Below are 144179 nucleotides of genomic sequence, written 5' to 3'. Positions count from 1 at the left end.
GCGGTAGCTGAAACCTGAGGGGTACCTATAAATACGAGGTCTTGGGTTTTATTTAATATTTTAACCTAAAGAGCTCGAATTTTGGCGATGTTTTGAAGGTTTTTCAAGAAATTCATCGGGGTAAGTGATTTTAACTCAGATTTGGCTAGAATACATGAATCTATCACTGAATTCATCATTTAATTCATGATTTGAGATGGAATTTGGGAGAAAATTTTGAAACCTTTAAAAAATATAAAATGATGATTTGTAGGACCAAATGGTATTAGAATTGGATAATTTTGGTATGGTTAGACTCGTGAGGGTATGAGGATTCTGAAAATGTAAATTTTACCCGATTCCGAGACATGGGCCCGGGGCTCGGGTTTTGCTAATTTCGAGATTTTTGATATTTTTCGAATGTTTTCACTTGGGCTTTGTTCCCTTAGCATATTGTGACGTATTCGTTCTGATTTTGGATAGATTTGACGCACGTGGAGGCCAAGTCGAGGGGCAAAGGCATCGCGAGCTAGAGAATTAGCCAGTTCGAGGTAAGTAATGGTTGTAAATGATGTCATGAGGGTTTGAAACCCTGGATTGCACAATGTAGTGCTATATTGAGGCAAGGTACGCGCTGGATGATGAGCGTGGGGTCTTTCACTACTAGGGATTGTGACTTGGTCCATCCCGATTGAAGATTTTACCGAATATTTGACTGAAATTCATTTATTTATTATTATGATTTGGGCTGATTGCCATATTTGGGCTTCGTGCCAACTATTTGAACCCTTCGGGGATTTTTATCACTGTTTTCCTCACTGCTTGACTTATTATTTGAACTCAGTCCTATTGATATCTACTGTTTTACAAACTCAGCCACTTTTACTCAGCTTTGAAACTTAAATGATATTTCTACATCATGTTTTGGGCTGAGAACTACTGTTTTACTAATGCCCAAGGGGCTTGTGATGATTTTGGACTGAGTGAGGCCGAGGGCCATATGTGAGGATATGCTGAGTGATATGAGGCTGATGGCCTGGGATACTTTAAATGCCACAGGTGGCTTGAGTGAAGTGAGGCCGAGTGCCGAGTGATGATGCCACGAGGTGGATTGATATAGTGCTTGGGCCGTAAAGGGCCCATCCGGAGTCTGCACACCCACAGTGAGCGCGAGTACCCATTGTTCTGAGTGATTGATGCTATGCTCGATGGGCTAATATGAGTGATTGTGAGGTAGCCCGAGGGGCTGATACTATTCTGAGAGTGAGTCCGAGGGGCTGATACTGTACTGTGAGTAAGCCCAAGGGGCTGATACTATGCTGAGCGATTGATACTATGCTCGAGGGGTGGATTTCTACTTGTTATTTACCTGTTAAATTACCTGTTTTACTTGTTTTAAAAGGTAATATCATTTGATTCTTCACTGATTTACTGCTTAATATGGAATTGCTTTGTGTATTTACGTGTTTTCATACTTTCAGCCATTATTTATAATTGTTACTAACTGAGTCGGAGTACTCACATTACTCCCTGCACCATGTGTGCAGATTCAGGCATCGCAGAGTCCGCTCCTGAGTGTTGATTTCTCCCAGTCCAGGCGGTGATTTGGAGACTACGAGGTAGCTGTTGGCGTTCGCAGCCCCGTGCCTCTTTTATCCTATCATTTCCATGTTTTTTTTTCTGAACTATTGTATCGGATTTTGTGTTCAGTAGACTTGTATCTGGACGTCTTAGTTGCTCATAACTTGTGACACCCCGGTTTGGGCTGTGTCGGGATAGTTCCTGCTGTTGTTAACGTTAAAATTCTTCAATTTATGAGTGTTATATTACATGTTATTACTGTTTATGATGATTAACTGTTTAAAAGAGGTGTTCCGTTTTGGTCTGGCTGGTCTTGTCTTCACGAGAGGCGCCATCACGACCGGGTTTGGGGATTGGGTCGTGACAACATTTCTCTTGAGATTAAAAAGTGATGTATATGTTGTGTTGACTGATTTTCTTCACCTAGTAGAAAATCAATTTTCCACTACACCTTCAGATCAGATAATAGTTTTGAATTCTTTAACACTTTATGTTCTAATCTCTTCAAAACCAAGGGACTTATTCATCAAAGTAGTTGTGTACACATTCCACAACTGAATGGAGTTGTAGAAAGAAAACATAGACACCTTCTAGATGTAGCTAGAGCTTTAAGGTTTCAAGCAAACATCCCTTTGAGATTTTGGGGGGACTGCATTCTTACAACAACATACATTATCAACAGACTACCTAGTCCCATCCTAAGTAGAAGATCTCCTTATGAGATGTTTCATGGAAAGCCACCAACCTTTGATCATATCAAAACCTTGAGATGTCTTTTCTATGCAATAAAACCAAACTTTCATAACAAGTTTACTTCTAAATCCACTCCTACTGTGTTAATGGGATATGCACCCACACAGAAGGGCTACAAACTCTTTGACATTGAAGCCAATAAATTCTTAGTCAGTAGGGATGTTGTCTTTAAAGAAGATATTTTCCCTTTCAAATATCCCAGAAACAAGTTTCTTGCCTGCCCTGATTCTGCTCCTAAATGTCCTACTTGTGATTTTTTCCTGTTCTGATGTGCAACCAATTGTTCCACCATCTTCTAGTGTTGATCATTCTAGTTTACCATCTGATTCTTCCTTCCATCCATATTCACCATCTCATTCTTCCTCTTCCAGTCCTGCTACACCTGCCTCCTCACTACTAAAAATCCGGTAAAAAGTGACCATAAAACTCGACCAAAGTTGGTCGCTTATAGGCCTAAAAGCGACCAAACATGCCTGGTCGCAATATTGTTGGTCCCTTTATTTAAGGGACCAAAGTTGGTCGCTAATAGTGACCAACTTTGGTCTCTAAGGTAAAAAGACCAAATATTCTGGGTAAAGACTATAACGACCAACTTTGGTCGCTTTATTATTTTAATAATATAATTTTGGCGGTCAAAGTTGGTCTCTAAATGTAAAATATATTTTTTTATTTATTATTAATCATAAAAAAACCGACCAACTTTGATCTCTAATCCAAATATTATATTATAAAATCTGGGAAATAGAGACCAAGGTTGGTCGCTTTTTTATTAATTTTTTTAATTTTTTTTTAAAATAAGCGACCAACTTTGGTCGCTAATTTCAAGAATTTAATTTTTTTTAAATATAAGCGAACAAAGTTGGTCGCTATATTTCCAGAAATTATTTTTTTCTAATGGATTAGCGACCAAGGTTGGTCGTTTTTTGAGAATTCTAGGTAAAACGCGACCAACTTTGGTTGCTATTGCCCAGAAAATTATTTTTTTAATAGAAAAGCGACCAAAAAGAGACCAAAGTTGGTCGCTTTTCGGGGTATTATTTTGGCAGAAACTGCCTGTTTTGGCAGCTACACCACTTGCCAGTCATACCAAATCCCTATTACAAGCAATAACAATAACAATACCAACAACAACACAACAACAACAACAACAACAACAACAACAACAACAACAACAACACAAAAACAACATTAAAACCAACATTAAAACCAACAAAGTTTAAAGTTCAATAGAACTACCACATTAAGCTAACCAAACTAAGTTAACTCTTATTACAAGCCCATTCGAAAACCGATTCTATTTGTCTAGTTCAAAGTGTATAAAAGTCAATAAGTGTTGTGTACATCATTATCATCACCGTCTGATGAACTTTCATCACCATGACGGTATTTAGAAGGGTCTACTTGTCGAGGACAGGAAGAACGATCACGGGGAGGACGGGAGGAACGAGCACTTGGAGGACGGGAGGAATGAGCACAGGGAAGGCAAGCCTCTGGCAATGACTCACGAGACCGGGGAATCGGAAAATCTCTAGAAGCTAGGAGAGATTTGAGTTGCTCTTGCATGCCCTGGCACTGAGCGACCACGCCAATGTACTGAGCATCTCTAAGCTTTTCTCTTTCCTTGGCCGCTTCTAGCTCGGATGTGAGCTTTGTCACACTCTCTCGCATAGCGGAGAGGCTCCCCCCATCAAGTTGCTCGGTTTGCGAGGAAGTCCTTATTCCTTGCATTCCACACTTATAGCGATGGAATTTCTTAGTAGGAAGCCCGTATACCTTCCCCCATTTTGGACCGCGTGCAGCCTCCGTCCACATTCTTTCAGCATCCTCATCCAAAGATTGGATTGGCTCGCCTGACTCATTAGGTGGCTGACTGCGTATGAATTCCTCCACTTCAGCTGTGAAGTGACCCTATAAGATAAATTATATTGAATTAGTATTTCAAAATTTATATAAAAGTAAATCAAAATACTTAATGAAAAATGAAAACTTACATGTACAATTGAGGCTCGTCCCTAGACCCACCTTTCTTGATCCGTCTCTTTGTTCTTCTTTACAATATGAGTCTCCTTGAATAGCTCATCTTGGTTAATCGGACACCTCAACTTCTTTTCCTAAAAACTCATAAATTTTAGTTAATAAATAGAATAGATATACTTTGAAAATTAAAATAAATGAAGCAATTACGTACCATTCTTCTTTTTATTGTCCCTAGGTTGATCGCACCTCTAGTGTGCAAGGATCCTCCCTTCTCAGATGCGCGAGCTTTCTTTCCTTTTTCGCTCTTCTTTAAGAACGTTGCAGTAAGCCATTGCCTTTGCAAATCATCTCATAAATTCTGAAGCAACAAGCCAGGCTTCTGGTTCAACTTTCTAGCTTTGGAGAAAATATGTGACAACCGCTTGCGAGCTTTGAGATGAAAATTTGCAACCACGTCCGCGCTATAGCGGTGTTCCCATACACACTTGATCTGTATTTCAAAAGTTAAATATTATATGAAAATATCATAAATATAAATAATTATACTACTTAAAAGAACATTTATACCTTAAATTCATTGAAAATGTTCTCCTTCAGCGAGAATAGAAATTCACTCCAAGACGCATAATGGCCATCATAAAGCTATCTGGTTGCTTTTTTGATTATCCTCGTAGTAAAATTACTCGGGATGAACCTGCAATTTAATAACAAAAAAATACATTAATATCTTAGTAAAAATTGTACAAAACAATAAACGTAAAAATAACAAATAACTCTTACCCATCACCCTCAGGGACTATGATGATCCTCCCATATTGATCATAATGCACCTCTTCGTCAGCATCAACATCACCGTCTGAAGCATGTATATCATAGGCATGTGTGGAAGGTGTAGGGGGGTCAGATCTAGTATCTCGCAGTCGAAGGACTGAAATAGATGTAGTCCTTGATGAAGATGGATGCGATCCCTGTGACTGCGACATAGCTGTATAGACCGCCATTGGATGTGATTTTAATTGCTGTGACCCGAGTGGATGTGACAGTGATGGATGTGATCCATGTGGATGTGACATGGATCAATCTGATCCATGTGATGATGATGGGTGTGATCTACGTGGTAGTGAGGCAGGTGGACTGTATGTCGAACGTACAGTCCTATAGCCCTGTGAGGAAAGACCTGGTGTCTGCACGAAGGTGTAGGGCGTGTGATGATGTGGCAGCTCAGAATTGCCGTGGGGTGGAGGCAAATACATAGGCATAGGCACATCAGAAGAGGATGGAAAAGATTGAGTATTATCTTCTAACCTCCTCTTTGGTTTCCTAGCCTTTTCTCGACCCCGAGAACCTCTAGTGTCATTGTTACCTCGACCCTTGCCTGTCATCAGCATAATGTAATACATATTTAGATTGAAACATATAAAGAGGGTCAACTAGTCATGCATAAGGTCAATGAAAGAGTCCATGTCTCCTTGAGAAATATTCCAATCAGATTTGATACTTAGTAATCTAACTGCAACAGACAACTCAGAGTGCGGACTTCCTTTACGTAGTAGACGACTAGCTTCCTCTAACTGTTCATAAAAACATTTTGCGTCATCATTAGGAGTTTGTTCAACATTTTCATTGGGATCACCCCCTAAGTGCATTCGAAAAGCATCTGTAACCATATCATGAATTCTGGAATCACGATTTGTATTCTCCACCGACCTACTACTTTCACCCATAACCATGTTATGAAATAGCCCATGGCTACCGTCGATCTCTCCATGATTAGTCCACACAAAGTAATTCTCTATAAACCCCTTACTATAAAGATGAAGCTTAACTTCCTCCGGTTTTTCAAACTTCATACAGTCGCACCTAACACAAGGGCACCTAATTACTCCTTCATTTTGGTATAGCGGAAGTGACATTGCATGTCTAATAAAGTCATCAATCCCTTCTACAAAATCCTCCCGCAATCCCCGCCGATTAGGATAATTCCTATTGTACATCCAAGTACGATGTTCCATCTATACAAATAAAACAAGAACAAATTAATTAGTTAATTCATATCCTAATCTTTTTTTAATTAATTAATTTCATATCCTAAAATTTCAATTTACAAAGTAAAAGTTCAATTTATAAACTAAAAGTTCAATTCATATCCAAAAATTTTGACTCATATACTAACATTTTAATTCATATCCAAAAAGTTCAATTCATAAACTAAAAGTCCAATTCATATCCTAAAATACTCAATTTATAAACTAAAAGTTCAATTCATATTCTAAAAGTTCAATTCAAATCCTAAAATTTCAATTTATAAACTAAAAGTCCAATTCATATCCAAAAAGTTTAATTTATAAACTAAAAGTTCAATTCATATCCAAAAAATTCGATTCATATACTAAAATTTCAATTCATATCCAAAAAGTTCAATTCATAAACTAAAAGTCCAATTCATATGCTAAAATACTCAATTTATAAACTAAAAGTTCAATTTATATTCTAAAAGTTCAATTCATACATTAAAAGTTCAAATCATATCCTAAAATTACAATTTATAAACTACAAGTCCAATTCATAAACTAAAATTCCAATTCATATTCTAAAATACTCAATTTATAAATTAAAAGTTCAATTCATAAACTAAAAAGCCAATTCATATCCTAAAGGTTCAATTCATATCCTAAACCGTAGATTCTAAATAAACTATCAAGACAATACAAAGTATAATTGAAATAAAAACTAGAAATAACAAAGATTCAGCCCATACCCTAAAAGTTCGATTCACAAGAACAAATCATAAACCCTAGATTCTAACAAAACTATTCAAGACAACACATAAAAAATTTAATAGGAATTAGTAGGGTTTAGGGTTTCTTCTCTTCAAACCATTTCTTCCCCAAATTAGTAGGTAAAACTAAATAGTTTAGCTACTAACAATTATCATATATTTAATTTAACTAAGAACAATTAATTTTTACAAATAAAACTAGGAGAAATTAAACAAAATCAGTGTATTTCGAAAAAAAACAAAGAAAGGAGAGAGAAACATACCTGGGCAGTGGAGGACGCTGGCGGTGGAGCTGCTGCCGTCGTGTCACGACCCAATTCCCGAACCTGGTCGTGATAGCGCCTCTCATGAAGACAAGGCCAGACATTCAACCCAATTCATCCTTTTAAGACAATTAATTAACACATTATAGTATAAACATGGTTTAATAATATCCAATAGCGGAAAGTATAGATAAAATATGGAAATCCAACCCAACTCAGCCCTAACCGGGGTGTCACAAGTCATGAGCTACTACAGAGTTTACTAAAATTCTACAAAGTATGGAATTAGGGACAAAGTCTGAAGATATCATAAATAACAGAAGATAAGGGAGAAAATGGGTCTGCGAACGCCATGCAACTACCTCGATAACTCTGATGAAAACTGAACAGCAGAAAACTCGCTCTATGCCTAAGGAATACCTGTACCTGCACATGGTGCAGGGAGTAATGTGAGTACTCCGACCCAGTGAGTAATAAATATAAATAATGACTGAAGGTAAGAAAACACGTTAAGGCATACAACATTCTATACAGAAGCAGTGAAATCATTTAAAATAACAATTCAGTGAAACATCATGTGAAATTTCTTTTAAACCAGTAAAATAGTTAATTTGGCAGTAAAATGACGAGTAGAAATCTGCCCCTCGGGCTCAATATCAAAACAACAAGTAGAAATCTGCCCCTCGGGCTCAGTATAAAAAATAATACCTAGAAATCTGCCCCTCGAGCTCAGTATCAAAATAATAAGTAGAAATCTGCTCCTCGGGCTCAGTATCAAAATAAAAATTAGAAATCTGCCCCTCGGGTTCAGTATCAAAATAATAAGTAGAAATCTGCCCCTCGGGCTCAGTATCTCAGAACAGTATCAGCCCCTCAGGCTCAGAACAGTATAAAGCAACCAGTCAATGAAATAAGAGCACATAATTATTATGGCAGATAATGCAGATAAAGAATAAATGCATGAGTGCAATGCAATGCATATGACGGTACCCTCTGGTACCCACTGCGGCGTGCAGCCCGAGCCTTCCATATTTATTTATCGTCGACTGCGCTCACTGGGGGTGTGTACAGACTCCAGAGGGGCTCCTACAGCCCAAGCGCAATATCAAGCCATCTCGTGGCATCAAATCTAGGCCCTCGGCCTCATATCAATCTCAATATAATCACCCAGGCTCTCAGCCTCAATATCAATGTAATCAACCAGGCTCTCGGCCTCAATATCAATGTAATCAACCAGGCTCTCGGCCTCAATATCAATATAACACTGCTGCGGCGCGCAGCTCGATCCATGCTCAGTCAAGAAATCATCATAAGCCCCTTGGGCATTTGTAAAACAGTAGTTCTCAGCCCGAAATATCATTTAAGTTTTCAAATCTTAGAAAGATGGCTGAGTTTGCAAAACAGTATTTAAAACCTTGGACTGAGATCAAATGATATGCATGTATGCGAAAACAGTGATGTCAATCCCTGAAGGATTCAAATAATTGGCAAGAAGCCTACAATTGGAAACATGACTGAGGATATAAATTCTTTAACAAAATAAGTGAGGAAAACCAGTCAAAAATCCCCTAAGGGTTCTACAGGTCGGCACAAGGCCCCAAGCATGGCAACAAGCCCAATTCACAATAATAAAGTATACGTCTCAACCAAAAATGTAGTAAAATATCTCTCGGGACGGACCAAGTCACAATCCCCAACGGTGCTCTACCCCACGCCCGTTATCCGACGTGCAAGTCACCGCAATATAGCATTACGATGTGAAATTCCGGGGTTTCAAACCCTCAGAACAGCATTTACATCTATTACTCACCTCTAGCCGGTCAAATACTACTCCGTGATGCCCTTTCCTTTCGTATCGACCTCCTCGCGCGTCGAATTTGGCCAAAACCACAACGAATACATCACAATAGGCTAAGGGAATATAACCCAATCGAAAGGACTCGAAAAATATCAAAAATCACGAAATTTGCAAAACCCGAGCCCCGGGCCCACGTCTTGAAATCCAGAAATATTTACATCAAAATGTTCCTTATCTCGCCACGAGTCTATACATATCAAATTCACAAGAATCGGAGTCTATTTGACCCCTCAAATCCCAAATTTAGAATTTCAATCTCAAGCCCTAATTTCTTATAATTTGGCTATGTTTTCATGGATTTCTAGGATGATTCTTCAATAAAATTATGTATTTAACTCATAAAACTTACCTCCAATCGATCTTAGTTGAAACTCCCTTCAATCCCCGTCCAAAAGCTCTCAAAATGACTAAACATTCTGCCCAAAATTTTTCAGAATTACTGTTCACCCTGTGTACTGTTCACGGGGTACTATTCACGGATACTGTTACGGGGGTACTGTTCACGGGTACTGTTCATGGGCACTATTCATAACTACTGTTCACAGTGCTGTAAAAAAATGCAGCAGCTTTATTTTTTTCGTGCCTAAATCGATCCGTTAACCTTCCGAAATACACCCGAGGCCCCCGAGACCTCAACTAAAAGCACCAACATGTCTTAAAACATTATCCAAACTTGCTCCAATCGTCAAAACACCTCAACTAATGCCAAAATCATCAAATTATATCGAATTCAAGCCTAAGTTCTTTTAAAACTTCTAAAATGCACATTCGATCAAAAACCCGACCAAACGATGTCCGAATGACTTGAAATTTTGCACACATATCCCAAATGACACAATGAAGCTACAGCAACTCTCGGAATTTCATTCCGATACCTGGATCAAAATCTCACCTATCAACCGGAATTCGCCAAAATACTAACTTCGCCAATTCAAGCCTAATTCAACTCCGTACCTCCAAAATTACTTCAGGTCCTACTCCTAAATCACAAATCACCTCCCAGAACTAACCGAATCGTCGAAATTCACATCCGAGCCCTCTAACTCATAAGTCAACGTCCGGTTGACTTTTCCAACTTAAACCTTCTTAAAAGAGCCTAAATGTCTCATTTCTTATCAAAATCGCTCCAAATAAATTCTAATGCACCCAATACCGATAATGAAACATGAGGAAGCAGAAAATGGGACAAACAAGACAGTAACTCATGAGACGATGGGTCAGGTCGTCACATTCTCCCCAACTTAAACAAACGCTCGTCCTCGAGCGTACCCAGAGTTGTCTAGAAGCCAACCAAAAGCTGAATGACCTTATCAAGCATAAACCCGGGGATGATCCCACGTCACCCTATCTCATATGGGTCCGATAATGCGTTGTAACTAAGATCACACAATCTAGTCTAGCCCATAAATCATAGAGCCACATTTCACCTTTTCGGAATCATACGCAATATCAAAACCTCACACCTACATTCAGAATAAGTTTGAACCAGCTGTAATAGACCATGCCTGCAACCTTAGGTGCAATTGTATGATATACCAATAACTCAAACAAATGCAGCAATAACTTCCATTCACAGCAGCTGCCCACAACAACCAAATACCGATAGAAATCTCTTATTAGCCAATGTCTCATTCCAACACTCTCATATACTGCCAATGATAATTGAAACACACAATAAATCATAACCATTGCTCAGATCAACCATTCATGAGGCCATTTCTCCTCTAGCAATTATAGTAACAATTTTATTTTATTTTTTTAAAACCGAACCTCGATATTTACCCATCAAACATGCTGAAATCAAATCCGTTCGTATTCATCAATGACCCCAATGATCACCTCGAATCCAACACACCACTCTGGTGATATGACACCTCAATACAGGCCTAAGCCACAACTTTCATAATACACGCACCAATAAGAAACGGCCTGAACATACTCAAGTCATGAAAAATGACTCAAACGAAAGAGTCGTACCTCAAGCTCATCAGTACCATCAGCGGACCCAACAAGAACATGCCGCAATACTACCGAAATATCATTAGTTTAATAACATTACCTTTTTATGAGACATATACTCTCGTCAAGTCACTTTCAATTAGCAATACTATTTCCCCAATCATCCGAAGATCATTCGCCCTAATCATCTGAAGCTTTTTTTCTCTAATCACCTAGAAGAAAATCGCTACACATCTCATGTTCTGCATGATGTACATAGGTATTGTTCTAACTCTTACAATATTGACATGACGGATGAGGTATGCATAAATTCATGACCACTGTCGAGACAACGATTCGTTGGTTCTATACTCCTGGCAAGAACTATCACCTCATTTTGAGCAAAATCATGGTCTTAGCTCCTTAATTTACTTCATATACTCAGATTGCACTAATCTCAAATTCAATGATCTCGTCTCACCCAGTACGAACTGCTCAGGCAATAAGCCACCCCAGACATAATCAAAAGTCGCATATGATGCCTCAATATGCCAATAAGCTACCAATTCGAACGCGGTACAAAAGGAAAACAAACTCTGGAAGGAATTACCAATCTCACACACTAATACAGACTTTCCTTAGAAAACAGGAAGCAAGGCATACAAAATAGCATATAGAAAACTATACTCAACATCACACTGTTGCGGCGTGCAACCCGATCCAGATAACATACCCATGGCGGCGTGCCACCGATCGACACATAGATCTCACATAAGGAGATGCACATCGAGCTAAATTTGCTCATTACAACAAAATGTCGAGTATCGGTCGAAAGCATGCTAAGTGCATAATAATATCTCTGAGGGACATATAGCGTTATAAGTTACAAAACTCAAGCACAACTGAGGTGCGATGTACAATCTGAATTTCAAGAGCCAAGATGCTCATATAACATCATTCCTACACAAATTCTCAACACATAGCAATTTCTCAAGTCGTCTCACAACTCACACGGCGCAATGTATCACTACGTGAAATATCTAACAATGAAACATCAACCTAACTACTCCTCCATGAGGACCGCGTTACTAAAATGCACACATCTGGCCTGATATAGAGCCATTATTCACATTAAATCTATCCATCGACTTCAAGCCGATTTTGATCACACTGAACTAGTCTGATAACCTTTCAAAGGCCCATAATAACTCCCATTTTTCTCATAACACACAAGAACAACCATCACAATTGGGGTAATCCTCCCCAGTTCACAACCCAATATGCGAAGTGCCTTACAGGCATGAATCTTTAATTTAACGACGCCATCACAAACTTCATACTTGGTTTACATCTTTAATCAATCAAGTGATCACATGCCACACTTATATAATATTCCCGTGGGACACACTCCCACAACCTACCACAACAATATCTGGAGCGTACCTCCAAACCATCGATAGCACTAACGCTGAAGAGCGATCAAGAGTCATTAACCGGGACGCAAAACCCTTTTTACAAAACACCGATCTTAGGTGACGCTGAAGACAATTCCAACTTACCGTAAACATCGAAACTTATCTCCTGCTCATCCGAGCTCATGACATCTTGTCAAAAAATTTCCTTCATTCGTGCCATTCTCGGCCTAATTTCCACAACCAGAACTGATTCACCAGCATGCATCAAATCAGAACTAACATAGTACATAACCGTATAATCCGCTAACCAATATCAAGCTCCCCAACTTGGCTCGAAGCCATAGATCACAACACATATACCCTATTGCTGCCGTAATACCATGGTGAGATTAAACTCACTCCTTCATAAGCTTGTGGAAACACGAATCATCTGAAATTTTAACTCTTCTGAAATTTTTGCATTCACTCACACAACAGTTAAGCCCACTCTTTAGGCGACAAATTTTTTTTACTAAGTCCCAAATTTTTCAAAATTTTCGGCAGAGTTTCCTTTGTAATTGGGCCTATACAGTTGCCAGAGAATCACCAAAACCATCCTAACAACACGTCCACAACCTGACAAAGCATCACAAAGTATATTAACAACATTAATCTCAATATATTGATACATGGACATGCGTTGCACCTATTTGAATCATAACACATAGAAAATACCTTTCAATCCTCCATTATTGGGCTATTCAACCGAGTAAGAACATATTCTTTCTTTAATGTTTTCGACCCTCAAGGTGGTCTCCTTGACTCAACGATTTCGTCATAATACATTTACAGAAGCGATCTCAGCTCCCAGACTTATCTAACTAGTATGACAAATAGATTCCCCTCATAAGCCAATTACCCACTAGCTTTACCTTTAGTTAATATTTTTTGTATACCTTCCACTGCCATACACATTACACAATCACTTAATCTTCCTGAGTCTAAACTCATACTGTAACATGAAATTTACTTCACTCCAAATAGGAGACATAAAAAGATTCTTCACGCACCCATAACTTGGGACTACACATCCTATCACAATGGAAATCATACACTCAATAGTTCATCTATCATCCAGTAGACCTTCCTCGTCACTTCCAAGTCATATAGATACATCTCGCAGTACTATCATACTCCTCACGTAGCTATCCAGCCATGATTCCCACTAATAGGGACAATACTGAACATAAAGGTTCAAAACACTTGCTTGCACAATCAGCACCTCAATGCTCAAGCCATAGGCAAGATCCGGCCTCAAGTCCTCCAGACTGGCCTAACATCAAACTCACCGAGATCACGTCTCGCCCTTCTATCGGGGAATTACAAGCCATCAAGGTAAATCGAATACTGAGTGCTCGTTCGCGCATACGGACATGTGGAAGGAATCGTAAGAGTTACTTTTCAAGCTAAATCAAGGACGCACGATAAGAATTCAAGAATGTGAAGTTTTCCTAAAGGTTCTGCAGCCTCTCGAGGATAAATACAGACGTCTCTGTACCGATCCGCGAGACTCTACTAAACCGACTCATGACTCGCGAGACCAATTAACCTAGGCTCTGATACCAACTTGTCATGACCCAATTCCCGACCTTGGTCGTGATGGCGCCTCTCATGAAGACAAGGCTAGCCATTCAACCCAATTCATCCTTTTAAGACAATTAATTAACACAATTATAGTATAAACATGGTTTAATAATATCCAATAGCGGAAAGTATAGATAAAATACGAAAATCCAACCCAACTCAGCCCTAACCAGGGTGTCACAAGTCATGAGCTACTACAGAGTTTACTAAAATTCTACAAAGTATGGAATTAGGGACAAAGTCTGAAGATATCATAAATAACAGAAGATAAGGGAGAAAACGGGTCTACAAATGCCATGTAGCTACCTCGATAACTCCGATAAAAACTTAACAGCAGAAAATTCGCTCTATGCCTCAGGAATACCTGTACCTGCAAACATAGTGCAGGGAGTAATGTGAGTACTCTGACCCAGTAAGAAATAAATATAAATAATGACTGAAGGTAAGAAAACACGTTAAGGCACACAACATTCTATATAGAAGCAGTGAAATCATTTAAAATAACAATTCAGTGAAACATCATGTGAAATTTCTTTTAAACCAGTAAAACAGGTAATTTGGCAGTAAAATGACGAGTAGAAATCTGCCCCTCGGGCTCAATATCAAAACAACAAGTAGAAATCTGTCCCTCGGGCTCAGTATCAAAATAATAACTAGAAATCTGCCCCTCGAGCTCAGTATCAAAATAATAAGTAAAAATCTGCCCCTCGGGCTCAGTATCAAAGTAGAAATCTGCCCCTCGGGCTCAGTATCAAAATAATAAGTAGAAATCTGCCCCTCGGGCTCAGTATCTCAGAACAGTATCAGCCCCTCAGGCTCAGAACAGTATAAAGCAACCAGTCAATGAAATAAGAGCACATAATTATTATGGCAGATAATGCAGATAAAGAATAAATGCATGAGTGCAATGCAATGCATATGACGGTACCCTCTGGTACCCACTGCGGCGTGCAGCCCGAGCCATCCATATTTATTTATCGTCGACGGCACTCACTGGGGGTGTGTACAGACTCCGGAGGGGCTCCTACAGCCCAAGCGCAATATCAAGCCATCTTGTGGCATCAAATCTAGGCCCTCGACCTCATATCAATCTCAATATAATCACCCAGGCTCTCAGCCTCAATATCAATATAATCAACCAGGCTCTCGGCCTCAATATCAATGTAATCAACCAGGCTCTCGGCCTCAATATCAATATAACACTGCTGCGGCGCGCAGCCCGATCCATGCTCAGTCCAGAAATCATCATAAGCCCCTTGGGCATTTGTAAAACAGTAGTTCTCAGCCCGAAATATCATTTAGAAATATCATTTAAGTTTTCAAATCTTAGAAAGATGGCTGAGTTTGCAAAACAGTATTTAAAACCTTGGACTGAGGTCAAATGATATGCAAAATATGCGAAAGCAGTGATATCAATCCCTGAAGGATTCAAATAATTGGCAAGAAACCTACAATTGGAAACATGATTGAGGATATAAATTCTTTAACAAAATAAGTGAGGAAAACCAGTCAAAAATCCCCTAAGGGTTCTACAGGTCGGCACAAGGCCCCAAGCATGGCAACAAGCCCAATTCACAATAATAAAGTATACGTCTCAACCAAAAATGTAGTAAAATATCTCTCGGGACGGACCAAGTCACAATCCCCAATGGTGCTCTACCCCACGCCCATTATCCAGCATGCAAGTCACCTCAATATAGTGTTACGATGTGAAATTCCGGGGTTTCAAACCCTCAGAACAGCATTTACATCTATTACTCACCTCTAGCCGGCCAAATACTACTCCGTGATGCCCTTTCCTTTCATATCGACCTCCTCGCGCGTCGAATATGGCCAAAACCACAACAAATACATCACAATAGGCTAAGGGAATATAACCCAATCGAAAGGAGTCGAAAAATATCAAAAATCAAGAAATTTGCAAAAACCGAGCCCCGGGCCCACGTCTTGAAATCCAGAAATTTTTACATCAAAATGTTCCTTATCTTGCCACGAGTCTATACATACCAAATTCACAAGAATCGGAGTCCGTTTGACCCCTCAAATCTCAAATTTAGAATTTCAATCTCAAGCCCTAATTTCTTATAATTTGGCTATGTTTTCATGGATTTCTAGGATGATTCTTCAATAAAATCATGTATTTAACTCATAAAACTTACCTCCAATCGATCTTAGTTAAAACTGCCTTCAATCCCTGTCCAAAAGCTCTCAAAATGACTAAACATTCTGCCCAGAATTTTTCGGAATTACTATTCACCCCATGTATTGTTCACCCGTGTTACTGTTCACGGGGTACTGTTCACGGATACTGTTACGGGTACTATTTACGGATACTATTACGGGGCACTGTTCATGGGCACTGTTCATAGCTACTGTTCACAGTGCTGTAAAACATGTAGTAGCTTTATTTTTTTCGTGCCTAAATCGATCCGTTAACCTTCCGAAATACACCCGAGGCCCCCGAGACCTCAACTAAAAGAACCAACATGTCTTAAAATATTATCCAAACTTGCTCCAATCGTCAAAACACCTCCACTAATGCCAAAATCATTAAATTATATCGAATTCAAGCCTAAGTTCTTTTAAAACTTTTAAAACACACATTCGATCAAAAACCCGACCAAACGATGTAATGACTTGAAATTTTGCACACATATCCCAAATGACACAATGAAGCTACAACAACTCTCAGAACTTCATTCTGATACCCGGATCAAAATCTCACCTATCAACCGGAATTCGCCAAAATACTAACTTCGCCAATTCAAGCCTAATTCAACATCGGACCTCCAAAATTACTTCCTGTTCTGCTCCTAAGTCACAAATAACCTCCCGAAACTAACCGAACCGTCTAAATTCACATTTGAGCCCTCTAACTCATAAGTCAATGTCCGGTTGACTTTTCCAACTTAAACCTTCTTAAAAGAGACTAAATGTCTCATTTCTTATCAAAATCGCTCCAAATAAATTCTATTGCACCCAATACCGATATTGTTGCGGCGTGCAGCCCGATCCATATATTGTTGCGGCGTGCAGCCCGATCCATATATATATATATATAGCTGTGACGTGCAGCCCGATCCATAAATATATAATCCTCACAACTAGGCCCTCGGTCTCTCTCAGTCATTAACCTCACAATCAGGCCCTCGGCCTGTCGCAACCATCAACCTCACAAGCCACTCGGACTATTAGTAAAACAGGGCGTTCAGCCCAAAATATCATTTATAGTATCAAAACTGGGTAAATAAGGCCGAGTTATGAAATCAGTAAAATACTACATGACTGAGTACAAATATTAAGTCAAAACAGTGAGGTATAGTAGTAAAAAGCGCCTAAGGGTCCAAACAGTCCCAAATATGGCATTCATCTCAAAACATAATAATACTTTCCAAAATATAATAGTATCAAATAGTTTTCAATCAAATACGCGACTTAACAATCGTACGGGCTGGACCAAGTCACAATTACCAATTGTGCATGACCCACGTTTGTCATCTAGCGTGTGCGTCACCTCAAAGTAGCACAACAATGTAAAATCCGGGGTTTCATACCCTTAGGACAACATTTACAATCATTACTTACCTCAATCCAATCCAAACTCTAGCCCGCGATGTCTTTGCCTCTCGACCCGGCCTCTGAATGCTCCAAATCTAACCAAAAACATATTCATACCATTAAAATATGCTAAGAGAACAAAGCCCACTCGAAAATAACCAATTCACACCAAGAATCCCGAAATTGGCCAAACCCGACCCTCGGGCCCATGTCTCTGAATCCAATAAAAATCATATCAATAGAATCCTTATCCTCCCATGAGTCCATACATACCAAGAACATCAAAATCGGACCTCAAATGGCCCCTCAAATCCCCAATTTACACTCTCCAATATCAAGCCCTAATTCCCTAATTTTAGGCTTTAAATCCCACTAGTTTCATGTTTAAGCAAGTAAGAATAAATATAGGATCGAGTTTTAGGTTCAATAATCTTACCCCGAAGAAGTTCTCTTGAATTCCCTCTTCAATCTCCCTCAAGAAGCTCCAAAACCGACTAAAACATGGTGAACTATGGCCAAAAATCTTGAAAATAGCCTTTTAAACATTCTGCCCAGCAATTTAAATTCCTTAATCGCGATCGCAGAAATATCCCTACGATCGCATAGCACAAATGATGATTGTCCCCATTTAACTCTACGCGATCGCGGTCTCCAGCTCGCACACGCGAAGCACAAATGACAGGACCTCAGCTGCTCCCAGTTACTCTATGTGAACGCGACCCTCACCCCGCATTCGCGAACAACAACCTTACAGCCTTACGCGATCGCTTCCTCAACTATGAGACCGCATAAAACAAAATTCACCCCCACTTTACTAAGCCTTTGTGATCGCGGTTTTAACTATACGGTCGCATAGAACAAAAATGCTTGCAACAGAACTAAAGAAAATCTGCAATTCTCAAACATGCATTTGATCCGTTTAACCACTCGAAACTCACCTGAGGCCCTTGGGACCTCAACCAAACATGACAACACATCCCATAACATCATTCAAACTTGTTCCAACCCTAGGAACCCTCAAAGCAACATCAAAATATCAAATCAACCACGGATTCAAGCCTAAGAACTCCAAAAACATCCGAATTCCTATTTCGATCAAAAAGTCTATCAAACCTCGTTTGAACGACCTAAAATTTTGCAGACACGTCACAAATGACATAAAGGACCTACTCTATTTCCAAAATTCCATTCCAACCCCAATATCAAAATTTCCACAACCAACAGGAAAATGCCAAATTTCCAATTTCGCCAATTCAAGCTTTAATCTACCACGGACCTCTAAAATACATTCTGGATGTGCTCGAGTCCAAAATTACCTAACAGAGCTAACCAAATCATAAAAATCCAAATCCGAGATCAAATACTAAAAAGTCAAAACTTGGTCAAACCTTTCAAATTTAAAGCTTCAAACTAAGAACGGTTCTTCCAAATCCATTCCGATTACCCTGAAAACCAAAGCCGACAATTTACATCAATTGTAATACATAATACGGGGCTAGTCATCCCCAAGAACTGGTGAGCTAAGTGTAAAAGCTCAAAATGACTGGTCGGGTTGTTACATTATCAAACCTTCTTGTATTTGCTCCCTTATAAAGTGACAGTCAATCTCTATATGTTTTGTTCTCTCATGGTACATTGGATTAGCTGCTATTTGTAAGGTTGCCTTGTTATCACAATACAACTCCATAGGCATCTTCACATTCACCTACAACTCTATCAATAGTCCTTTCAACCACATCAATTTTGCTAATGTATGTGCCATACTTCTATATTCAGCTTCTGCTAAACTTCTAGATATAGTACTCTACTTCTTTTCTTTCCAGGAGATAAGTGATGCTCCTAGCTTGATACAGAAACCAGTAACTAATTTCCTAGACGTGGGGCATAAAGCCCAACCTGAATCACAGTATGCCACAATTTCTTCTACACCAGTTCTTGACATTAAGAGTCCAAGTCCAGGTTGATTCTTGACATACCTCACTACATGTAGAGCTTCTTCATAATGTGACATTTTTGGTGCATGCACAAACTGACTAAAACACTAAACTGCATATGCAATGTCTAGTCTGGTTATTGTTAAGTACAACAACTTCCCAACTAGCCTCTAGAAAATGTTTTTTATCTTCCAAAACCTCATCAGAACTTTCTGTCTTTATTAGCTCATCAAATTCTGCACTAGTTAGCTTTAGATGTTGTTCCATTAGAGATTCTTTAGGCCTTGAACCTGAAAGTCCTGCTTCAGATATCATCTCCAAGGTGTACTTTCTTTGTGACATTATGATGCCCTCACTTGATCTAGCAAACTCAATACCTAGAAAGTATCTTAGTTCTCCAAGAGCTTTTAGCTTAAAATTTTTGTGCAGAGCTTCTTTGGCTGATTGTATCTCTGCCAAATCATTACTTGTACCAAGAAAATCATCTACATATACACGTATGAGCACAAAAGCACCATTAGTAGTTTTAGTGAATAATGAGTAGTCATGTTTGCTCTGTTTGAAGCCAGATGTTAGTAGGGCTTGTGTTAGTTTCAAGTTCCATTGTCTAGAGGCATGTTTCAACCCATACAATGATTTGAGGAGTCTACAAACTTTGTTTTCCCTAGCTACTGAATCCCTAAGGCAGTGTCATATAGAAATCCTCAAAGAGATCACTATATAGGAAGTCATAGTGTACATCCATCTGGAAAAGAGGCCAATGCTTAAGAGCTGCAATAGCCATGACAGTTCTCACAGTAATCATCTTAGCTACTGGGGAAAAAGTGTCATGAAAATCAATTCCCTCTTGATGGGTATATCTTTTTGCTACTAACCTTGGTTTAAACCTCTCAACAGATCCATCAGCATTATATTTAATTTTGTATATCCACCTACATCCAATGAGCACTTTCCCAGGTGGCAGGGTAACTACTTTCCAAGTATTGTTCTATTCTAATGCTTCTATTTCAAGCGTCATTGCTTGAAACCACCTGTCATCTCTAATGGCTTGAGAGTAAGAAGAAGGCTTAGTGTCTGATGAAAAATAAGCAAGGAAGGACTGAAAACGAAAGGAAGATGAGATAAGACACAAAATTTTGAATAGGATAAGGAAAAGTAGAAGTAGAAGGCAAAGGAGGGTGAACATAGTTAGTTAGCCAAATGGGAGGTCTGGATGTTCTAGTGGATTTCCTGGGCTGTAAAGATTGTGAGGATGGTTGATGTGACAAATAAAAGGAATCAGTGAAGGATGGAGGTGTAGGAGTAACAGGATTAATTGAAGGTGAAGGATGTGAGGCACTATTAGAATTCCGAAAAAAAGCGACCAAAGTTGGTCGTTAAATTGGCGAAAATAATAAAATAATTATTTGATATACATTAGCAACCAAGATTGATCGCTACTTAGTCGCTATTTGAGGAAAGAATTCTTTGGTTTTGACATTTAATTCATTATCATTGAGGTTATTTTGGCGATTTGATCGCACGATTAAGTTCGTATGATGTTTTTGAGTTAGTATGATATTTGGTTTAGCCCCGAGGGCTCGGGTGAGTTTTGGGATGTTTTTACACTTAGGAAAAAGTTACAGAATCAGAGAAGTTGCAGGTCTCTGAAGCCAGGTCTCGCGGTCCGTGGTGGAAGCTTCGAGACCGCGGTGGGGACTCCGCGACCTCGGTGGGATTTGTGCTGTCCGCGGTGAGCAAGGCCAGGCCTTCGCGGCCGCGCTCGATTTCTTGCAGTCCGCGGTGGAGGCCTGTACAGCCGCGGTCGGTTTCATGCGGTCCGCACAGGGCACTGGACCGCAGTACCTCAGGAAGGCCTGTGCGGTCGCAGTCCATTTTGTGCGGTCCGCACAGGGGTCTGAGAGGGGTACAAATAGACGAGATTTTCAATTATTTTGCATTTTACAAAACTCCAAAAATATAAGAGGCGATTTTTTCAAACAGCCTTTCTTCTCCAAATCAATTATAAGTCATTTTTAACTAGTTTTCTTCAATGATTAACATCTTTTAACATGATTTCAACTTCAAATCAATGATTTTCATAGGAGAAATTGGGTGTTTTGGGTAGAACCTAGGTTTCAAAAATTGGGGATTTAGACCTCAATTTGAGGTCCGATTTCAAAACAAATTACATATTTGGGTTCGTGGGGGAATAGATAATTGAGTTTTGACCATGTGGGCCCGGGGGAGATTTTGACTTTCGGGTAAAACTTTGAAAAAACTCATTTTCATGCATTCAAATTGATTCATTTAGCGTTTATTGATGTAATTAAGTAACTTGTGGCTAGATACAAGCGAATTGGCGGAGGAATCAAGGGGTAAAGCTATAATTGAAACTTGAGTTGTGTTCGAGACATCGAGGTATGTGTTCGATCTAACCTTAGCTTGAGGGATTAGGAGTTGAGTCCTATTTGCTATTTGCTTCTTGTTGAGTACAACGTATAGGCATGTTGACGAGTATCTATACGTTGGTGTCAGGCATGACCGTGAGTCTTAAATTGATACTTGTTGTATTCTTGAGTGTTTCTATGGTTGAAATAGTGAGTAAATCCCTTACCAGGATGTATATACTTGTACTGCTGAGTTCCCTTACCGGGATAGTGTAGTCTATTGTTGATCCCTTGACGGGACAGTTAATTATGAATATTATTGACTATATATTTGGAACGGGTTGCGTGCCGAAACATTATGGTTATTGTATGGTTGTAGACATAGAGTGTCCTTTCATACTTTATTAAGTTTCTGTTAGAACTGATATGTTTTCTCGAAGCATGTTTCCCCCTCCCTATTAAACTGTTATTCCCTGTTTATATTTCCACTGTATATTATATAATTGCACAGTTTTATCTGGAGTCTAGTCCTAGCCTCGTCACTACCTCGTCGGGGTTAGGCCAGGCACTTACCAGCACATAGGGTCGGTTGTACTGATACTACCCTCTGCACTCTATGCAGATACTGGAGCGGCACTTGATCAGCAATAGTAGGGGAGCCAGCCTTCAATCCATCGAGACACCGAGGTAGCCTTGCAGGCGTCCGCAGGCCCAGCGTCTCCTCCATCCTTTTTTAAGTTCTGTTATCTCATGTATCCGAGACAAACAATGTTATTTTTCCTTCAAACTGTTGTATGTAGTACTTTTAGTAGTGCGTGGATATTGTGACACTAGTTTCTGGGTAGAGGCATGTGTTGACTTCCGAAACATTTTGGTTTTTCATTTATTTAAGACTTCTGCTTAAATCTCATATTTTGTTGTTATTCATATGTTTATCACTTGTTAATATAAGTTGTAAAAAGGATAAAACACGGAAGAGTTGAAGATTTCTAAGTTCGTGGCTTGCCTAGCTTCTACGAGTAGGCTCCATCACGACTCTCGAGGGTAAAAATTTCGGGTCGTGACAAGTTGGTATCAGAGCTCTAGGTTACATAGGCCTCACAATTCACGGACAAGCTCAGTAGAGTCTGAGGATTAGTACAGAGACGTCTGTATTTATCCCATAGAGGCTACAGAGTTAGGAAAACTTCACATTTGTTCTTTCCTATCGTTCGGTTTTGTTTCTCAATGATTATTGAATTTCCACTCTATTCTTTCGCAGATGGTGAGAACACACGCTTCCTCATCCACCGCTCAGCAGCCCGAGCCCCCAGCAGCAGCTCCCACGAGGGGCAGAGGGCGAGGCCGAGGCCGTTCTAGAGGCCGAGGTAGGGGCAAAGCTCAGCCCCAAGCAACAGCACCAGTGGCGGAGCCTCAGGTTGATATTGATGAGGAGGTTCCAGCCCCAACAGTTCCGGTGGGCCCAGCTCAGGTCCTAGAGGGGTTCATTGCTACCCCAGTTCTTCAGGATGCTCTGGTCTGATTAGTGAGCCTCATAGAGAGTGTCACCCCATCAGGCTTGTTCCCTGTAGCACCAGCCGTCTCTCAGGTTATAGGAGGAGCCCAGACTCCTGCTACTCGCACTCTGGAGCAGGTAGCTCCTCAGATTCAGACTCTAGCAGTTCAGCCAGTTGGATCAGTACAGCCGGGTGTGGTAGCTCAGACCGGTGATAGAGCGGCTATGTCCGCCGATTCTCTGTGGAGACTGGATAGGTTCACCAAGCTCTTCACTTCTACTTTCAGCGGTGCAACTCCTGAGGATCCCCAGGATTATCTAGATAGCTTCCATGAGGTTCTCAGGAACATGGGGATTGTTGAGACCAATAGGGTCGATTTTTCCACATTTCGCTTGTTTAGATCCGCCAAGACTTGGTGGAGTGATTATTGCTTAGCTAGACCAGCTGGATAGCCAGCCTTGACTTAGAAGCAGTTCACACAACTATTTCTGGAGAGGTTTCTCCTCATTACTCAGTGAGAGGCTTATTGGAGGCAGTTTGAGCGCCTCCAGCAAGGTTCTATGACGGTTACCTAGTATGAGACCGGGTTCATCGACTTATCTCGCCATTCTCTTGTCATACTTCCCACCGAGAGAGAGAGAGAGAGAGAGGGTAAGGAGGTTTATTGATGGTCTTATTTAGCCGATTTGCCTTTAGATGGCTAAGGAGGCTGGGAGTGACATTACTTTTCAGGAGGTGACCAACGTGGTCTGTAGAGTGGAGATGGTCCTATTGCAGGGAGGTGGTCATGGGTCGGATAAGAGGCCCCGTCATTCAGGTAGATTTATTGGTGCTTCGTCTTGAGGCAGAGATTCATATGGTAGAGGCCATCCTCCTAGGCCCTTTTAGTCAGATTTTTAGGTCTCTCACGGTGCTTCAGGTAGCCGTGGTCTGCAGATGCAGTGTTCTGATCAACTATCCTTCAGTGCACCACCAGCTCCTATCAGTGCACCGCCATTCTAGAGTTTTCGGGGTGGTCATTTGAGTCGCCAGGGTTAGTCTCAGTTTCCTTAGCCATAGCACTCAGGTGGATGTTTTGAGTTTGGTGAGTATGGTCATATCAGGAGGACTTGTCCGAGGTTGGTAGGTACTCAGTCGTAGCAGCAAGGTTCCCGTGCTATGGTCCAGGCACCAGGTGTTCCTCAGACCCCCCAGCCAGCTAGAGGTAGGGGTAGAGGTGTCAGAGGTGGAGGTAGAGGATTTAGAGGTGGAGCTCAGGCCGCTAGAGGTGGAGGCCAGCCAGTTGCAGGCCGTCCCAGAGATGGAGCCCAGGGTGGTAGGGCCCAACCCCGATGTTATGCTCTTCCAACCAGGCCTGAGTCTTAGGCTTCAGATACGGTTATCACATGTACTATTCTGTTTTGTGATAGAGATGCTTCAGTGTTATTTGATCCAGGGTCCACCTACTCGTATGTGTCATCTTATTTTGCACCGTATTTGGTTATGCCTAGTGATTCATTAAGTGTTTCCGTTTATGCGTCTACACCGGTGGGTGATTCTATTGTAGTTGATCGAGTCCATCATTCTTATGTTGTGGTGATTGGGGGTCTTGAGACTCGTGTAGATTTGTTGCTTCTAGACATGGTCGATTTTGATGTTATATTGGGGATGGACTGGTTATCACCTTACCACGCTATCTTGGACTTTCATGCCAAGACTATGACCTTAGTTTTACCGGGTATACCTCGTTTAGAGTGGAAAGGGATTCCTATTCATTCTACCCGTAGTGTTATCTCTTATGTGAAGGCTCGGCGCATGGTCGAGAAGGGGTGTTTAGCCTATTTGGCATATGTCCGTGATTCTAGTGCTGAGGTTCCCTCTATTGATTCTGTGCCCGTTGTTCGTGAGTTTCCTGAGGTATTCCCTTCAGACTTGTCAGGCGTATGCCCGGAATCCAATTCCAAGGTCCCAAACCCGAGAAATAAATTTTTTATAAAGAAACTTGTTTCCTGAAATTGTTTAAGGAAATTTGAAATGAAATCTGATTAGAAAATGATGGTATCGGGCCCGTATTTTGGTTCCGGCGCCCAGTACATGTCTTATATATTATTTAAGATGTTTCTGTGGGATTTGGTGAAAAACGGATGTCATTTGATGTGGTTCGAACCTAAATTGCTAAAATTGATACTTGAGGAAGTTTGAGGAAAAAATTCTTTGATTTTGAGGTTTAATTCGTTTTCATTGATGTTATTTTGGCGATTTGATTGCACGGTTAAGTTCGCATGATGTTTTTCAGTTAGTATGACATTTGGTTTGGAGCCCCGAGGGCTCGGGTGAGTTTCGGGATGTTTTTACTCTTAGGAAAAAGTTGCAGATTCAGAGAAGTTGCAAGTCTCTGAAGCCAGGTCTCGCGGTCCACGGTGGAAGCTTCGTGGCCGCGGTGGGGACTCCGCGACCCCGATGGGATTTGTGCGGTCCGCGGTGAGTAAGGCCAAGCCTTCGCGTCCGCGCTCGATTTCTTGCGGTCCGTGGTGTAGGCCTGTGCGGCCGCGATCGGTTTCATACGGTCCCCATAGGGCACTGGACCGTAGTACCTCAGGAAGTCCTGTGCGGCCGCAGTCCCTTTTATGCGGTTCGCACAGGGGTCTGAGAGGGGTATAAATAGACGAGATTTTCAGTTATTTTTCATTTTACAAAACCCCAAAAACATAAAAGGCGATATTTTCAACAACCTTTCTTCTCCAAATCAATTGTAAGTCATTTTTAACTAGTTTTCTTCAATCATTAACATCTTTTAACATGATTTCAACTTCAAATCAATGATTTTCATGGGGGAAATTGGATGTTTTGGGTAGAACCTAGGTTTTCCAAAAATTAGGGATTTAGACCTCGATTTAAGGTCCGATTTCAAAACAAATTACATATTTGAGTTCGTCGGGGAATGGGTAATCGGGTTTTGGTTCGAACCTCGGGTTTTGATCATGTGGGCCTGGGGGCGATTTTGTGTTGGGTAAAACTTTGGAAAAACTCGTTTTTCATGCATTCAAATTGATTCATTTAGCGTTTATTGATGTAATTAAGTAACTTGTGTCTAGATACGAGCGAATTGGCGGAGGAATCAAGGGGTAAATCTGTAATTGAAACTTGAGTTGTGTTCGAGGCATCGAGGTAAGTGTTTGGTCTAACCTTAGCTTGAGGGATTAGGAGTTGAGTCCTATTTTCTATTTGCTTCTTGTTGAGTATGACGTATAAGCATGGTGATGAGTATCTATACGTTGGTGTCGAGCATGACCATGAGTCTTAAATTGATACTTGTTGTATTCCTGAGTGTTACTATGGTTGAAATAGTGAGTAAATCCTTGATATTGAGCAAAGACTTAGTTTGTTTATCGTGGAATCTACTTATGATTGAGAAATGGTGATAACTGAGATGAGTAGGAGTTGAATTAAGATTGGTTGTAGCTGATTCTCCCTTGCCGGGACGTATATACTTGTATTGCTGAGTTCCCTTGTCGGGATAATGTAGTCTATTGTTGATCCCTTGCCGGGATGGTTAATTACGATTATTATTGACTGTATATTTGGAACGGGTTGCGTGCCGCATCATTTTTATATAAATATTGGATCGAGTTGCATGCCTCAACAGTAATATGTGTGGATCAGGTTGCACGCCGCAACAGATATTATATTGGATCGGGTTTCACGCCGCAAAAGTTATGTATGTGCATCGGGTTGCACGCCGCCACAATGGTAATTGATAAGGGATCGGGTTGCACGCCGCCACAGTATGGTTATTGTATGGTTGTAGACATCGAGTGTCCTTTCATACTTTATTAAGTGTTTGTTAGAACTAATATGTTTCCCCGAAGCATGTTTCCCTCTCCCTATTAAACAGTTATTCCATGTTTATATTTCCGCTGTATATTATATAACTGCACAGGTTTATCTGGAGTCTGGTCCTAGCCTCGTCACTACCTCGCCAGGGTTAGGCCAGGCACTTACCAGCACATGGGTCGGTTGTGCTGATACTACACTCTGCACTCTGTGCAAATACCAGAGCGGCACTTGATCAACAGCAGTAGGGGAGCCAGCCTTCAGTCCATCGAGACACCGAGGTAGCCTTGCAGGCATCCGTAGGCCCGGCGTCTCCTTCATCTTTTATTAAGTTCTGTTATCTCATGTATCCTAGACAAACATTGTTATATTTCCTTCAAACTGTTGTATGTAGTACTCTTAGTAGTCCATGGATATTGTGACACCAGTTTCTGGGTAAAGGCAAGTATTAACTTCCGAAACATTTTGTTTTTTTATTTATTTAAGACTTCCGCTTAAATCTCATATTCCGCTGTTATTCATATGTTTATCACTTGTTAATATAAGTTGTAAAAAGGATTAAACACAGAAGAGTTGAAGATTTCTAAGTTTGTGGCTTGCCTAACTTCTACGAGTAGGCTCCATCACGATATTATATAGTGTAATATCACAACCCGGAATTTCCACCCTCGGGAGTCGTGATGGCGCCTACGCGTAGAAGCTAGGCAAGCCATAAACTTAGAAATCTTCAACTCTTCTATGTTTAATCCTTTTTACAACTTATATTAACAAGTGATAAACATATGAATAACAACAGAATATGAGATTTAAGCGGAAATCTTAAATAAATAAATAAACAAAATGTTTCGAAAGTTAATACTTGCCTCTACCTAGAAACTGGTGTCACAATATCCACGGACTACTAAGAGTACTACATATAATAGTTTGAAGGAAAATAACATTGTTTGTCTCGGATACATGAGATAACATAACTTAATAAAAGATGGAGGAGACGCTGGGCCTGCGGACGCCTGCAAGGCTACCTCGATGTCTTGATGGATTGAAGGCTGGCTCCCCTACTATTATTGATCAAGTGCTACTCCGGTATCTGTACAGAGTGCAGAGTGTAGTATCAGCACAACCGACCCAATGTGCTTGTAAGTTCCTGGCCTAACCCTGGCGAGGTAGTGACGTGGCTAGGACCAGACTCCAAATAAACCTGTGCAGTTATATAATATACAGCGGAAATATAAACATGGAATAACAGTTTAATAGGGAAGGGGAAACATGCTTCAGGGAAACATATTAGTTCTAACAGAAACTTAATAAAGTATGAAAGGACACTCTATGTCTACAACCATACAATAACCATACTGTGGCGGCGTGCAACCCGATCCCTTATCAATTACCATTGTGGCGGTGTGCAACCCGATCCATATACATAACTGTTGCGGCGTGTAACCCGATCCAATATAATATCTGTTGTGGCGTGCAACCCGATACACATATATAATTGTTGCGGCGTGCAACCCGATCCAATATTTATATAAAAATGTTGCGGCGCGCAACCCGTTCCAAATATACAGTCAATAATAATCGTAATTAACCGTCCCGGCAAGGGATCAACAATAGACTACACTATCCCGACAAGGGAACTCAACAATACAAGTATATACATCCTGGCAAGGAAGAATCAGCTATAACCAATCTTAATTCAACTCCTACTCATCTCAGTTATCACCATTTCTCAATCATAAGTAGATTCCACGATAAACAAACTAAGTCTTTGCTCAATATCAAAGATTTACTCACTATTTCAACCATAGTAACACTCAGGAATACAACAAGTATCAATTTAAAACTTATGGTCATGCTCGACACCAATATATAGATACTCTTCACCATGCCTATACGTCGTTCTCAACAAGAAGCAAATAGAAAATAGGACTCAACTCTTAATCCCTCATGCTAAGGTTAGACCGAACACTTACCTTGATGCTTCGAACACAACTCAAGTTTCAATTATAGCTTTACCCCTTGATTCCTCCGCTAATTCGCTCGTATCTAGCCACAAGTTACTTAATTACATCAATAAACGCTAAATGAATCAATTTGAATGCATGAAAAATGAGTTTTTCCAAAGTTTTACCCAAAAGTCAAAATCGCCCCCGGGCCCACATGATTAAAACCCGAGGTTCGAACCAAAACCCGATTACCCATTCCCCGACGAACTCAAATATGTAATTTGTTTTGAAATCAGACCTTAAATCGAGGTCTAAATCCCCAATTTTTGGAAAACCTAGGTTCTACCCAAAACATCCAATTTCTCCCATGAAAATCATTGATTTGAAGTTGAAATCATGATAAAAGATGTTAATGATCGAAAAAAACTAGTTAAAAATGACTTACAATTGATTTGGAGAAGAAACGTTGTGGAAAGAATCGCCTCTTATGTTTTTGGGGTTTTGTAAAATGCAAAATAACTGAAAATCTCATCTATTTATACCCCTCTCAGACCCCCTATGCGGACCGCATAAAAGGGACTGCGATCGTACAGGCCTTCCTGAGGTACTACGGTTCAGTGCCCTGTGGGGACCGCATGAAACCGACCGCGGCCGCATAGGCCTCCACCACGGACCGCAAGAAATCGAGCGCGGACGCGAAGGCTTGGCCTTGCTCACCGCGGACCGCACAAATCCCACTGGGGTCGCGGAGTCCCCACCGCGGCCGCGAAGCTTCCACCGCGGACCGCGAGACCTGGCTTAAGAGACTTGCAACTTCTCTGAATCTGCAACTTTTTCCTAAGAGTAAAAACATCCCGAAACTCACCCGAGCCCTCGGGGCTCCAAACCAAATGTCATACTAACTGAAAACATCATACGAACTTAACCGTGCAATCAAATCGCCAAAATAACTTCAATGACAACGAATTAAACCTCAAAACCAAAGAATATTTTCCTCAAACTTCCTCAAGTATCAATTTTAGCAATTTAGGTTCGAACCACGTCAAATGACATCCGTTTTTCACCAAATTCCACAGAAACGTCTTAAATCATATATAAGACATGTACCGGGCACTGAAACCAAAATACGGGCCTAATACCATCATTTTCTAATCAGATTTCATTTCAAATTTCCTTAAACAATTTCAGGAAACAAGTTTCTTTATAAAAAATTCATTTCTCGGGCTTGGGACCTTGGAATTCGATTCCGGGCATATGCTCAACTCCCATATTTTCCTATGCAACCTCCGGGACCGTTGAATCACGGGTCTAGGTCCGTTTACCCAAAACATTGACCAAAGTCAAATTAACTCATATTATAAATATTTTTCATAGATTTTCATATTTTAAGCTTTCCGGCTACGCGCCCGGACTGCGCACGCAAATCGAAGTGATGCTAAGTAAGGTTTTCAAGGCCTCGAAAACATGGGATTCGATTTAAAAGCAAGTGATGACCTTTTGGGTCATCACATTCTCCACCTCTAAAACAACCGTTCGTCCTTGAACGGACATAAGAAGGAAGTACCTGAGTCGGGGAAAAGATGGGGATAACGGCTCCGCATATCAGACTCGGGCTCCTAGGTCAATGCCTCAGGAGGCTAACCTCTCCACTAAACAGGAACAGAAGGAAAACTCTTCGATCTCAACTGACGAACCTGCCGGTCTAGAATAGCCACCAGCTCCTCCTTATAAGATAAGTCCTTGCCCAATTGGACAATGCTGAAATCTAACACGTGGGATGGATCGCCGTGATACTTACGAAGCATGGACACATGAAACACTGGATGCACGACTGATAAGCTCAGCGGCAATACAAGTTTATAAGCCACCTCTCCCACTCGATCGAGAATCTCAAACGGACCAATGAAGTTAGGGCTAAGCTTGCCCTTCTTCCCAAATCTCATCACACCCTTCATAGGCGACACTCGGAGCAATACCCGCTCACCGACCATAAATGCCACATCTCGGACCTTGCGGTCTGCATAAATCTTTTGCCTGGACTGAGCTGTACGAAGCCTATACTGAATAATCCTGACCTTGTCCAAGGCCTCCTGAACCAGATCTGTACCCAACAACTGAGCCTCTCCCAGCTCAAACTATCCAATCGGAGACCGACACCGCCTACCATATAAAGCCTTATAAGGAGCCATCTGAATACTCGATTGGTAGCTGTTGTTGTAGGCAAACTCTGCTAAATGAAAAAATTGATCCCATGAGCCTCCAAAGTCGATGACACAAGCTCGGAGCATATCCTCCAAAATCTGAATAGTCCGCTCGGACTGCCCATCCATCTGAGGATGAAATGTTGTGCTTAACTCAACCCGCATGCCCAACTCTCGCTGAACTTCTCTCCAGAAATGCGAGATAAAATGCGTACCCCAGTCCGAAATAATAGACACAGGCACACCATGAAAACGAACAATCTCCCGGATATAGTATTAGTTAACCTCTCGGATGAATAGGAGGCTGCTACAGAAATGAAATGCGCTAACTTGGTCAGCCTATCAATAATGACCCATACTGCATTGAACTTCTTCCGAGTCTGTGGGAGTCCAACAATAAAATCCATAGTGATCCGCTCCCACTTCCGCTCGGGAAGCTCAATCCTCTGAAATAAACTGCCAGGCCTCTGATGCTCGTACTTAACCTGCTGACAATTCAAATACCGAGCCACAAATGCAACGATGTCCTTCTTCATTCTATGCCACCAATAATGGTGCCGCAAATCCTGATACATCTTCGCGGCGCCCGGATGAATAGAGTATTGGGAACTATGGGCCTCCTCTAAGATCAACTCTCGGAGTCTATTCACATTAGGCACACAAATGTGACCCTGCAATCTCAAAACTCCATCATCATCTAAGGTAACCTGCTTGGCACCTCCGCGCTGCAACATGTCTCTAAGGACACACAAATGGGGATCATCATACTGAGATCACAAATACACTCCAATAAGGAAGAACGAGCGACCGTGCAAGCTAATACTCGACTAGGCTCAAAGATATCCAACCTCACAAACCGATTGGCCAAAGCCTGAACATCCAAAGCGAATGGTCTCTCACCGACCGGAATATAAGCGAGACTGCCCATACTGGTTGACTTCCTACTCAAAGCATCGGCCACCACATTGGCCTTTCCCGAATGATATAAGATAGTGATATCATAATCCTTCAACAACTCCAACCACCTCCTCTGCCTCAAACTCAACTCCTTTTGCTTGAACAAATACTAAAAACTCTTATGATCCGTGAACACCTCACATGCCACGCCATACAGATAATGCCTCCAAATCTTCAATACGTGAACAATGGCTGCCAACTCTAAATCATGAACTGGGTAGTTATTCTCATGAATCTTCAACTGTCGCGAAGCATAGGCAATGACCTTACCATCCTGCATCAACACTGCACCAAGCCCAATACGAGATGCATCATAATAAACTGTATAAGGCCATAAACCTATGGGTAAAACCAACACTGGTGCCGTAGTTAGAGCTGTCTTGAGCTTCTGAAAGCTCGCCTCACACTCGTCCGACCATCGAAACTGGGCACTCTTCTGGGTCAATCTGGTCATTGGGGCTGCAATAGACGAAAACCCCTCCACGAACCGACGATAGTAGCTTGCCAATCCCAAGAAACTCCGAATTTATATAGCTGATGCTGGTCTAGGATAGTTTTTGACTGCCTCAATCTTCTTCGGATCAACCTGAATACCTTCTACTGATATAACATGACCTAGAAATGCAACTGAACTCAACCAAAACTCACACTTCGAGAATTTTGGCATATAACTAACTATCCCCCAGAGTTTGAAGAACCACTCTGAGATGTTGCTCGTGCTCTTCATAGCTGTGGAAATATATCAAAATATCATCAATGAAGGCTATCACGAACGAATCCAAATAAGGCTTGAACACTCGGTTCATCAAATTCATAAAAGTTGTTGGGGCATTTGTCAACCCGAATGACATAGCCAAGAACTCATAATGCCCGTACCGAGTGCGGGAAGTTGTCTTAGGAACATCGGATTCCCTAATCCTCAACTGATGGTAGCCAGATCTCAAATCAATCTTTGAAAATACCTTGGCACCCTGAAACTAATCAAACAAATCATCAATCCTCGGCAATGGATACTTATTCTTTATTGTAACCTTGTTTAACTGTCGGTAATTAATACACATTCTCATCGATCCGTCCTTCTTCTTAACAAACAACACCGGCACACCCCAGGCAAAACATTGGGTCTAATGAAACCCTTCTCAAGCAAGTCTTGCAACTATTCCTTCAACTCTTTCAACTCAGGTGGGGCTATACGATACGGCGGGATAGAAATGGGTTGAGTTCCCAGAGCCAAATCAATGCAAAAATCAATATCCCTATCGGGTGGCATACCCCGGCAAGTCTGAAGGGAATACCTTAGGAAACTCACGAACAACGGGCACAGAATCAATAGAGAGAACCTCAGCACTAGAATCACGAACATATGCCAAATAGGCTAAACCCCTTCTCGACCATGCGCTGATCCTTCACATAAGAGATAACACTACGGGTAGAATGACTATGAATCCTTTTCCACTCTAAACGAGGCATACCCAGTAAAGCTAAGGTCATAGTCTTAGCATGACAGTCCAAGATAGCATGGTAAGGTGATAACCAGTCCATCTCCAATATAACATCGAAATCGACCATGTCTAGAAGCAAACAATTTACACGAGTCTCAAGACCCCCAATCACCACAACATAAGAATGATGGACTCGATCAACTACAATAGAATCACCCACCGGTGTAGACGCATAAACGTGAACACTCAATGAATCACTAGGCATAACCAAATACGGTGCAAAATAAGATGACACATACGAGTAGGTGGACCCTGGATCAAATAACACTGAAGCATCTCTATCACAAAACAGAATAGTACATGTGATAACCGCATCTGAAGCCTAAGCCTCGGGCCTGGTTGGATGAGCATAACATCAGGGTTGGGCCCTACCAACCTGGGCTCCATCTATGGGACGACCTGCAGCTGGCTGGCCTCCACCTCTAAATCCTCTACCTCTACCTCTGACACCTCTACCCCTACCTCTAGCTGGCTGGGCGGTCTGTGGAACACCTGGTACCTGGACCATAGCACGGGAACCCTGCTGTTGCGATTGAGTACCCACCAACCTCGGACAAGTCCTCCTGATATGACCATACTCACCACACTCAAAACATCCACCTGAGTGTTGTGGCTGAGGAAACTGAGACTGACCCTGGCAACTCGAATGACCACCCCGAAAACTCTAGAGTGGCGGTGCACTGATAGGAGCTGGTGGTGCACTGTAGGACAACTGATCAGAACACTGCATCTGCGGACCACAGCTACCTGAAGCACCGTGAGAGACCTAAAGAGCTAACTAAAAGGGCCTAGGATGATGGCCTCTACCATATGAATCTATGCCTCAAGATGAAGCACCACTAAATCTACCTGAATGACAGGGCCTCTTATCCGACCCATGACCACCTCCCTGCAACAGGACCATCTCCATTCTACAGACCACGTTGGCCACCTCCTAAAAAGTAATCTCCGCCCTCACTCTCTCTCTATATCTCTCTCTCTCGGTGGGAAGTATGACAGAGAATGGCGAGCTAAGTCGATGAACCCGATCTCATACTGGGTAACCATCATGGAACCCTGCTGGAGGCGCTCAAATCGCCTCCGATAAGCCTCTCACTGAGTAATAAGGAGAAACTTCTCCAGAAATAGCCGTGTGAACTGCTTCTAAGTCAAGATTGGCGATCCAGCTGGTCAAGCTAAGCAATAATCCCTCCACCAAGTGTTGGCGGATCCAAACAAGAAAAATGTGGCAAAATCGACCCCATTGGTCTCAACAATCCCCATGTTCCTGAGAACCTTATGGCAGCTATCTAGATAATCCTGGGGATCCTCAGGAGTTGCACCGCTGAAAGTAGAAGTGAAGAGCTTGGTGAACCTATCCAGTCTCCACAAAGAATCGGCAGACATAGCCGCTCTATCACTAGTCTGAGCTACTACACCCGGCTGTACTAATCCAACTGGCTGAACTGCTGGAGTTTGAATCTGAGGAGCTACCTGCTCTAGAGTGCGAGTAGCAGGAGTCTGTGCTTCTCCTACAGCCTAAGAGATGGATGGTGCTACAGGGAGCAAGCCTGCTTGGGTGACACTCTCCATGAGTCCCACTAATCGGACCAGAGCATCCTGAAGAACTGGGGTAGCAATGAACCCCTCTGGGACCTAAGCTTGTCCCACCGGAACTGTTGGGGCTGGAACCTCCTCATCAATATCAACCTGAGGCTCCGCCACTGGTGTTGTTGCTCGGGGCTGAGCTTTGCCCCTACCTCGGCCTCTAGAACGGCCTCGGCCTCGCCCTCTGTCCCTCGTGGGAGCTGCTGTTGGGGGCTCGGGCTACTGAGCGGTGGATGAGGAAGCACGTGTTCTCACCATATGCGAAAGAATAGAGTGGATATTCAATTAGCATTGAGAAACAAAATTGAACGACAGGAAAGAACAAATGTGAAGTTTTCATAACTTTGTAGCCTCTATGGGATAAATACAAACGTCTCCGTACTGATCCTCAGACTCTACTGAGCTTGTTCGTGAATTGTGAGACCTATGAAACCTAGAGCTCTGATACCAACTTATCACGACCCGGAATTTCCACCCTCAGGAGTCGTGATAGAGCCTACTCGTAGAAGCTAGGCAAGCCACGAACTCAGAAATCTTCAACTTTTCCGTGTTTAATCCTTTTTACAACTTATATTAACAAGTGATAAACATATGAATAATAGCGGAATATGAGATTTAAGAGGAAGTCTTAAATAAATAAAAAAACCAAAATGTTTCGGAAGTCAACACATGCCGCTACCCAGAAACTAGTGTTACAATATCCACGGACTACTAAGAGTACTACATACAACAATTTGAAGGAAAAATAACATTGTTTGTCTCGGATACATGAGATAACAGAACTTAATAAAAGATGAGGAGATGTCGGGCCTGCGGACGCCTACAAGGCTACCTCGGTGTCTCGATGGACTGAAGACTGGCTCCCCTACTGCTGTTGATCAAGTGCCGCTCCAGTATTTGCACAAAGTGCAGAGGGTAGTATCAGCACAACCGACCCCATGTGCTGGTAAGTGTCTGGCCTAACCCCGGCGAGGTAGTGACGAGGCTAGGACTAGACTCCAGATAAACATGTGCAATTATATAATATACAGCGGAAATATAAATAGGGAATAACAGTTTAATAGGGAGGGGGAAACATGCTTCAAGAAAACATATCAGTTCTAACATAAACTTAATAAAGTATGAAAGGACACTCTATGTCTACAACCATACAATAACCATAATGTTGCGGCACGCAACCCGTTCCAAATATATAGTCAATAATAATCATAATTAATTGTCCCACCAAGGGATCAACAATAGACTACACTATCCCGGCAAGGGAACTCAGCAGTACAAGTATATACATCCCGGCAAGGGATTTACTCACTATTTCAACCATAGAAACACTCAAGAATACAACAAGTATCAATTTAAGACTCACGGTTATGCTCGACACAAACGTATAGATTCTCGTCACCATGACTATACGTCGTACTCAATAAGAAGCAAATAGCAAATAGGACTCAACTCATAATCCCTCAAGCTAAGGTTAGACCGAACACTTACCTCGATGCCTCGAACACAACTCAAGTTTCAATTATAGCTTTGCCCCTTGATTCCTCCGCCAATTCGCTCGTATCTAGCCACAAGTTACTTAATTACATCAATAAATGCTAAATGAATCAATTTGAATGCATGAAAAATGAGTTTTTCCAAAGTTTTACCCAAAAGTCAAAATCGCCCCCGGGCCCACATGGTCAAAACCTGATTACCCATTCCCCGACGAACTCAAATATGTAATTTTTTTTGAAATCGGACCTTAAATCGAGGTCTAAATCCCCAATTTTTGAAAAACCTAGGTTCTACCCAAATCATCCAATTTCTCCCATGAAAATCATTGATTTGAAGTTGAAATCATGTTAAAAGATGTTAATGATTGAAGAAACTAGTTAAAAATGACTTACAATTGATTTGGAGAAGAAAGGTTGTTGAAAAAATCGCCTCTTATGTTTTTGGGGTTTTGTAAAATGCAAAATAACTGAAAATCTCGTCTATTTATACCCCTTTCAGACCCCCTATGCGGACCGCATAAAAGGGACTGCGGCCGCACAGCCCTTCCTGAGGTACAGTGCCCTGTGGGGACCGTATGAAACCGACCGCGGCCGTACAGGCTTCCACCGCAGACCGCAAGAAATCGAGCGCGGACGTGAAGGCCTAGCCTTACTCACCGCGGACCGCACAAATCCCACCGCGGTCGCGAAGCTTCCACCACGGACCGCGAAACCTGGCTTCAGAGACCTGCAACTTCTCTGAATCTGTAACTTTTTCCTAAGTGTAAAAACATCCCGAAACTCACCCGAGCCCTCGGGGCTAAACCAAATGTCATACTAACTCAAAAACATCATACGAACTTAACCGTGAGATCAAATCGCCAAAATAACCTCAATGACAACGAATTAAACCTCAAAACCAAAGAATTCTTTCCTCAAACTTCCCCAAGTATCAATTTTAGCAATTTAGGTTCGAACCATGTCAAATGACATCCGTTTTTTCACCAAATTCCATAGAAACGTCTTAAATCATATATAAGACCTGTACCGGGCGTCAGAACCAAAATACGGGCCCGATACCATATGTTCTAATCAGATTTTATTTCAAATTTTCTTAAACAATTTCAGGAAACAACTTTCTATATATATATATATATATATATAGACACACACGCACACTTCGTAGTACTGCTTAACTGCATATATAGCATGTTAGAGTATATTTTAGTCTATTCATCCTTTGTATTACAAAAGTGTTAATAGGTTACATTTATTTTAATTAGATAGTAAATACAAAAGTGATTTTTAATTTTGACCATTAGTGACCTGAAAAGAGACCAACTTTGGTCGCTAAATATTCATAAATTTAAATTAGCGACCAAAGTTGGTCGCTAAATTTAAATCTGATTTATTTATATTTTACATAATATTTAAAATAATAATATAATTGTTAAACGTTAGAACTGGGTCCCAGATTAGCGACCAAAGTTGGTCTCTATTTTTGTAAGTGACCAACTTTGGTCGCTAAATTTGAATTATATTTTTTTTATATTTTATAATTTTTTTAAATTAAAAATATAATTATTAAAATTTTATAACTGGGTCCCATTTTAGCGATCAAAGTTGGTCACTATCTGCTTACCCCTTAATTAAGGACCAACTTTGGTCGCTAATTTTAAATTTTATTTATTTATTTTTTATAATTTTTTTAAATTATATTATAATTATTATAATTTTATAAGTGGGTCCCTTGTAGCGACCAACATTGGTCGCTAATCTCAGTATACCTTTGACCAAGCAAGTCTGACCAGTCCGGTCAATATTTTGACGAAATTAGCGACCAAGTAGCGATCAACCTTGGTCGCTAATGTATATCAAATTATTATTTTATTATTTTCGCCAATTTAGCGACCAACTTTGGTCGTTTTTCTTGACATACCAACTTTGGTCGCTTTTTTCCGGAATTCTAGTAGTGCCTCACACCCTTCACCTTCAATTAATCCTGTTGCTCCTACACCTCCATCCTTCCTTGCTGATTCCTTTTATTTGTCACATCAACCATCCTCACAATCTTTATAGCCCAGGAAATCCACTAGAACATCCAGACCTCTCATTTGGCTAACTGACTATGTTCACCCTCCTTTGCCTTCTACTTCTACTTTTCCTTATCCTATTCAACATTTTGTGTCTTATCTCATCTTCCTTTCATTTTCAGTCCTTCCTTGCTTATTTTTCATCGGACACTAAGCCTTCTTCTTACTCTCAAGCCATTAGAGATGACAGGTGGTTTCAAGCAATGACGCTTGAAATAGAAGCACCAAAATAGAACAATACTTGGAAAGTAGTTACCCTGCCACCTGGGAAAGTTCCCATTGGATGTAGGTAGATATACAAAATTAAATATAATGCTGATGGATCTGTTGAGAGGTTTAAACCAAGGTTAGTAGCAAAAAGATATACCCATCAAGAGGGAATTGATTTTCATGACACTTTTTCCCCAGTAGCTAAGATGATTACTGTGAGGACTGTCATAGCTATTGCAGCTCTTAAGCATTGGCCTCTTTTCCAAATGGATGTACACTATGACTTCCTAAATAGTGATCTCTTTGAGGATGTCTATATGACACTGCCCTAGGGATTCAGTAGCTAGGGAAAACAAAGTTTGTAGACTCCTCAAATCACTGTATGGGTTGAAACATGCCTCTATACAATGGAACTTGAAACTAACACAAGCCCTACTAACATCTGGCTTCAAACAGAGCAAACATGACTACTCATTATTCACTAAAACTACTAATGGTGCTTTTGTGCTCATACTTGTATATGTAGATGATTTGCTTGGTACAGGTAATGATTTGGCAGAGATACAATCAGCCAAAGAAGCTCTGCACAAAAACTTTAAGCTAAAAGCTCTTGGAGAACTAAGATACTTTCTGGGTATTGAGTTTGCTAGATCAAGTGATGGCATCATAATGTCACAAAGAAAGTACACCTTGGAGATGATATCTAAAGCAGGCCTTTCAGGTTCAAGGCCTAAAGAAACTCTAATGGAACAACATCTAAAGCTAACTAGTGCAGAATTTGATGAGCTAATAAAGACAGAAAGTTTTGATGAGGTTTTGGAAGATAAAAAACATTTTCTAGAGGCTAGTTGGGAAGTTGTTGTACTTAACAATAACCAGACCAGACATTGCATATGCAGTTTAGTGTTTTAGTCAGTTCGTGCATGCACCAAAAAGGTCACATTATGAAGCAGCTCTACATGTAGTGAGGTATGTCAAGAATCAACCTGGACTTGGACTCTTAATGTCAAGAATTGGTGTAGAAGAAATTGTGGCATACTGTGATTCAGGTTGGGCTTCATGCCCCATGTCTAGGAAATTAGTTACTGGTTTCTATATCAAACTAGGAGAATCACTTATCTCCTGGAAAGAAAAGAAGTATAGCACTATATCTAGAAGTTTAGCAGAAGCTAAATATAGAAGTATGGCACATACAGTAGCAAAATTGATGTGGTTGAAAGGACTATTGATAGAGTTGTAGGTGAATGTGAAGATTCCTATGGAGTTGTATTATGATAAGAAGGCAACCTTACAAATAGCAGCTAATCCAATGTACCATGAGAGAATAAAACATATAGAGATTGACTGCCACTTTATAAGTGAGCAAATACTAGAAGGTTTGATAATGTAACGACCCGACCAGTCGTTTTGAGCTTTTACACTTAGCTCGCCAGTTCTTGGGGATCACTAGCCCTGTATGATGTATTGCGATTGATGTAAATTGTCGGTTTTGGTTTTCAGGGTAATCGGAATGGATTTGGAAGAACAGTTCTTAGTTTGAAGCTTTAAATTTGAAAGGTTTGACCAAGTTTTGACTTTTTAGTATTTGATCTCGGATTTGAATTTTTATGATTTGGTTAGCTCCGTTAGGTAATTCTGGACTTAGGAGCGCATCCGGAATGTATTTTAGAGGTCCGTGGTAGATTTAGGCTTGAATTGGCGAAATTGGAAATTTGGCATTTTCCTGTTGGTTGTGGAAATTTTGATATTGGGGTTGGAAGGGAATTATGGAAATTAGAGTAGGTCCGTTGTGTCATTTTTGACGTGTCTGCAAAATTTCAGGTCATTCGGACGAGGTTTGATAGACTTTTTGATCGAAATAGGAATTCAGAAGTTTTTGGAGTTCTTAGGCTTGAATCCGTGGTTGATTTGATGTTTTGATGTTCCTTTGAGGGTTCCGAGGGTTGGAACAAGTTTGAATGATGTTATGGGATGTGTTGGCATGTTTGGTTGAGGTCCCAAGGGCCTCAGGTGAGTTTCGAGTGGTTAAACGGATTAAATGCATGTTTGAGAAATTGCAGATTTTCTTCAGTTCTGTTGCAGGCATTTTTGTTCTATGCGACCACATAGTTAAAGCCGCGATCGCATAGGCTTAGTCAAACGGGGGTGAATTTTGTTCTATGTGATCGCATAGTTGAGGACGCGATCACGTAAGGCTGTAAGGTTGTTGTTCGCGAATGCGGGGTGAGGGTCGCGTTCACATAGAGTAACTGGGAGCAGCTGAGGTCCTGTCATTTGTGCTTTGCGTGCGCGAGCTAGAGACCGCGATCGCGTAGAGTTAAATGGGGACAGTCATCATATGTGTTATGCGATCGTAGGGATATTGTTGCGATCACGATTAAGGAATTTAAATTGCTGGGCAGAATGTTTAAAAGGCTATTTTCAAGATTTTTGGCCATAGTTCACCATGTTTTAGTCGGTTTTGGAGCTTCTTAAGGGAGATTGAAGAGGGAATTCAAGAGAACTTCTTCGGGGTAAGATTATTGAACCTAAAACTCGATCCTATATTTATTCTTACTTGCTTAAACATGAAACTAGTGGGATTTAAAGCCTAAAATTAGGGAATTAGGGCTTGAAATTGGAGAGTGTAAATTGGGGATTGAGGGGCCATTTGAGGTCCGCTTTGATGTTCTTGGTATGTTTGGACTCATGGGAGGATAAAGATTCTATTGATATAATTTTTATTGGATTCCGAGACGTGGGCCCGAGGGTCGGGTTTGGCCAATTTCGGGATTCTTGGTGTGAATTGGTTATTTTCGAGTGGGCTTTGTTCTCTTAGCATATTTTAATGGTATGAATATGTTTTTGATTAGATTTGGAGCATTCAGAGGCCGAGTCAAGAGGCAAAGACATCGCGGGCTAGAGTTGGATCGAATTAAGGTAAGTAATGATTGTAAATGTTGTCCTAAGGGTATGAAACCCCAGATTTTACATTGTTGTGCTACTTTGAGGTGACGCACACGCTAGATGACAAGCGTGGGTCGTGCAGAATTGGTAATTGTGACTTGGTCCGGCCCGTACGATTGTTAAGTCGCGTATTTGATTGAAAACTATTTGATACTATTGTATTTTGGAAAGTATTATTATGTTTTGAGATGAATGCCATATTTGGGCCTCGTGCCAATTGTTTGGACCCTTAGGCGCTTTTTACTACTATTCCTCACTATTTTGACTTAATATTTGTACTCAGTCATGCAGTATTTTACTGATTTCATAACTCGGCCTTATTTACCCAGTTTTGATACTATAAATGATATTTTGGGCTGAACGCCCTATTTTACTAATAGTCCGAGTTGCTTGTGAGGTTGATGGCTGAGAGAGGCTGAGGGCCTGATTATGAGGTTAATGACTGAGAGAGACCGAGGGCCTAGTTGTGAGGATTATATATTTATGGATCGGGCTGCACGTCGTAGTTATATATATATATATATATATATATATATATATATATATATATATATATATATATAGATAGATCGGATTGTACGCCGCAACAATATATGGATCGGGCTGCACACCGCAGCGCTATAGCGCTTGGGCTGTAGGAGCCCCTCTAGAGTCTGCACACACCCAGTGAGCGCAGTCGACTATATATATGGATCGGGCTGCACTCCGCAGCGATATATGGATCGAGCTGCATGCCGCAGCGGTTATGAGAAGGTGCCTATTGAGCGTGAGTGCTGAGTGTGAGCACTAATTACTGAGAGTTGAGTCATGAGTGACTGAGAGGCTTGCCCGAGGGGCTATATATATACACATATACAAATGATGCTTTGCCTGAGGGGCCTATTTATGAAATTACTGTTTTCACTCCTTCTTAAAGTGAGTCTCTATTGAATATATTGATTAAATTACTGCTTTCACTCATCTTTATACTGAGCCTCTATTGAAAATATTAAACAAATATTTTAAACAACTTTTATTTAAACTGGAATTTTTACGAGGTGTTCGAAACTTAGTCACTGATTTGGCTTTGTTACTTCCACTGAGATTTTTAAGTTATGAGATGTTTATTAATTTTTATTTTCCCGAGGGGCTGTATACGAACTATGTTTTGGCCGAGGGGCCGATTATGATTTTCGTCACTTTCACTATAAATTACATTGAACTTCTATTGAAATTGTTAGAAAGACATTTTTCAAAGGATTTTCCCGAAATGGGAGTTGAATGAGATGATTTGATTTGTATCTTATTTTGGAAACATGATGTACCCACTATGGTGCTATGACGTGGTTTACGTGATTTCTTACTACTCAGTCTTTATTTACTTTTATTATTTACTGAGTTGGCGTACTCACATTACTCCCTACACCTTGTGTGCAGATTCAGATATTTCTGAGCTCGGTGGCAGGTTCATCGGAGTTAGCAAGGTAGCGGCCTGACGATCGCAGCCTTTCTTTTTTCCCTCTTTATTCTGCCTTAGTGTATTCTTGTGATTTTTCTAGCCATATTGGTCTTGATGTTGTCAGACAGTTGTCGTAGATGCTCATGACTAGTGACACCCCGATGTTGGGCTTTCTTTCCGCACTATTGTTTGTTTTTAAATACTATCTAATGGTTTATTGTTAAATAAATTCGATTTTATGCTAAGAATGGAGAATATTGATTGGTTTTGGGTTTGTGTTGGCTGGCCTAGTTCCATGATAGGCGTCATCATGATCGGGTTGGTTTTTGGGTCGTGACAAGTTTGTATCAGAGCCTAGGTTACATAAGTCTCATGAGTCATGAGCAAGTTTAGTAGAGTCTCGCAGATCGATACGGAGACGTCTGTACTTATCCTCGGGAGGTTGTAGAACCTTTAGGAAAAACTTCACATTCTTGAATTCTTATCATGTGTCCTTGATTCTGCTTAAAATGTAACTCTTTGAATTCCTTCCACGTGTTCGTATGTGCGCTTGAGCGCTCGGTGTCGGATGTGCATCGACGACTTGTGATTCCCTGATCGAGGGGCGAGATGTGATATCTGTGTGTTGATGTTGGGCCAGTCTGGAGAACTTGAGGTCGGGCCTTTCCTGTAGCTTGAGCCCTGAGCTGTTGATTTTGAGAGCGCGTGTTTTTGGATTTATTTGTTCGATACTATCCCTATTAATGGGAGTGATGACTGGAAAGCTACTTGATGAGTATGATATGACTGCGAGTTGTGTTCATAAGATTTGAATGAGATGAGAAGGGTCTTCTTGGGGCTAGCAAGAACTATCCGTTGCTTGATTTTCAGGTTGTATATTTGGCTAAACACTGAGGTTTGCATTGGAGGGTGTCAAGACTCGTGATATTTCTATATAATTGTGGATTCTACACATCAGTATCAGGAAGGTGAAGGTAATGCCTTTAGATTCACAGGAAGCCTCTTCAAGGAAAGTATTTCAAATGTGGCACTTTTGGTGATATTTGAGAGAGTAGTTAGCGGCTTATGAGCCGTAGGATGGTGTGGCTTTATGCTTGGGTCTTGTGTGGCGAGTCTGGGTCGAGGATTATGGCGTTATAGCGGGAGGAAGTATTAAGTTGAAGGTAAATCAGAAGGAAATTAGATAGATGGTATAGCTTGGTAGTAGGCCGTATCGGCATGGTAAAGGATATGATTAGTTCTTTGGGTGCTTACGAGGTATTGAGTTCCTAGAGGTGTTTCGCAATAATGCTCTTGGGTTTTAGTGGCTTGCGTGGCTTGGTTAAGTTAGAAGGATTCAGTCCCGACGGTTTAGTTTTGTGCAAATGGAATTCGGAGAGTTCTTGATGATTTCTACCACGGTTAGAGACGTATATTTTCTATTGGCATGAGGAACATGGGATATATAGTGATTTTCTCCTAGATGGGATCAAATGGAAAATTTATGGGCTGGCTGAGTATGCAGTTGCTTGTAACTCGGAGTGGATTATGAAGTTCTCATATTTATCATATGATGGTATGTTATATGTGGTATGTTGTGTGGGGTTGAGATTTGCATGTGTAAGGTCACAGTTCAGTTTTGAAAGGAAGGTCATAAATTCTTAGGCAGCATGGACAGCTTTATATAACTAGATAAATGAGATCACTGATTGGTGTGGATTGATGAGGGTATACATTTTAGAAAGGGCGATGTGTTTGAGTTATGGATACTTCATTGGTATTGCTTGTCTGATCGACTGCGGATATTCAGGGTTTGCATGGTGGCACAGAAGAATTTTTAGAAGTACCCCTCATGGGATGATGGGGGTATTAGGGATGTGTTAGATATTCGGGCGGTGGAGTTGGGATCGGATATGGTGATTCGTGTGTTTTATGGATTTGGAGAGTGGGAGTTCTCATAAATAGGTTATTTCGTGGTTGTGGACTGTGAAGATGTGGGCAAGCTAGGCAGGTCATAGTATGTGCTATGATTCAGTTATTGTGAACTTTCGAAGAGTTATTTATCTATTGTGGGTGACAAGAGTTGATTCGGAGCTCATTGGTAGGCCAATATGAATGTGTGTTTTACATCGAGTCTGCTTGGTTGACTCCGAGTTGTATTGTTGAGGAATGTATTGATTCTATTGTTATTGAGATTATTAGTGATCTGGGGAGATCTATGAGTTACCTTCTCGTGTTGCGAGGCGTTAGGATTTGTTGGTTATAGGCACATGTGGTGCGGTTTTCTTGGGGTCCCTCAATGGAATTCGAGCGGGAAGAGTATTGGGTATTGCTCGGCGGATGGCATATCGGTTGTGTCCTTTTGGGTTTGTATAATGTTGTGTCAATTGCTTCGCCGTGGTTATGATGATTTGCTTTTGGTTCTAGACATCAAATTGCGCGTGGTTATCGATTTTGAGCATAGTGACTTGAGGTGTTTCATGTGGACCAGTGCTTGGATAGTGTTGGGATAGGGTCACACATTGCAGCAAAGTTATGTGGAGGTATAATCCTTTGGGTTAGATTCGTGTGTTCTGTTTCTACGATATATGACGGGTTCTCAGCATTGTGTGTGGTGGTACTGGTGAGCTTGCGGTACAACTCTCTCATTTGAGTCATTTTTTTCATGATTTGAGTACGTTCAGATTGTTGCTTATTGTTGCGTTGATTGCACGAGTTGTGGCTTCAGATTGTATAGATGCGTCATGTCACTAGAGTAGTTATGTTGGACTAGATGAGATTGTTGGAATCTAGAATAAATACAAACGGATTCGGTTTAGCGTGTTGGAAGGATAATATTGATGTTCGGCTCAGAAATTTGCTATGATCCTTGCCAAAAGAGAAGTGGCTTCACGAATGGTTGATCTGAGGAATGGTTATGACTCTCTACGTGTTTTATTTATCATTGACAGTATACAGAAGTGTTGGAATGAGACTTTATTTGATAAGAGGTTTATTATCGATATTCGGTTGTTCAGAGCAACTGCTGTGATCAGAAATTATCGCTACGAGAGTTTGAGCTATGTGGTATATCAGGTAATTGCATTCGAGGCTACTGGTATGGTTTGTTACAGCTTGTTCGGTCTTATTCATAGTATAGATGTGAGATTCTGATCTTATAGATGATTTCCAAAGCGGAAATATGGTTCTAAGGTTTATGGGCTAGGTTGGATTGTAAAATTTCAGTTATATTGTGTTATCAGACCTATATGATATAGGGTGACGTGGGATCACCCCCGGGTATATACATGGTAAGGTGACACCATAAATTGATGGTTTTTAGAATAACTCTAGGCACGTTTGAGGGCGAACGTATGTTTAAGTGGGGGAGGATGTAACGACCCGACCGGCATTTTGAGCTTTTGCACTTAGCTCACCATTTCTCGGGCATGACTAGCTCCGTATGATATATTATGACTGATGTAAATTGTCGGTTTTGGTTTTCAGGGTAATCAGAATGGATTTGGAAGAACAGTTCATAGTTTGAAACTGTAAATTTGAAAGGTTTGACCAAGTTTTACTTTTTAGTATTCGATCTCAGATTTGGATTTTTATGATTTGGTTAGCTCCGTTAGGTGATCTTGGACTTGGGAGCGCGTCCTGAATGTATTTTGGAGGTCCGTGGTAGATTTAGGCTTGAATTGGTAAAATTAGAAATTTGGCATTTTCGATTGGCAGTGGAAATATTGATATCGGGGTCGGAACGGAATTTCGAAAATTAGAGTAGGTCCGTTGTATCATCTGTGACGTGTGTGCAAAATTTTAGGTCATTCGGACGAGGTTTGATAGACTTTTTGATCGAAATCGGAATTCAGAAGTTTTTGGAGTTCTTAGGCTTGAATCCGTGATTGATTTGATGTTTTGATGTTGCTTTGAGGGTTCTGAGGGTTGGAACAAGTTTGAATGATGTTATGGGATATGTTGGCATGTTTTGTTGACGTCCCGAAGGCCTCGGGTGAGTTTTGGGTGGTTAAACGGATCAAATGCATGTTTGAGAAATTGCAGATTTTCTTCAGTTCTGTTGCACAAATTTTTGTTCTATGCGATCGCATAGTTAAGGCCGCGATCGCTTAGGCTTAGTCAAGCAGGGGTGAATTTTGTTCTATTCAAACAAATAGTTGAGGACGCGATTCGGTAAGGTTGTTGTTCGCGAATGCGGGGTGAGGGTCGCGTTTGCATAGAGTAAATGGAAGCAGTTGGGGTCCTGTCATTTGTGCTTCGCGTTCGCGAGGAGGAAACCGCGACCGCATAGAGTTTAATGGGGCCAGTCATCATTTGTGCTATGTGGTCGCAAGGATATTGCCGCGATCGCGATTAAGGAATTTAAATCGCTGGGCAGAATGTTTAAAAGGCCATTTTCATGATTTTTGGCCATAGTTCACCATTTTTGAGTCGGTTTTGGAGCTTCTTGAGGGAGATTGAAGAGGGAATTCAAGAGAACTTCTTTGAGGTAAGATTATTGAACCTAAAACTCAATCATGTGTTGATTCTTACTTGTTTAAATATGAAATTAGTGGGATTTAAAGCCTAAAATTGGGGAATTAGGGCTTGAAATTGGAGAGTGTAAATTGGGGATTTGAGGTATGATTTTGATGTTCTTGGTATGTATGGACTCGTGGGAGGATAAGGATTCTATTGATGTGATTTTATAAGATTCTGAGACGTGGACCCGGGGGTCGGGTTTGGCCAAATTCAAGATTCTTGATGTGAATTGGTTATTTTCGAGTGGGCTTTGCTCTCTTAGCATATTTTGATAGTATGAATCTATTTTTGGTTAGATTTGGAGCATTCAGAGGCCGAGTCGAGAGGCAAAGGCATCGCTGGCTAGAGTTTGGACCAGATTGAGATAAGTAATGATTGTAAATGTTGTCCTGAGGGTATGAAACCCCGGATTTTACATTGTTGTGCTACTTTGAGGTGACGCACATGCTAGATGACGAGCATGGGGTCGTGCACCGTTGGGAATTGTGACTTGGTCTGGCCCGCATGACTGTATAGTCGCGTATTTGATTGAAAACTATTTGATACTATTGTGTTTTGGAAAGTATTATTATGTTTTGAGATGAATGACATATTTGGGCCTCGTGCTAACTGTTTGTACCCTTAGGGGATTTTTACTACTATTCCTCACCGTTTTGACTTAATATTTGTACTCAGTCATGCTGTGTTTTACTGATTTCATAACTCAGCCTTATTTACCCAGTTTTGATGCTATAAATGATATTTTGGGCTAAACGCCCTATTTTACTGATAGTCCGACTGACTTGTGAGGTTGATGGAAGAGAGTCCGAGGGCCTTATTGTAAGGTAAATGACTGAGAGAGGCCATAGGCCTGGTTGTGAGGATTATATATATATATGGATCGGGCTGCACGCCGCAGCGATATAGAGTTTGGGCTATAGGAGCCCCTTCGGAGTCTGCACACCCCCAGTGAGCGCAATCGACTATATATATGGATCGAGCTGCTTGCCGCAGCGATATATGGATCAGACTACATGCCACAGCGGTTATGAGAAGGTGCCTATTGAGCGTGAGTGCTGAGTGTGAGCGCTGATTGCTGAGAGTTGAGTCATGAGTGACTGAGAGGCTTGCCCGGGGGGCTATATCTATACACATATACAAGTGATGCTTTGCCTGAGAGGCCTTTTTATGAAATTACTATTTTCACTCCTCCTTAAAGTGAGTCTCTATTGAATATATTGATTAAATTACTGCTTTCACTCATCTTTATACTGAACCTCTATTATAAATATTAAACTAATGTTTTAAACAACTTTTGTTTAAACTAGAGGTTTTACGAGGTGTTCGGAACTTAGTCACTGATTTGGCTTTGTTACTTCCACTGAGATTTTTAAGTTATGAGATTTTTATTAATTTCTATTTGCCCGAGGTGATGTATACGAACTATGTTTTGGCCGAGGGGCCAATTATGATTTTCATCACTTTCACTATAAATTACATTGAACTTCAACTTCAACTATTAGAAAGACATTTTTCAAAGGATTTCCCCTAAATGAGAGTTGAAAGAGATGATTTGATTCGTATCCTATTTTGGAAACATGTGGTCTTTATTTATTTTTGTTACTTACTGAGTTGGCGTACTCACATTACTCCATGCACCTTGTGTACAGATTCAGGTATTTCTGAGCTCGGTAGTAGGTTCATTAGAGTTATCAAGGTAGCTGCCTAGCGATCGCAGTCCTGCTTTTCTCCCTCCTTATTCTCCCTTAGTGTATTCTTGTGATTTTCCAGGCCATATTGGTCTTGATTTTGTTAGACAGTAGTAGTAGATTCTCATGACTAGTGGCACCCCTATGTCGGGCTTTCTTTCTGCACTATTGTTTGTTTTTAAACACTATATAAATGTTTATTGTTAAATAGATTCAATTTTATCCTAAGAGTGGAGAATATTGATTGGTTTTGGGTTTGTATCGGCTGACCTAGTTCCATGATAGGTGTCATCACGACCGGGTTGGTTTTGGGGTCGTGACAGATAAGAACTACATATATATCTAGTCAAGAGCAACCTGCAGACATATTGACAAAGGCTTTAGGCCATCAAAAACATTCAGCATTGCTTTCCAAGTTGGGAATGAAAAATATTTTCCATTCTCAACTTGCAGGGGAGTATAAAAATAAATAGTGGTACAGTTAGCTATTTATATTGTACTCTTCTAGAAGGATAATTAGTTAGAGGATAGTTGCTTAGCTTTCATAAGATTAGTTAATGGAGACATTATCTTATAATAGATATATAATAGTTGTATAGTGTACGTACGGTTAATGAGATTAAAAAAATTCAGCTCCACTTTCTCTCTCCAGAAGCTTCCTCTCTTCTCTTCTCTGTTCTCTCTTCTTCTTCAATTCCTCGACTCCATTAATGGCAGACCTATAGCTTATTCTTAACAGAAAGTCTATGGTCAACTTCTAAGTTACATGGACAATTAAGGAATCTATCCAATAGAAAATCACCATTAATGATCTGTTTTCGGCGATAATAGACTTTTCAACTCTTTTTGTAGCTTCCTAACTTCTTCAACTGTGAACTCTTGGTCATCACTCGTTTTGAAAGTAAATTCTGTGTTCCGCTGAAAATCTCCCTTGAAAATGCTACCCAAGGCTTCTTCCCGTTTGAAAAGAGGTGAAATAACTCGAATTCGCGAAGGCAACTATTTATATGTTATGCCTAGCTAATCCGCTTCTGTGGTCCCGCTTTTGTGTAACAAGGGTCGCATCTATAAAAATTTCACTAAACTCAAATTCCACACCTGCTACTTCCCATATGCAGATACGGTACCGCTTCTACGGTGAAGCTTTGTGATGACACGGCCAGTCGTCTCATGAGTTTTCGCTCTGTTTCCCCCACTTCTGCTTCTTTATGCTTCATTATCCGTGTTTTATGTGGTCGAGTTGAGAATTTTGCGTTCGGAGTGGATTTGGTACGAAATGAGACACTTAGTCTCTTTTAAGAAAGTTTAAGTTGGAAAAGTCAACTAGATGTTGACTTATGAGTTATAGGGCTCGGATGTGCGTTCCGATGGTTCAGTTAGCTTTGGGAGGTGATTTATGACTTAGGAGTGTGATCGGAATTGGTTTTGGAGGTCCGATGTAGAATTAGGCTTAAATTGGTGAAGTTAGTATTTTGGCGATTTCTGGTTGATAGGCGAGATTTTGATTCGAGGGTCGGAATGGAATTTCGAGATTTGATGTAGCTTCGTTATGTCATTTGTGATGTGTGTACAAAATTTCAGGCCATTCGGACGTGGTTTGGTTGGGTTTTTTATCGAAAGCGTATTTCGGAAGATTTTTGAAAACTTAGGCTTGAATTCGATGTGAATTGATGGATTTGGTGTTGTTTGAGGTGTTTTGATGATTGGAACAAGTTTGAATGAGGTTTTAGGATGTTTTGGTGCTTTTGGTTGAGGTCCCTGGGGCCTCGGGTGAGTTTCAGATAGTCAATCAGACCATTTTTGGCTTTGAGAAGTTGCAGATTTGTTGTTCAGGTGTTGCAGAGATTTTGGCCTTCGCGATTGCGTAGGTTGTGTCGTGATCGCGTAGGAGGAATTTGGAAGGCGGGAATTTAAGCCTTCACGTTCGCATTTGAGGCATCGCGTTCGCGTAAGGCTGTGAGATGGTTCTTTGCGTTCGCATGAAGTTTGCCGCGTTCGCGTATAAGGATTTGTGGTTCAGGGGTCATTGCTCTTCGCGTTCACAGCTGAGGTCTCGCGTTCGTATAGTTTGGAAAAGGGAAACTTCGCGTTCGCAGTGTAAGGTCGCGTTCGCGAGCCTTTGGTTGCGATCGCATAGAAGGAAATCTGGTTAAAATAAATTTGTGCATCGCGAACGCGAGTGTTTGACCGCGTTCGCGAAGAAGGAATATCAGAACTGGGCAGAAAGTTTATAAGTCATTTCATCCGCGGTTTTGAGCCATATTTCCTCCATAGCTGAGTATTTTGAGAGTTTTTTGAAGGTGATTAAAGAGGTATTCAAGGAGAATTGTTTGGAGGTAAGATTTTTGAACCTAAAACGTGATTCTATTGTGAAATTAACCTAGAAATTCATGGAATTTAAGCTAAAAATAGAAGAACTAGGGTTTGGGATATTGAACTTTTAAGTTGGGATTTAAAGGACCATTTGAGGTCGGAATTGAGAACTTTTGGTATGTATGAACTCGTGGGGTGATAAGGAATCTAATGATGTGAAAATTTCTGAGTTACGAGAAGTGGGCCCGGGGCTCGGGTTTTAGTAATTTCAGGATTTTTTGATATTTTTCGATTGTTCGCTTGGGTTTTGCTCCCTTAGCATATTGTGATGTATTCACTCTGATTTTTGATAGATTCGACGCACGTGGAGTCCAATTTAAGGGGCAAGGGCATCGCGAGCTAGAGTTATAGCCGGTTCGAGGCGAGTAATGATTGTAAATGATGTTCTGAGGGTTTGAAACCGCGGATTGCACATCGTACTGCTATATTGAGGTGAGGCACATGCTTGATGATGAGCGTGGAGTCGTGCACTATTGGGGATTGTGACTTGGTCCGTCCTGATCGACGATTTTACCGCGTATTTGATTGGAACTTATTTGTCATCATCATGATTTGGGCTGATTGCCATTTTTGGGCTTCGTGCCAACTATTTGAACCCTTTGGGGATTTTTATCATTGTTTCCTCACTGTTTTGACTTATTATTTGAACTCAATCCTGATGGTATCTTCTGTTTTACAAACTCGGACACTTTTATTCATATTTGGAACTTAAATGATATTTCTAAATGATGTTTTGGGCTGAGAACTACTGTTTTGCTAATGCCCGAGGGTCTTGTGATGATTTTCGGACTGAGTAAGGCCGAGGGCCATATGTGAAGATATGCTGAGTGATATAAGGTCGAGGGCCTAAGATACTTTTATGCACCACGAGGTGGCTTGACATAGCGCTTGGGTCGTAAGGGGCCCCACCGGAGTCTGCACCCCCACAGTGAGCGCGGGTAACTATCATGATTTAAGAGTGAGCCTGAGGGGCTAATATTATACTGAGAGTGAGCCCGAGGGGTTGATACTATTCAGAGTGGTTGTTACTGTGCCCGAGGGGCAGATTTCTACTTGTTATATACCTCCTAAATTACATGTTTTACTTGGTTTAAAGGGATTTCATTTGACTTCCTCATTGATCTACTACTTTAAGTGATTTTACTGCTTGGTATAGAATTGCTTTGTGCCTTTACGTGTTTTCTTACTTTCAGCCATTATTTATGATTATTACTCACTGAGTCGGAGTACTCACATTACTCCATGTACCGTGTGTGCAGATTCAGGCATCGCAGAGTCCGCTCCTGAGTGCTGATCATTCAAGTCCAGGTAGTGTTTTCGAAGACTATGAGGTAGTTGTTGGCGTCCGCAGCCCCCGTGCCTCCCTTATCTTACTATTATCATGCTCTTGAACTTTTGTATCGGAGTTTGTATCTAGTAGACCGGTATCCAGATTTATTAGTTACTCATGACTTGTGACACCCCGGTTTGGGTTGTGTCGGGATGGTTTCTGTTGTTGTTATCGTTATTTCCGCAAATTATGGTTATTATATCATGTTTTAGAACTATTTATGGTATTTAACTATTTAAAAGAGGTGTTCTGTTTTGGTCTGGCTGGCCTCGTCTTCACGAGAGGCACCATTACGACCAAGTTTGGGGTTAGGGTCGTGACAAGTTGGTATCAGAGCTTAGGTTACATAGGTCTCACAATTCATGAGCAGGTTTAGTAGAGTCTCGCGGATCGATACGGAGACGTCTATATTTATCCTCGAGAGGCTGCAGAACCTTTAGGAAAAAAAACTTCATATTCTTGAAACTCTTGTCGTGCGAACTTGTTGGTCCGAGTACTAAACTTTTGTTATTTCATTCTCTCACAGATGGTCAGGACGCGAGCTACTGGTCGAGGTGGACGACCACCAGTGCCACCAATGGAGACCACCAGAGGTCGTGGACGCAGTCGTGGTCGTGGAAGAGGCAAAGCAGCGAGGGCAGCACCTGTAGATCCACCAGCTACCTTAGCTCCGAATCAAGCTCCATCTATGGATGCTCCAGTGGCACCAGTTCAGGCACTAGCTGTGCCCATCGTGATTCCGGGTCTTTAGGAGGCCTTGGCACAGATCTTATTAGTTTGCACTGGCCTGGCTTAGGCAGTTTCAGCCACCGCAATAGCATCTACTTCACAGGTCGGGGGAGGTAATCAGACCCCCGCTGCTCGCACACCTGAGCAGGTAGTGCAGGGACTTCAGACACCAGGGGCACCTCCAGCCCAGCCGGCTGCACTAGCTCAGGAGTTTGTTGTGCCAGTTATGCCGGATGATAAGCAGCGTCGTCTTGAGAGGTTTGGTAGACTCTAGCCTCCGTTATTCAGTGGTGCTGAGGGCAAGGATGCCCAGGGTTTTCTAGATAAGTGTCAGCGGATGCTCCGTACAACAGGGATTCTTGAGACTAGTGGTGTGGCATTTACAACCTTTTAGTTTATTGGGGCTGCCTTCACTTGGTGGGAGGCGTGTGTGAGGCGTAGGCCGGTTGGTGCACTGCCCCTCACTTGGCATGAGTTCTCCATTCTCTTCTTGGAGAAGTATGTGCCGCAGTCTCGTAGAGAGGAGCTGCGTAGACAATTTGAGTGGTTGAGGCAGGGGGATATGACTGTGTCACAATATGAGTCGAGGTTTTCTTAGTTGGCTCGTCATGCCGTCTGGATGGTTCCGACAGATCGTGAGAGGATTAGGAGATTTGTTGATGGCCTTAACTATCATCTCCGTATTCTTATGACTAGAGAGAGTGTGTTGGGTGCTACGTTCGAGGAGGTGGTTGATATCGCTTGCGAGATTGAGATGGTCCGCCATCAGCATCGAGAGGAGAGGGAGGCCAAGAGGCCTCGAGGATATGGCAGTTATAGTGGTGCTCCTTCGAGAGGCTAGTTCCAGCATGGTAGAGGTCGTTCTTTCAGGCCTACTTAGTCATCCCGTCCATAGTATCGCGGGGCATCTTCAGGTCGTGGTTATCATGAGTCTCAATAGGGCCAGCCTTCACTCAGCGCCCTCCCAGCTCAGAGTTCATCTTGTGCCCCGTCAGCTCAGGGTTCTTCTATGCCAAGTTCATCAGCTACTCACTCCGGTGCGAGGGGTTCCCTTCAGTCCCCTTCTCCAACACCTGGGAGTTGTTTTGAGTATGGAGAGTTTGGGCATGTGTGGAGGTAGTCTCCTCGTCGTGTTGCTAGTTTGTCCCAGCAGAGGGGTCAGCCCTCGACTTCTGCTCCAGTTACTTCACCACCCGCCCAACCAGCTAAGGGTGGAGGTCAGGCAGTTAGGGGTCGCCCCAGAGGGGGAGGTCGATCAGGGGGCGGTCAGGCTCGTTTCTATGCACTTCTAGGCAGGCCAGATGTCATTGCTTCAGATGCTGTCATTACAGGTATCATTTCAGTCTACCATAGAGATGCCTCTGTATTATTTGATTCCGGTTCCACCTTTTCTTATGTGTCATCATACTTTGCTCGTTATTTGGGTACAACCTGTGAGTTTCTTGCTTTACCTGTTCATGTATCTACCCCGGTGGGCGATACTATTGTTGTAGACCGTGTATACCGGTCATGTTTGGTGACTATTAGGGGTCTGGAGACCCAAGTGGATCTATTGCTATTGAGCATGGTGGATTTTGATGTCATTTTGGGCATGGATTGGTTATCTCCGTGTCATGCTATTCTAGATTGTCATGCTAAGACAGTCACTTTGGCTATGCATGGTGTGCCACGGATCGAGTGGCGTGGTGTGACTGATTATGTTCCTAGTAGAGTGATTTCTTTCTTGAAGGCCCAGCGTATGGTTGGGAAGGGTTGCCTTTCATATCTAGAGTTTGTGAGGGATGTTGGAGCTGAGACTTCTAGTATTGATTCTATCCCAATTGTGAGGGATTTTCCGGATGTGCTTCCTGCAGACCTGTCGGGCATGCCACCGAACAGGGATATTGATTTTGGTATTGACCTGGTGCTGGGCACTCAGCCCATTTCTATTCCGTTGTACCGTATGGCACCAGCAGAGTTGAAAGAATTGAAGGAGCAGCTTTAGGAACTCCTAGATAAGGGGTTCATTCGGCCTAGTGTGTCACCTTGGGGTGCACCGGTTTTGTTTGTGAAGAAGAAGAATGGCACGATGAGAATGTGTATTGATTATAGGCAATTGAACAAAGTAACAATTAAGAACAAGTATCATTTGCCTCACATTGATGATTTATTTGATCAGCTTCAGGGAGCGAGAGTGTTCTCCAAGATTGATCTCCGTTCGGGTTATCACCAGTTGAAGATCAGGGATTCAGATATTCTTAAGACTGTTTTCAGGACCATATATGGTCATTATGAGATCCTTGTGATGTCTTTCGGGCTAACCAATGCCCCAGTAACATTCATGCATTTGATGAACACAGTGTTCCGGCCTTATCTTAATTCGTTCGTTGTAGTCTTCATTGATGATATTCTAGTGTACTCTCATAGCCAGGAGGAGCACATGGAGAATTTGAGAGTTGTGTTGCAGAAATTGAGAGAGAAGAAGCTTTATGCAAAGTTCTCCAAGTGTGAGTTTTGGCTCAGTTCAGTGGCTTTCTTAGGGCACGTGGTGTCTAGCGAGGGTATTCAGGTTGATCCGAAGAAGACAGAGGCGGTTCAGAGTTGGCCCAGACCGTCCTCAGCCATAGAGATTCGTAGCTTTCTTGGTTTGGCAGGCTACTATCGCCAGTTTGTTCAGGGATTCTCATCTATCGCATCGCCCTTGACCAAGTTGACTCAAAAGGGTGTTTCATTTGTATGGTCTAACGAGTGTGAGGAGAGCTTTCAGAAGCTCAAGACAACTTTGACCATAGCTCCAGTGTTGGTTTGCCATCTGCTTCAGGTTCATATACCGTGTATTGTGATGTTTCAATAGTTGGGATTGGTTGTGTATTGATGCAGGAGGGTAGAGTTATTGCTTATGCTTCTCATCAATTGAAGCCCCATGAGAAGAACTACCCCGTTCATGATTTGGAGTTGGCTGCCATAGTTCATGCATTGAAGATTTGGAGGCGTTATTTGTATGGTGTATCTTGTGAGGTATTCACCAATCATCACAGTCTTCAGCATTTGTTCAAGCAAAAGGATCTTAATTTGAGGCAGCGGAGATGGTTGGAATTGCTTAAGGATTATGATATCACTATATTGTACCATCCTGGAAAGGCCAATATGGTGGCTGATGCTTTGAGCCGAAAGGCAGTGAGTATGGGGAGTTTGGAATATTTTCCAGTTGGGGAGAGACATCTTGCAGTTGATGTTCAGGCCTTGGCCAATTGGTTCGTGAGGCTAGATATTTCGGAGCCTAGTCGGGTGTTGGCGTGTGTGGTTTCTCGGTCTTCCTTATTTGATCGCATCAGAGAGCTCCAGTATGATAATCCGCATTTACTTGTCCTTAAGTACAGAGTTCAGCATGATGATGCCAGGGATGTGACCATCAGTGATGATGGGGTGTTGAGGATGCAAGGCCGGATTTGTGTGCCCAATGTAGATGGGCTTAGAGAGTTGACTCTGGAAGAGGCCCATAGCTCGCGGTATTCCATCCATCCGGGTGTTGCGAAGATGTATTAGGATTTGAGGCAGCACTATTGGTAAAGAAGAATGAAGAAAGACATTGTGGGATTTCTAGCCCGGTGTCTCAATTGTCAGCAGGTGAAATATGAGTATCAGAGACCGGGTAGCTTGCTTCAGCAGATGGTTATTCCTGAGTGGAAGTGGAAGAGGATCACTATGGACTTTGTTGTTGGACTTCCACGTACATTGAAGAAGTTTGATGCTATTTGGGTGATTGTGGATCAGCTGACCAAGTCCGCGCACTTCATTCCTATATGTACTACCTATTCTTTAGAGTGATTGGCAGAGATATATATTCGGGAGATTATTCGATTGCATGGTGTCCCAGTTTCCATCATTTCTGATCGGGGCACTCAGTTTACTTCCCAGTTTTGGAAGTCTGTTCAGCGAGAGTTGGGTACTCAGGTGGAGTTGAGCACAGCTTTCCATCCTCAGACGGACGGACAGTCCGAGCGTACTATTCAGATATTGGAGGACATGTTGCGTGCTTATGTTATTGATTTCGGAGGTTCATGGGATAAGTTTCTACCGCTTGTAGAGTTTACTTACAACAACAGCTACCAGTCGAGTATTCAGATGGCTCCATATGAGGCTTATTATGGGAGCAGTGTAGATCTCCAGTTGGTTGGTTCGAGCTCGGTGAGGCTAGGCTGTTGGGGACAGATTTGGTTCAGGATGCCTTCGAGAAGGTAAAGGTGATTCAGGAGAGGCTTCGTACAGCGCAATCGAGGCAAAAGAGTTATGCTGATAGGAAGGTTCGAGATGTGTCCTACATGGTTGGCGAGAAGGTTCTGCTGAAGGTTTCGCCTATGAAGGGTGTTATGAGATTTGGGAAGAAAGGGAAATTGAGTCCTCGGTTCATTGGGCCTTTTGAGTTGCTTCAGAGGATTAGGGAGGTGGCTTATGAGCTTGCTTTTTCACCAAGCTTGTCAAGTGTGCATATGGTATTTCATGTTTCTATGCTCCGAAAGTATATTGGGGATCCGTCTCACGTTTTGGACTTCAATACGGTTCAGTTGGGTGATTATTTGACCTTAGATGTGGAGCCAGTAACTATTCTGGGTCGTCAGGTTCGGAAGTTGAGGTCAAAGGATATAGTTTCAGTGAAAGTGCAGTGTAGAGGTCGGCCCGTGGAGGAGGCTACCTGGGAGACCGAGCGAGAGTTGCAAAGCAGATATCCTCACCTATTTGAGGCTTCAGGTATGTTTCTTGACTCATTCGAGGACAAACGTTTGTTTAAGTTGGGGAGGATGTGACGACCCGGCCAGTCGTCTCATGAGTTTCCGCTCCATTTCCCCCATTTCTGATTCTTTATGCTTCGTTATCCGTGTTTTATGTGGTCGAGTTGAGAAGCTTGCGTTCGGAGTGGATTTGGTAAGAAATGAGACACTTAGTCTCTTTTAAGAAGGTTTAAGTTGGAAAAGTCAACTGGATGTTGACTTATGAGTTAGAGGGCTCGGATGTGAGTTCTGATGGTTCAGTTAGCTTTGGGAGGTGATTTATGACTTATTAGTTTGATCGGAATTGGTTTTGGAGGTCTGGTGTAGAATTAGGCTTGAATTGGCGAAGTTAGTATTTTGGCGATTTCCGGTTGATAGGCGAGATTTTAATCCGAGGGTCGGAATGGAATTCCGAGAGTTGTTGTAGCTTCGTTATGTCATTTTGTGATGTATGTGAAAACTTTTAGGTCATTCGGACATAGTTTGGTTGGGTTTTTGATCGAAAGCGTATTTCGGAAGTTTTTTGAAAACTTAGGCTTGAATTCGATGTGAATTGATGCATTTGGTGTAGTTTGAGGTGTTTTGATGATTGGAACAAGTTTGAATGAGGTTTTAGGATGTTTTGGTGATTTTGGTTGAGGTCCCGGGGGCTTCGGGTGAGTTTCAGATGGTCAATCGGACCATTTTTGGCTTTGAGAAGTTGCAGATTTGTTGTTCAGGTGTTGTAGAGATTTTTCCCTTCGCGATGGCGTAGGTTATGTCGCGATCGTGTAGGAGGAATTTGGAAGGCAGAAATTTAAGCCTTTGCGTTCGCGTTTGAGGCATCGCGTTCACGTAAGGTTGTGAGATGGTTCTTCGCGTTTGCATGAAGCTTCTCGCGTTCGCGTATAAAGATTTGTGGTTCAGGGGTCATTGCTCTTCGCGTTCGCAGCTGAGGTCTCGCGTTCGCATAGTTTGGAAAAGGGAAACATTGTGTTCGCACTGTAAGGTCGCGTTCGCGTAGGTTGAGGAGTCTAAAGCATCGCGTTCGCGAGCCCTTGGTCGCGATCGCGTAGAAGAAAATCTGGTCAAGATAAATTTGTGCATCGTGAACGCGAGTGTTTGACCGCGTTCGCGAAGAAGGAGTATCAGAACTGGGCAGAAAGTTTATAAGTCATTTCATCCGCGATTTTGAGCCATTTTTCCTCCATAGCTGAGTATTTTGAGAGCTTTTTGAAGGTGATTAAAGAGGGATTCAAGGAGAATTGATTGAAGGTAAGATTTTTGAACCTAAAACGTGATTCTATTGTGAAATTAACCTAGAAATTCATGGAATTTAAGCTAAAAATGGAAGAACTAGGGCTTCGGATTTTAAATTTTTGAGTTAGGATTTGAAGGACCATTTGAGGTCGAAATTGAGAACTTTTGGTATGTATGAACTCGTGGGGTGATAAGGAATCTAATGATTCGAAAATTTCTAAGTTTCGAGAAGTGGGCCCGAGGCTCGAGTTTTGCTAATTTCGGGATTTTTGATATTTATTTATTGTTTTCGCTTGGGCTTTGCTCCCTTAGCATATTGTGATGTATTAACTTTGATTTTGGATAGATTTGACGCGCGTGGAGTCCGATTTGAGGGGCAAGGGCATCGCGAGCTAGAGTTGTAGCCGGTTCGAGGTGAGTAATGATTGTAAATGATGTTCTGAGGGTTTGAAACCCCGGATTGCACATCGTAGTGCTATATTGAGGTGAGGCACACGCTTGATGACGAGCGTGGGGTCGTGTACTATTGGGGATTGTGACTTGGTCCATCCTGATCGATGATTTTACTGTGTATTTGATTGGAACTTATTTGTTACCATCATGATTTGGGTTGATTGTCATATTTGGGCTTCGTGCCAACTATTTGAACCCTTCGAGGATTTTTATCACTGTTTTGACTTATTATTTGAACTCAGTCCTGTTGGTTTCTACTATTTTACAAACTCAACCACTTTTATTCATATTTGGAACTTAAATGATGTTTTGGGCTGAGAACTACTGTTTTGCTAATGCCCGAGGGGCTTGTGATGATTTTCGGACTGAGTAAGGTCAAGGGCCATATGTGAGGATATGCTGAATGATATGAGGTCGAGGGCCTGAGATACTTTTATGTGCCACGAGGTGGCTTGATATAGCGGTTGGGTCGTAAGGGGCCCCTCCAGAGTCTGCACCCCCACAGTGAGCGCGGGTACCCATCATGATTTGAGAGTGAGCCCGAGGGGATGATATTGTACTGAGAGTGAGCCCAATGGGCTGATATTGTACTAAGAGTGAGCCCGAAGGGTTGATACTATTCAGAGTGATTGTTACTGTTCCCGAGGGGCAGATTTCTACTTGTTATATACCTCCTAAATTACCTGTTTTACTTGGTTTAAAGGGATTTCATTTGACTTCCTCACTGATCTACTACTTTAAGTGATTTTACTGTTTGGTATAGAATTGCTTTGTGCCTTTACGTGTTTCTTGCTTTCAGCCATTATTTATGATTATTACTCACTGAGTCGGAGTACTTACATTACTCCCTGCACCGTGTGTGCAGATTCAGGCATCGCAGAGTCCGCTCCTGAGTGTTGATCCTTCCAGTCCAGGCAGTGTTTTCGGAGACTACGAGGTAGCTGTTGGCGTCCGCAGCCCCCGTGCCTCCCTTATCTTACTATTATCATGTTCTTGAATTTCTGAATCAGATTTTGTATCTAGTAGACTGGTATCCGGATTTATTAGTTGCTCATGACTTGTGACACCCCGGTTTGGGCTGTGTCGGGATGGTTTCTACCGTTGTTATTATTATTTCCACAAATTATGGTTATTATATTATGTTTTAGAACTATTTATGGTATTTAACTGTTTAAAAGAGGTGTTCTGTTTTGGTCTGGCTGGCCTCGTCTTCACGAGAGGCGCCATCACGACCGGGTTCGGGGTTAGGGTCGTGACAAGCTTCAACTTCTGCGGATCCTGCTGGTTCTCCCCCTTTCCGCTTCTGCAATGATGTCGCCACTTCTGCAGCTACGAACATGCGGGACCCAACCGTAGATGCGGTTATGATAGAAGATCAGCAGCTGAAGCTGTTCAAACAACTCCCAATTCTTCCGACAACCTTCCGACAACCTTCCGAAACCATCTCGAGGCCCCCAGGACCTCAACAAAAAACGCAACCAAGTCTAGTACCACTTTCCAAACTTATAACAATCTTTAAAACACCTAAAGCAACATCGAAATGATGAATCAACCACGGATTCAAGCCAAAGAACTCCCAAAATCTAAATTTACGCTTTCGATCAAAAAGATCTAACAAACCTCGTCCGAATGACCTGAAATTTTACACACATGTCACATTCAACACTACGGAGCTACTCCAACTTCCGGAATTCTATTCCGACCCTCGAATCAAAATCTCACTATCGAACTGTAAACTTCAAAATTCGACTTTCGGAATTTCAAGCCTAAATTAGCTACGGACCTCCAAAACACAATCCGAGCACGCCCCTAAGCCTGAAATCACCCAACAGAGCTAACGTAACCATCGGAATTCCATTTCGAGGTCGTATTCACATTGTTTCAACTATGGTCAAATTTCCAAAATTTAAGCTCTCATTTAGGGACTAAGTGTCCCAAAACTCTCCGAAACTCAAAACCGAGTATCCCGGCAAATCAAAATAGCAGAAATAAATGTGGGAAAAGTAGTTAATAGGGGATCGGGACGTTAATGCTTAAAACGGCCGGTCGGATCGTTATATTTATCTTAATCTTAATTTATTTTTAATTTATCATTTTTTTTCTTAATCTATCTTTAATTTATCCTAATTTTAATCTTAGTCTATCTTTAATTTATCCTTTATATATATATTGGCTAGCAAATGCAATTAGTTTCGACCATTCGGTTAATTTTATATTTTCCCCCTAAAATTGGAATGACTCAATCCAGCCTGATCCAATAACCATATACACAAGTTAAAATAATACAAAAAGTTAATTCTTCCCCCATAAAAAACTTTGTTCGGTATGCATGAAATTCTGACAAAAAAATAAAAATAAAAGGTATAATTAAAGAGCACTTGAAATAAAAATGCTATCAATTTGAATAAAAATCTCAAAAATAAAAATAAAAGATAGAATATCATATTTTGAAGGATTTACTATTCAATTTTAGTATTATTTTAATTTATATATATATAGAGAGAGGGATAACCCAACCCGACCTGACCCATCCGCGCAATACTCATATATATATATATATATATATATATATACACACACACACACACACACACACACACACGATTGTAGAATATAAGGAAACAAGTTGGGAAGTAGACTAGGATCTGTGGATATTCGTAAAGCCGATACTATTATATAGAAGCCAATGAAAAGAGAGCTCTATTTTGGGAGTCCTAAATAAAGATCGGATATGTCTATATATTTATTGATTCAAAGTTGTTAGCTGTTAAAATTTAGTGCCTTTTTTGTTTTCTAATTGGCATAAAGATTTAAACTACAAGCATGGGCAGATTTAGGGGCGTAAGAGGGCAAACCCCTTAGCCAAAAAATTACACTGTACATATAAGCGAAATTCGATTTGTATCTCTATATTTTATATTTTGAATTCCTTTAACACAACTCAAAATCTTAGCTCAGTGGTCAAGGGGTTCAAAATCTTTGTAAGATTGCTGACTCAATTTCCACTAGTCAGTCTCCTGAATTGTTGGACCAGGAGTTCTAGCATTATTTCCTCGTTGTTTACTATTGGTAGCCATTATTTTTTTCAACTAATAAAATTCTCAAAGTATCAAAATAGATGATAGAGAACCCAATAAAATTTCTACGTGAAGAAATACTAATTGAGTGTAATTCTTGACAGAGGAACTAGCAAAATTCCTCAATTATCAAATATACCCCAATATATCTAATACCAAAGATAGATGTTAGTAACCAAAGAATCCACCAAGATAGAATTGAATAAGAACCAGATTTCTCAAAGGCACAATATAGAGAACAAAAAATACCCCACAAATCAGAAGACAAAATATACCAGCAATGTGTATCAGAAGACAAAATAGACCAGCAAACTCAATAGACAAAAGATGGTCACAAATCAGAGAGCCAAAACGAAATTATAAGCAGTGGGTATCGAGTACCAAACCGATATAACGAAGCCTATAACTTCAAAAATTGTGACTTATTGGTCAAAACGCATCAGAACTTCACCAAAAATGACTAGGCGATGCTGGAGAAGAAAGTGTGACCTCAAACAGACCACCCACGCGTATTCACATGTTGCCGACACAATCCCTGTCAGAAACGTTAGCTGGCGTGTGAGCTTCAAACGTGGCCCCTCTGGCTGAATCTGGAATAATGCAAATCGGAGGGAGCGGCCTTCCACGGGAAAATTATAAATTTTATTTCCCAAGTCCCAAGAGCTTCTTCCAAAACCAGTCAAATACGGTGAGTGGTCACCACCAGTGAGTTTTCTTCTGGCACTACGCCGGCTCTGATACCATGTAAACTGTAAAGTACAAAGACAATAGAGCAATCTCTCATATCTTGTATTCAAGATGTAACAAGTATAGATACAAGTACATAGAACCCTAACTATGGAAAGAACCAAAAAGGAAATCCAATAAAGCTGATGTGAATCCCTATAATTATGCTAGCTATGTATACTGCATAAGATTATGTCTACATTCAGATTATGTCTACATTCATTATCTAACACTCCCCCTCAAGGTGGAGCATAGATATTGATCATGCCCAGCTTGTTACAAAGGTAATCAACTTGAATTCCATTCAACGCCTTTGTGAATAAATCAGTTGGTTGTTTTCATGACTTCACGTATCCAGTGGAGATCAAGTTCTCTTGAATCTTCTCATGAATAAAATGGTAGTCAACCTCAATATGCTTAGTTATTTCATGATACACCAGATTTGACGCAATATGGAGGGCAGCTTGATTGTCACACCAGAGTTTTGCTGGTATTGGATGCTCCAACCCAATTTCAGTCAAAAGATGATGTATCCATATAATCTCACATGTAGACTGTGACATAGCTCTATACTCGGATTCTGCACTGGATCGAGATACAATGCTTTGCTTCTTACTACTCCATGATACCAAGTTTCCTCCAACAAAAACACAATAACCTGTAGGAAATTGATGGAGCAGTATAGGGAGAGAATGAAGGACTTGCAAATGTTGTTCATCGACTTAGAAAAGGCATACGATAAAGTTTCGTGGGAGGTTTTGTGGAGATGTTTGGAGGCTAGAGGTGTACCTGTTGCATACGTTAGGTTGACTAAGGACATGTATGATGGAGTAAAGACCTAGGTGAGGATGGTGGGTGGGGACTCAGACCATTTTCCAGTTATGATGATGGACGTACTCCGTCCTTTTTTGTTTGCTCTGGTGATGGACGTACTGACGTGCCACATCTAAGGAGAGGTGCTGGTATATGCTATTTGTAGATGATATTGTACTGATTTACAAGATGTGAGACGGTGTGAACGCGCAATTAGAGGTATGGAGGCAGACCCTGGAATCTAAAGGTTTCAAGTTAAGTAGGACTAAGACAAAATACTTGGAGTGTAAGTTCAGTGGTGAGACTCTAGGAGGGGAAGGGGGGTGAGGCTGGACTCACAGGTCATCCCTAGGAAAGGGAGTTTTAAGTATATTGGGTCTATTATTAGGGAGAAGGGGAGATTGATAGAGATGTCACTCATTGTATTAGAGCGAGATGGATGAAATGGAGACTCACTTCTGGTATTTTGTATGACAAGAAGGTGCCACCAAAACATAAGGGTATATTCTATAGAGTGGTGGTCAGACCAACACTGTTGTATGGGGCTGAGTGTTGGCCAATCAAGATCGCTTATGTCCAGAAGATAAAGGTAGTAGAGATGAGAATGTTGAGATAGATGTGAGGGCACACCAGGTTAGATAGGATCAGAAATAAGGTTATTCGTGATAAGGTAGGTGTGGCCCCTATTGAGGATAAGACGCGAGAAGTGCGGCTCAGATGGTTTGGTCATGTGAGAAGGAGGAGCACAAACGCACAGGTGAGGAGGTGTGAGAGGTTGACATTGGAGGCCTATGTAGAGGTAGAGGTATGCCAAAGAAAAGGTGGGGTGAGGTGATTAGGCAAGTCATGGCGCAGCTTCAGCTGACCGAAGACATGATCCTTGATAGGAAGATATGGAGGTCGAGGATTAGGGTAGTAGAGTAGGTAGTCTAGAGTGTTCATAATAGTAGTATTGGCACACAGATTCACTTTCTGTTGGTAGTAGGTTTTTATGACTAACCGTTGTTTTCTTTCATTGTTGATCACCTTACTGTCTTGTTATTTTTATTCTGCTTTTATATGGCTTTTTGATATTGTCCCTTCTTGTCTATATTTTTATTAATATGGTGCTTATACCTTCCTGAGCCAAGGGTCTACTGGAAACAGCCTTTTTATCCTCACAAGGTAGGGGTAAGGTCTGCGTATACACTACCCTCCCCAAACCCCACAGTGTGGGATATTATTGGGTATGTTGTTGTTGTTGTTGCTTCTATTTACTTCTACTCCCAAAAAGTATTTCAACTGGCCCAAGTCCTTTGTATGAAACCTAGTATGTAGAAAAGACTTGAGGGAAGAAACCCGGGCATAGTTACTTCATGTGATAACAATATCATCAACATATACAACAAGGAGAATAGTGCTACCTACTGATTTTCGATAAAAGACCGAGTGATCGCGCTTACTTATTTTCAGCCCAAACTCCGGAACTACCTCATTGAACTTGCCAAACCAAGCTCGTGGACTCTACTTCAAGCCATACAAGGCTTCTTCAAATGACAAAATTTCATGTACTCCCCCTAAGCAACAAAACCGGGTGGTTGCTCCATATACACTTCCTCCTGAAGATCACCATGAAGGAAAGCATTCTTGATATCCAACTGATGTAAAGGCCAATTCTCGTATGAAGCTAGAGAAATAAATTAAGCGTACATAAGTGAGTTTGTCAATCGGGGAGAAGGTGTCAGAATAATCTACCCCATAAGTTTGAGCATACCCTTTAGCCACAAGTCTAGCCTTAAGTCTTGCCACAGAACCATATGGATTAACTTTAACTGTAAAGACCCACTTGCATCCCACGGGTTTCTTTCCCTTTGGTAAATCTACCAAATCCCATGTGTGGTTATCCTCTAAAGCATGTATTTCCTCAAGCATTGCATCAGACCATCCGAGATGATTCAAAGCCTTCTTCACTGTTTTGGGTACGGAGATGGAGTCTAGAGAAGCAATCATAGATATAGACGTAGAGGATAAGTGGTCATAGGAAACAAAGTTAGCAACAGAATATGTCGATTTGCAAGTACATGTACCTTTACAAAGAGCAATAGGAAGGAAGGTCAAGGTTATCCGGAGGATCGGGCAAAGGAGGATTAGATGATAAAGGAACTGGTGTGGGACATGTATCATTTGTCTCTCCCCTCCGTGAATACACTTGAACAATTGGGGGTCTTGTTAACACAGTTGGAGCAGGTACTGAAGGCACATTAGTCGATTGGTGCTCAACAAAAGAACTAGGAGCTGGAAGAGTATCTTCTGATTGTTCTCTCAAAGTACGGGTAACTTGATATACTAGTCACTCATCTTCCTCCCCCTGACTTGTAGAAATGGGAGATGCATAGAAAAATGGTGTAGCCTCTAAAAATACCACATCAGTTGATACGAAATATTTGCCAAGCTCAGTAGAATAACAATGATACCCCTTCTGAAGGTGAGAATAGCCAAGAAAACACACTTCAATGCCTTGGGATCCAACTTGTTAAGAGATGTTTGAACATTTCGAACATAACATGTGCTTCAAAACACCTTAGATTCCACCGAAAATAATGACTTGTTCGAAAAAATAACACTATAAGGCACATTACCACCAAGCACAGCAGATGGCATCCGATTAATAAGAAAATAAGCCGTAAAAACCGCATCAACCCAGAATTGTTTAGGCACCTTCATCTAGAACAAAAGTGCTCGAGCTGTCTCAAGTAGATGCCTATTCTTTCTCTCAGCAACTCCATTGTTAGAGGGTGTATCAACACATGAAGACTTATGTAACATACCATGCTGTCTCATGTAGGACTGAAATAACTCTGACATGTATTCTTTAGCATTATCACTCCTTAGAGTACATACCAAAGCATTGAATTAAGTTTTGACTTCAGTACAAAAGGCAGAAAAGTGAGTAAACACTTCATAGAGGCTCTTCATAAAGTAAATCAAAGTCATTCGAGAAAAATCATCTACAAAAGTGACAAAATACTTATGCCCAGTTTTAGAAACAGCTGGACATAGTCCCCAAACATCAGAATGGACTAAATCAAAAGCTGACTCAGCTCGCTTATTAACCCTTAGACTTAATGAGATGCGATGGTGTTCTGCAAATTGACATGACTCACAATCCAATGACTAAATATTCTAAAACTGAGGACAAAGCTTCTTCAAAAAAGGTAGAGAGGGATGTCCCAATCGACAATGTGATTCAAAAGGAGACACAACATTGGAGAATGCAATAGGCCGTTGCTCCCATTTATCAAGAATGTAGAGATCACCAGATAAATATCTTTTACCAATAACATGTTTTGTTGTAAGATCTAAAAACAAACAATAATCCGGAAAGAACACAACACAACAATTAAGGTCTTTGGTGATTTTACTAACAGAAATCAAATTGAAGGCCAAGTTTGGTAGACATAATAGAGATGATAAGGTAATAGAGGAAGTTGGTTCAACAGTCCCAGATCCAACACTGCTACAAGTTGACTCATCAGCTATAGTAACCGAAGAGGGTACAATGTAAGTCATTTTAAGCTTTTGCACTTTGCTCGCCAGTTCTCGGACATGACTAGCCCTGTGTGATGTATTATAACTTAAGTAAATTATCGATTTTGGTTTTCAAGGTAATCAGAATGAATTTGGAAGAAACAGTTCTCAGTTTGAAGCTTAAAAATTTGAAAGGTTTGACCAACTTTTGACTTGTTAGTATATGATCTCGGATTGGAATTTTTATGATTTCGTTAGCTCCGTTAGGTGATTTGGGACATAGGAGCATGATCGTAATGTATTTTGGAGGTCCGTGGAAGGTTTAGGCTTGAATTGGCAAAATTGGATTTTTGGCGTTTTTCGGTTAATTGGTGAGATTTTGATATAGGGGTCAGAATAGAATTTTGGAAGTTGTAGTAGGTCCGTTGTGTCATTTGTGATGTCTGTGCAAAAGTTTAGGTCATTCGGACGAGGTTTAATAGACTTTTTGATCGAAAGCGAAATTTGGAAATTTTAGAATTCTTAGGCTTGAATTCTATGTGATTTTGGTGTTTTGATGTTGTCTTGAGCGTTCCGAAGGTTGGAACAAGTTTGAATGATGTTATGGGATATGTTGGCATGTTTGGTTGAGGTCCTGAGGGCCTCGGGTGAGTTTCGGGTGGTTGAACGGATCATTTCATGTTGGAAAAAGTTGCAAAAAACTATTGTTGGTGTTGCAGGTTTTTGACCTTCGCGTTCGAGATGGATGTCCCGCATTCACGAAGGGTTAGGATATGAGGCAGTGGAGTTGGCTTGCACGTTCGCGAAGGTTGTCCCACATTCAAAAAAGGCTGAGGTCAGTGGTCATCACGTTCGCGAGGGTTTTGCCGCGTTCGCGTAGAGGAAGTGGAATAGCTGAGACCCCAAGGCAATTGTTTTACGCGTTCGCATAGTAGAGGTCGTGTTCGCGAAGAGGTGAGTCATTTGTGCATCGCATTCGCGGAAGGATTCTCGCGTTCGCGTAGAATGAACTTTGGTCAGTGAAGTTGTGTGCTTCGCGAACGCGAGGGAGCTGCCGCGTTCACAATGAAGAAAAATTTGGGCAGACAGATTATATTTGGAAATCGAGGGTTTAAGTCCAATATCATAAAAACCATTAGAGAGCTTGGGAGAAGGTGAAATTTGAGGAGATTTTCAGTGGAGCTTTGGAGTAAGTATTCTTTACTCATATTTGGTTTAATTCCATGATTTAGTCTTGAATTTCATCATTTAATTTGAGAAATTAGAGTGGAAAATGGGGGAAAATAGAATAAAAGTTTGAGAATTCTTTTAGGGATTTGAATGGGAATTTAATGTCGGATTTTGATGTATTTGATATGTACGAACTCGTGAGAGTGTAAGGATTCTATTGATGTAATTTTTATCAGATTTCGAGACATGGGCCCGGGGGCCGGGTTTGGTCAATTTCGGGATTTTTGGTATAAATTGGATATTTTCGACTGGGCTTTGTTCCCCTAGCATATTTTGTTGGTATGAATCTGCTTTTGGCTAGATTTGGAGCATTCGGAGGCCGAGTCGAGAGGCAAAGGCATCGCGGGCTAGAGTTATGACAGGATTGAGGTAAGTAATGATTGTAAATGTTTGTCCTGAGGGTATGAAACCCCGGATTTCATATCGTTGTGCTGCTTTGAGGTGACACCATGCTAGATGACGAGAGTGGGGTCATGCACCATTGGGGATTGTGACTTAGTCTGTCTCGTATGCCTGTTAAGTCGCGTATTTGATTGTAAATTGTTTGATATCATTGTGTTTGGAAATTTTTACCATATTTTGGGTTGAATGCCATATTTGGGCTTCGTGCCAATTGTTTTGGACCCTTAGGGGAATTTTACTACTATTCCTCACTGTTTTTACTTCATATTTGTACTCAGCCATTCTATATTCTACATGTTTTCATAACTCAGCCATATTTACTCCGTTTTGATATTTTAAATGATATTTTGGGTTGAGCATCATGTTTTACTATTGCCCGAGTGGCATGAGAAATTTCTGACTGAGTGAGGCCGAGGGCCTGTGTTGTGAGGATATTATGGGATCGGGCTGCGCGCCGCAGTAGTGTGGTATTGATTTATGATTATGAGGCCGAGGGCCTAATTGTAACGCCACGAGGTCGCTTGATATGAGATCGAGAGCCTGTTTGATATGCCACGAGATGGCTTATTATTGCGCTTGGGCCGTATGGGGCCACTCCCAGAGTCTATACACCCCCAGTGAGCACGGGTACCCAGTGTGAGATGTGATGTAGCCCAAGGGGATGATGTTGTTCCATGTTGTTGCCCGAGAGGCAGTTCTTGATTTATATTATGACCGAGGGGCTGATTACGAGTGATTGTGAGGTAGCTCGAGGGGCTGGTTCTGTTGATATTATGCACGAGGGGCAGTTTATGATACATATTTTTACCCAAGGGGCTATTTACATTTCTATCGTTTTTACTTACTGTTTCATCACTCGTTTGAAACCATTGAAAGTTGTTTGAAAGGGTTTTACTAAAACTGAGCTTGATTTACGAAGGAAACAATTTCTGTACTGTCTTGGAAAGGTACTGCATTTGCTGTAGTGTTACGTTGTATTTTACGTGTTTTCTCAGCTTTCATTTACCTTTATTACTTACTGAGGTGGAGTACCCACATTACTCCTTGCACCTTGTGTGTAGATTCAGGAATTTCTGAACCCGATAGTAGGTGTTGATTGCTAAGTGGCAGAGTCATCGGAGTTAGGAAGGTAGATGCCCGACATTCGCGGCACTACTTTTCTCCCTCTTGTTTTCATTAGACTGTATTTAGTACATTTTCAGACTTTTCGTTGTATTCAGACCTTAGTAGATGCTCGTGACTTGTGACACCCCGATGTCGGGCTTGCATATTATTTCTGCACTATTCATTTAGACTTACATTATGAAATATTTGTTTAATTAAAGGCTTAAAAATGATTCTTATTGATTAATGGTTAATTTGGGAGTTGTGTCAGCTGACCTAGTTTCACGATAGGTGCCATCACGACCGGGTCGGTTTAAGGGTCGTGACAAGTTGGTATCAGAGCCTAGGTTACATAGGTCTCACATGCCATGAGCAGGTTTAGTAGAGTCTCGCAGATCGGTACGGAGACGTCTGTACTTATCCTCAGGAGGCTGCAGAACCTTTAGGAAAAAACTTCACATTCTTGAACTCTTATCGTGCATCCTTGATTCAGCTTGAAATGTAACTCCTTAAATTCCTTCCACGGGTTCATATGCGCGCATGAGCACTCAGTATGAGATATGCATCGATGGCTTGTGATTCCCTGATCGAGGAGCAAGATGTGATTTTTATGTGTTGATGTTGGTCCAATCTGGATGACTTGAGGCCGAGTTTTGCCTATAGCTTGAGCACTGAGGATTTGATTGTGTGAGCACGTGCTTCTGGATTTGTATGTCTGATGGTGTCCCGATTAGTTGGAGTGATGACTGGATAGTTATGTGATGAGTATGAGGTGACTATGAGATGTGTTCATATAATTTGATTGGGACAAGAAGGGTCTACTTGGGGGTAGTAAGAACTATTTGGTGCTTGATTTCAATCTTGATTTGATGTATAGCCCAAGTTATGGGAGTGTGAAGAATCTTTTCATGTTTTATAGTTGGGGAATGAAGTAAATTTCATGTTGCGATATGAATTCAGACTCAGGAAGATTAAGTGACTGCGAAATGTTATGACGTGGAAGGGTGTAAAGAGATGTTAGTTTGAGGCGAAGTAGGTGGGTTATCTCCTGCGGAGTGTTCAGAATTGGCGTGATCTTTTATGTTATTTATTGGAAGATCTCTGTTACCAGTGAAGTATATGTGTTGCAATTTGAATTTGGGTTGCCTAAGAGAGCGGGCTTGACTGTCATGAGGGTGAATACGAGATTTGCAGAAGATTTAAAGTACTAGATGGTCTGTGTTTCACGAGCTTATGAAGGATAGATTTTGATCTCACTATGGTATTATAGCAGTAATAGAGTATATTCATTATGAGTTATTGTGTGTTTTGATCTATGGCTTTGAGTCAAGTGGGGGAGTCTATTATTGATTAGTTGATTGCACGGTTTTGTGCTATGTTGGTTCCAGTTTGAGGTGTATTGGTAAATCAGTTATGGCTTATGGAGGATGAGACCGAGGATGGCTCGAGTAAAGGAATTTTCAATAAAGGTTATGTTATGCTTTATGGGTATATAAGAATTACAGAATGACTTGAGTTGTTATGAGTAAAGGGTGTACAGTGCATAGAACAGGAAGTTGCTTGGTTGTATTAAGGTGAGATTACGTTCTACGGTGTCGGGGTGTTAATGGAGCACGGGTCGTCCAGTCTATTTGATCGGACTAATTGCGGTTTGAGTAGAGAGGATGACTCTCGAGAATGGTTCTAGTTGGTTCAAGATTTTACATGTAATAATTGGAGATTTTCAGGTTGTATGCTTGGATAGAAACTGAGGTTTGCGTTGGAGGGTGTCAAGACTTTTGGAATTTCTATACCAATTATGGGATTCTATATATCAGTATTAGGAAGGTGAAGGTAACGACTTTGGATTCGCAGGAAGTCCCTTCAGGGTAGGTATTTTGAATGTGGTACTTTTAGGAATATTTAAGAGAGTATTCAGCGGCTTATGAGCCTTAGATGTTGTGGTTTTATGCTTGGGTCTCGTGTAATGAGTCTAGGTTGAGAAATTGTGGTGTTATAGCAAGAAGGAGTATCAAGTTGAAGGTAAATCAGAAGGAAACTCGGATAGACGGGATAGCTTGGTAGTAGGCTGGATTGGCATGATAAAGATATGATTAGTTCTTTGGATGCTTATGAGGTAATGAGTTTATACAAATGTTTCACGGCAATGCTCTTGGGATTTAGTGGCATGTGTAGCTTGGTTAAGTTAGAAGGATTCAGTCCTGACAGGTTTGGTTCTGTGAAAAGGGGAGTCGGAGAGTTCTTGATGATTTCTACCACGATTTGGATGTGTATATTTTCTACTGGCATGAGGAGCATGGGATGTATAATGATTTTCTCCTAGATGGGATCAAATATGAGAGTTCTTGGCTAATTAAGTACGTAGTTGCTCGTGGCTCTGAATGGATATGAAGTTCTCATGTTTACCCTAGGATCGTATGGTATATGCGGTATGTTGTGTAGGAGTGAGATTTGCATGTGTAAGGTCACGGTTCAAATTTAAAAGGAAGGTCATAATTCTTAGGCAGCTCGGGCAGCTTCAGATAATTAGGGGAATGATATTACTAATTGGTGTGGCTTGATGAGGGTATACGTTTCAGAAAAGGGCAATGTGATTGAGTTGATGATACTTCATTAGTATTGCGGCACTCTCTTGTTGGATCGACTGCTGGTATTCGAGTTTGCTTGGTGGCATAGAAGAATTATAGGAGTACCTTTCGTGGGATGATTGGGTGTTAGAGGTGTGTTGTGTATTCAGACGGTGGAGTTTGGATCAGATATGGTGATTCGCGTGCTGTATGGATTTGGAAACTGGGACTTCTCATAGACAGGTTAGGTCGTGGTTGTAGACCGCGTATATCGGTCTTGTGTGGTAACTATTGGGGGTTTGGAGACCCGAGTGGATCTTTGTTGCTTGGTATGTTAGATTTTGGATGTGATATTGGGTATAGACTGGTTGTCTCAGTATTGTGTTATTCTGGGTTGTTGCGCTAAGATGGAAACGTTGGCTATGCCGAGGATGCCACGGATTGAGTGGCGAGGTTCGATGGATTATGCATTCAGTAGGGAGGTTTCATTTTTGAAGACCCAGCGGATGGCTGGGAAGGGTTGTTTTCTTATTTGGCCTTCATGATGGATGTCAGTGCAGAGACTCCTACCATTGATTCAGTCTCGGTGATGAGGGATTCTTCCAGATATGTTTCCTGCTGTCGGGTATATCACTGGACAAGGTTGTTGATTTCGGTATTAATTTGGTCTCGGGCATCGGTGAAGTTAAAAGAGTTGAAGGAGCAGCTTCACATACTCCTTGATAAGGGGTTCATTAGTAGGCCAATATGGAGGTGTATTCTACATCGAGTCGGCTTGGTTGATGCCGAGTTGTATTGTTGAGGGATGTGTTGATTCGATTGTTATTAAGCTTATTAGAGATCTGGGAAGGCCTATGAGTTAACTTTTCGTGTTGCGAGGCATTGGGATTTGTTGGTTATAGGCACATGTGGTGCAGTTTTATTGGGGTCTCTCAGTGGAATTCGAGCGGGAGGAGTATTATGTATTGCTCGTCGGATGGCGTATCGGTTGTTTGTGTCCTTTCGGGTTTGTGTAATTTTATGTCAATTGCTTCAAAGTGGTTATGATTATTGGCTTTTGGTACTAGACATCTAATTGCGCGTGGTTGTCGATTTGAGCATAGTGACTTGAGGTGTTTCATGTTGGACCAGTGTTTGGATGAGGTCGCGCATTGGAGCGAAGCTATGTGGAGGTATGATCCTGCGGATAGATTCGTGCGTTCTTGTTCTACGATGTGTGACGGGTTCTCAGCATTGTGTGTGGTGGTACTGGTGAGCTTGCGGTATAGCTCTTTCATTTGAGTCATTTTATTTATTCAAGTATGTTCGGATTGTTGCTTATTGGTGCGCGGATTGCACGAGTTGTGGCTTTAGTTTGTATTAATGTGTCATGTCACCAGAGTAGTTGTGTTGGATTAGATAACATCATTGAGATCTATAATGAATACAAACGGATTCGATTTCGGCATATGGGAAGGATAATATTGAGGTTCGGCTCAGAAATTTGCTATGGTCCTTGCCAAGGGAGAAGTGGCTTCATGAATGGTTGATCTGAGGAATGGTTCTGACTTACTGCGTGTTTCATTTATCATTGACAGTATACGGAAGTGTTGGAATGAGACTTCATTTGATAAGAGGTATTATCGGTATTCGGTTGTTTTGGACAACTACTGTGATTAGAAGCTATCGTTACGAGTATTGGAGTATGTGGTATATCATGTAATGGCATTTGAGTCTGCGGGTATGGTTTGTTACAACTTGTTCGGGCTTATTCAGAGAATAGATCTGAGATTCTGATCTTATAGATGATTTCAGAAGTGGAAATGTTATTCTAAAGTTTATAGGCTAGGTTGGATTGTAAAATTTCAGTTGCATTGTGTTATCGGACCTATGAGATAGTGTGACATGGGATCACCCCTGGGTATGTGCATGGTAAGGTTTCACAGCGATTTGATGGTTTTCGGAACAACTCATGGCACGTTTGAGGACGAACATATATTTAAGTGGGGGAGGATGTAACGACCCGCCGGTTGTTTTGAGCTTTTGCACTTTGCTCGCCAGTTCTCAGGCATGACTAGCCCCATGTGATGTATTATGACTTATGTAAATCTTTGGTTTTGGTTTTCAGGGTAATCGGAATGAATTTGGAAGAAACAGTTCTTAGTTTGAAGCTTAAAATTTTGAAAGGTTTGACCAACTTTTGACTTGTTAGTATATGATTTTGGATTGGAATTTTTATGATTTGGTTAGTTCCGTTAGGTGATTTAGGACTTAGGAGCGTGACCGGAATGTATTTTGGAGGTTCGTGGAAGGTTAAAGCATGAATTGGCAAAATTGGGATTTTGGTGTTTTCCTGTTGATAAGTGAGATTTTGATATAGGAGTCAGAATGGAATTCCGGAAGTTGGAGTAGGTCCGTTGTGTTATTTGTGAAGTGTGTGAAAAATCTCAGGTCATTCGGATGAGGTTTAATAGACTTTTTGATCGAAAACGGAATTTGGAAGTTTTTGGAACTCTTAGGCTTGAATTCGATGTGATTTTGGTATTTTGATGTTGTCTTGAGCGTTCCGAAAGTTGGAACAAGTTTGAATGATGTTATGGGATATGTTGGCATGTTTTGTTGAGGTCCCAAGGGCCTCGGGTGAGTTTCGGGTGGTTGAACAAATCATTTCATGTTGGAAAAGGTTGCAGAAAAATTGTTGTTGGTGTTGCAAGTTTTTGACCTTCGCATTCGCGATGGATGTCCCGCATTCACGAAGGGTTAGTATGTGAGGCAGTGGAGTTGGCCTTCGCGTTCGCAAAGGTGGTCCCGCATTCGCGAAGGGCTAAGGTCAGAGGTCATCGCATTCGCGAGGGTTTTGTCGCATTCGCGTAGAGGAAGTGGAATAGATGGGACCCCAAGGCAATTATTCTACGCGTTCGCATAGTAGAGGTCGCGTTTGCGAAGAGGTGAGTCAGTTGTGCATCGTATTCGCGAGAGGGTTCTCGCATTTGCGTAGAAGGAAGTTTGGTTATTGAAGCTGTGTGCTTCGCGAACGCGAGGGAGCTGCCGCGTTCGCGATGAAGAAAATCTGGGCAGACAAATTATATTTGAAAATCGAGGGTTTAAGTCCAATATCATAAAAACCATTAGAGAGCTCGGGAGAAGGTGAAATTTGAGGATACTTTCAGTGGAGCTATTTGGGAAAGTATTCTTCACTCATATTTGATTTAATTCCATGATTTAGTCTTAATTTCATCATTTAATTTGAGAAATTAGAGTGGAAATTGGGGGAAAATGGAAGAAAAGTTTGAGAATGTTTTTGGGGATTTGAATGGGCATTTGATGTCGGATTTTGATGTATTTGATATGTACGAACTCGTGAGAGTGTAAGGATTCTATTGATGTGATTTTTTATCAGATTCCAAGATGTGGGCCCGGAGGACCGGGTTTGGTCAATTTCGAGATTTTTTGTATAAATTGGATATTTTCGAGTGGGCTTTGTTCCCCTAGCATATTTTGATGGTATGAATCTGCTTTTGTCTAGATTTGGAGTATTCGGAGGCCGAGTTGAGAGGCAAAGGCATCGCGGACTAGAGTTTGGACCGAATTTAGGTAAGTAATGATTGTAAATGTTTGTCCTGAGGGTATGAAACCCCGGATTTCACATCGTTGTGCTGCTTTGAGGTGACACACACGCTAGATGATGAGCGTGGGGTCATGCACCATTGGGGATTGTGACTTAGTCTGTCCAGTATGACTATTAAGTCGTGAATTTGATTGTAAACTGTTTGATATCATTGTGTTAGGAAATTTTTACCATGTTTTGGGCTGAATGGCATATTTGGGCTGAATGCCAATTGTTTTGGACCCTTAGGGGATTTTTACTACTATTCCTCACTGTTTTTACTTCATATTTGTACTCAGTCATGCAGTATTCTACATGTTTCATAACTCAAGTCATATTTACTCCGTTTTGATATTTTAAATGATATTTTGGGCTGAGCATCATGTTTTACTGTTGCCCAAGTGGCATGAGAGATTTTTGACTGAGTGAGGTTGAGGGCTTGTGTTGTTAGGATATTATGGGATCGGGCTGCGCGCCGCAGCAGTGTGGTATTGATTTATGATTATGAGGCCGAAGGCCTAATTGTAACGCCACGAGGTGGCTTGATATGAGGCCGAGAGCCTGTTTGATATGCCATGAGATGGCTTATTATTGCTCTTGGGTCGTATGGGGCCACTCCCGGAGTCTGTACACCCCCAGTGAGCACGGGTACCTAGTGTGAGATGTGATGTAGCCCGAGGGGCTGATGTTGTTCCATGTTGTTGCCCGAGAGGCAGTTCTTGATTTATATTATGACCGAGTGGCTGATTACGAGTGATTGTGAGGTAGCTCGAGGGGCTGGTTCTGTTGATATTATGCACGAGGGGCAGTTTATGATACATATTTTTACCCAAGGGGGCTATTTACATTTCTATCGTTTTTACTTACTGTTTTATCACTCTTTTGAAACCATTGAAAGTTGTTTGAAAGGGTTTTACTGAAACTGAGCTTGATTTACGAAGAAAACAATTTTTGTACTGTCTTGGAAAGGTACTGCATTTACTGTAGTGTTACGCTGTATTTTATGTGTTTTCTTACTACGCAGCTTTCATTTACCTTTATTACTTACTTAGGTGGAGTACTCACATTACTCCCTGCACCTTGTGTGCAGATTCAGGTATTTCTGAACCCGGTAGTGGGTGTTGATTGCTCAGTGGCAGAGTCATCGGAGTTAGCAAGGTAGTTGCCCGACGTTCGTGGCACTACTTTTCTCCCTCTTGTTTTAGACTGTATTTAGTACATTTTCAGACTTTTCGTTGTATTCAGACCTTAGTAGATGCTCGTGACTTGTGACAACCCGATGTCGGGCTTGCATATTATTTCCACACTATTCATTTAGACTTACATTATGAAATATTTGTTTAATTAAAGGCTTAAAAATGATTTTTATTGATTAATGGTTAATTTGGGAGTTGTATCGGCTGGCCTAATTTCACGATAACCGCCATCACGACCGGGTCGATTTAAGGGTCGTGACATGCTTTGTGTGATTGAAAGCTAGAAAAAATATTTAAATTACCCGTGATGTGATTTGTGGAACCTGAATCAATCACTCGTTTATTTGAAAAGGTGAAAAGACATGTTTTATCTAACCCAGCAAAAGCAATTAAAGAAGACTCCTTAATTGATTTGTAATATTGAAGGAATTTCATGAACTCATCCGAAACCAAAATTGTTGGACCAGGAGTTGTAGCATTATTTCCTCCTTGTTTACTATTGGTAGCCATTCTTTTTTTCAACTAATAAAATTCTCGAAGTATCAAAACAGATTATAGAGAACCCAACAAAAGTTCTACGTGAAGAAATACCAATTGAGCATAATTCTTGACAGAGGAACTAGCAAAATTCCTCAACTATTAAATATACCCCAATATATATAATATCAAAGATAGATGCTAGTAACCAAAGAATTCACCAAGATAGAATTGAAAAAGAACCAGACTTCTCAAAGGCACAATATAGAGAACAAAAAACACCCCACAAATCAAAAGACAAAATAGACCATCAACGCATATCAGAAGACAAAATAGACTAGCAAAATCAAAAGACAAAAGATGGTCACTAATCAGAGAGCCAAGACAAAATTATAAGCAAAGGGTACCGAGTACCAAACCGATCTAGCGAAGCCTATAACTTAAGAAATTGTGACTTATTGGTCAAAATGCATCAGAACTTCACCGGAAATGACTATGCGATGCCGGAGAAGAAAGTCTGACCTCAAACAGACCACCCACGCGTATTCACGTATTGCCAATATAGTCCCTGCCAGAAACTTTAGCTGGCGCGTAAACTTCACATGTGGCCCCTCTGGCTGAATCTGGAATAATGCAAATATGAGGGAGCGGTCTTCCACAAGAAAATGATAAATTTTATTTCCCAAGTCCCAAGAGCTTCTTCCAAAATCAGTCAAATACGGTGACTGGTCACCACCGGTGAGTTTTAATCTATCACAATGCCGGCTCTGATACTATGTAAATTGTAAAGTACAGAGATAATAGAGCAATCTCTCATATCTTGTGTTCAAGAAGTAATAAGTATATATACAAGTACATAGAGCCCTAACTATGGAAAGAATCAAAAAGGAAATCCTATAAATCTACGGTGAATTCCTATAATTATGCTAGCTATGTAGACTGCATAAGATTATGTCTACATTCATATTATGTCTACATTCATTATCTAACAATGCATACTAACGGTTGACTAAACATTTGCTGGTTTGATTAAAAAGCATATGATTTAACCTTACAAAATGAGTTAATTGCGCATTAGTGAGGACGTTTAGTGGATCTAAACCATTCAATCAATTGGTTAAAGCAATTTCTATCACAAACTTAGAGAGACAAATAGACAACTAGCATGTGATCATATGCCATCCTCCCTACCTGTCAAAGTGGACCACTCAACATGGGCGGAGGGAAGGGGGTTCGAAAATTTAGAACATTCTTTGTCGAAAAAAATATACTACTATTATTTTTATAAGGTTAATTTTTTTGGTACATAAATTAAATGATAAATTCTATTAGCTTATCTAATTATTTATTTTATTTTTATTTTTTATTCTCTTTAATAAAATTCTACCTCCGCTAATGACACTGTATACAGTGGAAATCGAGGCTACCCGATTTCGTTCTTCGATGAAAAAAGTGATACACGTCGGGAGGTCAGGACGCCGAGCTCGGGATCGAAGCTCCTTTCCAATATCGAGGTCGATATCATTTGCCGTGGTCGGAAGAAGGCCTACTTAGAGATAATATTGTTATGATTTAGTAACAGAAAGAGCGAGATACCTGTAATGGCCCGAAGATCACGACGTAAATTTCGGAACGAATTGATCCTTGGCGGTTAGACAGCTGTCCAACATGATTTCCTACTATAATTAGAAGTGTACCTTATTTAGGACTCCCCTATTATATAAAAAGGAGCCCATTCATTTGTAACGGATGGATCATTGATAAGAAATATATGTTCATCCCCTTTTTTGCTTACTGTTCATCAGAGTTGCCTTATAATTCGTTGTTCTTACTATCCCACCTTGAGACTGTCATAGGTTGAGATTTAGCTTGTTCACTGGTTTGACTTATTTCATTCTCCAATTTATCTACTTAATTCTTTGTTTGTTAATTGGTATTGGATTAAATCACATATCTTAAAAACCACAATATAAGTTTAATTTTTACTCGAATTTTAAAGTAAATAGTTTGGCGCCCACCGTGGGGCTAAGGATAATAGTGATTGTTCCAGTGCTGATTCTGATAACACACGTTATTTTCAAACTTGTTTTTGTCAAGAATTTTTGTTCTTAGGTTAAAGCATGTCAAACTCACAAAACGCACCCGTACATGGTGATGATGGTTTTGGATTTCATGAGGAAAACGATAACATAATTGCTCCAGGAGCCGAGGTGCCACCGGCTAATTTTGGGGGAGTGTCGGTCGTTGATATCAGTTCGCACATTATTTTGAATGCAGATTTAGGCGCGAACCCCGAAGGGAAAAGGGAAGGTTGATCTAGTGGCCAAGGAACATAGGGTGTAGGAGATGGGGGAGTTAGTATCCAGGTAATATTCGAGATGCAACAGGCTCAGTAGGCCACTATTGCTCAGCTTCAAAGTCAACATAGAACTCCGAGTGTGGTCGAGCCGAAAATCACCAGCCGTACCGAGCTAGTGCCGAAAAGGTCGAATGGTAACGGATTAGGGACTGATCCTACAATTATGAAAATGCTCGAGGAACTCACCAAAAGAATTGAGTCGGGAGAGAAGAAAATTAAAGATAATGATAAAAAATTGGAAACATATAACTCCCGACTTGATCAGATACCGGGGGCACCCCCGATCTTAAAGGGTTTGGATTCAAAAAAGTTTGTGCAGAAGTCTTTTCCTCAGAGTAAGACTACGAAACCTATTCCTAAGAAGTTTCGTCTGTTGTATATACCTAAATACAACAGGACCACTGATCATAATGAACATATCACTTCGTACACATGCAAAATAAAGGGAAATGACTTAGAGGACGATGAGATCGAGTCCGTTTTGTTGAAAAAATTTGGGGAAACTCTATCAAAGGGATCAATGATTTGGTATCACAACTTGCCACCGAATTCCATCTACTCATTTTCCATGTTAGTAGATTTTTTTGTGAAGGCACAAGCCGGGGCCATAAAGGTCGCAACAAGAAAATCAGACGTTTTCAAGATAAGACAAAGGGATAATGAAATGTTGAGGGAGTTCATATCCCGATTTCAAATAGAACGCATGGAGTTGCTACCGGTCACAGATGAATGGTCCGTTCAAGCTTTCACCCAGAGGTTGAATGAGTGGAGTTCGATAGCATCACGACAGTTAAAGCAAAATTTGGTCGAGTATCCAGTTGTAACTTGGGTAGATGTGCACAATCAGTATCAATCGAAGATCAGGGTCGAGGATGACAAATTAAGAGCCCCTACCAGATCAGTACATCCAAACAGGTTGGCAGTTAAAACCCCGAGGGACATCGACAGGGAATTAAGGTTGAACAGAGAACGATATCAACCATATACCGCAGATCGAAGGAACAATGGTTCGGGACGTAATCCCTCCTGGAATGATCGAAGAAACGATCGAGGACAAAATTCTCGGGGACTTATGAGCAAAAGTGGTTTTGATAAGTATGTCGATCCTGTAGAGGCACCCCGATTATCAGAATATAACTTTAGCATCGATGCATCACGCATTGTCTCGGCAATCAGAAGGATCAAAGATACTAGGTGTCCCAGACCCATACAAATCGATCCTTCCCAAAGAAACCCAAATTTGATGTGCAAGTATCATGGCACGCATGGTCACAAGACCGAGGATTGCAGGCAATTAAGGGAAGAGGTGGCCGGTCTATTCAATAAGGGCCATATTCAAGAGTTCCTTAGCGATCGAGCCAAGAATCATTTTAGAGACAGAGACGCCAACAGGAAAAATGAACAGGAGGAATCACAACATGTCATTCATATGATCATCGGCGGGGTTGATATTCCATAAGGGCCCGTATTCAAACGTACTAAGGTATCAATTACTAGGGAAAAGTGGACCCGGGACTATGTGCCCGAGGGCTCCTTATCATTCAACGATGAAGAAGCAGAAGGCATTTCTCAACCACACAACTACGCTCTGGTAATTTCAATCTTATTAAATAAAGTTCAAGTTAAGCGTGTTTTAATGGATCCAGGTAGTTCGGCGAATATCATCCGATCGAGGGTTGTGGAGCAACTCGGCCTACAAGATCAAAATTGTGCCCCCGGCTCGAGTCTTAATGGCTTCAACATGGCCAGTGAAACAACTCAAAAGGAGATTAATGTACCGGTGAACGTGGCTGGAACCATTCAAGATACCAAGTTCCACGTGATCGAGGGCAACATGAGATACAATGCCCTACTCGGAAGGCCCTGGATTCACAATATGAGGGTAGTCTCTTCGATTCTCCACCAAATGATGAAGTTCCTAACATCAAATGGTGTAAAAATAGTGTACGGGGAGCAGCATGAGGCAAAAGAAATGTTTGCGATCAACAAAGTAGTACCGGTATCGATGGAAAGGTCGGGAATCAAAGGAAAATAGGAAACCAAATAGAAATCACAACCACCAGCCTCGACCAAATCGGGAAAGCATGAGATAGAAGAAGAAGAGGAGGATTTTCTAACCCATTAAACCTTTATTGTTCCCGAAGACTCCGAAGCCATCAACGGTCGAAGAGCTAGAATAGGTTATATTAATCAAGTACCTGCCCGAGCAAAAGGTATACCTGGGAACGGTGTTAACCCCCAAACTCAGAAAAAAGCTTATTTAATTTCTTATTGATAACATGGATTATTTTGCTTGGTCCCATTTCGACATGACAGGGATCCCACCGGAGATAACAACACATCGGCTAAGCCTTGACCCGAGGTTCAAACCGGTGAAACAGAAAAGAAGGCCTCAGTCCGAAGTAAAGCATGCATTCATAAAGGACGAGGTAACTAAACTTCTCAAAATAGGGTCCATTCGGGAGGTGAATACCCAGAATGGTTAGCCAATGTAGTCATAGTCCCTAAGAAAGGGAACAAACTTAGAATGTGTGTAGATTATAAGGATTTGCACAAGGCATGACCTAAAGACTCTTTTCCACTGCCTAATATTGATCGCATGATCGATGCCACGACTGGCCATGAGATCCTTACCTTTCTTGATGCCTACTCCGGGTACAATCAAATTCAGATGAACCCGGGAGACTAGGAAAAGACCTCATTTATCACCAAGTATGGAACATATTGTTATAATGTAACGCCCTTCGGGCTAAAAAATACAGGAGCTACTTACCAACGCCTGGTAAATAAGATGTTCGAAGAACAAATAAGTAAGTCAATGAAAGTTTATATTGATGACATGCTAGTTAAGTCCCTGTGCATAGAGGACCATTTGGCTCATTTGTAGGAAACGTTCGAGATTTTGAGGAAATATAACATGAAACTCAACCCCGGGAAATGTGTTTTCGGGGTCGGTTCGGGCAAATTCCATGGCTTCATAGTGTTGAATCAGGGAATCGAGATCAACCCCGATAAAATCAAGGCCATCGAAGACATCATCATCGTGGACACTGTAAAAGACGTGCATAGGCTAACTGGACGGATAACTGCTTTAGGCCGATTTATCTCGAGTTTATTGTATCGAAGCCACAGATTCTTCTCTTTACTCAAAAACAAGAACGATTTCACCTGGACCCCGGAGTGCCAACAAGTATTAGAGGGATTAAAGCAATATCTATCGAGCCCATCACTGCTCCATACTTCGAAGGCAGATGAGAAACTTTACTTATACTTGGTGGTATCAAAAATCATAGTAAGTGTCCTAGTTCGAGAAGACCAAGGCACGCAATTTCTCATTTACTATGCAAGTCGAACCTTAGAAGAAGCAGAAACTAGATATCCACACTTAGAGAAATTGGCACTTGCACTAATAAGCGCTTCTAGAAAGTTAAAACCATACTTTCAGTGTCATCCCGTATATGTGTTAACCACTTAACCACTTCGTAATATTTTGCACAAGCCCGAACTTTTGGGTCGATTGGCCAAATGGGTTGTTGAACTCAATGGGTACGATATTGAGTATCAACCCCGAACGGCCATCAAGTGTCAAATTTTAGCGGACTGTGTGGCCGATTTTGTGCCAACCCTCGTGCCCGAAGTTGAAAAGTAACTCTTGTTAAAATCGGACACATCGTCGGGGGTATGGACCCTTTTCACATAAGGTGCTTCTAATGTGAAGGGTTCCGGGCTAGGATCATTTTGAAGCCACCGACAGGTAGCACTATTAGGCAGCCTATAAACTTCTAGGTTGACTAACAATGAGGCCGAGTACGAGGCCATGATTACAGGTTTCGAGCTAGCTAAAAGCTTGGGGGCGGAAGTCATTGAAGCCAAGGGTGACTCTACATTGGTGGTGAACCAAGTAAACAAAAGCTTCAAAGTCCAAAAGGATAGAATGCAAAGGTGTTTGGACAAGCTACAGGTAACTTTGCATTGCTTCAAGGAGTGGACTTTAGACCATGTACCTCAAGAACAAAACAGTGAGGCCGACGCACTTGCAAATTTGAGGTTATCGGTCGAGGAAAACGAGATCAACCCGGGGATTGTCGTCCAACTATCAAGATCTGTGATTGAGGAAGGTCATGCCAAAATAAACTCCATAAGCTTGACTTGGGATTGGAGGAATAAATATATAGAATATTTGAAGAACGGAAAGCTCTCGTCGGACCATAAAGAATCAAGGGCCCTTCAAACCAAAGATGCTCGATTCACATTAGATGAAGATGGAACACTATACAGAAGGACGTTCAACGGACCATTGGCGGTATGTCTAGGGCCGGGAGACACCGATTATGTTTTACGAGAGGTTCATGAAGGCACTTGTAGGAACCACTCTGGTGCTGAATCTTTGATTTACAAAATCATCAGAGCAGGGTATTATTGGGATAGCATGGAAAAAGACACTAAAGAGTTTGTTCGAAAATGTGATAAATGTCAAAGGTTTGCACCGATGATCCATCATCCCGGAGAGCAACGCCATTTAGTCTTATACCCATGCCATTCATGAAATGGGGGATGGATCTCGTCGGCTGACTGACTACTTTTCTAAATAGGTGGAAGCACGGGCATTCAAGAAGGTTAGAGAAAGGAAGTTATAGAATTCATATGGGACCACATCGTGTGTCGACTCAGGATACCTGCTGAAATCATATGCGACAATGAAAATTAACTGTTTGTGCAGCTTGGCAAGCCGTCCCTTATGGGTTGTCGAAGCCAACCCCTTTGTAGGGAAATTTTCGTATCTATAATTTAGTTTGCTTTCTTGGAGTCTCTTGCTCTGTTCCTTATATTGTGGTATCAGAGTCAGCCCATCCTTTGGGAGGGAGGAACAGTTTACTAAATATGTCTGAGTTATTTACATCATCTTCTTCCCTTGAAAAAATGAATATGTCCCTTATTCTATATAAAACTTTGTCCAAAAAATATAATTACCTCTATGAAGTAGATATCCTACCCGACGAACAGAAAGTATCCTCCACTGAACGACCCCTCATAAACCCTTACTCAGCTTTTGTCAAAAAATCATTTGCACCCTGGACCCAAATTCGTTCCCTAGTCCCATACAGACCAAAAGGAGTCAAAGAATATGTTGCTGCCTCAAAACTTGACCAGCATCCTATTCTTGCCACTCGAGAGGAGCAATTTATCACCCTTCAAATCCCAGATGATTTTCCCAAACAATGGAGAGATCATGGTTTTACCCATATCCATTTTAGTGTTATCTAAACCGCTTTAACATATCATAGAAGAAAAGGTCAACCTGTTGTAGATCGACTTTCTCTTGTAGATAAAAGAAACTTGGAGTACCAACATACGAATTTAGTTACTGCAAAAGTTACCTTGAATGTTGGAACTATCTTCATAACTATCTTTTCAAATTTCAACATGTCCCTCTATGACCCATACTTAACCGAAGCACTAAAAATCCAAGTCCAGATCCAAGGAGCCCCACAAGCCAAAGATTCTATCCAAGCCACTCTTCATCACCAAATAGCGGGTCCAAAATCATGCCACGGATCTATGCCTTCCCGGCAGAGAAAATTCTTTACTCTTGAATATTGATGCTACCAAAGGAAACACCATGTGCACCCAAATACCTAGACAAATTTCCAGAGATGAGTTTGTCAAAATCCTTCCTGATTCCTGGATCACAAATTATGAAAAGTTAAGGGAACCGGAAGAATCTCTGCAATCTGGTGAGCCAACTTTTACCAAAAGAAATGACAAAACCGTTTCCATAAGCTTTGACCATTCCCATCTCAAAAAAACCAATAAAACCATCTTCTCTTGCCAAATGATTCAACCAAAAGATACAACAGATACATACCCTGAACCTGGCGGAGAATTCTTCTGGAATATACAAAGTATCATGGAAGAACATGACTGGTGTCAACACTTTGACAAAGAAGGAAAAAGAGTTTGGTGGTTCAAATGCCCCTTTACGGGACACTGCTCTTGGGATCTTGGTTGCTACTGCCAAGGCTATTTTGAAGACCTAATTGGAGAATATGATGAACACCATCTGCGTCAACAATACCAAACCAAAATCCAAGAAAAAAGGAAAAACCACTGAAAAGCAATTTCGAGCCAAATATAAAAATAAAGACCCTTCTATTGGCTCATTAAGTCGTCCGGGTAAATATGAATTTCTTGTTAGTTACAAACCCCAAGAATGGCCAAAATTACCAGAAAAATTCGCTCCAAGCTGGGAAGATAGTGAAACAACACCCGAACCCAAACCACCATCAGCTCATACCCCAAAAACTCAAAAAACCACAAATCCCGCACAACCACAGATATTCATGCTAAGTCCTTCAAGCTCCAGTCATACCTAAGATTTTCCTTCACTTCAACCTTTTGAAAAAGAGGGTATAATCCATCCTCCAAAAATTACCAAGAAAAATATAGTGCTACCTACTAGACAAAAACCCCCCAACAAGTGACATCGAAGCAACAATGAACTAGCAATCAGAAAATTCCATCTGCCAAAATAAAGTGCTGAACAACATCGACAACGCCATAAAGAACGTGGCCCTATACACAAAATAAAATGATGAGCAAGGTGAAAAAAATTGAGAAAAAGGTAGAGTAGACATCGTCTCACCATGCAGGACTAATCAAAGTCTTGAAACTAAGGTTGGCAAATTTACAATATGAGATTTGTCCTCCAGGAATTTCACTTTTCCAATAATTCCAACAACAACAAAATGAGACGATTTCAATCAGAGAACAAATTCAACTTCTAAGAAATGACCACTTTGAGTCATAAAAGACCCCAATTTTCCCTTCAAAACCTACCTTCTTCCCTTTGTCGCCACAAGCTTATTCCCCACCAAAATTGGACTACACCTTTTCTACTTTTCCAACTACCTCACAAAATCCTATTTCTTTCACCCAACCCTTAAAAGAAGAACATCATTTTGATATTGCAAAAATGATTTTGGAAAGGAAAGATGCTCTTGCGGCACAAAAACAAACCAAGAAAAGGCGAAATCATGGTAAAAGTTAAAAAGGGTCTAACCCCAAAAATCTGATGATTTCTGATCAAAAGGCTCCAGACCTCTATATCACCCAACCAAGAAACATATCAGAAGAAGATGCCCTATGCTCGAAATCTGTAAATTCATCAGACGATGAAACAATTGAAGACAGCTCTCAATCAAGCAATGAATTAACAACAAACTCTTACGAAGATGACGATCCCCTGATATTTGTCAACCAACCAAGAGACCCAGAAATATCTGAAGTAGATGAGGAACAAGAAGGCATGACAGATGAACCAATCCCAGAAAGAAGATATGAGCCCATAGCATCAAAACTAGTTGGATCTGGTTTCCACACTTTCACCTTAGATGACGTCAAGGTTTCAAAATGGCATCAAAAAATCGAAGAGTTCTATACTTGGGTGGTGACCAAAAATTTGTTGGAATGAGAAAAGTATATCATCCTGTCAGAACTCACTTCACGGTTCTCAGGAATCCTTAGAGATTGGTGGAACTCACTTGGAATTCAAGACAAAAATACTTTTCTTACTTCCCAAGACTTTGCCTTAAATATCAGAATCCTACATGAAGTTTTATGTGGAGATACTGGCCAAAGACAAGAAAAGATGTGAAGACAACTCTTCGAGATGAAGTGTATGTCATTCGATAGAAATGACATTGACAAGTATTTTTAAAAAAGGGCGAAGATATACTTCGAGATCGGTGGAGACATCAATCTAAAGCAAGCCTTTGTCTCTTCCCTTCCAAAGTTGTTGGCAAGACGAACCATGACCATTATTGAAGAAAAATTTTAGTCCATAACAATCCCACAAGTTGGTTAGATCAGGCAAGCTATTTTTGTCGCATTGGATGACATTTGTATGAAGCGCTCTGCCTTAAAACAAATTATCCAACACAATCCAGCGCTTGACAGAGCATGCTGCAAATCTATCTAATCACCGGATCAGGATGTTTTTGCCACATATCTAGGCGACGGAGAGGGTTCAGTAAGTTCAGATGGCCAAGAATTCTAGATGGGAAATCAAGGTCCAGGAGGCGCACAAAATATTTCAGACGAAAGAGGCCAGGAAATTTTCACAAAAAGAATAGATGCTTTATTTGCCACAAGATTGTACATTTCACAAGAAATTGTCCCTAATCGAGGAAATATGTCAAGCTCTTGCAAGAAATTGAAGATTATACTGGCATACATCTCGGAAAAGAAGAAGACCTCGAGTCCATATTCTCTATGGATGATGAATCTACTGAAGAAACATTATTATCTCTTGATATATACGAAGATCATGGTGATGACCACTATCAAATATCTGAACCAGCCGTTAAAGCCCAAGAAGAGATCAATGCCATCATAGTCATCCCTCAAGTGGAACTCAAGGTTTATTTACCCAAATGGGATAAACCAACCAAAGTCATTGCTTTCATTGACACTGGAGTTGTGTGTTCACTCATGAACCTTGTTGTTCTCCCTGAACATCAATGGGTGCCGCACTTTAAGGATTTCAACACTGCATCAAATGGAATCTTGACCATAACTGTCATCACAAATCACCCGGTCACAATTGAGTTCTTTCCAGGATTAAAATACAAAACCAAGCTGATAGGGTCCGATGTACTAGGGAAACCTCTTATTGTTGGATTCAACATTTTCAGACAACTAAAAGATCAACTCCAAATCAGGCTAACGGGATAACCTTTAAGAAGCAGTTCAAACCTTATTCTGAAACTCCAAAGTTATTCCAAATCACCAATGACGAACAAATAAAGGATATTGAACAAAATCTCATTGAGCATTCATGTGTTGAATCCTACAAGGATTTTATGAAGAAAGGGAAAAGACCGTTATGGATGAATGAGGAGTTATTTATCAAGCTCCCTTTTAAGAAGAATGAAAGCATCAATCCAACAAAAGCCAGTCATTCGGGCATGAATCCAGATCATCTTCAGCTTGCAAAAAAAGAATATGAAGAACTCTTGGAATTTGATCTAATAGAGCCATTGGATTCACAATGGGCATGCGAAGCATTTTATGTCAACAAAAGAGCTGAGCAGGCAAGAGGAAAACTCAGGTTAGTCATTAACTACCAACCACTTAACCACTTCCTCCAAAATGATAAATTTCCTATCCCAAATAAACTTTCTTTTCTCCCACTTAGCCAAAGCCAAATATTTTTCCAAGTTTGATCTTAAATCTGGATTTTGGAAATTGGGAATCCACCCTGAAGAAAGAGCCAAAACGGGATTTTGCATCCCCGATCATCACTTCCAATGGAAAATTATGTCATTCGGATTAAAAACTACACCTTCCTTGTTCCAAAAAGCCATGATAAAAATATTCCAGCTCATCCTCTATACCTCTTTAGTTTACATTGATGACATCCTATTATTTAGTGATACATTAGAGGAACATGTCAACTTGCTTCGTCAATTTGAGGCATTGGTAACACAGTACGGAATCATGCTTTCAGCAAAAAAGATGGTTCTTGCTCAAAAAGAGATTAATTTTCTCGGAATGCATTTTGTCCAAGGTGCATATAGTCCAGGACCCCATATATATCAGGAACTACTAAAGTTTCTAGATACCAGCCTCATAACAAAGAAGATACAACAGTTCGTGGGTGTTGTAAATTATGTAAGAGATTTCATCCCAAATATCTCTACATACATTTCTCCGCTTATAGAGATGCTCAAGAAAAATGCTCCATCATGGGGAAAGAAACAAGATGAAGCAGTCAGGGAAATAAAGGGGATATCTAAAAATGTCAAGTCCCTCTACATCCCTTCAGATGGAAAGAAGATATTGCAAACTGATGCCAGCAATGAATATTAGAGTGTCGTTCTATTTGAAGAAAAAGATGGCCAGAGGAAAATATGTGGATATGCCAGTGGAAAGTTTAAAGATGCCGAGCAACATTATCACTCCATTTTCAAGGAAATTCTTGCAGTAAAGAATGGAATCAAAAAATTCAATTTCTTCCTTATTCTTACAGAATTTCTAATAGAGATGGATATGAAGGCCTTCCCAAAGATGATCCAAATAAATGCAAAAATTATTCCCAATCCTCAGATTCTCAGATGGGCTCAATGGTTCTCTCAATATAAGTTTCAAGTTAATCACCTGAAAGGAAAGGATAATATTCTTGCAGATTTTCTGTCTTGGCGGGAAGAATTCTCAAGGAGATTTTCCCCAGCGAAGATGATGTCAAAGCAAAAGTTAATCAGCCACATCTTCATGTTTCCAAATGTACCAGGAACAAGCTCATTGAAACCAATGGATTATCTACCAGAGTTGTTCAACCTCATGGATCCCTTTGATCCATCAACTTTAATGGAAAGGAGAACTTATTATGAGCTCCAAGTTTTCCGACAACATGGAGGATCCATTCTTAAGCCTTATGGAGACAATCCAGAATATCTATTCTGCCATATATTCATAGCACAAGCCAAGGATTTCCACAAGAACTATTATGGTTTTTTTGGTACATATGCCATCAGTATTATATTTTTATGGAATTTAATGCAACGTCTTTAAAGATTTTAATAACATTGAACTAGCTCTTAAAGTATTTTTACTATGGTTCAAGCCTAGAAGATATTGGATAAAATATTTTAACGATTCCTACACATCAAAGGTATTCATGTTCCATAGTCCAGTGAAGATTATTAATGAAAAATTCCAAGCGCAAGCAGAGTCATCATTCTGGTGGAAATTGCCGGGTCCATTTTATCCATGGAAGAAGAATATAGAGAAGCACAAAGAATCCTTTCCAGCAAAACAGGTGCATCCCGAGAGAATATGGCCAAAAGATTGGGCAAGCTGGAATTATACCAGCACTCATCCGCACTGGAAAAGAGTCTAGGAAGCAGCAAAAGAATATCAAACCCCATACGAAGTCATCCAAGAAAAGATCATTCACAAAATCTCCAGATTAAGGTTGCGGATTACATCTCTCAATCCAAAGGAGAAAGAGCACAGCGAAGAAGGATCGTCAAGTTCCACGCGTTACTACACAAGGTCTTTGAAAAGATGCCTAGAAGACAACCCTAGAATCAATGAAGGATAATTATATAAATCCCTACTAATCTCACCATAATCCTACATTACCTACCAAAAAACCCTCAAAAATTATCTATCCATACCAAGACAAATTTCCACATCTTTCCATACTATTCGGGCCCCACTTCCACTTGCTTTCACATGCTTCGTCACATGCAAAACCCTACTTTCATATGTCGTCACAAGCTCCCTCATACTTTTACATGCTATACCATGTATATTTCACCATTTTTCACATGTTTTCAGGAGATTTTTAGATGTTTTGCCTAAAGTCTTTCACATGCCAAGAGGGACCCACTTGTAGATAAGTTTACCATGTAAGATAGGTTTATTTTGTAATGTAAGTTTGTCTTGTAGTAACCTCCTAGTCCTATATAAAGGAGGCCTTATAGTAGTTGTAAGATCATCTGGTAACCTTTGTAAATCTTTTGTGATATATTACATATGAGTGCTTTCTAAATTTCCCTCTTGTTCTTTCTTTCGAATGGATGGAAAGGCTGGTCCATGTATGAAAATAGAGTAATAATACTCTAAGAAAGTTAGCTTATTGTAGTACGAAAGTTTTCTGAGTTATAAACAGCTAACGTTGGTTATAGTACGAAAGTTTTCTGAGTTGTGTAGCTTAACAAGCCGTCCTTTATGGGTTGTTGAAACCATCCCCTTTTGTAGGAAAACATTTGCGACTATAAGCAAATTAACTATTTGTGTAGCTTGTCAAGTCGTCCCTTATGGGTTGTTGAAGCCAACCCCTTTGTAGGGAAACTTTCGTATCTATGATTTAGTGTGCTTTCTTGGAGTCTCTTGCTCTGTTCCTTATATTTCTCGGCAACAATGTAACAGAATTCCTCGAAGAAAACAAAATAAAAAGGATCTTATCGATGTTGTATCATCTACGTGAAAACAGATAGGCCGAATCGACGAACAAGACTATCATTCAAAACTTAAAGAAAAGGTTGAACGACGCTAAGGGGAAATGGAGAGAAGTTCTACCCGAAGATCTTTGGGTGTATCGAACGACATCGAAGTCCAGCACGGGGGCAACCCTGTTCTCCTTAGTATATGGCTCTGAGGCCTTAATTATAGTCGAGGTCGGGGAACCTAGCGCCATATTTTGACATACAATGAAAGAATCAAATTACGAGGCTATGAATACTAGCCTCAAACTATTGGATGAAAAATGAGAAGTTGTGCTTGTTCGGATGGCTGCACAGAAACAAAGAATCGAGAGATATTACAATAGAAGAGCCAACCTTCGCCACTTCAGAATTGGGGACTTAGTTCTAAGGAAAGTCACCCTCAATACTCGAGACCGAGACAAAGGAAAACTAGGCCCAAATTGGAAAGGACTATATCGAGTTCTCAGTATTGACGGAAAGGGATCATACAAACTTGGCACAATGGAGGGCGAACAATTGCCAAACAATTGGAACGTATCACTACTCAAACGATATTATCGCTAAGGTATGACTTTCTCCCTTTTCCATCTGTATTTGATACTAACTTATTGCAGGTGTTCGATGGAAGACGTCAAGAAAACGCTTCAGCATGAAGACCTTAGGTTTTAAAGCACGCATTGCACTATTTTTCCCTTAGAACGCTTTTTATCCCAAATGGGTTTTTCCGGTGAGGTTTTTAACGAGGTAATAATTATGTGCTACCTGAGGAAAATTCAACAATATCCAAGGCTTCTTTTCAATTAACCTCGAATACTAGGGGGCATCACCCTCGGGGGTTATATTTTGAGAAAAATACTTCATGTCACAGGGTCTTGATAGGGAAACCTTGTAATGGGCCAAACGGTCGAATGAATCGTGTCCATATAGATTAGTCGAGCCCCTATGGAAAAACATGTATGCATGTATGAATTATTCAAAGAAGCATTCTTTCTATATCAAACACTTTGTGTCTCAAAGAAAATTTTCTACTATATGAGCTCCACACTTATGATTTTGTGAGAAATGGCTCAAGGGCCAAGTGCAAATATACCTCCAATACTTGGGGACTGTCATCAACAGTCAACATATTTGAGTTATCTAAACTCGAATTCATAAGACCTCAAAGAGGCACCCCTCGATCTATAGGCCAAGGCCATCTTTCTCGGAGACTAACACCTTGAACAAGTTCGAAGTGTTATTGGGAAATAAGCCCAAGAGGCATACCCAAAGGCTACGGCCAAATTAATGTGGCTCGAAGATGTCCGAACCCCGCAATCAAAATAGGTCTTCGAGTTCTTCGAAAACCCGGTTAAAAAGGATACCCTCGGCAAATAATAAAAGGGCTTCGATAAAATCAGACTTCGAAAAACCTTAAGAGGTATCAAAATTATCTTAACACAAACGTGCTAAGGCGCAAAAAGTAGAAGGGTTTCGATTGACATCGAACCCTCAGAAAACTCAATGGGTAAAAAATGCATGCTAAGGCATAGAGAAATTTTCACTAAGTATTTTAAAGCCAAAATAGAGGAATAGTAGCCATCTTTTAGAGGCCATAACGGCCTGATCCAAAAGAGCCTAAGGGCCAATACACTTAGAGTTCGAGATCTTGTTCTTTCTTAATCCAAAGCCAAGGGTTCGATTATCCCAAGACCAAATAAACAATAACTTGATTATGGTTCGGGGACTCACCGTTATCCGACACAAACCCTTAAGGGTCTATGCCTCAAAGTTCAAACCTTATTCGAACTCGACCATGGTAACATCAAGGAAGCCACTCGAGACAAAGTCTCGAATACACCGTTCAAAGCATAAGATTATGCTAAAATTTTGCAAGGCAAAGTTCGAGTAGGCATTTAAGAGAAAGTTTCATTTATATATTTGAAAAAAAGATATGTACAAGATATCGATAGATGTCTTACAAAAAGAAAAAGAAAAAATCCTAACTATGCACGGGGCTAGTTTCTTCCTCGGGAGCATCTTCTCCTTCAGGCCCCTCTCATTGTTAGACCCGCCTTGGCTGCCTTCATCATTATCGTCGGAGGAGGAGATGAGAAATCTGGCATCAGCTTCAAGTGCCTTAGCTTGAGCTATCTCTTCAGAGAGGTCGTAACCTCGAGCGTGGATTTCCTCGAGGGTCTCCCTCCGGGATTGGCACATAGCCAAATCATTGCTTCGTCGCTTTCAGTCAGAGGCCTCCCTTAGCTACGTTTGAGCAGCCTCAGCATCGGCCAAGTATACAACAATGGTTTTTTCAGCCGCGATCTTCGTCTCCCCGACCTCTGCCTTGGCCTCAGCAAGCTTGACCTCGAGCACGTTGATCCTTTTGGCCTGGGCTAAATTTTTCTCTTTAGCTCCCCGAAGTAGGGCCTCGGCCAATGCCAGTTTGGCCAAAGCAGCCTCTTTCTCCGCAGCAAGGCTGTCCATGTTCTCCTTCCATCGATCACAGTCAGTTTTGATTTGATCGACTTCCCCTCGAAGCAGCTCGATCCTTTCCAGTTTTTCCTGTAATTGAGATACTAAAGTGTTAGCCTCCACAATTGGGTCGAGTAGACCGTACTCTTTCAAAATGATAGTTACTTGTTTGTCTAGCTCGGCCTCATGCTTACAAGCCTTATCCAAGTGTGCCCGAAGGTCCCTGAGCTCCTCCTCCTTTTGACTGTAAAAGAGTTCCAAAGCGTTCCTCTCCTCTGAGGTCTTCTGGAGCTCGACCTCACATTGGCTCAGGTCGGCCCTAAACTTGGTGAAAGCCTACATAGAAAGAAAGATACAAGTTAGGGTAAAGGGAGAAGAAGGAAAAGAAAATTGCAACGACAGGAATTAATGCTTACTCGAGATAAAAGGCGTTGAGACTCTTCGAAAAGGGTAGATGCGTCGTTGAGATCGGCGGCGTCATCAACCCCGGTAAAGCAATCCCGGAAGGGATCTTCTTCATTGGGGACTCCGCCTAAGTCAGGCATTTGCAGAGCCCGAGCCTCCCTTATGGCCTCCTCAGAATAAGCCAGTAGAGAGAGAGAGTGACCTATTGTCATGGCCCTGAGCAAATCACTCGGGGTGCTCTATTCATCCCTGGGAATCTCGAAACCTGCCCCCTCCGATGTGCTTGTCGATAGTCGAGGAACAATCTCGACCTCAGGCGATTTAGGGGTTTTTCCCACATCTTTATTCGAAGCCTCCTCATCACGAGGCAGGGTCTCCGGCTCGGAGGTCTTGGCAGCTTCACCGGCTTCCTAGCTCAAACCACCAGCGCCGAGTCTTCACCCTTGTCTTCTTATTCTTCATCCAGCTGGTGGACCGATTCTATATCCACAGGAATGAGATTTCTCCTGCGTCTTCGAGCTCGAGCCTTTTTATCTTAGGGGTCCTCGGGCTTCGAGACCATTTTCCTCTTATTATCTTTCTTCGATTTCGAAATCGGAGACGCGATCTCTTCCTCAGGCGGGGCCGGCCTCATTTCAGAGATATCTCCAATGCCTGCATGAAGGAAAATCAAGTATGAGTAAAGAGGCATCTCCGATAAAGAGGAAAGCATCAAAATCTTGCAAGATGAACTTACCATGATGTTTGGCTTCCCATCTGCCCCTCGCCAAGTCATGCCAGCGGCGCTCGGCATAAGAGGAGGTCAAGGCTAGTTTCTGAACCCAGTCTTCGAGGTCGGTGACTGCATGAGGCATCCAAGCAACCGCTGTGAAATAAATGAAGGCATCACATAATGCAAAAACGGAGTACGAAGACTAATGGGTAAAAACTTCACTTACGTTCGGGGTTCCACTTCTCTGGGAACGGCATTTTCTCCTCTGGGATGATGTCGCAGGTCCTCACTCGCATGAATCGGCAAATCCAACCCTGATATTTATCTTCGTCATTGCTAGCAAAAAAGACCTTGGTCGACCAGTGTTGGAGCTTGATCAACCCTCGGAAAAGCTGAGGTCGATATAATCGAATGAGATGGTTGAGGGTGAACTCCAACCCCTCGGCCTTGCTGGAAAAAAAATAGAGCATGATCACTATGCGCCAGACCGAGGGGTGAATATGGCCGAGGGTGACCTATTACCTCTTGCAGAAATCAATGATGACTGGATTGATGGGACCCAGTGTGAAAGGGTAAGTGTAGACACTTAGGAACCCCTCCACATAAGTGGTGATACTCTCCTCGGGAGCGGGGATCTGTACCACGACCTCGTACCCCCAACCACAATCCCTCTTTATAGCCTCGAGGTGTTTCTCCGTTATCGAGCAAATATATCTCGACACGTGCTCACATCGGCCGGGGTTGGATGGGAAATTCTTGATTTTGAAATCGTTCTTTGTAACACAAGGGCCGGGAAAAATCTCGTGAAGGGTCGACATTTTATCGTCGGCCGGTCGGGAATAAGAGGAGGAAGCTTTCTCCTTTTGAGGAACAATTTTGGAGGTTTTCGCCATTGGTTCAGGTTGGAGGAAGCGGAAAGAAGTGGAGTCTGATATTTTTTTGTGCTAAAAGGGGTGGATCAACAGGTAGTGAAAGAGAAGAGATGAAGAAAGGAAGAGATCAAGAAAATTTGAAGGTGGAAGCAAAGTCTTTGATTCAAATAGAAACCCTGTATTTAAGGCGCACGGTGACGGTTCGGCAGCGCTAGTGGCCGACCGCTACTGGCAAACATTTAATGTTTTGGGGAAACGAACTGATGGGACGTTTCGGTCACCCCGAGAGCTTACGTCATGGGAATGACATCATCATCATGGCCTCCAGAAAATCGAGGTTCAAGTCGTTTCTTGTCATTTTATTCTAAAAAACGAGGGGACTATCTGTATACGGTGGAAATCGGTGCTACCCGATTTCGCTCTTCGATGGAAAAAGTGATACCACGTCGGGAGGCCAGGACGCCGAGCTCGGGGTCAAAGCTCCTTTCCAATATTGAGGTCGAGGTCGATATCATTTGCCGAGGTCGGAAGAAGGCCTACTTCGAGATAATACCGTTATGATTTAGTAACAGAAAGAGCGAGATACCCGCAACGGCCCGAAGATCACGACGTAAATTCGGAACGGATTGTTCCTTGGCGATTAGACAGCTGTCCAATATGATTTCCTACTGTAATTAGAAGTGTATCTTATTTAGGACTCGCCTATTATATAAAGGGGAGCTCATTCATTTGTAACGGATGGTTCATTGATAAGAAATATATGTTCATCACCTTTTTTGCTTATTGTTCATCAGAGTCGCCTTATAATTCGTTGTTCTTACTATCCCACCTCGAGACTGTCATAGGTCGAGGTCGAGATTTAGCTTGTGCACTGATTTGACTTATTTCATTCTCCAACTTATCTATTTAATTCTTTGTTTGTCAATAAGTATTGGATTAAATCACATATCTTTAAAATCACTATATAAGATTGTTACTCGAATTTTAGGGTAAACAGACACTACCATTCAAGCCCTACTGCTTTCAATAGTATGATAGATGGATGAAAAACTTAATCGAACAATAGTTCAAAAATTTATACAACGTTTTGTAATATATGGACCTTACGTGATTTTCTATAAAAGAGTACAACACATGTTAAATTTATTTTAGACTTGGAAGAACATTATTTCGCCATTCAATAACATCACGAACCTTATAATTTAATCCTTACATGTAATCGACTCATCAATTGAAAAAGATTATAAAAAAGGGTAGGCCAGTGCACGAAGCATCCTGACACCTCAGGGGAATTTCATATAGGCAGACACAAGCATCATGACTAATTTCACAACTCAATCCCGTGACCTATTGATCACATGGAGATAATGTTCCTGTTGCTCAAGGCTCTCGTTCACTTTAAAGATTATACACGAAAAATGACAAAGATAATACGTCAATATAAGACAAAAAATGACTAGTTAAGTGACCACTCTTGCAGCAGTCGACTCGCAACTTGAAGTTGTAAATTTACACTCTCAGCTTCTATATTTTATTTCTTCAAGTATCTTATTACAACTATATACATATAAGAAATGACGATCCAACAACATATCTGGTACACCTGATCTGGTTATGTAGTTGCTGCCATTAGCCGCATTCTCCACAGACTTCACAACAAAAACTAAAACACTCAAAACAAGCAAGTGTTGTACAAAGTTGTGCTAAAGTAACAGCACATTGATCGTTAACCCGAGAACAGAACTGTATGAAACACATGCAACAACAACAGTCACATAGTTTGCCGCATAAGCTTGAAGCAGCTGCAAATACCATTTCTGAAGTTTCATGCAATTTGGGTTCTGCTGCTTCCACAGGAAGATTGTTCATTGTAGCCTTCAAGTTGCCGAAACCAAAACCTAGCGCTCGAAGGTATATGATTTTCTTGACATTCAAGTCAGAGGTCTTCTGCATATCATGAAAAGTTCAGGAACAAATCAGCATTTGAAGGCTAAAGAATTGGGGGAAGATCTAGGGGTCGGATGTCTGTTTCGCACTTATCACTATATCTCCTCGATCGAGCAAACTAGGAGTATTGTATTATAGATGTTTACTCCATAAATCTAATCTCTACCACAAAATTGTGGTCTCATCAATTAAAGCGAGAGGCTTAATTTTCATTAACAGATTCCTTAAGTAACTTAATGCATTATTGCAGTTTAGAAGATTTTGATAATCATGGACATACAAAAAACACAAGAAAGCTAGTTTACATGTACAGAAGTATATGTCCAGTTATAATTACCTTATACTGGTCAAAATGATATACGAATCAGATCATTTTCAAATCTTAAAGAGTTTTAATAAAGGCGTCGCAATAAAACTCGTGGCCTAAAGCCAAATTTTAATAAGGGGCCATAATATTTTATTTTTTTTGGTCTATAGTATAGTTATCTTGTAAAATATAGTATTAATATTATATTGGTTTCCTTTTTTTTTTTTTGTCTATAGTATAGTTATCTTATAAAATATAATATTAATATTCACATTGGTAAGAAAATTCAAATTAATAAGATGTTAGCCACTTATTTATAATTCGTTACTTTGAATTTTATTGTAAAAAATGTTATTTATCAATATGAAGATTTGAGTATCTTAATTCAAAGTTCTAAAATATTTCTATTGTTAAAAAACAGATAGTCTTTCTTTCCATTTTTATAAGAAATTTGTATTTTCTTTTTCGTTTTTCTATAAACTTCAATATTGTCTAAGTGAAAATAAGATAGTAAATCCACAATTAAATATATTTTTGGGGCCCCAAAATTTAGGGGGTCTAAAGCAAATGCTTTACTAGCCTACTCTTGAGCCACCCCTGAGCTTTAAATCAAACAAAAGTCAAATTAGACCTTGACAGACCGGTCAAACCAAAGCATACCTCATCTGCTACCTCTAATTTAGAGGTCTGCCTCTCCTTTTTATTTTCAACCAAAATCAAGTTGGTATACTCCGAAGGCACTCCTGTTTGCAAGCTCATTTTCACAACCTAGAAGCAGAAATATAGTTTAAGTGAGCATAATACCATAAAGAAAAAGTAATAGTGATTTTCACACAAAGATGTTGCATAAATAGGATCAAAAGCACCAAAAGAATAAAGAAATACGCACGAGCTGCTAAGGATTGACCTATAGGTCCAAAACACGAATATTAAGTTCTTAAAAGTTGCAAGGATTTGCAGTGAACATGTGATCATTTATCAAACTTATTTATATGCAACAGTATAAGAACTCAAGATTCATTAGACAGACCTTCTCCTCCAGTTGCTTGCTTCCGGAACACCAGGCATTGGCAGTTAGTATTTTGATTTGTCTCCTTGCAAAAACCTGTGTAAAGAAACACGCATAAGTTCAAACTTTAAATGGTGGAAGATTGCATCTTTCTGCAGTTCCAGCAAGGTTCATGTAAGCATGCAGACACAACAAAAATACAAATGTAATATCTGTTCGATTAAATATAGGGAATAAAAAGCTAGATGGTTTATAGAACAAGCCTGTTCTCATAGAGAATGCATGAAAGAACGAAATCCAGGAAAAGCTAAACTACCACATATACAAATTACTTTTTCTTATGAGTTCCTCCTCTTCATAGGTAAAGCAAATTAGCATTTACAGTAAGGAATTCAAGACGGAAGACCTTACCCTTTCCAAAGGAAAATCCTTTGCTTTTTGTACTTTGACATCGACCACGAAATTGCTCGAATCTGCTAAAGTGCCGCTGACTTTAACAGAGTCAGGACAGTTCCCGAATAATCTGCCAGATACAATCAGTGGTCTTGAAGACAACAGGTCTGGAAGATAACATGGATATAGCTGCAAAAAGGACAGTGGTTAGAACTGTCAGATAGGTGGCAGAGTAAATAGAAATAAGGGCACTTATGATGCCGCTGATTAAGTTAAATTTCCTACAAGAACATTAACCAAAAAGAACTAATGATCCTTTTTTATTTTTTTCTTTGGTGGTGGTTTGGGATTTTTTTTGGGGGGGGGGGGGGTGGTTGGTGGCACAGAGGTTTTTAGGAATGAGAAAAGCTGAGTCGATCCTGACTCTCTTCTATAGAAGTACCAGCCTATACCACCTGAGGCTAAGTTCAGGACATACAGAAATCACATTTTTAGACAAGATTTGTGGGGGGGGGGGGGGGGGCACAGAGGTTTTTAGGAATGAGGAAAGCTGAGTGATCCTGACTCTCTTCTATAGAAGTACCAGCCTATACCACCTGAGGCTAAGTTCAGGTCATACAGAAATCACATTTTTAGACAAGATTTCTTTTAAGCTTCCAGTAATCTTTATGCCTGAAAGAAGTTACATATTCAAGAATTCATACAACAACAACATACCCAGTAATATCCCACACCGTGGGGTCTGGGGAGGGTAGTGTGTACGCAGACCTTACCCCTACCTTGTGAGGATAGAGAGGCTGTTTCCAATAGACCCTCGGCTTAGAAAAGCATATATTCAAGAATTCATAGAATAACCAAAAGAACTGCATAGCAGAAAAGAGAAAAGTTGTGCTTTTTATTGAATTCTACGCTTTATACCATAAGGACCATAATATGGTTAAAAAATAAAATAAAATAAAATTAAGCAGTGTATTCTATAGTGGAAATTTTATCAGAGTGATACTTTGAAAGCAGCAATGGGGCAAAATTAACTATTTACCCTTTGGATATTCTTCTATCCCCTCAGGTTATAAAGAAAATGTAGTTGTTTATATACCTCAAATGAATCAAGATTTTCCAAGGCATCGATTCTCAGGTCCGCAAGAATGACTGATGATGTGCTGTTAAATAGTCTTTCCAGCCGAGAACTGATTGAGTCTGATCATGTAAATTGATGTGAAGAACTAAAATCATTAGTCACAATTCAAGTACATCGAATCATGTTGTATTAAATAAAAGGCAATTGTAAGAACCTTTTGGGCTGAGGGTGATAACACGTAACAGTTCCAGAACATCTTTCTTTCTTTTTTTCTTCTTTTTTTTTTAAAAAAAAAAAAACTCCAGGACATCTTTCTAAGACCGGAATATAAGGAGGATACTCACTCCATCGACACGTTGAGACACCTAAAGATGTGATTAGTGAAGAAAGAAGCTACAGATTTTATCTTCTATTTTTCCATTATATTTAAAGCTGATCTTCATGACATGTAAAGCTGCTTTTGATATTTCAACATTTTGGCTATGTTATTTATCGACAATAGCAGTCTTGGCATATATTTTTGCCAAAATATTAGCTTCTGTTTAAGTTTATCCTAAACAGAAGGAAACTTCAAATGTAATTAGAGTCCATGAATGGCTTTTCTGCAATTACTTAGTAAGCCTTGACGAGGTTCAACAAGTTAGTCGTTGCAACTCGAGCATAAAATAAAATCTGTTGGTTAAATGCACAAATTATTGCCCTGAGAAAGTAAACAGAAATACTAAAGATGCGACATTGTAGAATTGAACGCACCTACATCATATGCAGCATCATAGTAACCTCCCCCCATCTGAGCAAGCATTTGCAAGAAGTAGTGATTACAGTATAAACCTGAGAGTGCATTGAAAAAAAGTTTGAGAAACAGAACTACTTAAGCTCACTTATCGAGAAAAATAAGCTAGCTGCTGCAGATGACAGGATGAGAACAACAAAGGGACATAAATAAGCACACAGCAAGTAAAGCAACACAAATTCTTGTATGACAATAAAAAGACATAAGATAAGGCAATAAGAAAATTTAACATGATCTACATTGCTGTCAACGGACACAGCATGACGTGAAACTCGATAATCTTAGACATGGATTATATGCAATATTCTTAAAGACATGGATAGTTAACATACACTTTAAGACTTGTCTAGAGGAACTATGTGTACTAGTTTCTCTCATTCTGGTATTTTTTTTTAAAGAAAAAGTTCCCATATTGATATGACTTGAAGGGAACTCCCTCTTAAGCTTTTATATATGCTTCTCTTATTTAAAATTCAGCGTGATTGCAATTCAGTTTCTGTCTCAACTACATGGTTATTCAGAGACAAAATGATGAACTAGTCTAGACCTAACTGATGTATAATTAAGCACATTGAGAATCGCTATTGAAGCAGGGGTAGAAAGTAATTTAGAGATGTGAAAGAAACACAAACCCACCAATGCCAAAGGTCGAAATTCGTGGAGCTTTCAAGCCTCTCTTCATCAACTGTCCCCTCAAGGTTTCACAAATTTCTCTTTCATCTCCAACAGACCCATCAGTGATTAAAAAAACAAGAGGAATTGAATCACCATTTTTTGATAGCATCTCTATTGCCTGACTTGAAGGAGTTTACAAGGAGAAATTATGAGACTAAAATGTGCCAAAAAAATGTGAAATCAACATAATTCCACATCTTTTGATCAAGTAAATCCCATCATAATATTACATGTGTGGTGCGATAAAATTTGGGACAATTAACTTGGTAAATAAAAGGGATACAAGGATCAAACAGTTAGAGCTAGTAGCAACCGTCCTATTCTAAGCCGCTGCATCAATTGAGTATTAACAAATGACCTTAAAATCCTCTCTATCAAATTGAACACATCATGAGTCAATTTAGGATGCATCATCCACATGAGCTTTTTGTTCAATTATTTCGTCCTCCCAGTACATGCATATCCTCTACACATAGTCAGAATCAAACTAACCCCCCAAAAAACTACAAGATCTGTAACTGAGCCAACTAGGACGCAAATAGAAGTTCTGCTTAATTGCGCTTTCCGTGCAGTAGTCTTCTCTAGAAAATAATAGGTATTATCATGCCAGTTCATAGTAAATGAAAGTCACACTACTTAGCCTGAATATATAATATCTAAAGGAAAGAGCCAATAAGTAGATTTGCCATCTTGACCAGAATGTCATAATCACCTGGTTTAGCGGCAGGGCAATGACAGTACTTCCATCAGCTACAATATTTTGATCAATCCACTGAATTGCTTTTCCGATTGACTCCTTCCCCGATGGCACCATGGATGATGAGAACAATAAGCTTTTCCCATTGAAAGCTATGATGTTAAAAGTATCCGCTGGATTGAGATTAGAGAGGGCAGCCAGTAGTGCAGCTTTAACATTCTCAAGAGGCTTTCCTTGCATGCTTGCACTTATATCAACAATATACACCACGTCCTTCCGGAAAACCTACAAAATCAACAATATGGCCATTAAGTACCCAAGAACAGATTGGTAAAAGTTTTTCTTTTCAATATAATAAAACTTTTTCCAATTTAAAAGAGAGAGAGAGAGAGAGAGAGAGAGAGAGAGAGAGAGAGAGAGAGAGAGAGAGCTAACAAAATTGTGCATGAATCATAGTCCAAAACTCCAACAGCGCTTAGCAAAGAGAGGTAAATAGAGACAGATTCAAGATGACAATAGAAACAATTAATACTATGTACAGTAAGAGGTGAGGCTGAGTTGAGCTTGAGCTTTAAGTTCAAGCTGCAAATTTGAAGGCAAATCTACATAAGTATTCTGCCACATGCCAAAGGAGACAAGATGTAAAAGGTAGTTTAGATGTCCTATGAACTGTAGTTTCCAATGATAAAGTCCACAGTGACGAAGAGTTAACAAAATCCTTTCCTTTTTCACCTATTTTTCTGATTTGGCAAGCTTGATCTGGTTTGGCTGGATCTTAGCTTAATATGTACAGCAGAATCAAGAATAACACTTAGTTGAACATGCAGTGTGACGAAAATATAACATTTTTAGGATTCAGGGATCAAAGTCAAAATTACATTTTGATAAAAAATTGATTCACATTCAAAACATTAAGTTATAACAAGGCTAACAAACCTTCTTCCTATTGACAGTTGGTGGGTGAAGACAGACGCAAAACATTTCTCTCTGATCAAAATCAAGCATAGATGGAGAGTTCAGGAGCACACTCCCATGGATGTCGCTTGAAGGGCCCTGAAGGTAATATGCATGTATTAATGAGGATTTATGAAGCTCTTCGAAATAAAGGAGAGAAAACAAAATGACTAATGAAAAACAAATAGTACACAAAGCAGGTCCAAGTACCCCTTGTCATTCAAACCAAGGGCAAGGAAAGAAGTAAAAAAGTGAACCAAGGAAGTGCCCTTACTTTGTACGAGAAATTGAAGTCATTCATTGACCATGCCCGAACTTCCCTCTCATATAAAAATCCTAAATTACCGGCCAGACGTCTTGTTTCCTAGAAAGAAAAACTAAAAGGTGTTAGAAAAAAATTATCAATTGTTATATTCATGACTAGATAGGTTGAAAACGGTTTACCTTTAAAGGATGACTGGAACTTTCGCATAAAATCTCTGTCCCCATACCAGAGTTCACGTTCAACTGAATCCTTTCTTTCTTACACAATAGCTTTGCAACTGGATTGACATACCATGGGAAACTGAAAGGTATATTTAAGGAAAATTGACCATCTTGATACTGTAATTTCTGTGACCAACTGACTTTAATGGAGAGAATAGAACCTCCGGCAACCTTGAAAGATCCAAAAGTAGACAAATATAGCCCCTTTCTTGAAACTTAACAGGAATGAAGAAGAAAGCCAAAGCAAGACAGAGATAATCAATTTCGTAGTGTGAGATGGTAATCACCTGAGGGACCTTTAATGTGTATATCTGGCGTTTTAATAAGAACCCATCTTTAGCATTGGCTACCAAACTGGCATCTTTGGTATCATTTGATGCAATCAATTGGGTAGAATATGATCTTGATGGTGTTTCAACTTCCACACCTAGAACTGAACCCTGTCAGAGAAATGATTCTATTTTGAGAACGAGAGAACAAACATCATAATCAAGAAGAAGTTCCTGTGAAACAGCAGTGTGTAATAGAATAATCAAAACTTAAACTAGACAGTGAAGTGCTTATATCATATATTTGTCCGGTTTTGAATGATACATCTAGGTCGTTAACTGCGGAAGTGGCACAGAGGTTAAATCAGTTGGGAGGACACTACCAATTATTTGGCCTATTGGGAAGGTAAGGGTATGGAGATGTAAAAGTTTCACAGCTGGATGTTGCCACCTACCAATTATTCATGGTAGTCTCATTCATCAGGTAATGAGGTTATACAACTTGCGCCCCTCTCCAGCAGACTTAAGACTTATATTAGCCTCAGAAACTAGGGGCATATGCGATAGTTTTATTTTTCTGCGACTCTTTCTCTCTATGCAATGCCTAGAATTGATTTTGATAAAATGAGGAATTCACAAATGTGCACCACATTTAGCTAACCAAATAGTCTTATTTACTTCAGAATACATTGTCATCTCCATCAAGAAAAACTCTTAAGTAACTACAGACGTTAAAAACATTCTAATTGATGTATACATGCATGCTAAAGAGAAATGCTTGGCAAAAATTGGTGTCAGTATGTTTGGTTTTCCTTAGGCATCTCCAACCTTTACCCCATTTTTTGTTCCCAAAATGGTAATTTTCCCATTTTGGGGACAACTTACTCCAATCATTCTCCCATTTTTTCACCAAACTTTTTTATATTCTTCTCTCTTCTATATTATATTATTATCTTTCATTTCAATTTCATTTTTTAATTTCTATTAAACAAATTCCATCTTTTATTTTTATTAATTTGTAATTTTCATTAAAACAATTCCATAAAATTTTAAATAATATAATTTATAAGCAATTATTATAGATTAACTAATAATTCAAATAAAAGTGAAATCATTGCAAGATCTAATATTTTATATTCACACCTTTCAATTTTAGCAACATCTAATATTTTATATTTGCACCATTCATTTTTTGAGATAATTATATATTTTTTGTACAATTATAACTTATAATAAATTAACTTACAATTTTACGTAAAAATAATAAATGTACGAAAATTAATTTATAAAAATTATACACCAAAGTTAAGGTGTAAAATTAATATTATAAAGACATTACATAAACATAATTAGATATATATATAAAGAGATAAATTAAAAGATTAAATAATAAAATAAAATAAAAATAATGAATAGTAACGGGGAGATGAATAGTGTACCCGAGGGAACACTACTCATCCCCATTTTGGGGACAAAAATGGAGAAGGGTTGGAGCTAAATTACCCAAAAATTGTCCCATTGCGGGAAATAGGGGTAAGATTGCCTTATGAGTATGAGTTAATCCCCAAAAAATGCAATTTTAGAACGAATGGCATCATTGATTGTCCGACCAACTTAGTAAGGCATTCGAAAACATAAGAAAGGAAAGAGGACGGAGAAGAGATTTTATTCCTTAAATGCTCTAGCTTCCATGAAAGAAGAATTATCCTCCTTGGTGCATTTTCAATCGGATTTAAGTTAATAAACACACTATGAGTGATCTTTTCTTTCTTTTTATTCTTTGATAAGGTAATAAGTGACTGATTATAAGTATTTTTTATACCGTCAGGGGCATAGAACTTAATTTTCAACCATCGGTAAACTCGTAGAATCACTCTCTTTACCTTGAAAAGAAAAAGAACGGAGCTCTTCGATGGAACCAAGTTCATTCCGTGGGGTATGGAAAAACTCAATTTTTGTTTGATCAAACATTAAACAGAAATCCATATATCTCGCAATCAGTGACTTCAAATAACACTTCAGTAATAGAATACGAAACTCAAACTCAAAAGTTCAACGTTCATAGGAAGAGAAACAGAACCATTAAAAAAAAAAGATTGTGTGAGAGATAGTGGAAGAGAAACGGAACAATTTCCAGAAGAGAGCAGACAAATTGCAAATAAACAAAAGATACAGAACCTGCTCTCCCATTGGTACAGCGAAGCGACAATCACAGCAGCGGCTAGAAGCAACACAGTGCACGCGCCAACTCCCGTTGACCGTTACAAAAGCAGTGTCCATATAACAGTCCACCTCCATCCCAATCGCCTGCATGTCGAGCGGAATCAACGCCGGCGGATCACAACGACCGTGAACGTACGGCTGATAGCTCGGAATATCAGGATTATCCACCATCGACGGGTCCCTAATTACAGCGTACATCATTGGTCCCATCGGCAGGTAATTAGTCTCTGTAAAAGATGACTTTTTCTCCATTACCAGTGGCTTAGGCGGATTTTTACCGTAGTAAATTCGTTTAGCTAACTGAAGCCCCATGTCCACCGACGTTGCAAAATCATCAGCCATATGTTCCGGCGAATGCTATTATTCTTCAACAGAGAAAGTGAACAGAATCTAATAAAGCAGCTAGAAAGTGTAGTACTGCATTAATGGAGACAGAGAGTATTAACCTTCAATTTTCTCATCTACCAATAATAATAGAAAGAAGCAGGACTTGATTAAGACATATGGAATGGAATCCTTGTGGTCAACTTTCAGACGACAAGCTAAGCATGCTCACTAATTACACATTGACGTAGCATGCTGTAATTGGTTAATTAAAGAAGAAGACAAAGTAATTGTTTCTTATTGATTGAAGAGGACGTAACATTAAAATTTTCTTTTACTGTTAATTAAAAAGTAGTATAAATGAGAGGAAATTATATTAAAAATGTTTAAATTATAAATAAATTTGTTTTGGTCGACTTACAAGAAAGGGACAAGCCTTTTTGTTGAATGGATAAACTGCTAATTTAGTGAAAGGAGACATTCGTAGATATGATTAAGATAAGCATATCCCTCGTGTCAAATAAAGAAAATAGCAAGGTCTAGACCACTCCTTTAATGGCTGCCAACACCTTCAAATAATTGATGTACTTTTCCACCCACCATAATAAAGAACGCAAATACTGGCATATTTGAAGGTTTTACGTATTTGAACTCTCTCTTTTTTTTTTTTTGCTCGATCATTGAATTCAAGAACAAGATACTAGTATTTGCACCCCATGTAATTTGTAAAAGAACATAAATAAAAAGGAAGAAACCCTTAGCATGTCATTTTTTTTCTTGCTAGTTCATTTCTTAAAAATATCTTCTTGACCCGAGGGTTTTCCGGAAACAATTTCTCTATTCTCTCGGATAGGGGTAAGGTTTGCATATTCACTATCCTCCGCACTCAAACCCCATTTATAAGTAAGGTTTGCGTATTCACTATCCTCCGCAGACCTCATTTATGAGATTTCACTATGTTGTTTGTTGTTGTTTTTCCTAAAAATATCATGGGATTCCTTTTTAATTTTGTTATTAAAAAATATTTTTTTATACGGAATTTTTAAATTTTAAGTTTTCATTTTATTTGTAATTACAAGCTTGTATATGCTTCAGACAATAAATTTTATAGAGCCGTTTGGCTCAAATCAAGATATCTTATGATTATAATCCTAAAATTGTAAGCAGGAATAAAACTTAAATAACTTATTTCCACCTTTTAAATAAGATAATAATAATATATCTAGTATATTCTCGGTGTGGGGATTGGGAAAAGTAATGTATACGTAAACTTTTCTTACTTGTGGAGATAAAGAGTTGATATACCATTGGCTCAAGAAAAGTAATTCTCAACAGCTAAAAATAACATGAATTTTAGCTAATACTTTCAACCATACGCGAGATGAATTTATTTCCAAAATTTATGTAGAAATAATTTACCTAATTCCCTTGAACCAAAAGTGTTTATTTCATTATAAGCTTCATATATACCACCTAGGGGGGATTTAGGACAGCGAAAATTCCTTTTGTCGAAAAATTATACTGTTTATAGGGCAAAATCTATATTTTATATCTATATGTTATTTTTTGAATATCCTTAACACAATCCAAAAGCATATTATGATAGTCAAGGAAATTCAAAACCTTTGTAAAGTCACTAGTTCAATTTACACTAGCCACAAATTCTTTTAATTTTTTAACTTTTTTTCTTTTTTAAACCCTCTGCGCTACTGAATTACGACCACCGTATAAATTGTAACAAATGCAAGTGAAAAATATTAGTGGTGACCAGACAGTAGGATTGATTGTGAAAGGTAGTGCCTAGTGGGACTTGCCTATGACTAAATAGGATTGAGTGGGACAAGTTGGTGGGACTAACTAACGTTGGCTATTCATCCAAAAAGAAAGTATACACCGTTGGATGAAAAGTTTCGTCGAGAATCGACGGCGAAATTATATGGTGCCAGATATCCGAGAATGTCTTACTCCAGATGAGTAACTCTCAAACCGAAAAGAACAAATGTGACTATTAATGGACAGGCTCAAATCAACACAAGTAAAAGTCAGTAGACGGAAAGCAAGAAATGTGTGAAATGTGGAATTAAGAGAAAAGGAGGTGAGGTAGGGACCCAATAGGTATTATTTCGTTTGATTAATGGGAGTGGTAGTTGTTGAAATCATGTGACATAAGCGTGGTTAATGTATTAATTTAAAAACATTATTGGGGGAACCAGCAGTATCTATTTGTCCCCATTATATAGTACTCCCTAAGCATAATTTATGATGGGAAAGAGGACCAAACATCGTGGATAACAATAGTAATACTCTCTCTCTCTTCCAATTTAACTTATTTCCAAAAAGAATTATTATTTTTCTAAATTTGATAACAATTTAACTTAAACTTACAACTCTATACTTAATAAGAAACTTTTATAACCACACAAATATTCTTGTCCCCTTTTTGTTTTGTTTAGGACCACAAATTTCAAAAGTCTTCATTTTTTTCTTAAATTTCGTGCTCAGACAAAGAGGTTCTCATAAATTGGAACGGAGAGAGTATTAATTATTAAGTACTCCCTTCGTTTCAATTTAAATGAGTTGATTTGACTCGGCTCAAAGTTTAAGAAAAAAATAGACTTTTGAAATTTGTGGTCTTAAAAGTGTAAGGGTACAAACTTTTTGGGATCATTACATTATGGTTATAAAAGCTTATCATTAAAGATAAAATAGGAAAATGAATAGCTTAAAAGTTGAATCATTTCCAATTGTAAGAATGTGTCATTCTTTTTGGAATGGATTAATAAGGAAAGTGTGTCATCTAAATTGAAACAGATAGAGCATTAAGATATTTCGATATTTTATTAAAAAGGCAGACTGATGCATTAAGCTTTCGCTAAGCGCTGGGTACCGGGAATGGCCGGACCACAAGGGTCTATTTTATGCAGTATTACCCTGTATTTCTGTAAGAGCTTGTTTTCACGACTTGAACCTGTGACCTCCTGGTCACATGGCAGTAACTTTACGAGTTACGCCAAAGGCTCCCCTTCTTTCTATATTTTACTGATATATAAAATTTAGATAGGATTAAAAAAACTCTTAAAAATAAGTTTAAAGTTAATGGGACTAAAATATTATTTAAACAAATAAGTATCACGTATATAATTTTTTATTATTATTAGGAAAATAGAGGTTGCTCTAATGGTAAACAACCTCCACTTCCAACCAAGAGGTTGTGAGTTCGAGTTACCCCAAGAGCAAGGTGGGGAGTTCTTGGAGGGAACGATGTCGAGGGTCTATTTGGAAACAGCCTCTCTACCCTAGGGTAGGGGTAAGGTCTGCGTACATACTACCCTCCCCAGACCCCACTAGTGGGATTATACTGTGTTGTTGTTGTATATAATTTTTTTTATTATACGTTGTTTTTTTGATAGATTTAGGCAAAATACCTTACCACCGCCCTAAATTTGATACGGATTATTAGTTACAACCTTAAACTATTTGTGGTCTTAATTACCCCCTCAACTTGGCCTTTTGAGAGCCAGTACCCCCTTGGACGTTGATGTGGCAAAGAGTGCAGGTGCAATCGCTTCCCACGTGGATTATTTACCATATGTGGCATTTTTTTAAAAATAAAATATATTTTTACCTTTTTAAGTATGTTAATTATTTAGATATTTTTTTTCCGAATACAATTTATAATAAAATTTGGATAGAACTACATTATTTATGCTATTTTTTTTTTGCTAAAAATAATAAAGTTTTAGTTAATTTTTTTTATTTGACCTGAAAATAAAGATTTATACAATTGAAATAAATAGTCAAGGCATCTAAAATGTTATAATACATAGTTTGAAATTATTTTTGGGCTATATTCTTTTACCTGAAAATAGTGTATTCATAGAGTAAGTTATTTCTTGCAATTGTACATTCTTTTTATTTCTTCTTTTAATGCAATGACTATTTTTTCAAATGTGTATTTTTATTTTCAAGTAAAATATGTAAAAAAAAATATATAGTTTTAGAGCTCCATAATTTAGAGCTATATAAAAAATTATAGCCAAAATAATTAATTTTAAATTATGTATTTTTATAATTTTTTAGATGCCTTGACTATTTATTTCAATTGTATAAATCTTTATTATCAAGTCAAATTCAAAAAATGATGAAGTAAAACTTTATTATTTTTAGCCAAATAAAAAAATTTAGCCTAAATAATGTAGTTCTATCCAAGTTTTATTATAAATTGTATTCGAAAAAATTATCTAAAAAAGTAACATACTTAGAAAGGTAAAAATATATTTTATTTTTCAAAAAAAATGTCACATATACAAAAAAATCCACGTGGCAGGCGAGTGCACACACACTCTTTGCTACATCAGCGTCCATGGGTAATAGCTCTCAAAAGGCCAAGTTGAGGGGGTCATTAAGACCACAAATAGTTTAAGGCTGTACCTAATAATTCGTGTCAAGTTTAAGGGATGGTAATGTATTTTGCCATAGATTTATGCAGAATATTCTTAGATATTGTAATCTTTCAAAGCTGTGACATAAAAACATTTATTTTCTTAAAGTACAAAGATCAGGATCAGAAATTCATAATTACCCACGAATTTTGTTTGAGCTACTCTTCTTTCTTTCCACAACAAATTTTCAACGGAAGGACAACTTGTTAGATAAGAAAACAAACAACCATTTGACGCCAAGTATACCAACCCGGCCTGAAACGGAATACATAAGAGAAATATATATTTTTAGTCATTTAAAAAAATTATATTATATTATATATATATATATATATATATATATATACTTTAATACTTTTCGACTTTAAGTTAATTCGACAATATTGTATTTGTATGAGACATGAGGCTCAAGTCCAGCCAGCTGGTTCTCGTAGTAGTAATTGCGTTTGACTTTCCGGTCACTGGACCACGAAAGACTTGCAGAATTCTGAGTTTCTTCGGATAAGATAGCCTTTTCCAAGATATGAAATCTTATACTTTTAAGCTTGCTTGGCGTAACTGCAAAAATTAATTTATTTTGAGAAATATTTTTTTTTTCAAAATTATTTTTCTCAAAAGTATTTTGTAGTGAAAACCATTTTTGTGTTTGACTAATTAATTTGAAAAACACTTCTGAGCAGCAATTAGTGTTTGACCAAGCTTTTAAAAACTGTTTCGAAATATATTTTTCTCAAAAGTGCTTTTCAAAAAATGTTTTCGAAGAGAGTATTTTTTTCTGTTTCTCCAAATCTGCTTCTGCTTCTGCTTCTCCTCAAAAGCACTTCTTTTCTTTAAAAAGCTTGACCAAACACTTAAACTTTGAAAAACAATACTTCTACGATTGGAGAAGCTTGGTCAAACAGACTATAAAACATAAGATTGCAGTCTAAAATTTTATAAATTATTACAAACGTTAGATTTATTCTAATATTTTGTGAGTAACTTAAAAATTATATGAGCAAAAATTGAATCGGTTGTACGGAAGGAGTAATTTTTCAAGGGCTATATTTGCATAATTTTCAAATAGGGATGAAATCTAATTAGTGACCTAAAAAGAGATATTTGGGTCTGTCTCTCCAGCCCATTTAGGCCCATTGATGGTCCACTTGGTTGGGCTTGATGCCGTCTGAGAAGAAGTTAGGCCCAGTGGATTGGAGGCGTGTTCGCCATATTTCAAGCTTCCATTTTACAAAGGGAAATTTTATCCAAATGCGTTTTAATGATTTCTAAACTCTGAATTTATACGTAATAAAAATGTTTAAAGTATAGTGAAATTTATTAAGATTTGTGTAAAACTAGTGCGTGGAAAACATATTTTTGAGAAAACGACTCTCTATAGCCCCTCAAAATTTGGGATATTATTACTTTTAGCTTACGTCAGAAACTATTTATATTTGATAGCCGAAAAAGTCTATAAAATTTGTATAATTTTTGTATATAACATACAGAATATATATATATATATATATATATTCAAAAAATATACAAACTTTATACATTTTTTCGGCTATTATTTTTTCTAGCGGCTATACAGTGTCATTTTTTCTCAAAATTTTTATCACCCATGTTTTTTTTTCATGGACCCGAAAAGTCCCTCCGGCCCAAACATATTACATCTAATAGTCCGAAATGTCACTATCCATAAATTGTATACTGCCAGTCGATTTTGTATATTTTTGTATAGTGATAGTTTATTTAGTATATTTTTTGTATTGTGACAGTCTATTGTATATAAATTTTATAGTGACAGCCTGTTTTGTATATTTTTTGTATAGTGACAGTTTATTTGGTATAGTGGCGGTCTATTTTGTATAGTGACAGTCTATTGTATATAAATTGTATAGTGACAATCTATTTAGTATATTTTGTATATATTTCAACGTTATGCATAATGGATATTCAGTGATATCTAGGTTTTTCCTTTTCATCTCCATATACAAGCGCTTCTATTTTGTATATAATTTATATAGTGACAGTCTATTTTGTATAGTGACGGCTTATTTTATTTAGTGACAGTCTATTTAGTATGTTTTTTGTATGGTGACAATCTATTTAGTGTATTTTTGTATAGGACAGACTATTTTGTATATGGGAGAATCACTAGCTAGGAGGAGAGAAGGTGATCCAAAAAATTAATCAATCAATCGATCATTTGACTGAATCCGAATCCGAAGCCGAAGCCGAAGCTGAAGCCAGTGTGTAACAAGCTAGTTAGTGTGTAATTCGTTCTATCTTGGGGTTTGAAGTACCGCTACACCAGTGTGTAATTCGTTCTATTCTCGGAGGAAATAATCCATAACTTTGGGTACTGGGAGGGGATTAAATTCCTTAAGGAAACATTGTGAATTCAGTGGGCTCGAATTAATTTCTGTTTTATTTATATTTACGTTTATAAGCTAACGTTTTAATTTTCAGAATCATTATTTACAAATACAGGCATAATAGTAATAACAAAGTTGCATACTTTTTGTTTGTTAACTAAACAAAGATTATTTTTGTGAAAATTATACTGGCGCCCTATTTGGTCGCACCCATTTAATTTATACCCATATTTTTTAAATTATTTAATCTATACCTTAATTTTGACAACTTCAGACCAATCGTTCACCTCTTCTTCTTCCTCATTCGACCTATGCACTTCAGGCTCGTATATCTAAAGTTATCCGAAAAGTGAATAGACTTATAATTTTTTGTGTAAAGTGATCATAAGTTCGCGATCCCCAAAACTATGTAGAAATGCAAATGCCCCTTATTTTTTTCGTCGCCGGTCAAAACATTTTTTTTTTAAACAAAAAGACAGAGATGTCACTCTGTTCAAGTTAACGAGTTTTTATTTTTTAATTAACGAAAATTGTCTTCTCGTTTTAGGCAAATTACCAATTACCAATACTAACTCCACAGTGGAGTCGGTTTATTTAGCCTGTTGGGGCGTAATTTGATTCTTAAATGCCACGTGTCCAGAAATTAAGCAAAACAATTTCGCAGAAAGTACAGTTTATTTATATTTATATTTCGGAGAAAAGAAAGTCCCCAGTTTACACGCAATTAAAATCCAAATCCCATAGATAGTTCGTTCTAGTTTGAAAGAGATATATAGTCCACTTCCCATTTAAGCATTGAAAATTTCTTTTCTTAAAATTCCGATACTTTACTTTTTCAACTCCAAGTTTTTGCGTTCCTTAGAAATTAAGTAATCATTCAAAATTCAATTTTTTTGCTACAATCGATCTCCCCAGGTTCGTTAGTCATATTTCACGTCTTCTTTTCCTGCTTTTGATTTGATTCTTAAATTACTGTAATTGGTTTATTGTCTCTTAATATATTTGGATGCTAGTTTCTTTTTTTCTCTTCTAGTTGCTGATTATGTTCAGGTTAATTTCCATTACTTATTTGCTTTTGAAGATGGTTAGGGTTTAGGATATGAAAAATGAAGGTTTTATTGGTAGACAATGTTTAGCTTGCTGATGACAGAAAAAATAATATTTTTTGCTTGTTTCTTAATATCTAGGGTTCTACGTCTGCCCACCAAGGGGTTTTGCTCAAGGAATGTTCCCTTAATTCTCTTGTTTGCTGAATAAACACGTAATTTAAGACTTGCATTCTGGTAAATATGAAGTATTACTGCATTGCCGTTCTGTTATTAGGATAAGATGGGTTTTTAAAAAAAATTGAATTGTGGAGAGATCGTTTTGAATTCTGATGAATTTTTATCTGTATTTGCTACTGAAAATAGGGTTAAGAAACTGATGGCAACGGCGACTATCGCCACTGCAGCAGGTGCTGCTGCTCTATTATACTATACGTTAAATAAGAAATTGCAATCTGCTCCAACAACTGATGATGATGACGAAGAATGTGGCAGCAGCGGCCAAGATCATGCTCAACTAGGGACTAATAGGGTTTCCAATAGACTTATACAGGCCCCTGCTACGTGGTTAGAGACAATCGCGACATTATCTGAGACTCTTAGGTTTACTTACTCGGAGACCCTGGGCAAGTGGCCTATTGGTGACTTGGCTTTTGGCATCAGTTTTCTTTTGAAGCAACAGGTAATCATGAATCGATTGTATACTTGTTTCCCAGTAAAGGTATCTGGTTGATGTGGAATGTTATGCAGTGTACTGTCATATGTTTAACCTCTGTTGTCATCATGCTGGAAAAGGGAGATATAATATGAAATGCAAATAATTGCACCATGGAATGGAGTAGAGGGAAGAAGATGCTAGACCAGATAGCAGTTTGTCAACTTGTCCAGTATAGAACAATTTTTTTAAACATGTTTCTTCCTGTTTTTGGTATCTGTGATGTGAGGAGTTTTATATTCATATTTCTTTCTTTCTACACAGACATGCATTTATCAAAATGTCCAGCCAAGTGATTTTGTATTGTTTTTGTTGCTTTTCTGAGACTGAACGTAGTGCTCTGTCCTGTTTTATCGTTTCATTTTTCTTTTCATTATGTATTAATGTTTTAAGTATTCTTTATTTATCTATTGCTTTTTATTCAAATGACTAGTTTAGGTCCCTCCAGCACACTTTATGTTTAAAAAACAGTTGTGGAAGTTTGGTGGACTGTGGCCATTGTATAACTAAATACGTGTTCCCAAGGAAAAAATGCTCGGGGAAAGCTCCTTCCTAGTCTGTTACTGAAGCATGATACTTCTGTGATTTTTCCATAGATTTATATACCAAAGCAACTAGTTGCTTAAGGAAGGTGTCGTTCATTTATGCCATGTTAGTAACCACCTTGAGTTGACTTATCACTATCTTACCGAGCTTGTTCACTAAGTAGGTTTATGTTTGCAGGGAAACATACATATTAGTAGCATATTCTGTGGCGAAGACAGTACCCAGTTAAAAGGTTCTGATATTGCTGCAGAGCTTAAATTCCTCTTACACTTGTTGACAGTTTGTTGGCATTTCTCCAAAAAGCCTTTCCCATTATTCTTGGAGGAGACAGGCTATTCTCAAGAAAGTGTACTACTTCAAGAACCCAAAGCTGGAGTAAGTCTCCTCCATAATTCTCAGGCTCTGGCTTAAAATATTTATGTCCTTTCTTCTAAATGACAAATTCTATTATGCAGATTCTGAAGCCAGCTTTTACAATACTTGCTGGCCATCGATCAAAATCTTTCTTCCTTGTAATCCGTGGAACTCATAGTATTAAAGATACTTTGACAGCTGTTACCGGTGCAGTTGTGCCTTTCCATCACACTATGGTACACGAGGGAGGAGTTAGCAATTTGGTGTTAGGCTATGCGCATTGTGGAATGGTTGCAGCTGCTCGATGGATTGCAAAACTTGCAACGCCTTGTCTTCTTAAAGCGCTTAGTATTTATCCCGAATACAAACTTAAGGTCCTTGATATTGAGTCTGATCTTTCCTCAGTTTTAGGACCTTTACTCCCCTTTTCTCTTTTTTATTTTGGGGTTAGAGATGTCTGTTTTTTGTATTTGTTTTTGAAAATATTGATCATATAGGTTGGATCTGTTTCACGATCTGTTTTATTTTTATCAATACTAGTTCTTTATTTTCTTGATTCCCCCGTAGTTTGTCTTTATTCTGTTTGACATTGTTTTTCAATCCTTCTCTTTCTCTTGGTATGAATCTGCCTCTCTGTTGATTTTATTTGGGGTGTGAGTTACATGGAGGGTAGGTCTACTATTCCTTTCCAATTAGTGTGTGTGCGTACTGTTGTATTAGGAGTTTTCTTGCAAATTCCTTATGGTTTCTTTAGGCTAATTCCCTTATAAAGTTTATCTTCTTTTGGCGCACAGATCGTGGGACATTCCTTGGGTGGAGGAACTGCAGCTCTTTTAACTTATATACTTCGTGAGCAGAAGGAACTGTCAGCAGCTACCTGTGTAGCATTTGCACCAGGTTTCATATATAACTTTGTTAATATTTTTTGTCATTTGACATCATTTATGCTAAGAATTTTTTTTTGGAACTGATATGAAAAGGGTGTCTACTCTATGCTACGTCTATTATTGAAATTTTCTAATTTGACCTGGTCATCTGTCTACTTGTGTATGCATGTACTTATATATCCACATTCTACCATTTTGTTCACTTGTCTTCAATCGTACATATTGCTAGATTTTGCTCATTTGGCGAAACATCTTTTGCAGCTGCCTGTATGACATGGGAATTAGCTGAATCAGGGTGTGAATTTATTACCTCAGTAATAAATGGAGCGGATTTGGTGCCTACATTTTCAGCTGCTTCAGTGGACGACTTGCGTACTGAGGTCAACTTCTAGGTCTACATCACAGATTTTCTGTGACTGTTTTTATGTGGCAATTGGTGCATTCTGTTGGAGTTTTTTTCTTCTTTGGGTAGATAGACTAGCATGTTTTGTTTTAATACTGGACACAACCTGTTTCTTCGGTGCCAGTACGTTTTGTCCTGATGTTGAACTTATCTCGCACTTCAAGCTTTTTGTTTTAATGTTTTGGTGAATATAAATTTTGATACTAGTCATGGTTCCTTTTCCCCGCTCCCTTCCAGTTATTCTTCCTCCATTGGGATACATTGATCTGAGCTATGCTGCTGGAGAACCTTCCACCATAAGCCTTGACAAGGACTTCTTCCCCATGCGTAAATCATATTGACACGAGAGTTAGCTAATATCCCCTTGATACTACTTCCTCAAGCCAAATGATGTTGGTTGTATCTGCTAATCCTCCTATTCTTTCTAGCCGACCTCAACTAGTTCCTGGTTGATGCATTGTTAACCAATTGATTGATTGACATCTTATTTTTGCTTTTAGGTGCAATGTCCATTTAGATTAGTGTCTGCTGTTGCCTTTCTAACTTTTCCAGGATTCAGTTTTTGGCCAAAAAAAGAGTCTGTTTCATTTTTTACCTTAGAAGTAAACTGAATTCATTAAGCTTTGGTATCTATTGGTCTAGTTTGGCATGGTGATCTTGATTGTCGAGTTTACAGATCCACCTGATGGTTCAGAGAAAAGGGTTCTGTTTATGGTACATCGTGTTGCTACTATATGCATAGTTTTTTTAATAGCTTCTGGAAGCTTGTTCGTTGTACAAAATTGCACCTCTGCCTCTAATACCTCTTTAGTTTTGAAGTATATCCTCTCAAGAGGGGAATGTTTTTTTTCTTGTTGCAGGTGACAGCATCTGCTTGGTTGAACGATCTAAGAAATCAGATTGAGCACACTAGGATTCTTAGTACTGTTTATCGTTCTGCATCAGCCCTGGGATCTCGTCTTCCATCAATTGCCACCGCGAGAGCTAAGGTTGCTGGTGCTGGTGCAATACTACGGCCTGTTTCCAGTGGAACGCAGGTACAATCATAGTTTACTCTGTTATTTCAGTTCTCCCTTGCACTCTGGTAGTAACAAAGCTGTAATACAGTTTGCTAATGTGTGAACTTGTCTGACCATTTGGCCGACCAGCGTGTCGCCTTTGGTGCATATCAACCTGTTATATGCACACCGAAGACATGACATATAACTTGACTGCACAGTTGTGTTTAGCATTCTGTTTTATAGGTTATTTGTGAAAAATGTTTAAGGTGTTGGCATTCTAGAGAATATTTTTTTGAGTTGATAAAAATAATCAAGAGAATATGCTTAATACTTTAGCTCACTTAAGGAGATAGCACTTATAGAGCTTCTGGCTCTGTTTATTTTGTTTCTTGTTCTCCGCTGGAGTCTGACCACATTTATCAGTCCTCGAAGTGTATCAGTGGATATTGACATCGGCAGTGATCTGTAGGTTGTCATGAAGAGAGCGCAAAGTATGGCCCAGGCAGCATTGTCGCGGCCTGCCATGCAGTTGTCGTCATGGTCGTGCATTGGTCCCAGACGTCGACCTACGAGTGTTCAGGTTAATTCTGATGAACAGCAAAACTTTGGTGAAACTTCTTCCAGCCAAAATTCTGAAACATTCCTTCTGGAATCCGAGGAGACCAGAAGTACGTCTGTGATGGAGCTTCCTGTATCTTCAACCGTGGGAATTACATGGAACTCAGACATTGATCAGTCTATTGCAGATGGGATCAATATCCATAATGGCCTGGATCCCGATCTTGATGATAGTGAACATGTGGCCGATGACCGACCTGAAGACCGAATGACGGAAGTTGAGATGTGGCAACAACTAGAGCATGAGCTCTATGATCAGTCTGAAGGTGAAACTGATGTTGCCAAGGAGATTAGGGAAGAAGAAGCAGCGATCGCAGAGTCAGGTCAGAGCTCAAGTGAAAGCATTCCAAACACAAAAGAGGTGCACAGATTCTTTCCTCCTGGAAAGATAATGCATATAGTGACTCTCCTCTCTGAAGAGGTCGATCATGTAAGTGACAGCGACATGTTGTGTGAGGATCATAACCAACCCAAGGATACAAAGGTTGGAATATTTCTCACTCCTAGATCACTGTACAGTAAAATAAGGTTGTCACAAACTATGATCAGTGATCATCTCATGCCTGCTTATAGAAAGCAGATAGAGAAACTAATTAGGGACCACGAGAATGATGATGCTCGCGTCAGATTAAATGAAACCTGACCATTAAGTTGTCAGGTGCAATGTCAAGTGAAATGTTGGTTCTTGAATGGTATCGAAAAGAGAGCTCGAGATTAGGCCCTGTGTCGTAGCGAAAATTTTGATACGTTGATACTTTTCACGATTGTAGAGTTAGTGATCAATGGCTGCAGCCTCCTCCTCAGGGGATGCTTACTGATGGTATACTCTTAGCTAATTGTGCCTAAACCTTGACACAGACTTGAAGGTGTTTAGATTGCTGTATATATCCTGAAGACGTCGTATTCTTTTGTCAATGAAATGAAACTGTAACTATTTAATTTGGCCTTTTATGCTTTCTTTTGCACATTGCGTTACAAGTTCATTCTTAGAGATCATGTGGAAGCTGCAGTTTCACCGTGAATCCAACTAATATGTTTATAGCCCGTTTGGCCAAGCTACAAAAATTAGCTTATTTTGAGAGGTGTTATTTCTCAAAAGTACTTTTGATGGGAAAAACACTTTTTTTCTTCCAAAAGCCAAGCCAAACAGGTCAATTTTGAAAAAAAAGCACTTCTAAGATTGGAGAAGCTTGGCCAAACAGGTTATAATTTATGACTTCATATTCTCGTGGTTATTTATTATTATTATTATTGATGTTGTCTATATCTATTAATATTTATACTATATTTATTTATATTAAAAGCACGAAGCCCTTAGCGAAATATCGTTCGCTTTTTTTACTCTTTAAAAATAAAGTTCACACTAGATAAAATAGTCATTTAATTCTTTTCCTAATGTTTAGGACCTAGAAAGTCATTGAAATTTGGTTATTACATCTTTCTTTATTTCAACTAGGTACCTAAAATTTAGGACTTTAAAATCAATTAAAAATTTACCTTAAATAAATATTTAAGAAAAGTCAATTTGAAACATTAGTACGAATTTATAGATGCTCGTCTGAAGTAGGTTATACATGGCAATTGAAAGTGACATCCCAATGGTGCTCAAATTGTATTCATGGTCAACAAAATAATTTTTTTAATATCAACAAGTAATTTTCGAAGAAGAATTTGCTTCATTTCGTATTTGTAATAAATTACATTAATTTATTCTAATTATGTGATAAATAGCGTGAGATTAAATTGAAAACTACTAAATATATATGAAAAAAATGTTTCACTTTTTTAATTTTTTTTTTTGTCTTCTTCAATCAATCTAGACTATTATAAAAGCTCGAAACTTTAAAGCGAAGTTGATCGGCTTTCTTATCATTTAAAAATAAATTCACATTGGACAAAATTATTGTTTAATTAATATTTTTTAATAGTTAGGACATTGAAATTACTAAAGTTCTGACTAATAAATTTTTTACTTATTTGAACTATATAGGAGTTCCTAATCTTTCGAAATGTCATCCCGGTAAGATTACTTATATAAGTCGAGTAAGTCCATTCTCACGAGAATTCATAATTTTAGGAATTGTTATTTCATCCGGAATAATAATATTCCATGTGACATTTGAAGTGTTCCACTTTAAGATATCAAAAGACGAAAACTTAAAGCAAATTGTACAAAAATCATAATTAGGGGCTCACGATTATTTTCAGCTTACTAAAGTTTTAAAGATTTAAGGTTGATAATATTAGAAATATTAACTATTTCAAGCTATTATTTTTTAAGAAAATATTAATAACATGTTTTTCAAAAATGTTGTCATAGAGTTTCATAATTTCTCATAGTATCAATACGTGGTTATTGATATTACCCATCACCATTGAGCTAAAAGAAGTAACAATGTTTATTAGCATGTATAATCCCTTTATCATGATAATGATCGAATCTATATAGAAAAGATGGCGTGAAAACCTAAATCCATCCCTAACGAAAGTCTAAAGATTAACATTCATCTTTTTTTTTTCCTTCAGTTTTTGTAATTTTTATTTAATAATTTAGACACTTTTGTGAATAATATCTATATAATTTTTACAAAATTATATTTGTTGATATGGGATACACACACAACGCGCGTACTCTGAAACTAATCTTTTTTAAATAAGGGAACTACCCAGGTTTCAAACTCGGATTTCTGGTGGGAGTTCTATTAATACTAAAGGAATAAAATATCAGTTGTATCAGTATCTTTGCTAATGAATGAAAATGAAAGAGATACTAATATTAAAGTGGACTTTGAGCAAAAATAGAAATATACTTAGCCTCCAAAGAAGTTGCAAGGTAGAGAGCTAAGCTTTATTTAATCTTCAGCAACTCCACCACTTGGCATTATTTATTAGTAATTGTGATCAACTGATGATGACTTAAGAGCAACATATATACATTCGTCTTTAACAATTATTAATGCGAATATTCCATTAAGCAACATTTATAATTGTAACATATGAACCCTATTGCTTCATCAATCACGATTTACATCTTATCTCTTATTTACGAAACTTTCTTTCTTTTAGAAAAATATTATTTTCATTGTTATTGCGTGCAATGCTTCTTTTGATTGGTCAAAAAACTAACACCACTCAAGGCTAGCTATATATATACCTCGCATCTCCCAAATCCTCTATATTTGGACTGTTTGTAACTAATTGTTTCTTGTTTTTTTTTAAACTGATTCACAGCGTGTGTTATAGACGGAAAATATTTTTCAAAAATGAGTCATTTCTGTTTTTTGGTTTCCAAAAAATAATCAGGTCACCAACTTCCTTTGCCGGCCGTCACCAACTTCCTTGACCTTCGGCACCGGGCATGCGTCAACCCCCATTTATGATCTTACAATTTTGCGAAGACCTGTATTTTTAGTAAACAATCGCCCGGGCCTGGTCAGTGCGACTCCTATTATGAGGAGGCACCCTTCCTCCCAAAGTTGCGGGGCTATTTTGCCGAGTTTTAAATTTTCGATTTCCCTCCCCCCCAAACCAAAATAGGGAAAATGTCTTTCCTTGTGGATGAAAGTTTTTTCCCTTCACAATTAGTTTAATTCTTAATTTTATGTTATTGCTTTAACCAATAGTTGGACATTGTTATCATTCTAACTTGATTTCGTGAATTATTTGATTAACTGACATTGTAGACGTGTAGTACGATATAAATGAAAATGATAGGGCGCTTTCCCATTTCCATAAACATGTGGAAGGAGAAATATTGACCAATGAAATGATGCAGAATTGGTCAGCAAAAGAATGGACATGTGTGTATGTGGGCCGTTGCTCTAATCTTTGCAATTTCGAGATGAAACTAAAGAAATGACTAATGAAAATGACATGAACAATTTTGATTAGTATGTTACTAATTAATTATAGTTAAGTTAGCCATGTAATTATAGGTAAAGAGCGCATATGCCTTGTGTTATGCCTCAATAAACCACAAAAATAGTTTCTTTATGATTGCATGAGGTCATTCATGAGTCACGACAATCATGAAAGGCTGCGCCCATCTCCCTTTGTATTTAATTGTGTTTTGAAAAAAGAATCAAACTATAGTGTTAATTTACTCCTTCATTTTAATTGATTTTTTTTATTGTTTTCACACATATTAAGAAATTCACCTTTTAGTATTGATTAATAATAAAAATGATCATATTAATCTTAATTTATTTGTTAAAAATATAACAAATACTCCTAGACTCTTTATTTTGAGAACAATTTTGGAAAAAAGAAGTTAATTCCTTCTTGGTATTTGAAAAAATCAAATATTGTGGACTATAAGGAAAATACCAAAAAATTAATTAAAGTGGACCGTACAAAGTAATTAAATATATGGAAATGGTACACTTAAATGTGGAGATAAAAGTGCATTATCTAAACATTCTCCTTCATGATCAATATGGCACGATAAACCTCCCTTCTCCTAGCACGCTAAGAGTTGTACATCTAAAGCATAGACAATATAATATGAAATTCAATATTAAGTAAATCAAAGATTGAGATGAGTCTGATTTTAAACTTAACTCAACCACAAAATATTACTATTATAACTTCTAAGGTGAGTTTAGAAGGAGAGTATTAGCGTAACTGGTAAAATTGTTGTTATGTGACCAAGAGGTTACGGATTCAAGTCATGGAAATGCAGGGTAAAACTATGTAAAATAGACCCTTGTGACGGTTCTTCCCCGGACCTGCGCATAGCGAGAGCTTAATGCACTGGACAATTTTTTTTTCCTTTTTTTTTTCCCTTTCTGAGGTGAGTTTAAAAGAGAAGGTGGTGCCAATGAATGGAGTCACTCAATCAAGCAAGAGATGATCCTCGAGAAAAATTGTTTGATGGTATAAGCTCACATCCCATGTTAGCTATCTTTGTCTTCATCTTATTGGTGGAAGAAACCTATGGATTTAGTCACTTTTGTTCCTTAATTTGCTTAGACTAGATCTGAACAAATCATATTTCTAAACTCTTAAATAGTTCCATAACTAGTTGTTTCTTTGAAATCATTTGTATTATGATCCAACGTGATCCAGTCTTGAAACATATTTGACGTGAAAATTAGGGGCCATGTGCATAAGCCCGTCTGAAATTTGATGTTTATGGGTTTCATACTTGCCGGCAAACTCATAACTCGTTTTAGTTACTGAATTCGTAATTATATATCTTAACATATATATTTTATGAATTTTTTAATACAAATACATAGTCTACGTAAAAATTATTGAATTCATCTGAACTCATACCTAATACTCTAGCTCCGTACCTCTGAACATGTAAGACCTATGATTCAGGGGCGGATGCATCATTGATTTATCGGATTCAACTGAACCCAATACGTTCAACGCGAATATAAATTTCTATATAAAAATCACCAAAAGTATAATAAATAGTAGATATGAATTCATAACTTTAAAATATAATAGGTTCAATAATGTTAAAAAAAACTTTAATGATAAACTCATAGAATTAAAATTCTAGATCCGCCCCCTATAATTGGTTAACCAGAATTGATGGATATATGAACAGTCGCAATTTTGAGTCAGAAGACCTTTTGTAGTTTGGTTTCCTATAAATTCATGCAAACAAATTAGTAAAATATTGGTGTCATAATCTCATAGACATATCCTATCAAATAAAATTGACCAAAGAAAAGCGTGAAACATGAGAAAGCTAATTATATGTCGTATTCTAAACACATAGCCATACAATTAATTGATGATCATGACTGATGCTTCCACATAAAAACCATCTTTCATCTGCCTTTGGATACTATCTACTTAATTAACCTATAAAGATGAGAGGATCCTTTCAAATTTCTTACGTTTTTTCTTATTTTTTTACTTACTCATCGGACGTTCGAAACTCATTGTCTCTGCTAATATTCCAGATTCACCGTACAAATTTAAGTATGAGGGTTCTAGCGTCCCATGTCAAGAGAATTTCATCCCGAAAACACAAATTTAAGACATCTGAATAAAAAGGAAAAAGAACATTTATCATTCCTCCACACTTTTTACTGATTTAGTACTTTTTTTTCTATTATTATTAAGTGGGCGTCGTTTTCATAATCATTCCTCTCCCCTCCCCCATATATATAACAAATGAAGAATAAAGAAAAAACATGAGTTTCTTTTTGTTCACTTGGTCCATGCACTAAAGAAACGTATATGAAGGTGACTCGTCTTATGGTCATTTATCACTAAGGGCGTATAAATATTACAATCTATATACGTCACATCCCAATTTCTTTAGCCTAATAAAAATAACATTGGCTAAGCGTGGTCAACTTTGGTGGCGTAAGTTTCATTAAAGAAATCTTGGGATAAGAATAATAATTCCGAAATAAAGTTTAAAATTAATTTTGTTTCATGTTTGGTTTGGAACTAATTTCGAAATAATTTTTACACTAAAATAATGGGATTAGTAATATCATATAAAAGATGGCATAACTAATCGATCGGATATGATCTCACGATTATACCAAACGACCCCTTAATTTGTATCTAATAATTTACAACTCCAGTTGGGCCCTCCGCCGCTTGTCCACCACCAAAGCTAGCTAGGAACCTGGAAATGCCATTTCCACTCTTTTTCAACTTCCAAGTCAGATTTAATTCTGGTCCCCAATGGCGAAGACACATAAATTGAAGGGTTATCAGTTAAATATTCTTAACCAAAAAATTAATATATTTTATATGTAGGTCGTTCCAAACCGAATATCATTAGACGGAGGTCTGAGTTTTCCTATCAACTAGCGAGGTAAAGCCGTTGGAAATCGGTAAATATTTACTTTGTCCGATGTTCTCATCAAATTAATAAATGTATGATGAATGACTCATTAGGTTTGCAATATTTGTTAGAAAATAATAATCAAAATTGGCTTTGAGGCGTGAAAATCGACTGTCCTTAAAGAGTTATCGCCTGTATACTAATTTAGGGAAAATACAAAACGATTCTCTTCAGGATACAACAAAGCCTGCAATAACACTTGTGATTTTCTATATCAACTTCGTTGGAATTCTTGTGTATTTATAGGCAATCAACCGACCCTTTCAGAAAAGATGTCTTGTTTCACAAACAGACACGACTATTTATTCGAATTTTGAATTTAAAATTCAAATAAATTTGATTTTTCTGTTAAAAATAATTAACTCTAGGATCTCGTGCCTGTTGAGTCAATCTCGTGCCTGTTGAGTCAATCTCGTGCCTGTTATGTGCTATTTCATAATGATCAGTTCTGAGGCTAACAGACAAGGTACGAGAAAGAAACGTCCCACTTCCAACTTGGCAATAACAAACTATCTTACAATCCCCCACTAGTTTGTTATTTCACTTCATAACACTTGTGAATAATTGAAAGTATCTTTTACAGATTTGAACTTTCCTTTAGTGTAAGTATATTAAAGTTTTGACGAAGTTAATGGTATCTTAAGATTTGAACCACAAATCCTTGTGCCAAAACCGAAAATACCACACACACAGCGTTATCTAGTAGCTTAGAAAATCCAGTATTCTCCAATTAAAAGACAATCGAAACGGGATTGGTTTGTTTATTTCAGAGTCGCCACTTGGGAGATTTAGGGTGTCCCAAGTCACCAATTTTAATCCCGAATCGAGGAAAAGAATGACTCCATATTACAGTCTGCGTACCAGAAATCCGGATAAGGAATTCTGTTAACCCGGGAGAAGGTGTTAGGCATTCCCGAGTTCCGTGGTTCTAGCACGGTCGCTCAACTATTATATTCGGCTTGATTATCTGATTTTATACAAATATGAACTTATGTGCAAATTTTATATTTTAACCGCTTTATTATTATTGTTTTTAAAAGAAATATGAACATCGCTTAAAACACGTCTTTGGACTGCGTTACATGAAATGCACCCACAATCCGGAACACGTTTTATTTGATGTTTTGGGATTTGGATTCGGGTCGCATGAAATGCACACCCAGGCTTAAGAAAGTAAAATATTAAACACGCGCCTAAAGAGACTATCGCGTTATTATTTTGGGGAAGACCGTGAAATTCGCTAAACGGTCCTTCCGAATTCTAATTAAACCATACATTTTGTGAGGGCCCCGCAATCTATACGTTTTATTTGGCGAGGCTCGTCTCATTTTTATTTTTAAAGGATAAACCTACAATGACTATATTTTCTATTAAGTTCGTCTCTACTAATCGAAAACAGAAATAACCCTAGTTAATTACATGCTTGCAGGTTATTTATAGCAGGATTTCGAATGCCTTTACCGAATCAGAAACATGGCCGCGCCCACGGGCAGCTTATTGAATATTATGGGCCCAAACCCAACCCACCTAATGTCGGCTGGGCCTGGGCCACTGCTTCACCGATGAGAACCTGCCTAGTCCCTTTCGACTTAGGCTTGACCTTCGCGAAGTTGGAACTGTGAGCTTTTGTTCTTTGTTCTAAGGTGTGCTTTACCAGTTATAACGCGGTAATCTATCAAAAGGGAAGGTAATTAACTAATAATGGATAGTTATCATGCATTACTGGACATGCTTAATCACAAACATAACTGATTCCTGAGCTACAACCTACTACATATCAAATCTTTTATCTTCCAACCTACACACACAATAGGATATTAAATTGCCATACAATCGACATTTGCTATGTGTGAGAGCTAACTACAGTATTCAAGCAAAAATGTAAACTATTATACATCACATGATGTTCAATATATCAGTCTATGTATGAAATAAACATCTTCAGATCTTCTCTTTTGTATTCATGCTCAATTTTCAAGTTATATCGACAGTATAGTCGGGTACCTGGTGTAGAAAACAAAAGAAGAAGGAGAATGATCAGCTGAGTAGTATGCAACAAACAACAGCAGCAGCAGATAAACAACAACAACACAGGAACAACACTCAGCAACAATGTCACCAATAGTCCACAGATAAACCGCAGCAGTTTCCACAACAAAGAAACCCAACAGGTGGTCGAGCACCAAGCAGACAATCCCAGACACAGAGTAGTAAAACAGTAGAAAACCCAGAATGTTCAATGCAAATAGCCACAGCAATGCAATAGTCACAAACAACTCGGCAAAAGCCAACAACAATTGGCAAAGACAGCTTGACCAACTTAAACTCTTATGCAGTTTTCAGACAATAGTTGGTTCAATATCCTGAAATTTCTTCTGTTATTCTTTCTTTTCAATTTTCTAACTCACAAAACCTCTCTGAAGACTAAAAATGTCCAGGTCCTTTCATGTTCTGAAACAGTCCTATTTATAGGCAGAAATGGCAAGCATTAAGCTGCCTTGAACCCTTTCCCTCCTTCCTGCCCATAACTTCTTTTTAAACTAAAAGTATTCCCCATGCCCATCCATTCGACAGGCCTTTAGCCTGTATTTTCTGCCCAAAAGCATGGGCAGCCCTTTTTTATTCAATCAGCCCCATGCTAACAAGTTTGGCTCCCCACTATTATATTATTTTAATCCTAATCCAGTACCCTATTTGTCAGCTCATTTAAACTAATCATTTCTGTTCTTTTTTACACCCAAACTACCCTTGTTAAACCCTGATTATTACTGTCCTAAACCATTGCAACATCAGGGCATTTTGAACTTCTGAAAGTTTAAATTCAAAACTGCCCTAGCCTGAGTCTTTTAGTTGTTTATAATGTAGTTACAAACTACTTTCAAACAATGTCAAGCAATCAATTAACAACAACAGGTTCGTTCACTCATGTGAAGTTGTATGAATTAGAATATTTGAACCTTCAGTTATAGGAAACTAATCGAGGACGTTTATCAAATCGACTATACTAATTATAACAAGAAATAACTAGTCGATCACATAAACAACACGTACAGGGTCCCGAATGGCTTCAGACAACTTTGCACAATCACTAGGAGGCCATGCGAACTATTTATTCGACGACTAATCTCATCGAGCATATATATCACAAGACGTATTCACATATACACAGAAGAACAAATGACCAAATAAAAGGTCTTTACAAAGACGGAAGAAAATTAAAAAAAAAATACCAGAAACACCAAACAACTACAACAAAACATGCTTAACAAATTCAGACAATACTTAAACAAAACTGAAAAGAAAAAGAAAACTTACTGAAAATGTTCAACCAAAGCCGACCCAGGTCTGAATTAGATTTGACCATTTGGGGCCGAACAAACTTTAATTGGGGTGTTCTCAACTGAGAACACCTTGATTAAGGTCTATTAGACCTCAAATCTCTATTAAAACTGGCCGGATTCCCCAGGTTCTTGTGTTCTAGGGTTTGGATCTTCAGATTTGAGATTTTAGGATTTGTGGGTAGATTCGGACCAAACCAAGCTTGGTTTGGTCACGAGGGAGGTCAGGGGGTTATCCAGTGTGAGTTTGGGTTGGTTTGGTGTAGATCGGGGTTTGGTCTCGAATCTTCAAATCAAGATTCGAGACGATGGAGTGTGATTCGAGGTACATGGTTGGTGGATTCGTGTTCAGGGTGGTTGGATGTATCAGGGGTGTTGTTTTGGCAGTCACCGGCATCCTTGCCGCCGACTTTTCAGTGAAGGTGAAGGGGGGCGGCTAGGGTTTGGGATATTAGGGTTAGGCTCTGGAGACGATGAAGCCGGGGGGTGTTTGGATGGGGGCGTGGGGTGTGATGGGGGGTTTATATACGGAAGGGGAGGATAGATCGGGGCCGTTAGATCAAGTGATGTCAATCGCTTGGATCTACTGGTGAGTGACCGGACGGGGTCGTTTGGTATGGAAACGGGGTCGTTTTGGTTAAGTGAGGGGTTGGGTTGAACCGGTTAAACAAGTCGGGTTATGGGTGCGGATGTGGACCGTTGGATGAGTTTGAACGGACAGCTCCGATTATACGCCCTATGCGGCGTCGTTTTGGGTCCAAGCCTGGGCAGCCTGTGTTTGTACTGGATTTGTGTCCTGGTTTTGGGCCTCATTTTGGGGCCCAAGCCAATTTTCCACAATCATTTTCTTTCAAAATTAACAAATTAAACTAAAAATCCCTAAAAATTGTAAAAATTAGAAATAAACTTACACACATATTGGTTAACACCTATAACAATTAACACACAATTTTAACATTAAACAAAAATCACTCAATGACAAAACATATATTTTTTGATTTTCTTTTCTTTTTCTTTTCTTTTGGAGTAACTTTCGTGAAGCAAAAATCACGTGCTTACAGCTGCCCCTCTTTGCCCGAAGACACGAAGGGTTTTCGCGCAAAGATAAAGCGGGCGATTTTTGCTCGTCCGAGTACTCCGTTTGAAGCATTTTTCGAAAAAGGTTTGACCGAACCCTTGCTTCAGAGGTTTCCTACATATCCTGGGCTGAACAGGAATTAGGTCAATGTAGTTCGGGAAGTTTTGGTAGCTGGGACTACCGTGTAACCGTCATGCTCGCTGTTGTTGTGTGCTGTTACATGCTGTTGTATGTTGTTGTTGCGTATCGATCTCCCTGTTACATTTGCTAAAAGGAAAAACAAGAAGCTAGGCTAGGCTATGGATCATAAGATCTCATCTATATTCAACTCGTTCTTGTCGCCTCACTTTCTTATCGGCTTGTGCTTCCTCTAGTGCTTTTCTTCCGAGAATTTGGGGATAACACTAGTCCTTGGCCTTTCTGAATGCCAGTTTTTATCATTTTGCTTGGTCCACTGGGGACACGGCTTTCTTCATTAGGCTTTTCAGTGGTTCCTCTAGTGGTATGGCTCTCTTCATCAGATTTGCCGTGCTGGGCATGATTTAATGTTCACAAGCTGCTTCTTTCAAAATGCGTCCTTACGCGTCCTTTTGATTCTTGCGCCTGAGTTTGCAACCTTCTCCTTCCCGGTGCTGGAGATTTTTATTGTTTCCTTCTGGGTACTCCTATTGTAACCTTCTGCCTTTCGGTGGGGTTACTGCTCTCAAAGCCTGAAATGTTTGAACTAAAACATGAAAATATTCCTCTCGTTATATAGGTGGGTGCCTATTTAAACTAAGACATGAAAATTATTCCTCTCATTATACAGGTGGGCGCCTATTTAAACTAAGACTGAAAATTATTCCTCTCGTTATACAGGTGGGCGCCTATTTAAACTAAGACTGAAAATTATTCCTCTCGTTATACAGGTGGGCGCCTATTTAAACTAAGACTGAAAATTATTCCTCTCGTTATACAGGTGGGCGCCTATTTAAACTAAGACTGAAAATTATTCCTTTCGTTATACAGGTGGGCGCCTATTTAAACTAAGATTGAAAATTATTTGATTTGGTTTTCTCGTTCCTCCGAGAAAATTTTGACAATGGCAGAAAATTTTCTGCCCCGGTTTTGGTGACCTTTTTGGTATCGCGTCCTTATGCCATCATCAACCTTTATTTTCCTGCAGCAGACAGAAGGATTTAGTTAGTTTTAATCATGGCGGGGCAATGGTGATCCTTCCGCTGGGGGATGATTTTTTCCTTTTCTTCTCCTTGCTCTATGCTCCAACAACTGGTTGGCGGACGACGCTGCTTGCTGGGGGTGGTTTTCCATTTATCCCCCTTTCTGGTTTCTCTTTTCAGGACATGCTGTGGGAGTCTGCTTTTAATCCCGAAACTACTCCCTTCAGGAGTTTATTTCCTCCCGGAACTGCAAGGTATAGAATTGCTTTGCCTGGGGATATCTTGCACCGGATTGATTTCCGTTTCTTGTGGTGTCTGACCACTTCGGATTTGGGTCTGGGATTTATCAACATTCTACGGGGAAACCTTCTCGGAACTTGGTCCACAAGTCCTTCACCCGTCATTTTCCGCTCTCTTTATGTCACCCTTCTTTCTATACAATTCGTCCTTTGGTTTTGCAGCCGATGCCTTTTGTCTTATTGCCTCGGCTCTTGGCCTATCCTTTTCATATTTTGCTTTTGTGCTCCTTCGGCCTCTGGTAGTAAACTTTAAAAAATCTCTTTCAAAACGAATTCTTAGAAAGAAAAATGAAAGGGATAGAAAAAAAAGGAGGAAAATCTTTCTGAACCAATACTTGGCGGAAAAAGGAAAAGAGAAAAACTTATCTGGACGACATGACTGGTCCTTGTGATCATGACGTGCACCATAGATTCCCGACCCAGTCTATTTGTATCAATCAACTTGCCTGATGACCTTACTTGCATGGAGATAAATGGGCGTCCATTTCTTTTGTGAACGTGGATCCTCTTGCTGATCTGTCTTGTCGCCTCATAGTGCCCTTGAGGGGTTTTCACTTATGAGACTCCCTCTTTTCTCTCAGCTCCCGGCGCCTTACGGTGCCTGTGAAGGTTTTCACCGATAAGACTCTCTCGTTTTATATCTCTCATCTTTCGTCGCCTTGTGGTGCCCGCGAAGGTTTTCACCGCCAAGACTCTCTCATTTTATTTCTTCAACAGAGAATTGGAGTGCTGTCGATATGACCCTCTCTTTTGGAGATTCCTTTGGACTATCAATTCATTTCCAGTTTTATGATCCTCTTCTTTGCTGGGGATCAGCGTATTATTCTCGGCTTTATTTGCCTGACTTGGCACCTCTTGGATATTGATCGGGAGGTCTTTTGGATGTCGATGTTGGTTTTGGTGTGGGGCCAAAAGAAAGGCTATCAAAAAATGAAATAACTCTGAAGGGTGATTCGCTACAACTTTTGGAATCAAACCTTTGTTGGAATTTTAAAACATAACCTCTGCCCCCAGTTTTCTTGCTTGGGGGATTTTATTATTTTTTACTCTATGTTGAGCTATGTGCGTTACGCACACTGTGCCTATTATGCACACTTATGGACATTATGCACACTATGACCGAGCCGTGAGGCGCCTACGTATCCTCTTTGAGGAATCAGGTCAAACGTAGTTCCCACTATTTTGTTTTTCTTGTGATTTTATCTTCTTTTTTTCATTTTCTTTTACAATTTTCTTTTTCCTTTTCTCTTTTTTTCTTTTCATATCTTTTCCATTAGTGATTCCAAAAGAGGGATATGACAGAATAACTTAAGGCTCAAAAGGGGGAAACAAGGGTAAAAAGTGTTTGGATAGAAGAAAGAATTGCCTCCGTCATTTCATTATCCAATAAGTACCAAGTACAAACAAACGAACCAATAATTGCCATAATCAAAGAAATTACGCATAATATCTCTTGACTGCATCCGAATTGATAGCCATGTAAACACATCTTCCCTCGATATCCGTCAAACACAAAGCACCGTTGGATAATACTTTGGTCACGATATAAGGCCCTTGCCAATTTGGGGCGAACTTGCCTTTTGCCTCGACCTGATGTGGGAGGATCTTCTTCAATACCTGCTGCCCTATTTCAAACTTCCTGGGGCGTACCTTCTTATTGTATGCCCTTGCCATTCTCTTCTGATATAGCTGACCATGGCACACTGCTGCCAATCTTTTCTCGTCTATCAAGCTCAACTGTTCTAGTCGAGCTTTGACCCATTCATCATCATCAACTTCGGCTTCAGCGACAATCCGGAGGGACGGAATTTTGACCTCCACCGGTATTACGGCCTTAGTTCCGTATACCAACAAATAAGGAGTTGCACCTATGGAAGTCCGGACGGTAGTGCGATAACCCAACAAAGCAAAGGGTAATCTCTCGTGCCATTGTCTAGATCCTTCCACCATCTTTTCGCAGTATCTTCTTGATGTTTTTATTGGCTGCTTCGACCGCTCCATTCGCCTTGGGACGATATGGGGTGGAATTGCGGTGTGTAATCTTGAATTGTTGGCATACCTCTCTCATCAGGCTGCTGTTAAGATTCGCACCGTTATCCGTGATGATTACTTTTGGGATCCCAAATCTGCAGATGATATGGGAGTGCACAAAATCCACCACTGCCTTTTTAGTTACCGACTTGAAGGTTTTAGCCTCAACCCATTTGGTGAAGTAGTCAATGGTTACTAGAATGAACCTATGACCGTTGGATGCTGCCGGCTCGATAGGTCCAATGACATCCATGCCCCATGCCACAAACGGCCAGGGTGCTGACATCGTATGTAACTCTGTTGGCGGAGAGTGAACCAGATCTCCATGCATCTAACATGGTGGCATTTCCTCACAAAAGAGATACAGTCATGTTCCATGGTAAGCCAATAATACCCTGCTCGAAGGATCTTCCTTGCCAATACATATCCGCTCATATGTGGCCCGCAAACTCCAGCATGTACCTCTGCCATGACCGTCGTGGCTTGACCAGTGTCTATACATCTTAACAATCCCAAATCCGGGGTTCTTTTGTACAAAACTCCTCCGTTGAGGAAGAAACCATTCGACAGATGCCGAAGGGCACTTTTTTGGTCTCCAATCGCCTGTTCCGGATATATCCCCATTTTGAGGTACTCCTTGATATCATGAAACCAAGGTTCACCATCTACTTCCTCTTCTACCGCGTTGCAATAAGCGTGCTGGTCACGAACCTGGATGTGCAGAGGGTCAACATACATTTTGTTAGGGTGGTGCAACATTGATGCTAAGGTGGCCAATGCATCCGCAACCTCGTTATGAACTCTCGGGATATGTTTGAACTTCACCGATCGAAATCGCTTGCTCAGATCGTGCAAGCATTGTCGATATGGTATGAGTTTCAAATCCCGTATTTCCCATTCACCCTGAATCTGATGTACCAAGAGGTCCGAGTCTCCCAAGACCAAAACGTCTTGGACATCCATGTCTGCAACTAATCGCAGACCCAAAATGCAAGCTTCATACTCGGCCATATTATTGGTGCAATAGAAGCGTAGTTGAGCCGTAACAGGATAATGGCGTCCTGTTTCAGAAATGAGTATTGCTCCTATTCCAACCCCTTTCGCGTTCGCGGCTCCATCGAAGAAAAGCTTCCAACCCGGTTCTTTGGGTAACTCCAGCTCACTTGTATGCATCACTTCTTCGTCGGGAAAATACGTTCTTAAAGGCTCGTATTTTTCATCAACGGGATTCTCTGCCAAATGGTCGGCCAGCGCTTGGGCTTTTATGGTTGTCCTCGTCATATAGACGATATCGAACTCTGTGAGCAGAATTTGCCATTTTGCCAACCTCCCTGTGGGCATAGGTTTCTGAAAGATATACTTCAATGGGTCTAAACGGGATATGAGATAAGTAGTATACGAGGACAGGTAGTGCTTCAACTTCTGAGCTACCCAAGTTAGGGCGCAACATGTTTTCTCGAGTTGAGTGTACTTGACCTCATATACTGTGAATTTCTTGTTAAGATAGTAGATGGCCTGCTCCTTCCTTCCTGTGTCATCATGTTGCCCCAGTACACAACCAAATGAATTTTCTAGGACCGTTAGATAAAGAATTAAGGGCTTCCCTGGCTTAGGCGGGACCAACACGGGTGGATTAGACTGATACCCTTTGATTTGGTCGAAAGCCTCTTGACACTCTGCCGTCCAACTTACCGCAGCATCCTTTTTCAGCAGCCGAAATATGGGCTCACAAGTTGCTGTGAGTTGAGCGATGAACCTGCTGATGTAATTGAGTCTACCCAGCAAACTCATTATCTCTGTTTTGTTCTTTGGCGGTGGCAAATCTCGGATGGATTCGATCTTGGATGGGTCTAACTCAATCCTCTGTCGACTGACAATGAATCCTAACAGCTTTCCTGAAGGAACCCCGAATGCGCATTTGGCCGGGTTGAGCTTGATATCATACCTTCGGAGTCTTTGAAAAAATCTCCTTAGGTCTGCTACATGGTCTTCTTGACGCCAAGACTTTATGATCACATCATCTACGTACACCTCAATTTCTTTGTGCATCATGTCGTGAAACACAGTAGTCATTGCTCGCATGTACGTTGCCCCGACATTCTTCAATCCGAACGGCATTACCCGATAGCAGTAAGTTCCCCATGGCGTAATAAAAGCTGTCTTTTCCGCATCTTCCTCATCCATTAGGATCTGATGATAACCCGCATAGCAATCTACGAAGGATCCAATCTCGCGCCCGGCGCAATTATCGATCAAGATATGGATGTTGGGCAATGGAAATTTGTCCTTGGGACTTGCTTTGTTGAGGTTGCGGTAGTCGACACACACCCTGATTTTCCCATCCTTCTTCGGAACTGGTACCACATTGGCCAACCACTCGGGATATCGAGTGACCCGAATGACCTTCGCCTGTAACTGTTTAATCACCTCTTCTTTGATCTTTACACTCATTTCTGTTTTAAATTTCCTTAACTTTTGCTGGACCGGAGGGTATGCCGGGTCAGTGGGCAATTTGTGAACCACTAAATTGGTGCTTAATCCCGGCATATCGTCATATGACCATGCAAAAACATCTTTGAATTCCATGAGGGTTTTGATCAATTCTTCCCTGACATTCGGCTTAATATGGATGCTGATCTTGGTTTCTCGGACATTATCAGCGTCTCCTAGATTCACAGTCTCAGTGTCATTTAGGTTAGGTTTGGGTTTTCCTTCAGATTGGCACAGTTCTCGGTTTATCTCTTCGAAGGCTTCATCTTCGTCATATTCAGGGTCATCGTCACAAACGAACTCTTGTATCATTAAGTCAGATTCAGATTGATTTATAGACTAGGTCGAAGATCCGCTGTGCATGCCATGTCATTAGAACCAGTAAAAAAGAACTGTTCAGAAAGAAAAAGAACAAAACAAAATTAAAATGAGACAAACGAAGAGAACTTTATTAAACTTGCGGGATAAAAGGGTTCACACTTTTACAAAATAAAAGTAAAATTTGGATTACACCCTGGAATAATTCGAACAAAACAAAACAAACAAAAACATAAATCAAAGCCTACTACCAAGACTCCCCTCGGACAGGAAGAGGAGTAACTGTCCAATTGTTGGTTTTGGCCTCAGGCCCCACAAATTGTATCTCTACTCTGCTGGAGCCTTCTCCAACTTCTACCATACTGACATCAACAAATAGCCTCTTGAAACTCTGATTCAGGTCCCCATCCATACCAATTAATGGTCCTAGAATCTTTGGAACTGGCGGCCCCTTGGCACTTGCTCTGACAAAAGACCTTGAGAGACGTGGCACCGGCTTGGGCAGAAACCAAACCCTCTTCTTCATTTTTCGCGCTTGCCTCCTATCTGCCGCGGTTGGTTTGAACCCCAAACCGAAGTTTTCCAGGTTCTTGGGCAGGGAGACAGGTTGGACAATCCCCTGAAGCTCAACCCCCAAGCCTTTTCCTGGCACAAACCCGTTGCCCAGCATCTCCGAGACCATCATGATTGTTGCGGAAGCTACCCTCGGGTACTGAAGGATCTCACCTTCAAAAATCTTATTTGCCGACATTGTATCAAAAACCTGGTAGACCTAAGGACCTTTGTCACCATCGGTCTCTATGAAGGGCACAATGGCGCCATCCATGGTGCACGTTGCGTCCTCGCCGTGCAACACGACCTCTTGTCTATCCCACTCGAACTTAACCATCTGATGTAGGGTGGAGGGCACTGCTTTGGCTGCATGAATCCACGGTCGTCCCAATAGAAGGTTATAAGATACTGTGGCATCCAACACCTGGAACTCCATGGTGAACAGGACTGGACCGATGGTCAAACCAAGCACAACATCCCCCATAGTGGCAGTTCCATTTCCGTCAAACCCTCGGACGCAGATGCTATTCTTGCGAATTCTTCCGTGGTCGATCTTTAACTGGTTTAGGGTGGATAATGGACAAATATTGGCGCTTGAACCGTTGTCTACCAATACCCGAGTGACTACCGAGTTTTCACATTTGACAGTTAGGTAGAGAGCTTTATTATGCTCCGTACCTTCCATCGGCAGATCATCATCTGAGAATGTTACCCTGTTCACCTCGAAAATCTTGTTGGCAATGGTTTCCAGAAATCTTGTTGGGCACATGAGCTTCGTTCAATATCTTCATCAGGGCCCGGCGATGTTCCTCAGAATGGATCAGTAATGACAGCAACGAGATCTGGGCTGGTGTTTTCCTCAGCTGTTCGACCACGGAGTAGTCCTGCACTTTCATCTTTCTCAAGAACTCCTCAGCCTCTTCTTCGGACACAGGTTTCTTGGCTGTAGCGGGGTTGGTTCTTCTCAGCTCCACCGGGGCAAAACACCGACCTGATCGAGTCAGCCCTTGCGCTTCACAACTAACTTCCTCCACCTGTTTTCCTTTGTACATCACTACTGCCTTTTTGTATTTCCAAGGCACAGCCTTGCTGTCAATCATCGGCAGCTGGACTACAGGCTTTATAGTGACCAGTTCCTTGTACACCCCTTTCAACACAACTGCAGGCATGGGTGGAGTCCCAGATATTACCAACTTGTTTGGCTCGAGTTTGCTTGTTATGGCGGACGGGCTCTTTCCCAATATCACTACTGGCTTGACGCATTCTCCCTGCGACTGTACCCCCGTCCCTCCATTGGTCGATCCTTCTTTCGGAGCAGCCTGGATCATCATCACTGTCTGTGAGGGCTGTCTCAACTCTCCTCCCTCATACACCAACTCGATCATGTGAGTCTCGTGGTGCGCTGGCAGTGGGTTCTGATTGATGTTAGGTGCCTCCGGCGTCTGGACCTCGATTTTGTTGGCATCAATGAGGTCTTGTATCGCCTGCTTCAGTCTCCAACATTTTTCAGTTTCATGTCCCAGCATTCCTGAGCAGTACTCACAGCTTATTGACCTGTTCACATTTTGGGATGGGGGGTTTTGATCTCTAGGTTCAACAGGACTCACCAAACCCAACCGTCTCAATTTGTGGAATACGACGGTATAGGACTCTCCCACCTCAGTAAAGGCTCTATGTTTTTGTAGCCTATCATTCTTAGCAGCTTGACTCCCTCGAAAGCCTGTCCCTGGAGGGTTCCTGTATGCTCTAGGTGGAGGGTAGGTACTTTGTGGTGGTGGGTAGGTATTATGTGGAGCTGGGTATGTATTGTGGGGAGCTGGCGCACGCCATTGTGGGCGAACCGGAGGTTGGGTGTATGTCTGGGCTTGATAGACGGTGAAATGAGGTTCTTGGGGTGGATAGTAGTGATGTGGTGGGTTGTATAGGTAGTTTGACCTGTGAGGTCTGGGTTGGTTGTAATGTGGCTTTCCAGACCCGGACCAACTGCCTGCCTCGATCGTGGCAATTTCTTCTTTCTTTCTTCTCAGCGCACCTCCCATGCCGTTCTGAATAGCCTGGGTCATTGCTTTGAGTGCTGAGTAATTCAGGATTTTGTCAGACCTCAGACCCTCTTCTATCATGACCCCTATCTTCACCACCTCGTTGAAGGATTTTCCGACCGTCGTCACCAAGTGACCAAAGTAGGTTGGATCCAATGTTTGCAAGAAGTAGTCCACCATCTCTCCCTCTCTCATAGGAGGATCGACTCTGGCCGCTTGCTCTCTCCAGCGGAACCCGAACTCGCGAAAACTTTTCCCGGGTTTCTTCCCGGTCCTCAATAATGTGAGCCGGTCAGGGACTATCTCGAGATTGTATTGGAAATGACCCGCGAAAGCCTGTGCCAGATCATCCCAAGTGTACCATCTACTGGAATCCTGCCTGGTATACCATTCTAGTGCAGATCCGCTCAGACTTTGGCCGAAATAAGCTATCAGCAGCTCATCTTTGCCGCCTGCCCCTCTCATTTTGCTACAGAATCCCCGCAAATGTGCCATGGGATCACCGTGCCCTTCATATAAATCAAACTTAGGCATCTTGAACCCAGCCGAGAGTTGGACGTCCGGGAAAGGGCATAGATCTTTGTAAGCCACGCTGACTTGGTTGCCCAATCCGTGCAGGTTCCTGAAGGACTGCTCCAGGTTTTGAACTTCCTCAATACCTCATCCTGTTCAGGGTCTTTAACCGGCTTTTCAATCTCTGCCGGTACCTCCAAGTGTAGATTGTAGGCCTGTGGTTCGGGGGCATGGAATGTAGGCTCAGGGGGATAGTATTGCGTATCGTGAGCTTGAAACAATTGCTCACTGGTCGTTCTTTGCAAGGTGGCTGATTTTGGTCCCACAAAAGTGGGAATATTCGGTGTTGGGAGAGGTTGGTGGGGTGGTGGAGCTTGGGAATCATGGGGGCTTCTTTCCTGATGATAACGGGGATTCGGGAGGCTTGTTGAAGGGCCGGAATGAGGGTATTCCGGCATGTGCCCCAGTGGCTCAGGGCTTTTTTGCGCTTTGGCTAAAGCTAGCTGCATTGCATTCATCTCTAGTCCCATCCTTTCAATCTTTTCCATTGCTTCTTTTAACAATTGGCTCATCGGCCTTTCTTCCTCGTTACTATTCTCTGAAGTAGTCATGCTTGTTGCTACCGGTCCTTTGGATCTGGTTTGGTAAGGGTGTGTTGCCAGAATTCTTTAACAACTAACTGTCTGGTGTCAGACAACAACAAACTTTGTTAGCGTCAGAGCTTAACAGATTTGATCATAACACATAGAGGATGTAATGCTCCTAGGCAGTTAACCGTTTCTACATGCTTTGCTTCAAACAACATGCGTCATCCCGGCTTGCTCATTTGTCCCTTTTTAAAGTACTTTGGGAAACCCTGTATTTTATTTTATTTTTGTATTTTCTTTTCTTTCTTTATTAAAAGCGGTCGAATCTTATGGGGATTGCCTACGTATCACGTCCCCGCACGAATCAGACCAGGCGTAGTTCTGCCACAAAGTAAAGACACATAAAAATTCTTCTGGAATCACTTAATTTCATTATCAAAATTTTGCTATTACAGACTTAAGCCAAGAACAGCAATAGTAAAGACTCCAAAGTTCTTAACCCTATTTGATTTAAAAGAAAAAGAAAACAACATATGGGAAAGCAACAAAGCCAAATAAACAGGACTTTGGCCAAAGATTAATTTTCCAACTTAGGGGCCCATGAGACATCATTCGGCCCTTTCGCGTCCCTAGGTGTAAGGTCTCTCTGCAAGCTTCTCAATTCATTCATGATCCGGTGGACGCAACCCATGATGGAAACAAGGAGGGTCTTCCGTGGTATTTGCTTACATGCTAGGCATTTCATGTAGATGTAATGCCCAATTTCGTCGATCCTTCCTCGAATGTTATCCCTTTCAATGAACAATTGCCCGATTTGTCGGTTCTTTAGTCCCAGTGTCTGAGCATTGTCGGAAAGTTGATCCTGGAACAACTCCATTTGTCTCTCCATGCAGGTCATTGCATCGTAACAACGTCTTTTGTCAGCCTGAGCGTCTCGTGCTTGTTTGATGACCCGATCATGTAGAGTGGAGTTCGTTTCCCTTAATATCCCGATGCTCATTTTATAATCCTTTATGATCTGTTGCAGACGCTGCCTCCGGGCCATTGTACCTTTTGCCCATTTGACCTTCATCCTTGATATGCAAGCTTCTGATTGTTCTAATTCTTCTTGGCTTTGGATGACCTGATTTCTCAAACTTGTGATCAATCTTTCGTTGGGGCGACGCTTCTGTCGGTCAATGTTACTCTTACTGGCTTGGCGA

General features: G+C 40.0%; 5 protein-coding genes across 7 annotated transcripts; 2 read left to right on the top strand and 3 right to left on the bottom strand.

Annotated features, from left to right (window-relative positions):
* The first annotated feature begins 39409 nt into the window (after nt 1-39409).
* LOC138888489 (uncharacterized mitochondrial protein AtMg00810-like) lies at nt 39410-40541 on the top strand. Its single transcript, XM_070170358.1, has 3 exons — nt 39410-39437; nt 39828-40114; nt 40206-40541. The coding sequence occupies exons 1-3, from the start codon at nt 39410-39412 to the stop codon at nt 40539-40541; spliced, it is 651 nt and encodes a 216-aa protein (XP_070026459.1).
* Nucleotides 40542-64886: 24345 nt separating this feature from the next.
* LOC138888488 (uncharacterized) lies at nt 64887-67350 on the bottom strand. The gene is made up of 3 exons (XM_070170357.1): nt 67096-67350; nt 66932-66998; nt 64887-65206 (listed from the first exon to the last, which is right to left on the bottom strand). Exons 1-3 carry the CDS (start codon nt 67348-67350, stop codon nt 64887-64889), a joined length of 642 nt encoding a protein of 213 aa, XP_070026458.1.
* A 28673-nt stretch (nt 67351-96023) lies between these two features.
* On the bottom strand, nt 96024-96850 carry LOC138888487 (uncharacterized). The gene is made up of 2 exons (XM_070170356.1): nt 96650-96850; nt 96024-96569 (listed from the first exon to the last, which is right to left on the bottom strand). The coding sequence occupies exons 1-2, from the start codon at nt 96848-96850 to the stop codon at nt 96024-96026; spliced, it is 747 nt and encodes a 248-aa protein (XP_070026457.1).
* Nucleotides 96851-99717: 2867 nt separating this feature from the next.
* LOC104215964 (uncharacterized) lies at nt 99718-109514 on the bottom strand. 2 transcript variants are annotated; one of them, XM_009765906.2, is made up of 13 exons: nt 109009-109514; nt 106849-107001; nt 106520-106732; nt 106350-106439; nt 106058-106174; nt 105137-105406; nt 104386-104542; nt 103710-103787; nt 102975-103075; nt 101897-102067; nt 101507-101581; nt 101137-101244; nt 99718-100169 (listed from the first exon to the last, which is right to left on the bottom strand). In XM_009765906.2, the coding sequence occupies exons 1-13, from the start codon at nt 109393-109395 to the stop codon at nt 99852-99854; spliced, it is 2238 nt and encodes a 745-aa protein (XP_009764208.1). In that variant the 5' UTR covers nt 109396-109514; the 3' UTR covers nt 99718-99851. The 2 variants fall into 2 exon arrangements, with proteins under 2 accessions (XP_009764208.1, XP_009764209.1); XM_009765907.2 differs by having other exon boundaries at nt 99718-100166.
* A 7440-nt stretch (nt 109515-116954) lies between these two features.
* Nucleotides 116955-122688, top strand: LOC104215963 (uncharacterized). 2 transcript variants are annotated; one of them, XM_009765905.2, is made up of 9 exons: nt 116955-117094; nt 117367-117462; nt 117592-117907; nt 118664-118861; nt 118942-119214; nt 119635-119737; nt 119989-120107; nt 120991-121167; nt 121601-122688. In XM_009765905.2, the coding sequence occupies exons 3-9, from the start codon at nt 117605-117607 to the stop codon at nt 122390-122392; spliced, it is 1965 nt and encodes a 654-aa protein (XP_009764207.1). In that variant the 5' UTR covers nt 116955-117094; nt 117367-117462; nt 117592-117604; the 3' UTR covers nt 122393-122688. The 2 variants fall into 2 exon arrangements, with proteins under 2 accessions (XP_009764207.1, XP_009764206.1); XM_009765904.2 differs by lacking the exon at nt 117367-117462 and having other exon boundaries at nt 116963-117094.
* Nucleotides 122689-144179: the final 21491 nt, after the last annotated feature.

The sequence above is a fragment of the Nicotiana sylvestris genome, chromosome 3 (assembly GCF_000393655.2).
Source record: "Nicotiana sylvestris chromosome 3, ASM39365v2, whole genome shotgun sequence".
Classification (NCBI taxonomy): Eukaryota; Viridiplantae; Streptophyta; class Magnoliopsida; order Solanales; family Solanaceae; genus Nicotiana; species Nicotiana sylvestris.
The sequence above is the reverse complement of the archived record's forward strand: the minus strand, read 5'-3'. Positions and strand labels throughout refer to the sequence as shown.

Excerpts from the sequence above, each read along its gene's own strand:
- LOC138888487 (XM_070170356.1), bottom strand. The coding sequence starts at position 96,850 with ATGACAATAGGTCACTCTCTCTCTCTACTGGCTTATTCTGAGGAGGCC. Across the intron at positions 96,570-96,649 it reads CTCAACGCCTTTTATCTCGA|GCTTTCACCAAGTTTAGGGC; the intron begins GTAAGCATTAAT and ends CTTTCTATGTAG.
- LOC104215963 (XM_009765905.2), top strand. The coding sequence starts at position 117,605 with ATGGCAACGGCGACTATCGCCACTGCAGCAGGTGCTGCTGCTCTATTA. Across the intron at positions 118,862-118,941 it reads TTCAAGAACCCAAAGCTGGA|ATTCTGAAGCCAGCTTTTAC; the intron begins GTAAGTCTCCTC and ends TCTATTATGCAG. Across the intron at positions 121,168-121,600 it reads CTGTTTCCAGTGGAACGCAG|GTTGTCATGAAGAGAGCGCA; the intron begins GTACAATCATAG and ends AGTGATCTGTAG.
- LOC138888488 (XM_070170357.1), bottom strand. The coding sequence starts at position 67,350 with ATGATTGCTTCTCTAGACTCCATCTCCGTACCCAAAACAGTGAAGAAG. Across the intron at positions 66,999-67,095 it reads GGTATGCTCAAACTTATGGG|TTGGATATCAAGAATGCTTT; the intron begins GTAGATTATTCT and ends CCTTTACATCAG. Across the intron at positions 65,207-66,931 it reads GTATATGGAGCAACCACCCG|GTTATTGTGTTTTTGTTGGA; the intron begins GTTTTGTTGCTT and ends AATTTCCTACAG.
- LOC104215964 (XM_009765906.2), bottom strand. The coding sequence starts at position 109,395 with ATGGCTGATGATTTTGCAACGTCGGTGGACATGGGGCTTCAGTTAGCT. Across the intron at positions 105,407-106,057 it reads CAACTGTCAATAGGAAGAAG|GTTTTCCGGAAGGACGTGGT; the intron begins GTTTGTTAGCCT and ends TTGATTTTGTAG. Across the intron at positions 100,170-101,136 it reads AATTAGAGGTAGCAGATGAG|AAGACCTCTGACTTGAATGT; the intron begins GTATGCTTTGGT and ends CATGATATGCAG.
- LOC138888489 (XM_070170358.1), top strand. The coding sequence starts at position 39,410 with ATGGATCTGTTGAGAGGTTTAAACCAAG. Across the intron at positions 39,438-39,827 it reads GTTGAGAGGTTTAAACCAAG|ATGATTTGCTTGGTACAGGT; the intron begins GTTAGTAGCAAA and ends TTGTATATGTAG. Across the intron at positions 40,115-40,205 it reads AGACAGAAAGTTTTGATGAG|TGTTTTAGTCAGTTCGTGCA; the intron begins GTTTTGGAAGAT and ends TATGCAGTTTAG.